General features: G+C 38.5%; 1 protein-coding gene across 1 annotated transcript; it reads right to left on the reverse strand.

The window, feature by feature from the left end:
• Positions 1–5,094: 5,094 nt before the first annotated feature.
• On the reverse strand, positions 5,095–119,707 carry CDH2 (cadherin 2). Its single transcript, XM_053952003.1, has 16 exons — positions 119,623–119,707; positions 108,771–108,882; positions 43,051–43,277; positions 41,086–41,232; positions 39,856–40,011; positions 38,348–38,492; positions 37,123–37,295; positions 32,134–32,271; positions 31,587–31,772; positions 29,419–29,675; positions 27,969–28,111; positions 26,569–26,802; positions 26,020–26,253; positions 24,638–24,777; positions 13,569–13,733; positions 5,095–6,591 (listed from the first exon to the last, which is right to left on the reverse strand). Exons 1-16 carry the CDS (start codon positions 119,695–119,697, stop codon positions 6,385–6,387), a joined length of 2,739 nt encoding a protein of 912 aa, XP_053807978.1. The 5' UTR covers positions 119,698–119,707; the 3' UTR covers positions 5,095–6,384.
• Positions 119,708–144,179: the final 24,472 nt, after the last annotated feature.

The following is a 144,179-nucleotide window of genomic DNA, read 5'->3' on the forward strand; positions in this document are numbered from 1 at the left end:
CCCAAACAGTAGTTCAGGTGTTACAGTATTTTCTTAGGTATAGCAAGTATTTAATTAGTCATTCCAAGAAGGAACAACAGGAAACACCAAAGTAACTAAGTTAGAGCTTGGATTTAGACATTCTACAGTCAGATAATTTGGTCTCTAGTCAGTGTGAACTTTTGCCACACAAAAAAATGGGAAGATCAAAAAACTTGGCAGTAGCCTGGAATTCTTTGTTATGAAACATGACATCAGAGCAGGTCTTTGAAGTTGCCTCTCCCATTCCATGAAGAGTTTTTAAGGGTTGGGTTGACTATTTTTGGTCGTTTTCTTGTTTACTTTCATTTTGCCCAAATGAGGAAAAATCAGTTCTCAGAAAGATAGGGCTCTGAATATTGCTTCCTGACTAGGTCAGGCTAAAAGATAAATTTTTGTTTATTTCTCAGTTTATCTTGAAATACCCTTACTGAGCAAACTGCTCTTTGTTAACTTCAAGTCAAAACATACCAGCAATGATTCTACATTTTTAGTGTAATTCCCTCTAATCATCCTAGCACACTGCTTGTTTTTATAACTGCTTCACACAATGCCACCAGTAATGAATGTTCTAGAATTGGAACATAATTTTGATTATCTGGCCATTACTTTTGATTTATGGCGCACAGAGACAGCTGCATTTTTATAAGCTCACTCTGCAGTACTGCAGATAACAAATGTAATGTAAAAATCAAACTTCTGTAATTTGGAACCCAGAATGGGTGGGCCCATGGATCTGTCTATCTGTATATACCCATACCATATCAACACATTTTATCTTCAGAAGCAGGAGTATAAAAGTAATTTGCACAATGCTACTATTCAGTATTCATACCCAGAGCAAAATATGTTTCTTTCAGGATCAGTATTTAGGTTCTTTAGGAGGGAGTGAACCACCTGAAGGTGGTTTCATGAAATTACATAAATGTGTACCACCATGAGGTTTAAAAATGCATTAGTGCTTGAAAAAAAAGTCCCTCAAAATGAATATATTTTAAGCAATAGTCATAAATAAAATCCATTGAACAATGAAAAATCTAACTTTTTTCCTGGGCGCAACACAGGAAAATAGTAACTCTACAAGCATGTTCTCTATTAGGAGGAAAAAAATAGCCAATTTAAAGAAGAGGTTGGTCACTGTTTTTTCACAGAATCTTGATTTAAGGTCTGAAAACAAGAGGAAAAGAGATTCTTACAAAAACAGAATATGGGTAAGTAGAAACAAAAGTAGAAGCATTTTCTCAGCTTTGCCAAGAGAACTAAGAAAGTAGAATTTGCTTATGGAAGGCAAAAGGGTTTAAAAACTATCTATTAGATGAGAAATGCAACAAGAATAACTCATAAACCAGAGTGCATTCCCTTTGTTAATTAAAGACAAATGCTCTTAGGTATTTTTGAAACATACCTGGGGGAGAAGAATAAAGATAGAAGCAAACAGAAAATAATGACCATCTTGTTGAGGCAGTAAATGATTGTAAAGGTGGCAAGGCATGCAGGAGATGAGATGTGTGGGTACATTCCAGGGGTCCTACATGAGCAGCAATTATGCATACATCTTCTGAGAGGCAGCAGTTACACACACAAAAATGCATTCTCTGCAGCCAAACAACAGGAGAGCAGCTCAAGGAGCTCTTTGTCCACCACCTCACCCCGACTGATCTTTCCAAAAGCTCTCTGGGTGGGCTTGCAGTGCCACGTTGTCACCACAGGATACGTCCATCTGTGGCAGAAATGTCAAGAGAGCACATAAATGTGAAATCTGATTACAAGTGCCTACTGTATCACTGGCAATTGCTGCATTTTTTGATGCCCTAGAAACCCAGAGAGGTTTCGGGGGTAAAATACTGTTCAGGACACTGAACTTTGAAAAGGAAGACAAAGCCTTCCCAGCTATTGCTGTGTGAAGAACATGTCCTCCAGCCTGCAGCAAAACAACCAAACCAAAACAAGACTTAAGACCTTGATTCTTTGTGGCTTGTAAACTGAAGATTACATAAAACCTGGTGTGAGTTTTGGCACTGTTCAACTACCTAGGTAAACTGAGGAGGAAAACTGGGAAAGCACAGTGCTGGAATGTAACCCAGCAGGACAGGAAGCAGTACTGACACCGAGAATTCCAGAGAAGGGACATCTCCAAGTTCTCCATTACTCTCAAGAAGATGTTTGGCCAGTACAGAGGCAGAGGCTGACTGAAGAATGTCTTGCATTGATACATCAAAGGGTTCCTAACAAATGGGATGCTCTTTCCCTATCTGTGTGATGGAAAGCACCTTGGGTCCCCATGGGGAGCACTTAGCCTTTTTTATTTAGCCTTTCTTCCCCCCTTCGGTTTCCCAGCTGGGCTTTGTTGCTAAAGGGAAAGATTTTTGTTATTCCTGTGACATATATTAAGGGAAATTATCCTATGCTTTCAAGAAATTCCTAGTAAAGATCCTTGTCTAGAGAGAGACTAAACATTAAAGTTTATTTAAGCAAATCCAAAACAAATAAAAAAATAAGGACACCGTACAAATCTGGATCATCCCTGGCTGAAAATTGTGTATAAAATAAACAACTGTGGATTAGGTATTTAAGCATTCGACTGACTTTTCTGATTTTTATTTGACTAATAAATATTGACTAAGGTAAAAAGCAGGAACTTTCACAGTCCTGAACCAGAAAGGTAATCTGCCAAAATCATGCTACCACTGCTAGCAGGAAGGTTCCTTAGGAAGGTGGGAATAGCTGTGTAAAGAAAGAATTGGCAGTGGCTTACATGAGACATCTCTAATAACTACAGAAAGGTTTTAGAGACCCTTTGGGAGATTGTGTGACCCATTACCTGTCAGAAGATATTTCCTCTCGGGTGTTAAGGTAAATGGGACCATGGCAGAGTAGATGTAAATGTTCTGGGTAAGGAGTCTAGTCCAAAAAATTACTAGAAACACCCAGAATACTAAGAAAGAGAACTCCCAAGCAGCAGTCTTCCGTGTGGCTTTTAGTCACTTTGCTACATTGGTACCAAATTAACCACTTGGGAGTTCAACTACCTGGAGGGAGCATGGTGAGTACATTTTAGACTGTTATGGGGCAAGTGTTAGCATATATTCACCAATATTTGGCAATACCAGAGAAAATGCAGTAAGGTAGACCCACCCACACATAAGGCCATCGGTGTCCATTTCGAATGTTTATTTCCTGAAACCACTCTTTCCCACCTTTATCAGCCCTGAAGTTGAGAAGGATATAGGCTATGAAAGACTATCACTGAAAGAAAACACAGGTTGCAGAAAAGCTGAAAGGTCAAAGTTGCTACAGCCTCATTTCTTGCCAATAAGTTCCTTGGGATACAGTGTCTACAAAGCAGAGGTAATACATGGCTACCAAATGCCATTTACAAATTAGACTGCCAAAATTTCCAGTTTTCAAAAATATTGTAGGGCCATCTACAATATTTTTTTAGCCATCTTCCTCTCAGTGCAGCCCTCTGATGGGCATTGAAACAGGTATCACAAGTACAAAACCTGATTGCACATTTCTAGAATAAGGATGAATCTGAAACTTGATGAAAGATGATCAATTCAAACACATTTTTTCTTCTTCTATAAGCATTAGAGATGCATAAAAATCATTTCCTTTTGTTCTGTTCAGCAGACCTAATTCTGAACTATCACTAGGTCTGAGAACTCTTGCTACAATTTCAAAGGAGCTGTAGAGCTGGTGGTTTGTCTGATCGAGATAAAGCTCCTAACTGCTGTGCAGAACAGCCCAGTGCTTATAAAAAATGACCTCTGTCCACTTTTAACAAAAAATTGTGTGCTAGAGTCCAAATTGGAAATCTTTCACAGATCTCTCCCTCAGTGTATCTTTTAACATTCAATGTCAATGAATAAAGTTCATTTAGCATTTCCGGTTTGTTGGTTCAAAGTAACAATAACAATAGATTATGCTTGAAATACATTTTTGCAGAATTTTTTGTGCTAAAAGCTGTCTTCTGCTTATTTAACATGCATTGACAGTTTAAAATCTGCCCTTTATGAAAGTTTTCCTTACTTAACTGTGCATGGTCAGACTTTATTTCCATGTCCTGATCTATATCCTTTGTTCTGTATACTACAAATCGAGTTTGGATAGCTTAATGGTGTTTGTTGGTAACTTTGACACATTATTCAAAAATCAAGGCTATATTACAGCATTAACTTATACTTGCAAATGCATGATATAAATAATAGCCATGTGTGCAGAAGTTGAAATAGTATATCCCAGCCTAAGAGGATTGCTGCCTTTCGTCTGGAGCAAGAAAAAGGAAGGAGACATCCCCCATGCAGCATTAACGCTCCCCAAATCTGATTTTGGGATTTATGTCCCAGAGTCAAATTATGTAAATTATGGTATGACTGCTGAGGAAGCACTGAAGTGGCACCAGTGAAGAGCTTTCCCTCCAGATTAACTTGCTGCCAGAGCCTGGTTTCCCCTCCCTGTCCACTGATGGCATTTTGTTTGAGGCTCGCACCGTTCACACTTAGGTCCTTAATGTCTGTAAATGCAGGCATTAAACATTAAACCTCAGCAGATTGCTGCATGAGAACAAAGACAGAACTGCTGTACCTACTATGCTTGCTTTGTTTGCAAGTAAAACATGTAACAGGTCAGAAATGTGTTTACTAATGACAAATCTCCTAATGGGGCTTTTTGATAGAGCTCCGTGACCGCAAGCACCTCCTTGAAGGACATGATTTGATGTGCACTCAGGTTAGCAGGGGCTTGTCTTCAGCACATGAAGTTCAGGAAGCAGAGGACTGCCACAATATTTATGCAACTTGCAGCATAATCACACATTCATTATACTGTCAGTCTATAAATGAGCCAAAAATGATGCAAGTTCTTATTTAGATAATGCACATTAAACCAAAGAGCTACTCATCACTGGAGAACTGAAAATTGTGAATTCCCAGAAATCACAGCACAGATAACTTTGCTTTTAGCTGGGAACTTGCCTTCCAAATTTGTGCTGGGCTTTCTTCTACATGCAGCTTGTTTTCAGTCCAGCAGTAGGAAATGCCAAAGAAGCACACACAACTTCTCACAGAACTCAAACACATTTTGGGTACTTTTTATTTACTGTAGTCAGGGCTGCTCAGGTGGAAGAAAAAAAGCCGAATCAAGCACCAGATCCAAAATTAGCATTTTATTCAGAACGTTGGGGTCAGAGGTGTATCATTCATATTCTGGTACACAATACAGAGGCAAAGCTGTTCTCAGAAGTCTCTCCAGTTTGAAAGCTCCTTCCCCCCCCTCCCCACCCCAAAAACATACTGTATATTTTCTCGTGCCACCAGTATCAGGCCAACTCCCCTCCCCCCCTTTTTTTTGGTACAAATTATGTAAAACTTTTTTTGTGCTAAGAACTTTTCTCCCTCCCCAAACAAAAAAAATAATAAAAATAAAAATAAAAAAAATATTGAGTACTCTAACTACAGTTCAACAATTGAATCAATGTCACTTGTTTGCAACCTGTTTTGTAAATACTTTATCCATAAACGAAAGATATAAACATGCAAAAACCTGAATCCATAGTCCAAATAATACATACACGTGTTCTGAAGTTTCTGCACTTCTCCACAGACTATGCCAATAAAACATTATGTACACATACCATTTTTTACAGTGAAGTGGGAAAAAAATACTAGAAATTAAAAAAAAAAACCCAAAATAACAAAAACGTGTACATGGATTAAGACCAAAATGTGTCTAACATTCTAGCATAAGAAAAAAAAAATCAATTCTGCTACAAACTGGTGATATGAAAACTCCCTTTATTTGCAACCAGCTGCATAATTTTTAGAATTTTAGTGAAAAAAGTCCCCTAACATCTAAAACTAGAAGTAATGTACATTGTTCCACCTCATGGTCTTCTCTCCCAGATAATAAAATTGTTCCATGAGGATTTTTTTGTTTATTTTTAATCTCCTTATTTTAATAAAAGCAATGCGATGTAACAAAAGCATTGTGAAGTATATTGTGTTTCACCTTACTCCTCCCCACCCCAACATATTTTGTCTCTTTAATGCATCATTTCACAAATCAGTACCATTAAAGCCTTAAACATAAAACTAATTCCGATCTGAAAAAGGTACAAAAAGGCACATAAAATCCCAGTGCTTCTGTACTGTAAAATTCAAGTGTAACTGAGCTCAATATTTTTTTCCAAACAGCATTGGATCACTGATATTCCACGGAGCCCAAATTGGTTTGCAGCCTAAGCCAAAGCCTTCAGCAAGCACTTGTGCTAGTAGACTACAAAGTTAAAGCCTAGCTTCTGTATGCTTTTGGGGAATATCAGTTGAAATGTTTGTACTTGTCCAAAACCAAAGTTCACTTTGAAGTTCAGTCATCACCTCCACCGTACATATCAGCAAGTTTCTTGAAACGTGGGCCCCAGTCATTTAGGTAGTCATAGTCTTGCTCACCACCACTACTTGAGGAGTTAAGAGAGCTCAAGGATCCAGCAGTGGAGCCGCTTCCTTCGTAGTCAAAGACTAAGAGGGAGTCATACGGTGGGGCTGTAGGGTCATTGTCAGCTGCTTTAAGTCCCTGCAAGAAGGAGAGGGAGAAAATAAGATAAAGTTCTGTATCTGAGAGCGAGACAAAAGCATATCCGGAATATTTGCAGCGCAGTTATCTATCAAGCACCACTTGAGAAAACAAAGTTCTTCCTCTCCTGCCATTGAGTGCAAAACAGGATTTACATTTTTGTAACTCCTTTTAGAATGGCCAGGTTTGGCATGGACATTTTGAGTGCAGCTGCAATTACAGCCCTAACAAAATCTTAAGAGAGAGTTATGGCACTGGGACTGAAGCTAGTAAATAAACAGTTTCAAAGATACACAGCTCACAACCTGTGCCATGGGCAATGTGGGAATGGTTAGACAGATGAGGAAGGAGAAATAAGCATGTTTGCAAAGATTCACTTCAACAGCCATCTCACATAGTCAATAGCATATCCACTGACTTTTCTGGCCTGCAGTCCATCTGCATGTGCCAAAATCCATATTTAGTTAGTCCTGTAAACTCATGTACCTCTGTAGGCTGCTGTAAGAAAAATATATGGTACGTTGTCTTAAGCCTTTTATGTTTTGCCACATCCTCCCATGAAATCCACCTGCTCTTCAAAAAATACACAGTGACATCAAAGCTGAATACAAGATGATGACTGTTTTTGTTTTTCATTTCCAAGTACTGAAGTTACCAACACACGAATACTGGGCCATCAACATTTTTACATTTCCAGTCTATGGAGTTGAATAGACAAAATTAAAAGCAACACAAATTGAATTGGAGGAAATGCTGGGGAATTGAAGAGGAAAAGCCAGGAAAGAACCACACTTCTTCCAGAGCAAAGCCTCTACATTCTCTGTTTTGTTACATAAGTCCAAACCTAAATGCTTATATGAGTAACTTACTCTAGAATATGAGACAATTTCTCAGTGGTTATCTGGGGAAGATTTACAAGCTGAATATGAAAGCCTGAAGCCAAAAAAAACCTCTTATGATTTGTATTTTTTAACCTCATAGTTTCATCCATGGGATTAACACCACTTTTTCAAGATCTTCTATTTTGAATAGGATCTACTCTGGCAGCTACTGACAGGGGATAATGTATCTCCCAGAATTTCATAAGGCTGTGCTAGGATTTTAAATTGCTTGCTATTAATTTTTACCAGTGATATTTGTGCTGGTTTTACTTTTAATTTTTAATGTTTATTTATTTAAAGAATGGCATTATTATACTCCTCCTTATTTGAAGGAATGAGTGTGCCTCCTTCAAATTATTTAATATATTCTGGTTTTAGAAAAGTACGTTTCTCTCTCAATTGTATTTTGTCCAAATATGACAAAATGGAACAGAAGCTGATTTTTCTTCTACAAATATCTATTATGGAGTACCTACATATTAAACCCATTAATTAAAGCATTTGGCATTGATAAGGTAGAAGTGAATCCTGGTTCTTTATTACCTATTTAAATAATTCAGAATTGTGCAAAATGTACTTAAAATAATTACCAAATCAGTAGTGGAAAAGCACAGCATATTTATCAAGCTAATGACCTCTAATCAAGAACAAATTTTGGCCTTGAAATGATCATTTCATGTGGCACAACAACATCAAGCAGGTTATTAATAGCCTATATAAAAAGTGCAATTTTGAATTATGAGATAAGAATAATTGGTGATGCTTGTTATCTCTCTCTGGCATTTTCTGACCTGGTGGCCATAATAAGCAAAAAAGATGTGAGATTTTGAAAAGGCAACAGCAAGTCTTGAAAGATATCCCTTATCCAGCTTCCAAGGGGCAAGTTCTAAGGCTCTTATTTTCTGCTGCCGAAGCAGAAAGACAACTTTACTTCTTAGGCAGTAACTGGCCTTATGGTATTCAGATCTTTCCTTAAGCCTGCTTGGGGTGACAGACACCCATGTGTTTGGAACGCAGGTGACAGGGAAGGAGAATAAATACCAGCTGAGGTTAAGGAGTGCTGAGGTACGAATGCCAAGTATCCATGTGTGAAAGTCATTTAGAAAGTCGGTTTGGAGACAAAATGTTATTTCCCTGCAGTTCTGCCTTCTAATAGTCAGCGAACCATGGGATACCAATTTATTTTAAAAAATCAGTGAAAAAAACATTTTCCTACATCACTGCAAAAATTCTGATACCTATCAGTCATCCATGACAAGACAGAAGGCAGCCTCTTTCCATCTGTTTTTCCAAAGGGGAAATTGTAATTTTTTTTTCAATTTGCTGCTGCTATCATGATAGCATTTCAGAAAAGGAAACTGGTTTTGAGTTACTGACTTACAAGATAGGATCTCACTAACAAATTCACTTTCTCAAAGGTTGTGCTGGCGGTGTAATCCATTTCATTCAGAGAATGCAGCTACGGGTCATGTTTTGGAAGTATTGATTCAACTGCACAACACAAGTTACACTGACATTTTCACCTATCTTCTGGTTCACAGTGTAATGACTGAACTTAGTGTCTAACTCTTCAAATGACAAGATTTCTGCTATATTTGTGTCACAAGTTACATACTAAAATGAGAAAGAAGTACTTCAATATTTTCTCTTTCCCTCTGCTAAGCCGATTTTTTGAGCATAGCCAGTGGGCTGCTGCGCTTTGCTGTTGGGTTCTACAGCATGCCAGACAGCCCTGGCAGTGCCATCAGCTTAGAAGCTCCCTTTGGTTTCAGCATTGCCACCTTTTTTCTTTTATTATGCTGTCCCTTCCAGTGGGTGGAGGCGGTGTTGATACATGGCCTGCTGCATCTGCACAACTGAAAGGACAACAAATGGCTGCCAGGAGTGGCTTCTACTGATTTTGCTGCCAAGGCATTCATTGTCAGTCACTTCTGTACTTGGTTTGCAGTTTCCTGATCAGAAAACCTGAAGTTTTCCTTAGAGTGAGAAGCTCATTCAACAACAAAATTTCTGGGGCACATCCTCAGGAGCTGGGGAACCTGTTGGGACAGTGAATTGTCACGTTTCTTTGCATGTGCTACACCACCAGTGCACAACAAGCAGTCACAGAAGAGCCATAGCAATAGAGAGGCCAGCTTGAGACCTTGGACAGACTCACTTTTTTCCTTTTCCTCTTTTATACATAGTAGAGCTTTCACTAAGGAGGTGATAAAGGACAGAACTAGAGAAATTACAGTGCCTTGGCTGAGGAACAACAGTAAACTTGCCTTAATACAGGAAGCATTCTCCATTTCTCTCAAGTTACAGGAAAGCAACCCTCTCAAATCGTGAACATGGAACATTACAAAATCTAATGCTTCTATTTTCATTAATCCTACTACCTAATCAGATTCAGCAGACTTTTGATGAGAAGGAAAGGGAGAATAGAGACCTTCAGGGAAATACAAAAAAAAAAAAAAAATGGTTTATATCTGGAACCATCGAGGGAGTCCATTCTGCATGGAGGGGCACTGCATCAATAACCATTTACTAAGAATGAATTGAGGGTCCTCCATGTCCCCATGGGATGAGACCTTTAGTTTGCAATTTAAATTTAGTTTGCCTCAGGCTATGTCCTCTATTGATTATAAATATATTCTTTGCCACAAACTCTCCACCACAATATAACTTGCTTGAGATTTCTAGGGACAATATAGGTGGGTATTGAAAACAGGATTAACAAAACTATTTCTATCCAGTCTAATTTCTACTGTCCTGCCAATCCTGACTATTCTAAGTGTTAATTATGCTCCACACTCTGCAGGTTAGGCTTTAAAAGGCTCAAAACGGAAAATGAAATCTACAGAGGATTCTTAATAACACATGACTTATTCCACTGACTTGTTTGTACACTGGACTGGAAGAAAAGGAGGTTTTTCTCTTCCCCACTTAAGTTACAGATTCATCTATCCATTGAAACAGACAAAACAAGAAAGTCCCTGAGGTCATTCAGCTTATGCCTGCAAAACCTATTTTGACTATCAGACACCTCTGGAACCTTCCTATTTTAAACAGTTCATAGCTGTGTACATGTTATCTCAACTTTGTGTTATAAAAATGCATGACATTTTATTATAATTTTAACTTGTTTTTCAACTGAGAAGTCACCAGAACACTACAAAATACTCTTACTTACATATCTCTCATTGAGTTAAGTAGGTTTAATACAAGGGATGACAGGTAGAAAATAATATACCAGAAGAAACAGAGTACTGCTAAAAGGAAAAAAACCTAAATGACCCACTAGATCTTTTTTTTTTTGCTTTTTGTTTCTATGACTCTGTAAGGAAAATAAGAAGAAAACCCCCATGCTTGCTTGGAAATGGGAGCTAAACCTTCCAGTATCTGAAATCAATTTTTTGTCAAAAGCTAAAGTAATTCAGAAGCTAATCTGAACAGTGTGTCTGAGGTGTTGGTGAGCATTCAATAGATTATATGAATTCCCACATGTGGACCAGCATCCCAAAAGACCATACTGACCCACATCTCCTGGAATAGGGTCAAGTCCTCCAAAAGATTGGACTGATCTCCAAAGTGTTGCATCTTTTCAAACCAAGGGGCTATTGCAGACTTTGCTACTGAAATGCTGACAATTCAAAAGCAGCCTCTCCCTCCTCAGCTAGGGACTGGGCTAGTTTGGTGGGTGGTTTGGGTTAGAGATGCCCAAGGGGAGAATTACATCTAATAATACTGAAGTTGGATGCAGAGAGATATGAACTTTGCTCTTTCTTATCTTGCTATGTTGTTTCCACAGCTCAGCTTATCTTCTGTAGGAACTGCCTTAAGAAATGTCTGGTGCAGGCTTTACTCGAGATATTTTTTCAATTTACCTCAAGTAAAACTGGGAGAAACTTACTAAGTTTCTTGGGTTTAATCATACCAGGACTGCAGGTGCAATATTCTGGAGAGCCTGAAAACCTGTGCAGCCTGAAAATTTATGCTGTAGACACTGATAATTTTGAAATTTAACTGTAACTTCTATGAAAGACAGACCCATTTCCCCCCCCAAACCCAGCAGACAATTTATAATCACATCTGTCATGGGAAATTTTTTACAGAAAACATAAATTAAGATGACACTATTTTAGAGAAATAAAGTGCCCATTTTGCTCAGTCTTCTGGGAAAACAGAGCATGGGCAATTTTTGGGTGGCTACTGTCTGCTAGAGAGAGGGTTAGGTGGAATGCCCCACAGTAAAACAATACATTTCTGTAAAATCCTAGAGAAAAAAAATCCTTATGAAGGAGATAAGCTAAATATATAACCCTTAAAGCATAAAAACTACCTCACACAGTTCCTTTCAATCAGAGGATATAATTAATTCTGAGCTAACTTGCAGACAAGAAAATTGCCATGTTTTCTTTAACTTCATATGTATTTCCATACATTTTCTTAATCAATGACATAAATGACATTATTTTACTGTGTGTGAATAGCTGGGAGAAGCTTTCTTTTTTGGTGTATGGCAAGGGGAAGCATAAAGGGAGGTACTGATATAATACAATAGACAGCAGGGGGAAAATGACTCCATACTTGTCTGTAGTGCAATATAAACGTAGGGGTTAAATCAAGACAGCAAGTACTGTTTCTTCAGCCCCATCTGTACACTGATGCTATCACCTTCAAGAGTGATAACCTACTGAAAAATAATATTGCAAGAAGGCCGGACAACCTCTGGCCCCTTTTTGGCCTTCCACCAGAATCAGACCCATTTCCTGCCTTTGCTCCATAACAGAGACTCCTAGCTGCTTTGAGAAAAACAAAACCCAGGGTTCTTCACTACTGTCTGTCAGGTGGGCACTGTCTGGTCACAGCTGTGTGAGAACAGGATGGGAATCTCCAATTGTTTGGAAGCACAAGGAAGTTTTTGTGTGTACACTGGCTTGGCCGACAATGTGGGTCTTTTAGTGTCCCACGGCTCCACTCTTTTCCAAAAGCCAATTATAGGATAATATTTAGAACTGTAAGGCAAGCAAAAACTGGAGTGTCTAAAAATACGTCTTACAGGAATATTTGTACATTTCCTGCTAGCCAACTCCCCTCTAAATTTTTTGACAATTGTATCACCGTATACCTTAAAAGGGGTAAATTCAATTTTCTGCAGATTTCTAACACGAAAGACCTTAGTATATTAGCATGACTTTTCTTCAAGGCAGACAAGAATAAACACGTTTGCAGAAACTGTTCTGCAATACTCTGCAGTATGTGTCCAGCTCCAGCTGACAAGGAAGATATGAGAAAACCAGAGAAAATAATTAACTACTACAATTCAGTACAGAATAAAGTAAAAATAGCAATAAATCCTGGGTTAGGTTTTTTTTTTTTTTCCCTATAACCAGCAAACACAAGAAACATATTCTATCCTAAGTACCACAACACCAATGATTTAAGAGTGACCAGTAATAGAAATAATGAGGATAATTTCTTTCAGAGCTATCAGTACCCTGGTACAGTCTGAATCTCAATTACATTTATTAGATTGAAGAATCAAAGATAATGCAAAATCTTTGAAAGCTCTATGACAAGACAAGTATTAAAAGCACTTACATAACATTTAATTTAGCTGCCCTACTCACTAATCGTATTTGATGGAATTCTTTTGGTCTTATTGAAGGTACTGAAGTTCCACTATTATCTGGATTCAAAGGGTAATGTATGAGGAGAATCAAAATGAACTTCTATTATTAAATTACTGTGAATTAATAAATGAATTTAGGCTACACTACAATTTTGTTAGTCTGTTTATTACTTGCAACCCATTGCATAATCCTGCTTGGAGATATTGTGGTTGCTGCTGATAACGTACTATGAATGTAATTAATACGAGTGCACAGAAGTTAATTGATATATCTTGCCTTTCTGTTTGAATGAGTTAATTAAATTTGTCTGCACTTTAGAAGACCATATTTATTTCTGTCTAGTGAGACAATTTTAATTGTCTAAGGAAGTTTTAAAAAGTTATTATGTTCTAACATAACAGCTACTCATGTGGAGTAGAATAAACAAAATATAAAATATTATCAGATCTTAGGAGGAAACCTTTTTTTGCTTCTTTACCTCATTAATGAAGTCCCCAATGTCCCCAGGATGAGGAGCAGCTGATCTGACTGGATACTGAGGTTCTGCATGGATTGGCCTTTCATCAAGACGTCTGATTCCAACAGGTTTGATGGCATCTGGTTCCAGAGTGTCAGGCTGCTGGAGCTGGCTCAAGTCATAATCCTGCAAAATATGAAACAGACACAGTACGTTAGCAGAATTTCAAACAATATCTGTCAGGGGGAAACATGAGAAGGAAAAAAAGGAAAATGCAAAGTACCATTTCACCAGAAGTCCTGTTTTCAGGATTGTAATGCTTACGGAGAATAAGTCAATAACGCTGTTATTTGCATACCAACAGGATGTTATTTGATTTATACTCCCTGAATCTCCTGGTTTGATTCTATTCCATCAGATTTGTAGAGCTTCTCATAAGTTTTCCCTTGAGAAGCAGGGATTTGAGTAGTACTATTAAGGGACTAAACACTTTACCTAGTAATGATGATTTACAGCATAGAGCAAAGATGCCAAATCCAACTCTTATTTTTCTAAGAAAATAAATACCACACATTCTGAGGAAAAAAGCAAGCACAGTGTTCTGCAGTATTTTCTAATACCTTCAAAGAATGAATTTAAGACTCCTTGCTGATTTTATGTGGCTTCCATAATATGAAAGCCAAAGGGGGGAAAATGTCATAAGAAGTACAAAGCTCCTCAGATTTGGCCTTAATTCTAAGCACTTTCTAGAGATTACTCATGAATCTGTTCATTAAGTACTTGATGCTGCAGTTTCAAACTCTGGCAGACTGATGAAGTTAGCATAGCAGTATGAATTCCAATAAGCCATATGTATGTATGTGAAAAATTTAATTAGATCAATGTTTATGCATTGAACATAGATATGCCTGAATTCTCTTTACACAGCGTGATGCATTTCATCATTGTCATTCTCCTCACTGTTGCCAGGTCTAGAAGAAAGTCATACTCTAGGATGCCTTTACACAGGGCATTGGTGAGAATGCACAATTAAGAACTGGACTTCAAGGCTTAAACAAAAGCCATTCAGGAACTATCAGCAGATGGGGGCTCATGCCAATTCTACTGTATGCCACATACCCTGCCCCACAAATAATCCAAGCAGTTAAAAACATCCTAAATAAGCTCTTCTATCCATCAAAAATACCTGTTTTTCAAGTGCTGTTCTGGTAAAAATCTTATTTATAATCTCAACGTGCTGGAAGTTGTCTGTTCAGACTATTTTTCATTAGCTCCTTACTGGCTCCTAAGGGAAGGAGTGCAAGCTTTTATGGCTGCTGTTATCTCATGGGATGTAGATCCTTTCTGAGACTATGACCTCCTGTGACTCCAAACCCAGACTTTTCAACAGGAGAAGAATTCTTTTTGACAGCAGTGATGGTAGTTTGTGGGGAGAACTGTAACTGATTATCAAATCCACTACACCTTCTGATTTGTTACTTGGGTTCTCAGATGACTGCACACAAATATATAGTCAAAAGAGGTGGAACAGCTCCACTGAGATCTGAGAATGCAGTTTCATATGCTTTAATTAGATTACAAGTTCCTTGGGGCAGAGCTTTAACTCCTACCCTTCGGTACTTCATGTACAAAACAGAATAATAAGTGATCTCCAGGAAGCAGTATGAATCAGAGAAAAGTAAACAGAACAGAACTTTTTATCCTTTCCCTTTTTATTACGTGAAATAAATCAAAATAGTTTAGAGACATGCTACCAGAAAATCCTATCAAACAGAGAAGAATGTACTTTTTAGAATTTATAAATATGTAACATGAGTGCTTTTCATACCCACCCAAAAGATAAAGGTGGAAAACACCAACAGGGAGAAATGAAATATATGTATATTTTTTAAATCTAAGCATTTCATTGTGGAGGAATTCAAACTGGTATGGTTAAATAACAATGCATTAAAACCAGAGGAGCATCTCTCTTCATTTCAGTTCTATAATTTTTTTCCCCACCCATGCACATTTGTATCCAATTCTTTTACTAGTTAGTGGTAATACAGAAATATAAATCAAGTTTATCAGTCTATTATGTCCATATTTAAGGCATCCTTTTGTATGTATTTAATAGCTGGAGACATATGCAGACTCTAATAGCTAAAAAGTCAGCAAAGATAGCCATCTGTGAGGTAACAGCAATGCAGAACGTGTCCTTACGTGGAATTCCACTTTGGTTTTCTTTTCTAGGGTAATTTATGACACTGTCATTTAGCCTTCTCTCGGAGGAAATTTATCTTGCAGGTCTAACAGTGTCCGGATGGGAAAAGAAGATTCATTGCATGTATTACCTCAGACTCTCAAACTCCTCCTATTATTAAAATCAATACTAACTGCACACCAGTGGGGTATGGCCAACTCATCCAGCACCTCCCCAAACCAGCTGAGTGCCAGGCACCATGCAACCACACCAGCTGTTTCAACATTCTGTCTAAAGTCAACTCTACTCAATTATTGCAAAGTAGAAGATGGAAAAAATGTTTTAAAATGGCAGGTCATAAGCTGTTTAGAGGTGCTGAGGTCCCATGTCTTCCCTCAGTGCTACTTTCACAGACAGGAAAGTAGAAAAGCTTTTCACATACTACCTAAAGCTTCTGAATGGACTTAAAGGTTAGCCTCAAACGGAGTTTGTTAAGAGAGTTAACTGTAGAAGTGACAGCTGAATGGAAAACTGGCACACCAAAGAGAGAAGAAAACATGATGGGATAGGTTGGGACAGACAGCTTTGATCAGTATTCTGGGTCATCATTTTTACTCTTAATTTCAGGATCACAATTCTATAGTGTTTTGGTTTTGCTCCAGTCTTTTCCCATATAACCAGTTAACAGCTAAAATCTGCTTATGGATTACTGGCAGTTCACTGGGGAGAAAGTCTCGTCCCTCCATTGGAAATGTACTTCAGCGAGAGTTGTGAGATCTAATTCATATGGCTGCCAATTTTTGTCAGAGGTATTTATTTAGTTAGGGCTCTTTAGCCCTAACTCCAGCAATTCTAGAAAAATTCCTTTCCTTCAGTTTGGACTTCAGCACACTCAAACAGATGCTTCGTTCAGGTTTTCTCCTCCTCAAACTTCTGGACAAACTTATGATTGTTGATGAAAAAGAGAATCTACTTAGTTTTTCTCAATTGTAATATTGCTAAGACATAAAAGTTTGCTCCCATTTTGCATCTAGAAAAACTCAGGCCTTTGGAAACCAGAAACTTGGACTAATCTGATAGTCCAAACCTACAGTCAACAGGGAAACAGAAACCTCACATTCTGCAATAGGGATGTAAGTGAAGCAAGCTGGATGATTTTTTGGTTTTGTGCTTGTTTATGAAGGGATCTATTATCACTGGAGAAACTATAGCTGCCTTTTCGATAACTGGTGGTTAAAGAGATGACAATATGCTAGAAGAGCATTTTATCAGAAATTTCATTTTGTGAAATCAATCTCACTGCCCCCCCTCAAACCCCACTAACCCCCTGTCCCCTCCAAGTTGATTGCAATATTGACATTATTAGTTCTTCACTTAGTTCTAACAGCTTTAAGAAAATACTTCAACCATTATTAGTTCAAACCATACCTTCCTGAAACATGCAATCCCAGTGAAGAGTGCTAAATATCAGAATCAGATAGCCAAGCCCAACAAATTACCAGAAATATATGCAGAATGCTCTAAACCGCCCCCCAAAGCACTTACTTAAGAACATCTACATAGTAGTTCAAAGCACAGTTCAAGTATCTCAACTTGAATAGATGAAATATACAGAATAGAAGAAAAAGCCATTTTACACTCCCCAATAATCACTGAAAAACATGATGATGCAGCCTTCAAAAACCTCCTCCTTAAACAACTTCCTCTTAGGCAAGGCAGCTATTCACTGAACAGCACCTGAGTAATAATCCCTCATAGAACAATAATCGGTTACACAGTAGGAGATGTTTTAAATATCTTTTATTTTTTTCATCCTTGTTAGATGTTCTAAATTAGAACATTTACTTAAGTTCTTGGGAAAAACCCTAAAAAAGTAAAAAATGTTTACAGTAATTGATAACTGCCTTATATTAATGTATCCTGGAGCATTATGATGCAGAACTGCAAACAACAGAATGAAACCACAATGAACCAAAACTATAAAATGCTATGCAGAGACAGGATGGACTTTTTTTGAGAAAGGAAAAATCAGAAAATATTTTAATACATGACATCTGGCTTGAGCTTTCCACTACCACAGCCTAGTGCCTGGAATGTGACTGACATTCATTAATGATTTATGACTCTGGCTTCTCTGCTGTCTCAGAGCTCTTGGTTTATTTCCTGGCTGTTCATGAGACTGTGTGATACACTCCTAGGGATGACTTGGGTTTTCACCTTCTACAGAATGAAAGTTTTGGCTAGGCATGAACACAGGACTGGACACATGAGTAATATAACAAAACCACTATACCTGTTTCTCATTTTCAAGGGATGCACCCTTTGCAAAGAAATACAGAAGTTCAGCTCTACCCCCATACAAGAAATAATCAACTGTCACCAGATCACTTTGACTTAAATTGATGGTGAGACCTCTAATTGTCTTTCACTGAACACTATCAGCTGCAGTGGTTTAGGTGCATATAAAGCAAGAGTAGCAGAAATCTGAATTTTACCTGCTCCTTTTAGAGGATGGAGCCTTAGTATAAACTCAGGTTTTTGTTTCCTGAAGAGAACAGAACTAATAATGACTCTGAAGTACCTATGGATAAAACACGTGTTCTGCTTTGACTTTTTGTTCCAAAGGCAATTACTGTTTACTCCAACAGAGAAATGGGATGGGGAAGTAAGGAAAGAAATATTTTACTTCTGCATGTTCCCACTGAAATCTTACAAAATAATAAAAAAAAAACCAACAACAACAACAACAACAACAAAAAAAAAACCCAGCAAAAACCAATCCTGCTATATATTCTACCCCCAAACCCAGCAAACATCACCCTAAAAACCTATCAGAAATTTTCACTTCAAATATCACCTGAGTTCAGCAAAAGAGTACAACCACCCTAAATCTTACATTTCCTGAAACTATGAGACTTCAAAAAAAGCAAAGACAGAGGACTGACTAGATGTAGGCTGCAGGTGGGAGGATAGTTAAAATGCCTACACCAACAGTTGCTCTTGGTTTGTCACCTGCTTTTAGATTACTTTCTGCCCTACTGCTTTTTCCATTAGTTTTTATTATAGATGCATCTGGAGTACTACAAGTTAATAATTTTCAAGATAACAAAGAAGCTATCTTATCTTTTTCGTAATAAAAAAGGTGAAAGTTAAGCTGCAGTTGCAGATACAATGCAGTAACAGACAGAGGTTCTAGATATGATAAAATAAAACAAAACAAGTTTGTAATGGAATTATGAGAACATTACTTTTCATATCATGAGATAAAGATTCACCAAGGAATGACAATAATTTCTCCACAGGAGCACTGTATGAGTCACTTACTCAAAAAAGTGAAGCTAATGTCTTAGTAAGCAAACACAATCTCTGAAATAACTACCTTTTAATTATAGTATTGTATATTCATGGGGAATATCATAGCAACCTTTATTTCATTCATTATGTTTGAAATTTCAGAACATAAAACATGTTCTATTCTTAATGCAATGCAAAATGAAGGTTAAAAACTGAGAGTAAATGATCTCATTAACACGCAGGGTGGTGAAAAAGAAAATCTAATCACTTGGATTTATAAAGTTCATGGAGTAGGTAAGGACCATTATCATGTTTACAACAAGTGGTAAAAAGACCCAGCACAGAAGACTAAAGTTATCTCAAAATGTGGCATACAGAAAGATATGACAACATGAAAAAGAACCCCAAAACCCACACACAAAAATTCAGAAGGATTACCTAATTTTGTTTTTATCTGTGACACATAAATGCTGGAACACAGCTATCCTTTCATAAAGGAGCAATTTCTGTTCAGAATTTAGATCCTGCACACATAACAATAAACCAGCTGTTATTTTTAATACAATTAACACCATTAAAATAAATGCTACTATTTTCTCTCTTTACATAAATATGTAAAAAATATGACAAAAAGCAGGCTATTAATTAATGTAAAAAAAAAAAAAAACTGATGTAGGAAGGACAATGAAGACTCCTCAGCAAGAAAGCTACTTTGAATAATAGTAAAATCATTGCATTGAAATTCTTGTGCTGAAAAGATCTGAGGGCTAGATTATCCTACATGTTCAAAACAGCTCATCTGCAGTCCTTTAAAAGCATACCACCCACTTGCTCAGACAACTTGCTTCGACAGGACTACCTGCATGAGCAAGTACTACTAAAATTCAGAAAACATTATAGAAATGAACTCAAAGGAGAGAATCATCTTGTGCAATGAGACATATACAAAAGCAATTAGATTAAAAAAAAAATGTATCACAGTTATCAGGCTAACATATGCTGCATATATCCCAGTCAAGCACCCACCACCTTGATGTAAGTCACACAAATGGCCCAAGATATGTGACAAAAATGAGTTAGTGATGACTATGGGTTGTGATGTGCTGTGTGCGTGAACTACGCTGCAGACACATGCTAAGTGCTTCAACACTCACTCAGCAGCAGGTTTGGGTTCTCTGGAACTGAGACTGGTGTTACAAGTTCAGAGCACATTATATCAGGAAAGAATATTCACCATTTACACCTCACACCTCCCCATTTGCTGAACAACTACAAGCTACGGATCATGAGGTTCATTAATAATCAAGAGAGGTACTCACCACGGTTTCCTAATTTAAACTTTCTGTTTCAGAATGTAACGAACTATACTGTCCCCCATCCCCAAGAGTTTAAGATTCAGATACAATTTTAGGAAAAACAAAACAAAATACCAGGGTTTAACACACAAAACAAAACAAAAAATCTCCAACTCCAACATTTCTCCCCTTCCCAAACCAGTCACATTGATTTCTGTGGAATGATTGTGACTCAAACCCTCTCATGGCCTATCTCCACTAGGTCAGGTAGCTAAACTATTGAAAGTAGAAAGTAGTAAACAGAATCCTGAGAAAAATCCAAAGCTTTCTGTCTGGAATACCTCTGCTTTCTCTCATTCCTCCCTTATCCCCAACTTCTCCTAGTACAGTCATTGTTCACAAAACCCAGACAATTGCTGCCTGGAACGACAGGAGTGCTGCAAACATTTTGGAGCCTGCTTCTCAGCCAGCTTTTTCTAGGTGAAAAAAGTCCAAAACATTTCCACTGTTGACAGTGCTCTTCACAGGCAAGCAGGCTGACTTCAGCTATGACCCACAGATCAAAAGCTTTTCTGGCTTAGAGAATTAATAGCATTTTTCTCAGCTGCTGTGGAGATCACACGACCCTGTGTACATCATGCCGAAGTAGAAGACAACTATGAATCATTCAAGATCCTCAATTTTCTTGATAAGCACTCAGTCTGTCAGACTGAACAAAGCAGGCCAAGATGACCTCAGATGGGATTAACAGAAGACCTTCACGATGGACTAAACTGCTCTCTTATTACAGATTTCACTTCATAATTCCTTGGAATTGCTGGCACAGGAGAAAAAAAACCCAAACACACCAACAAAACCGAACAGGAATTCCAACTTGTTTCTGGCAGTTGCTATGACTCAGAGGAACTAGTTGGAATTTGAACTCATCTAATTTCTTACAGGAGACATCAGTCTGATAGAATGTGCAGAGAGTTTGAAAGGAACCTGCTGAACATGTTTTAGGAGCTTCTGGGTCTGCCATGACAGCTAAGAAACCCAACTCATGTAGTTTTAAAATAAATAAATTAAAGCTCTCAAATAAATAAATTACTTTAAGATAAAAACCTCCAAAGTTTAATTTGTTTCAGGATAAAGAGAGATCAGTTACCTTCAAGCCCTAACAGTCATATCTTCAAATAACCTAAACATCTGGGAAATATCAGGTCACACAGGGTAAATCTTCAAGCTGTCCTTCTAGAATAGCATGTGATTTTAAAAAAGTAATTTGCTGGCTATAAATAAAAGTAATTGTACCTCTTATGAAAATGTCTGAAGGTTTTAAAATACTGTTTTCACTGAGATGCACACTAGGTTTTAAAACTCCCTTTTATTTCATCACATGAGATGCACCCTGGGCTGGATGGCTCTGTGTTTGAGCCACCTTGTGTACTGCCTTCTACTGAAACTGCTTGTTAATCAGTCCTCAGGATTTTAGGGATGGTGCACCATAAAAAAAATTAATATTGATGCAGAGCTTTTTCCTGTAATTTGCTGCTGACTTATGGATCCAAGATTGACATTAAGCAATTTTTCTTGATTTTAATAGAACAGTAGCAGTTTTACTCTGTGAGGCCTCATTCTGAAAATACATTTTCCATGTTAGCCCCACACTTTCTTAGAACTCTCACTTCGACACTTGAATACTTTCATTAACATTGACAAAAATGCAAAGATCTTTATAGCCAATACCCTTTGCTCACAGTGCTGTGCGCAGCTTTGCTTATGCAGTATTTTGCTAAGCTGTGGTTTGCAAAAATAAGATTACTGCTTGCAGAGAGCTTGTTGGGACATTTGAAAAACTTTGCATTCTACGTTCTGATATTTCATATAAAATGTGTGCAAAAACAAATAAACCCCAATGAAATATAATTTTCCCTCTTTTCCTTGGGCACAGGGGATAAGGGGGTCAGGAGGGAACCAAGAAAAAACAAACCTAGGAATTATTACCACCTAGTTAAGTACAGGCAGAATTTAGATTTAAAAAAATGTCTAACCAAAATAAAGTAAAATAATCTCCCTGAAAAGCAAAACAGAACATATTTACACCATCTATTGTAGACAAGAAAATAAGATGAAAAGTTTGTGCTCTCTCTTCATCCATTCTGTGTAGGAACAAATTCCCAGCTTTGAAACTATGGGAAAACCTACTCCCATTTTGCCTACTAGTAGTATAAAACTGGCTACATTAGAAGTACTCATAAAAGCTTGCTATACCTTGTACAATCTGTTCTTTTCTGGACATGTTTTCTATGTTTAGAGTGTGCAAGGGTGTTTTAGATCCCCAGAGACTGGCCTATTGTCAATGGATCAAAAAAGGGACCTGTGTACCTGAACAAAGTGACTGCAGTGAGGATAACTAAATCGCAGTAGTGGCTTTAAAATTAATCTTTAGAAAGCAAGAAGTGGATTTGTGACTAAAAATCATTCAATCTTTTGTAAAGCCCTTAAAATTCTCTAGGTCTAGATGCTTTGTATGCCCAGTGTGAGAGGAAATGGTCCTAATTTCACATTCCTTACTGTTTTCTTGCCAGTCCACCCGTCGGCAGTTCTCCTTTCACTGCACGCAGCACATTCATTCACTGCTGGCAAAAGGCTGCGATTATGGACGGTTTACATCGCGCTAATCTCTGCGGCACTCACAGGATGTCTCACTCACTCCTGCCACACCACCCTAACCAAACCTCTCACAAAGACAGCACTGCCAACTGGACAGGAGAACAGCACAAGATGGGCAGAGGAGAGACTTCAGAACCATCCCCAGTTTGCTCTCATTGTACACTGTTACAATGCTTAACGTTTCTGATCTGCGGCACAATCCCTCTCAACACTACCCTACCATCACCTATAAGGCTTCCCAATGGACTATTCTCAGAGAACTCAACTCACTTCTGTCCTGAAGGTTGCGTGGACAATAATTAAAACTCAAAGGTCCATGACAATTGCTGAATAGATCCTCCAGAGAATTCGGGATGAACAAGAGCTGGGAATATGTGAACTGAAAAATTACTTCTCACGGGACTGAGTTTTCCTAATTTTAAGATTGTAACTTTCTTGTACAATAACAGATGCACAAACAGGATACAGTTCTTGTACTGAAACTATGTACAAATAACTGGAATACATGCATAGACTCAAAGGGTTGTTTTCACTTTATTTAACATAAGCATTTTTCCAAAACTGCATAAACTGAAGTTTCCTTTGAAAACTGCCTAAGAAGAACATTATGCAGAAAAGCCAGGAAGTAGGAACAGTACTTGGGGAAATGCAGGAAGCATGGAAATTACTAAGGGGAACACAAATTTCAGATAAACAAACAAATGAGCAGAAAGAAACTATAGAAGTCTGTACCAGTGAAGGGAGACACTTTTCAGATAACTCAAGTGCCAGATGACTGAGACTGGGAATGTGTGGAAGAATTGCACTTAATTTTTCAAGGCTTTTAACTGGAAAATTTCGTAGACTCTATTATATGCACTGTTCTCTTTGTAATTACTACACTCACTTCTACCATTGATAATGTGCATAAATCTGCTGTTTGTCATGTTCATAAAGCACTTTAATAAACGTCCTCTGAAGGAAGGAAATCACACTGCTTGAAAATCCACTAACTTGGAGAGAGAGGGGGGAAAAAGACACTATTCTTAGCATATACACATCACTCCTAGTCCTCTGACATATCAGCAGTGGTTCAACCAGAGGTGACATGAGAGTAAATGCATATGGCACCTGCCTGGGAAAGTATTTGAATAAACACAGATGTGCCCTGACAGCTACTTGAAACCTAAATGCTTTCCAAGCTTGAAATCCCAGTGGTGGCAAATCTGTCAATAGCCAGCATTACTATTTATCTAGAAAGGCATTCACCCACCACCAAGAAAGGGTTGTATTTGGTTTAGATGATATTAGGCACCTTGCACTTGTCGCTGTACAAGTTCCCAGACAAGGAGTGAGGAAAGTTTACAGACAGCAATGACAGTGGATGTTAACTTTCATTTAAATATAACAGCCCTAGCTGGAATCTGGTCCGAATGCTTTTACTGCAAGCGGACAAGATACTGTTTCTACATCTTATCCAAATGGCAAGCAATTGATATATCTACAATGGCACAAAAAAAAAAAAAAAAAGAAAAAGAGAAAGATAAAGCAATGTTTTATTTAAAGTTCTTGCCTTCGGTACTTAATGTAAAAATTAGCTACCTACCAGAGTGCTTCAATGTAAACAAAATAAAGTGCAGTGAGAAGTGTAAATCTATACATAAAACCCATTAACCTTTCCTCACCTGATCTTCTTCTCCACCCCCTTCTTCATCGTATTTCAGAATGTTGTCCCTCACATCATCTTCAGGATCAATCAAGAGCTGCTTTGCCTGACGCTCTTTATCACGGCGTTTCATCCATACCACGAACATTAAAACTAAAACTATAATGTAAAAATAGAAGACAAAACCACATCTTAATTATACAGCCATAGAAAACTGTAGAAATTTAATGTCAAGATTTTAAAAAAGAAAAAAAAAAGAAAAAAGCAATGAAGTTAGATTTGACTGTTCTGGATAAGGTACAGGATTTTTTTAAAATTAGTAATTTGACAGAAAGCAGCTTAAGTCAGAGATGTTTAAACTCAGACCACAAAGCAATTTGGTTTGGAAATCAATCACATATTCAAGTTTGTAAGTAATTAATCCATTCCACATCTGCAAAATAAACTTGCCATGAAAAGCATTAAGAAAGACTATGCTTCATAAACCACTATATTCAGAAAGAAATCTCTCCTTCAAAAAAGCTCTGTTAGTTTCATACCTAGCATTTTAAAAGTATCTTCTATCAAGAAAGTAAATACACTTGCTTGTGTAGAATCACATGCTTAGTCAGGCTCTTTTTTTTTTTTTAATTACGCCTTTCCATAATTTTCTATGTTCTAGATGGGTGCATAGTGTACTATGACCAGGCTAATCTCTCCCTTGTGTTCCACCACAATAGGCAATCAGTTAACTATAATGTGTAGGAGAGCTAGCTAATCTAATTATCTAATTTACTACACTGGACAGACACTTACTCATGATTTTTAGTAACTTCCCTTACTCAATGCACTTAACACAAAATAAAATACTAGTACAGCTTTATGCAGTACTTAAACATATACATCATCACAACACCTGCCTTTCTTGTCAGTCCTTATGTGAAGGGCTGTGATGTATTACTTTCCAACAGTAATTCCTACTTGCATTAATCTGAAGCACAGGAGTAGCAACATCAGAGCATTCCTTAAAAGCATTGTTACCTGCTTTGGGTGGCATGAAAGTGCACAGTACTGGCAGCACAAGACAGATTAGAAGCCTGGGGACGAATCATATTTTCAACCTGGCCACTCATGGACGTAACACTACAAGTGTCCATGGGTATAAATGGAAAATCTCTTTCACAAACTCACTGCAGGGCTTGACTGCCAAACAGGTGCTAGCTGTACTCTGTCCAACTCCAAATCCTGTACTATCAGGAAGTTTTCATACTTGTCCAAAACACTGAACCATGCAGCAACAATTCCTGGACCTGAGCCTTTAATAACTCCCCTGTGTTTGCGAAGGTATCTGATACTAAAATGTAATATTGTACTTGCAAAACAAGAGTAAAGGAGTTAGATTTAAGAGAGCTATCTACTCACTGAGCAAGATGATGATACAAAGCAGAATTGCAATGATGGCACCAGTGCCCAGCCCTGCACCAACAATCCGGTCAACATCTGTGCAGTCTCCATTCAAGTCACACTGGCAAACTTTCACCTTCAGCAAGGAAGTGCTGGATGCATGTGGATTTCCAGAATCTGTAATTACTATGGGCACGTCGTAGATACCGGCCTCCAGGAACCGGATTCTTAAGGAGAGCTGGGCGTGATCGCCTGTGTGTGAAAATAAGGCACTGGTTAAAAAGTAATGTATTGCTCGCATGGGATTAAAATAGCATTGGCAAAAATAGCTCATGTTTGAGCTCGGCATTAACTTCTTGCTCAAACTGCTATGTGACACTCAGGGTAACAGACTTCCTGACTGGTGTGACTATCTTTTCTTAAAGTTTCTTGTTCTCTGGGGAACTTACACTAAGGTGATTTCTTGTTCATATCAACCAAACTCATGTATGTTGTGAAATAATACCAAAGACAAGATATTTGCAAAAGTTTCTTTAAAATGATGAAGATTTCCATAATGTTAATTACCACTGATTCGAACAATGGTCCAATTCCTCTTAATACTAGCAGGTGTGTCAGGCAGCTCAAAGGCAAACGGGCCTGCATTTGGATCTATGTCAGGGTCTACAGCAGTGATGTTAATAGCATTAGGCTGCAGCGTTTCACAAGTTGTGGCTTCTTTTGGATGCACTTGGGGGGCATTATCATTGATGTCCAGCAGGTATATCTGAAGTGTGCCAGTTCCACTCATGGGGGGTATTCCTAAAAGAAAATGAAATGGCATTAAGCCTGTTTCCAGTTGCAAAGTTATTTAAACAAAGCTGTACCAACACACTTACATGTTTACCTCAGTTTTGGGATTCTATCTTTTACAAAACCAATCTGTCACTGGTCCTGCTAACACAATAATTCTTATGTAGTCTGTGCTCAGAAAAATGGCCCTACTCAGCAAAATTCAGAAAATAACTGCAGATCCATAGATCACAGACTCAGCCACTTCACTGACCAGACAGACAGTTAATCTCCAGAGATAGTCCACATCAAAGGCTTCAAAGAAGGTGCAAAATTGGGATGGTTTGTCCTCTGGATAAATTATTTCCAAACTTTGAAGGCTTAAAATCACCCTTTACCATAACTGGGCTATTTAAATTCTTCCAATACTCAGTTTCATCATGCTATTTCTGGACATTCCTGCCATCCATATCGAATGTGTGATGCTTCCATAAATCTTGCCGGGATCACACACTGATGTGATCATTTGGCACTGAATTTTTCAGTATAACTAGCAATGGTTCTCATTCTACCTCCCATAATCTTCCAGTTCCATTTATGTCTTTTCTCCAGAGCCAAAGTACAGAAATAGCTGATCTAGCTTCCAGTTCAGAAATTTCTACCACATCTTCTTTCCAAGGCAAATAGCCCCAGTGTTTCAGTTTTCCTTTATAATGTGAGAATGTCCCTAACTGTGCCTGTTCATCTTTCTGCTATCAGCTATGAACAGTACAGCACTCCAGCTGAAATCAAAGGACTCATTTCTGAGCAGTGTTAATTGTCATTAACAAACTGATAACAAAAAGATACTTTTCCCTCTGCACTGCTGCAGCCTGAATGTGGGAAAATACAAAGCCCCTCCAATGACACATTGCTCCCCATAAAGCCTACTCATGCTGTGCATTCACTCAACCTACCACACTCCCATGCAGGGCTTTTTCAATTTTCTGTCAACTCAACTAATGCAACCAAGACAGTATTCTTCTATATAAACTCAGAGAATTATTCTTCAGCCATTTCCCAAGTAGTCTAATGGTAATACAGATTTCCAATGGGATGTATTCTGAGCATATCCTGTTTTCTGCCCCAGTAAAACTGAATGCCATTCAATCACAAAAATTAAAAGCTTTTAAAAAATACACCACATTGATACATACCATTATCAGAAGCAAGAAATGTTGCATTATACATATTGTTTTGCACATATATTGACTCTCTGTCCAAAACAGCCGTAGTAGTTATTTGTCCATTAACAGGATCAATCTTCAGCCAGTTTGCAGGATCTGAAAGTTTTGAGTACCTGTGCATTTAATCATAAGTTGTGTTATTTATCTGCCAACATAAATATTGACAGCAAAGACAGTATTAGTATTTTAATTTGTATTCTGAACATATTTTTGGAAATTGAAGATAGCATTTTACAAATTTCCATTTATCAAGCCCTGTCAGTAAATTTCTTGGAGATACATATTAAAACCAGTCCTGCATTTTGATTCTTGAAGTGCCTTGCCCTGCAAGTTATCATGTAACTGGAGGAAATCATATAATTACCATAAACTATGTAATATTAAGACTCAAAATATTCAGTCAGGATCCTTCTTAGTTTTTCTACACCTACAGAGCTATTCATACTAATTTTCATATTGTCAGAGTGCTGAGAGCAGGAAAGAGGTAAAAATGGATAGTGTTAGTTGCATTAACTCACATTGTTCTAGCACTTCAGTATCACTTCATTTTCAGAGGTCCTGGTTTTACTGCATGTTTCTCATCTTAATTTGAAAGAGAAGTGTCTTTCAAAACCATTCTTCTATCTGATAAATTTTCTATTTGACATTAATCAAGTGCAAGCTATCTTAGTCCTCATGCTGTCATTTCTATGATGGTTATGTCCAGAAATGAATAAAGTATTACAAACAGCTAATCAAAAATCAAGAGAAAATAAAATTGCAATAATCTTGATTTTGGAAGGAAAGACAGAACATGAGTTTCTTCTACATGAGCTAAAAAAAAAAAAAAAATCTGGATAAAGTGAGTTCTGACCCATGGGCAGTCACAGCCTTAGCTTTGCAAATAATGACAATGTCTTACATGAGGCATGCTCGTCTAGAAAAGTTTTAGACATAAGAAAAATTATGATTAAATTATGATCATAGCTGTCAGCACAAGAATTCGCAGACAGACAACACCACCGCTTTGTATTACTGGAGAAAAAATGAAAAGAAAACCCTTCAGATTTCACCAACAATCCTATTTTGTTGCCATGTGAAAATTATTGGTGAATTTTAATTGCAAATGATCTCAGTTCACAGAAGCATGTGTCTGTTCTGACTGAATTTGTTAGGATAGAACATATACTTTACCACAGATAACTGCATTCTGTCTTGATGGAATGGGACTTAGGATGAGAAAATGACCCAGTTTACACACCTATGAATACTGGTCAGTTCACCTTCTCTACAGCCAAAAATTTCTTTGGAGAGAGCTGCACAAAACCCACAGGATGTGCTGGGATAGCTGCCTGCTACGGTAAATGCAGTCATTTCACATGCCACCTCTTTGCTCCCCACCCATTCCATAACACAGATATTGCAAAATGCTTATATAGACCTTAGAGACGTTTGCTGCATGTAACGATCCGGGTCCTGAGCAGTAAAAGTTGTCAACATGCTACCAGCCATCAGCCCTTCTTCCTGACGCACAAGCTTGGGGTTTGGAACAAAATACGGGCTCTCGTTCACATCAATGACCGTAATGGACACGGTTGCTGTTGACTGAGGAGGATGCTGAATCCCCTTAGCCAAAGGCACTTGATTTTCCGCAGCTACGGTAAGTACAAACATCCTGTTGGTCTCGAAGTCGATAGGCTGGGAAGAGCAAAGAGCGGAAGTGTTAATGTTCACTCACAGTAGCAATGGACACATAATTATATTTTAAGTTTAAAGCACATATTTGAAGATTACTTGTACTGCTTTTCTCAAAAATGAGCACGGAGTCTGAAGAGAGTACAATATCATCACCTCAACACAAGCCCGTGTGCTGGGGCTTTGCTTAGCAGCATGTGGCAGTTTCAGTACTGCACACAGCAGCAGCAGCAGTTTTGAAGTCAGAAGAGCTAGAAACCTTGTCCTTCTGGGATTTAACCTACTCTGGTACTGCCATTAGAAACAAATGAGGAAGCGAACAGTTTAATCACAAAATGATGAAGAAGCTCCCAGCTTTGTGCCAGGCACTCATATGCACCTCCTGATGATCTCTCATGGGGACAGAAAGCTGCCTCTTTCTGTTAGAAGGATGGAAGTTTCCTTCAAACAAGTTCATGATTATAGCTATTCTCATAGATCAGAGATTCGCATGTCCTCAACATCTCACTAGAAAGACTCTTGGTAATCCCAGTCAACCTGATTTCTGATATACCTACAGCTTCCATCTTCCCAGTGATGACAACCTTCCGTTTGGAGATTTCCTCACTGAACCAGAAGTCCAATTTAAGAAGAAGTAAAAACAGTGGGAATCTAGAGTTTCTCCTTTGTCATGCTGCACAGGGTTGAGGCATTCCTGGAGACAGGATTTCCTTTTGTACTATGCACTGTACTACTCACACAGATCCCACATTGGAAGAAAACTCTGTACCTTACTGGAGCAGTTGGCGTGTAACAGTATGAAGTAAGTGACAAGAGACAATCTAATCTTCATTACAGGTTGACAGATCAACTCATTGCACTGCCAATAAAAACTGTAGGCAGGTTTCCAACTTTTCCCATGTCTGGGCACTTAAAGGAGTGCTAAAAAGCACAGGCACTCACATAATCCTTCCTGGAAGACTGCAATGCAACAATTGGCACCTCCAGGGAAGAGCAGTTATAAACCAAAGAGAGTTATTAAAAAAACCTAATGTGAATTACTATTAATGCTGCATGTAGGTTGTATCTTTTTGTCACCTACATACTGGGAGGATTAAAATCAAACAAAATGAAATTAAATTAAATTAAACAAAACAAAACAAATTAAAAAAAATAGAGGAAAAAAAAAGTGAATTTTTTAATTTCCAAATGGGATCACTGGCATCGTACATTTGACTTTGGAATGGATCAGCCAAAACCAGAGCAGACTAGCTCAGAGATGAGACATTTATCAGTGGGTCATGAGGAAAGGTGGCTACTGCCTGGCAGTTTTAATTATAGAACCACATTGTTACTATCACTTGAAATAAGTCATCCCTTAACACAGAGCTCTGTTGGCTAGAGAATGAAGATAGACAGGTTAGTCCATAAAAGGTATTTAAATGAGGTTTTAAAAATAGCCAGTCTTTAAATGTCTCTTGTAGAAGTACCCTCCCACCTATCATTTTTTCCTCTCTGATTGTGCTTTGACTGCCTGTATCAGTTCCTTAATGGAACATCTTGACATAAAATGTGCAGACAACATGCATGACTACTAATTGAGGAGGTAGGAAGTTGTTCTTTAGACCAGCAGAAAATACTAGGCAGACACTTTTTCACGAGTAATTTCTAACTTTTAGCAAATAAAGATTTAAAGATTCAAGATTTGTAATTTTTAATAACCTAGCCTGATTTTTAAAACTGAGCAGGAAGAATACTATTGATAGTATAAGCAAGGTAACATTCAAAGAGACAGATTACTAGATTCCACAAGAAAGGGAGCATCCATTTTATTCCAGATTCATGCTGGCCTCAGGAATTCACATTTCCCCACGTTCAGTGTTCTCCCACTTCCTCCATCTCTGCTGAACTCTCTGACATGCAAGCATGCCTTACCTTTACGACAGTCACCAGCCCGTCGTTGCTGTTGGGATCGGTCAGGATGGTGAAGCGGCCCGTCGGGTCCCCCCCAGTCATTCGGTACAGGGCGTTCCACGCCTGCGTGTGCGGCTGGTCTTTATCTGTCACCGTCAGATTCGCTACGATCACATCCACCCTGTTCTCTGGTACTTCCCCGTAGAACTGCAAAAACCATGGAAACACTTCACCTCATCTGGAGGAGCATGCAAGAGCCACACCAGGCTGAACATTCATCAAAGTGGGGCAGCCCATCTCTCTTCACTGGAGTTCTGACAATTTATCTAATGAAGTTTACCTGAGGCTACTCAGAGAACCAATGGCTTGATTCTCTTGTCAGCTTTTGCCTTTTGGTCAAAAGCAGAACACAGCATGCAAGGAATATATATTCTGCACATATTTTGATTCTGCCTGCCAGTATGGTATTTAATAAGTAATAAATATTTACTTTCTGTGAATATAATGAGAGAAACAGAGAATGGTTATAAATATGCACATCCTTCAGTAACTCCTATCCTGTACTTACAGTCATGGCAGTGAACTCTGGAGGATTGTCATTGACATCTGTCACAGCGATGACAGCAGTTGCTGTGTTTGAAAGACCATATGTTGGGTTTCCTTCCATGTCCGTAGCTTGAATTATTAATGTATATTGTTGTACTTTCTAAAACACAAAATGACAACATAAGTTTTAGACAAAACTAACATTACCATAGGACAGCAGGTGTTCCCAAAATTGCACTCTGCTAAGCAATGGAACCTATCACACAGTTTATTCTAGTTAGCATTACCCAAAATGACAGGAGCAAAGTTTGTGCCACAGGAATACAGCAGCAGGTTGGTTACATTGAACTACTGTTTGACTTTCTTCAAAGGCCATCAAGGTAAGCACAGGCTGACTGCTTCCTACTCTAATATATCAAACCACTTTAGACAGTTAATGTATGATCACAGGTTTAACAATGCTTTTCAAATGGCGAAAAGAGAGCCAGAGTGCATTTTATACTAAAACAGGGAAAGTCCTCAAAAGCATTTGAGAGCACTGAGCCAAGGTAGGTTTGTTGGCCAAACGGCCCCAACTGCCAAGGTTTTGTTTCAGCCAAGCCTGAGTATAAAACTGCTGCTGCAACTTCTTGTGATCTCTATGGAAACCAAAGATGTCGAGGCGAGTAAGGGCACTGGGAGAAAGGGGGAGGGAAGCACCAAATGGGCTACTTCCATAAATGTTAAACACCCTGGCTGAGTATGGCAGCCACGGGCCCCCTCTCCCCCCACTGCTTCTAACAGCCCTTGATCCGGGCACTCACTCCCCCCTCGCAGCTGGAGTGGGACCAGGGTCCCTAAGCACCAGAAACACCTGGCGGAGACCTGACCTCAGCCTGGTGAGCTGCTCAAAACAACATTGACAAGGTTCTGTTAAAAAAAAAACAAAACATCATAAAGATGTTTTCTGTATAGAATTGTTGAAAAAGTTTATTTTAAATCATTGCTCTCAAATACTGTGCATGTTCCTTCATTTTTCCAGTTCATTGCCCTTCCTTGCAGAGAAGTGTTACCATTCATTCTTCCCAAAAGAAAGGACACAAACATAAGGAGCTGCTCTTACTTTGAAACAGCACTTTCACAAATGGTTTACTAACACTGGCAAAAACCTTTTGGCAAAATAAAACTATTTCAAGAAGGGCCTATTTTTATGTTTTGGGGATTTTTTTTTTCCCACCTGGTATACTATTTTCTTCCACTGTCTAAAGAGTGGAGTATATGACAGATTACTTCTCATGGAAACAGTTTATAGAATAATGAAACATGCTGAGTTGGAACGGATCCATCAGGATCTGAGAGTCCAACTCCTGACCCCAAGCAGGACACCCCTAGAATCACACCATTTACAAAAAGGAATTACAAGTATTGATACAAAAAAATAAGCAAGGATAATTCCACTGATAGCATTTAGCTTTCTTTCAAACTTGGGCCAAACAGTATGTTAGACTTGAGAGGTTTAACGGTTTGCACATTTCCAAGCAGCAACAATGAGTCATGGAATAGAAAGTTTTTAAAATAAGCTGTATGGATCTTTATCTCCCACTGAAGATAACGATTTATGCTCATGCCCTCTTTCACACAGAAATCCCTACAAGACACCGTAAGGGTATTGCTACATATGTGTATTGCTATGTATGCATCCCACAATTCTTTAAAAAAGCAAGACTAGTATAAAGTCTAAAGAAATGCAATATACATGTTTAATAATGCATAAATAAATATATATATATATGTGTGTATGGATTCTGGCTTGGAAAATATACTTGCAAACTGACCTTTCAAATGCTTTAAACATCTTAAAGGTTTCCTTCATGACACCAATAAAAGCAGCAGTCATGAGGGAATCAAAGAAATGCTTTTACCACTTTCATCCAGGAAAAAATCATACTTTACTTACTGTGAAGCAATAAAATCTAAAGCAGTATTGAAGCAAATCTCACTGCCATATGATTCTATGTTATTGAAACAGCAGGTGCTTCTGATTCATCTGGGTCTTAATACATTGATCCCAAGAAGCAAATTTCATTAAGGAAACTCCATTATTATTACACAGAGACTCAGCTTCCTTACAATTTTCTTTCTTAATTCCAACAGAACTGGCACACAAAACTTCCCCAGAACGTGCCCCAGAAGGCAGCAAATCAGTGTTTTTGTTTAGTCCCTTGGTTTTTTCCCTCTTCCCAGCACCTACATAAAGCAAATCAACTGCTGAGAGTGAAATTTCAGAAAACAAGCACACAAATTTCTAGGCATGGGGAAACTGGGGGAAGTGGGTCTCTTTTTACTGTGGTTTGAGAAGCAGCCAGGAATGAGCTGTGGAGCATGTGTCAGCAGCCTGCACAGAGACTTAGCAGCAACACATCTAAAAGCAAACTGGCAGCTTCAAGAAAGAACACAGACCTCATCAGTTCACATCTTTCCACTTCAACACAGGCCAAATAAAAGAGCACTTCACTGAATTAACCTCACGTGAGGCAGGAATGTCAGTGTGTAAATTTAAGTACCCTGCCTGACTTCTTCAGCACCTCCAGCAGTAAGGCAGATGTTTTAATGCTGAAGTGAATTCCACAGCAATAACGAAAGAAATAAGAGCAGCTGGATCTCATGAAACAGCATCTTTTGAGATAACAAATGAAAGATTTCTTCTGCCTTAAGCTGAGTTTCCTTACCTAAGCAAATCTCCTCCTGTGCATGTTAGCACAGATAATGCATTGTGCACGTTAATCTAAAATACCAGCAGATGAGGAATGCTATCAGAGGAACCACTTTTTTTTTTTTAACACCTATAACACTTATGCTCCCATAAAAAATATGTCACATTATTTAAGAATTTAAAATTCTGTCTAGTATTTTATGGCTTTAATGAGAGCTTTATCAAGAGAGACAAGACTTATAGAAAAAGTGGAAAGGCAGAAGTGGGCAGACCAACTGGGGTACATGGACAACAAAGCACTCCCCAGCCCCACTGTCAGAAGACGATTCAGCTTTGGCTCTCTAGACTCCCAGTCATTTTAATTTAATTGACTTCTACAAAATGACTCAGGAAATGGAGGAAGCAAAGCTTGGGAAGGAAACCATTTTATTTCATATTAGTCTAATTTAATATTTGAATGATTTAATGTTAATCATTAATATCCAACATGTTCAAGAAATGTTTATATATACCCAGTTGGGTATCAGCAGAGTGATCCATCAGGAAAACTGATGGTGAATGACAAGGCTGTTCATGTGAGGGTCTAAGCTCCACAGGCAGCTGGTTTCTTCCGAGTTAAATCCCTCCAGTATAGCTAGTCACCAAGTGATAAAACCTCAAGAATTATCGCTATGTCCTTCTGAAAGTTCATCTGTCAAAGATGACCAGGGGATTTTAAAAACAAGGGCAAAGCTGCCCATCATTCTTTTAATTTAATAGGGCAATACTGTAAAGTTCAGGGTTTTCCTTTGCTCAAATCCCTTCTCTTCAAAACCGACTTAAACAGAATGAATGTTAATAAAACCTCAAAAATTAATTGCAGTATCTAACAGTCTGTTTAGCTTTTCAAATCTTCTGATTGCCCCTTTCAAACTGAAATGCATCAGAATATTAATAGCAAATGCAGAATTTCAGAAAGCATTTTTATTCTCCATTTTAAATAAGTATAAACAAACAGCTAAAAGATGAACAGCAAATATAGTACTTGGGATTTAATGAGCTAAAATGAGGTTAGTAATATGGAAGTTGAAACAAGATGTATTCAAAAGGGGTTTGTTACGATTTTATAGCTTGTTTATAAAATAATGCTTATCTCTTGTGAAGTTTTGAAGTGGTTTAAAAGCACAGTTAGTGTGACAGATTGGGAGTTGGGAGGGAAATATTTTTACTCCCAACCTCACAAATGAGTGAATCAGAGCAGAGGATCTGGCACAATCCTTTTCCAGTGGTGGGCACAGTGAAGAACCGTCTAGACAGGATGGACCTTGCTCAGCACGTAGCAATGAATTACTGACTGATTATTTCTTTTTATCATTATTACTATTGCATTGCTCTGCTTTAGTGTGTACCTGTTTCTTAAGAGCAAACAGGCTTATGGGACAAGATCCTTTCCATGACCCCAGACAGACAAGAGTAACTACATGTACGGAATACGTAAGTCAGATTTTCATCCCTAACGTAATTTTCTCTCCTCTGAGGTTTTGTACTCTGGGACTAGGAAAACAATTGCTATCAACAGGGTGAAGAAAGGGAGTAAGTTAGGACTGAGGAGGGGGAGAAATATTTCACAGCATCATGAAATTGTATGGACTAGAAGTGACCTTAAAGATCATCTAGTTGCAGACACCCAGCCCTGGGTAGGGACACGTCCTATTACACCAGACTGCTCAGAACACCACCCAACCTGGCCTTGAACACTTCCAGGGATGAGGCATACAGAACTTCTCTGGGCAACTTGTTCCTGTGTCTTACCACCTTCACGGTAAAGAATTTCTTCCTTTTATCTGATCTAAATGCACCTGCTTTCAGTCATCTCCCCTTGTCCTGTCTCAATATGCCCTTATTAAAAACCCCTCTCCAGGCTCTCCTCTAGGCCCCATTTAGGTACTGGAAGGCAGCAATAAGGTCTCCCCAGAGCCTTCTCTTCTCCAGGCTAAACAGTCCCAGCTCTCTCAGCCTATCTTCACAGGAGAGGCGCTCCAACCTTCTGATGATCTTTACATCCCTCCTCTGGACTTGTTCCAGGCAGGTCCACTTATTTCCTGTGCTGAGAACCCCAGATCTGGATGCAGCACGCCAGGTCTCACAGGAGCAGAACAGAGGAGGAGAACTACCTCCCTTGACCTGCTGGCCATGCTGCTGCTGATGCAGCCCTGGATATGACTGCCTGAAGGTGCACATTGTCAGCTCATGTCCATGCTCTCAGCCACCCACCCTCCGAGCCGTGCATCTTTACAGTATTAAGTGCAACCCAGCCCACAGGATTAAGACCTGCCCTACCTCTCTGTCAAGCCCAGCTGCTACAGTGATAATGTCACCAGTCTCGTTGTTGATTGTAAACATGTTTGGAGAGGGGCTGCTCGGGGCCTGTGACAAGATTCTGTATCTCAGCATCCCATTCTGGGCATTGGGATCATCAGCATCGATGGCAGTAACAGTCATCACGTAGGTCCCTAGCAGCAGGATAAATAATTGATGTTATATAAACAGTTTACACTCAGATTATACAAGATCACTTTACAAGCAGCGGTCAAAGCACATATTTCTTTTGGTAAAATGTGCACATTCCTTCTTTACTTAAAACAAACTGGCTAAAATCAAGACTCACCAACAGAGTAATTAAAATACATAAGAGAAGATAAAAATACTCTATGTTTATAGAAGACTAGATTTGCTTATAACTGAAGAAGCTACATAAACAATGAAACCCTACAGTTCTGCCACAAATAACATTTCTGTAACAAGAGAACATCTCATGTTTAGATACTTATGTTATTAATTGGGCCAAAGGAAATATACTTATTGTTCAGAATTGGTGGACATACTGATAGTGACTGAAAATCAATATAAATAATACTCTTTCAAAAGTCTTTGAGATAGGTCTCAAATGCCAAGTAAACACTGCAAAGTTAGAAAACACATTTCTGGTGCTAACCTTTCATTTTGCACTTGACAAATTAAGGAAGTGGTTTCAGCCATAGTGCAAACTTTAGTCCGAGCTGATTAGAATTTTAATGAGATCTGAACAACACTTAGGTTTTCTCAAGAATTCAAATGACACTGATTTCAAATCCCAGTATTTGCAAAGCCTCTGGGAATCAGAACTACAACTGTATCTAGTGACATTTTGGAAGTCCCTTATACCCTGCCCTGTCAACCAAATGAACATCAATGTCCATCATAAAAATAATTGTAAGAAATGTGATGTTATAATTAGGATTTTCAAAACCATGAACCAGAAATCATATACTTAAAGCCTCCCCTGGTTTTAGTTCATGCACATAGCAACTTTGTCTTTTGGAAATGAATCCCAGCATGCTAAAAATTGCATTAAAAATAGGGTGAAGTAAGAAGATAGAGTATCTGAGATTTTGCTCATCACACTAAAGACACCTTTCAAAGTATTATAAGGTCTGAAGGCACCCCCTTCATCACACCTTCAAAATGTACTGTAAATATGATACTTCAAAATAATACCTCTGCCTCCCAAAAGCCCATGTATTACCTGGCTTTGATCCCTCCGGGACTGTCCCATTCCAAACCTGGTGTAAGAATTCAGGTCTATTGTCATTCATGTCAATGACATTAATAACAATGTCAATAGGATTTTCCACTTGGTTTCCATTTACATCCACTGCGTGTGCTCTCAGCTGCAAAAATCATTAAAAGTATTAGAATTTGCACAACGTACAGGTGCAAATAAATATAATAATAGTGACAAGAAGTTTTAGGCCAGACATTTTTAGTTCAGTGTATTTTGTTATCTGCCATTGCTCCCTCATATTGACCTTTTACATTTCCAAGTTGCTAATGGAACTGATGTTCAGACTTCCAAACTATTCTAAGTTGCAGAGTTTCTTCTTTGATTTTATAAAAATTATTTTAGATCATGCAATTTTGATTACCACTAGTGCCTACTATCATATAGTACTCTGGTTTTAATAATGACTATTAGAAAACATTCTCTAAAAATACGCAGATTTAAATGTAAATCTGTGTATTTTGACCAGAGTGTGGCCATTGCTACAGAAAAGAGCAACTTTCTCCTATAGCAGTCCTGCTGATGTCCATGCTACATATACACATACACATATCTTATGGCTACAAAACTACTAGAAAGCAGCAACATGGCATTATTAACTCACCACTTTGGAAATTACTCGTATAAATGTAAATTCCTAAGTCAGCAAATCCTGAATAGCCAATGTCAAATCCTCAGTTAAAATCTTATGCATGCCAGAGCTGTTGTTTGAGATCCTTTCACCCACACCTCCCCCCCAGATGCCTCCTGCTGAGTCCTCTGTTTGGGAGCAGCACTCAAAGGGCTCCCCAGAGCACAAGGCAAGGAGTGTTTTAATCCACAACATGCTGGAAAATTCTCTCCAGGAGCTGGGTGATTTCAGCATGGTTTCCCAGAAGCACAGCAAACTTTAGGTCACAGCCTGCTCTCCCCTTCTTTCTTGCAACTTTCCTTTTCCACTGGTACCGGAATCTGTGGTCTTCTTTGTCAATTTTTTTAGAGCAAAGAATATAATTTTCATAAGCTGATAGGCCTAATTTACAATTCTATTAAAATGCTTAGATTTGCCCCTAAAATAAAAATTGGTACGTTATTCTTCCCATCCATTTCTCAAATCACAGCTGCAGCAATTCTAATAGCAGTCACATCCTAATTTAAGTTGCTGAATTAAAAATAAACTTTTGGAAAGTATACAATTCAGTGGAGACTGTGATCAATGGCCTGTACTTGAAATATAAGCCACAGTACCCATATTTCAATCTTTTAAAATTACTTTACCTAAATACATTTAATCACTGTTTACATATGTTAATGTATTTAAGCTGCTTAAATATAGTAAGAGTTAGCCTTATTAAGTACAATAAATACAAATCTGCTGCAAACTCTTCAAATCATATCTCATACAAAACTAAATGCTGGCTGCTCAAGTCATGTTTGAAGCAGATGTTCATCTTCAATTTGATAATCTGATTTGTGGTAAATTAAACTCTTACATGAAAAGAAGCAATCTGCTCCCGGTCTAAAGGCTTCGTCACAGACAGCTGTCCTGAGATGGGGTTGATGATGAAGATGCCTGTTGGAGGCTGGTCAGCTCCTGGGCCAGTCACACTGTACCGCAGCGAGAGGCTTTTATCACGATCCGACCTAATCTGTGTGTCAAAAAGATGAAGTTTACATTAGCTACAAACAAGTGCAGGACGGGACTGCTGCTGAGACAAGCAGCAGCTCTTATTTTCTCCTTGCTCCCTGAGATGTACATGCAAAAACAATTATTCTGGAAATGGTACAGAGTTGGTATAAAGTCTGAAGTTCTTAACAGCACTCTTTGTTAGCAACTGGTCAAAGGACATTCAGAAATGTAAAATTATCCCTGTTTATTCCTCAAAATAAAAATGACTTGTGTTAAACAAAAGCAAGCAAATGCTTTAAGCAGAATTGTTTAGATTTTAGAGAAAACATATAGTTTCATAAAATTACACAGGAAATTAAAAGTGTGATTTGTGTTTCTCCCCTTCTCCTACACCTTCTCAGCCCAAAGCTACAGGCTCTCTTCCATGACAGGCCAACTCTTTAGAAACTCACTATTTTTGCTTAAACATTGAATTTGTTTCATATTCCAAGGAAACAACTGAGGGGCAGTGCATCTGTGAGGAGCAACTGAATCACCAGCACACACATAAAACAGAACAGAGTGAAACTGTGTCCTATCTATTTGGGCTAATGTTCTGCCAAGTTCCAACAAATTGATCAAGACCAGCCAGTACCATAGTTGGAAGCCAGCCCAGAAGAGGCTGGCTCCTGCAGTGGCTCCTTGCAGTGGCCACTTCTGGGCAGCAGAATCCTGTGGAGGAGCTGCTGTCCTCGCCCCATGAGATCCAATTTCCTTTGGTCTCCTGGTGCACTCTGATTCCTGCTCACTCCCACACCATTTCCCAGGCAAAGAACTCCACTGCAGGAGACTGGAGAACTCCTGAACCAGCACAGACATGCCTTAACACTTACCACTCAAAACAAGGTCATCTTCCACCAGCAGAGATGCATAGGAACAAGTTAAACCCCAGGAAATTAGATGCATCCCAGCATGCAATGCACAGGTAGCAAAAAGAAACCAACCCAAAAGACTCTGATAAATGTCTGGATGATGAACAAGACATCATTTACACAAAATCTCTTCAAGAGCTCTCTGAGGGACACTGAAACCACACTTCTATTAACTTCCTTACCCTAACTAATTCCTGAGGAAAAGGTCCTTTGGAATTTTCTGGTAGGTTGATTGGAGGAATAACCCAGTCTCTCTTCTGCCTCTTCAGAGAGCTGCTGTGCTTGTATTGTTGCCATGGAAATATGATTTCTTCAATTTTCCTTTGGTCCTTTCCCAGGTACAAGATAAAATTAAGCACATGTTAGAAGGAGAATTACTAGCAGACATTATAAAGTAACTCAGGTACAATTACATAATTGACTGAAAGACTGTCTTTCCTCTGTGTTCATCGAACTGTTTTATTTGCATTCACAGTGCAGTTTGAAAAGAACCAATATCATTTACAACTTCACTGCAAAATTGTAAGAACTCTTTTTTTTCCTCATTTAACTAGGAAGAGAAAGGGAATTATAAACCATTTATAACATGGCACTACTATGTAAACTATCTGGCACTTTCTGAGAAGTAGTTCATATTTTGCAGACTTTAATAGTATGCCTTTATGTATTTCTCATTAGCTAGAGCTTCAGTTCAGGTAATGTGCTACTGTACTCTAAATTTAGATCTGGGTGTGCTATAATGTAATTTGAGTTCCAAGAGAAGTTTAATACATACTGGTAAGGAATGTCTCAAATATTTATGACCCTATTAAATCCCATAGAATTAATGCTGTAATTATTTTAAACCTACGTCAGCCATGATGGATGCAGTAGATGACCCACTTTACACACTGGGCATTAATCTCTGCTGGGTGTCAACATTCCCTTCCCATTCCCTTCTATATCTGCAGTCACTTCATCCTTTGGATGACAGCATACGCAGCTTGCTTGCTTAAGGTTGGAAACAGGGTGACAAAAACATCTTCCAAATCTTTTAAAAGAAGAACTTCTTTTTGATCTAAGCAACTGCATCACAGAGTATGAACAGACCCCCAACTGAAGGCCAGATTCTACTCCTCTACATGCTGATGGTAAGGACACCTGAACAGTGTCTTTGGAATAAACAGGGCATGTGCTGGCACATTTAAGCATCTGCTCTTTTATGATGCTTCCATGAACAAAATGTCAGTATTTCCATTGTTAAAATCATGCCTTAGCAAATTTAACACAATCACCAAGTAAGCAAACAAATAACAGGATTACACAGCAGTGGTCTCCAGTGTGTTCTCAGGAAAAATGTATTGCATAACCACATTACCTACTTTAGCATTATGCTTAAGTCTTCAATGTGTACCTATTACAGGTATGTTAATCTATGAATAAATTTTGTTCTTTATCTGTAAACTAAGCACTTCTTCACTAAGGAGAAGGCAAGAAACAGCAGGCAACAATATGACAGAAAAGGGTAAACAACCTAATACACTTTTCTAAAATAAACACATTGCTAATTGCATATTGCTATGTCTGATTTTTGTTACAGTACATGGTTTATCCTATGGCAGCTTCCAGCAGAGGGAGACTATCTTCCTTACCAAGTAGTGCTGGAATCATGAATAATTTACAGTCTCCAATTTGATTATGATGGGACAAAACAAAGCCAATATTCCCTGCCAGAAGTGCATTCCAACTTACTGCTGTAAATCTACAGTTCCCATCTAATAAATGTAACTGATGCATTCTATCAGAGATTTGTTTATTTTGTGGTTATATTTAACTGCTTGAATAAATTCTACAATACTTTCAAGCAATTTAAAATAAAGAAATGGCTGTGTGAGACTTAAATTCAGGTATAAATCTCACGCTATACAAACAAAAAGCTCAAACACGAAGAATCCTATATAGTTAAACAGGCATGTCTTTCCATGCCTTAGCAAAACTACAGAATACAAGATGATCAAAGTTCCTTCTAAAGCTCCAGCTTTGCATGCACTAGTGTCCATTAATAAGCTGGTTTATGGAGAAGTTCATGACAGGCAAAATTAAACCCCTGTTTTTAGGCCTCTTTGTGGAGATACATTTATACAGGCTGCGCTAAGCTCTTGTTTTACCTTTTCTGAAGCCCCTGTGAAGGCTGGTTCAGGGGTTAGCTTCACCCTCATTTGCCATTCTTGCTGGGTTTCCTTGTCTTGAGCAGACACGACAAACTCAGTGGGCTCTGCTGAAAGTTGAAAGCTTCGCTCTGCATAGACCACACCGTCTTCACCTACTCTGAAATCTTCTGGCTCACTGCTACCGAAATGTATTTTTTTGTTTCCATCACAGCTTCGAAACCTCACTGTAAAACAGACATAAAATGGCAAACAAGCAAAAAAAAAAAATTGAAAAAGAAGCCCACTTGAATTCACAGTGACATCAAATGCACTAAGAACAAACTCAAAAGCAGAGATACTTAACTTGCTGCTGCTATTATCACATGCTATTACAAGTCAGGACTTGTACTTTACCAGTCAGTCTATGCCACGTAACAATGATATTCTTCTGTGGACTGGTAGGCAGAGATTTTAACCCTAGACAGGAACAGCCTCCCTCCTACAAATTTACACCACCACCAGCAAGAAAAACATCTCCTTCAATGCCCTATGTTACATTTCTGTCAGTTGCTAGTTGGGTTTGCATCTCAATATTCGCAAAGATCCAGTCAAGCTGATTCATTAAAAACACTCAAAAAATTTAGTTATGTGCAACCATAACTGCAAACACAACTGTGTTTCCAGCACACTCTCTCTGTCAATGGGAGTAAGGCAGAAAACCTGAAATACGTTAAAAATATTAAATTCTGTGCCCACAGCAGCCTGTGATTCAGCTGTGCCATCTCAGGAAGACTACTTATGAGTTCTGGGATGGAGTTTCCTTGTCCCTCATTGACAAGATGGAGGAGGCAGTAAATGCCTCACAGAGAAAACCTGAGTTAACGACCTTGAGTTTATCATTTGGTTTGGTTTTTTTGTGGTTGTTTGCTTGCATTTTTTTCTTTTCTTTTTTTTTTTTTTTTAAGCTATATTCTGTACCACACATGTCCCTTTATCTACTTAGGAATTACCTATTCTTGTTTAATTTCCTCCCTTCTTCATTTGTTGTGTCTGAAAGACACACACTGGAACAGGAAGTCAGTAAAACTGAATGTAGAGATAACGATGTGTTGTGCACAAAACAGAACTGGTAACAGGTTACTGCCTTCTCTACCCAATTCTTTTCACCACCACTTATCTTCTGGGTTACTGCAAATAATAGTAAGTAAAAAAATGAAAGTGTGCTTTTATAACCAATGATCGCTCTTTAATGTTTCCAAAGCATTATGAAATATTTTGATTCTATGGGCAATAGAAGTGCAAAATACCATTATGAAGGTTGTGCTGAAATCCACATAGTGAAGATGAAGATGAAATGAGGCTTTATGCCTCATTTCAGTTATCACACTTTTTATATTGTGCTAAACCATGCAAAAACTATTTAGCTTCAAAACCTAAAGGTCCTTCTCAAGAAAAATCACTACTAAATGTCATGCATCATGTGCTTTCTTTTGTAATGCACTGTTTTCAGCAAGGTACTAAGAAGAATCATGCTTTTTTGTATTTGAACTTTAAGGACCAAGCTGATGTTCAGATACCAGACTAAATTTCTTTCCTTATTGCACCCTTTCAGTTATCCAGAATTCCCCCATTTGCCCTCTCCTGACAGAAAAGACTGTATTTTAAAAGGGTCCATCATATACAAAAAGGAGACAAAGCACAGCACTACTCTAAATAAATGATATACCATCAACCTTCTTAATCTTGCTGAACTGGGCAGGGATACTGCTCTTTCCAGACAGATCCCAGAGTCTGAAGGTCTTTCCTGTGAAAGGCCAGCCCCACCTTGGGGAGAAGAGCGTGCCATGTCCACAAAGCACTGAGCCCTGAAAGAACAAACCTGCCTGGGTAAAAGGCTGAAGCCTCACCAGCAGGGCTACTCCTGTGATCCTCCTTGGAGAGGTTGCCTCCGGTCTTCCTCATAAACAAAGAGTGTTTTTCTAAAACTCTAGTAAATACTCAGCCTCTCATGTAAGTTTTCATATTTTTAAGCAATTCATATGGCACCTCAAGTCCATCCTACCTGCTTTATCAGGTACACTGACTTCCTTCCCTATAATCTACAGGCTACAGGTCTGCAGCATTTGGAGAAGATGACAGATCTTCTGGTTTGCTGTTCACACAGGAGGAGAAAATTGACAGGCAGAAGTTCCAGTTCCCAGATGTCAACCATCCCATTGACCTCCTACTTTTTTCAACCTGGGCCTTGCAGCTTGAAGTCAGCCCACTGCAACACTAGGTTGAAATGCAACAGCCAAATGAGAACATGCATGACTATAAGCCAAGAATATAAAACTATTACTTAAAGCAACTGCTCCAGTATGTAGAAATTACCATAGTTCTAATTCTGTAATTCTTGCCCAGAACAGAAATAAAAAGATGTCCAAGAAGAGCTTACTCCAAAGTCACTACATCTAATGATATAAGAATGTAACGACTGGACTATTAAACAGTGCTATTTGTACTTTGTTACAGAGGCACAGATGACTGAGACCCCAAGCATGGAGGAAGCTGGGCATCCTCAAAATGACATCACTGTTAACAAACAAACCTCTCAGAAACAGTTCACGTAAGTCAAAAAAAACCCAAAAAAACCCCACCAGCCAGCAATATAACCCATATCTCTGTGCCTCTTCTAACCTCTCACCTCAACTACAACTGCTCTCAAAACCTGCTTTCCAGAAAGTCTCTTGACCAAAAGGACAAACAGCAAAGCCAGCTCTACCTCTGGGTCTTCTCAGACTTACTTCCGAAAAGTACAAGAGTGGGAAAGAGAATGACTTTTAATATAAACTTTGATCATTACTGTTCCTCAAAAAGGTGAAAGCTAAAATGAATATTTGTCATTATGGTCTGAAAGACCAAGATATCACAACAATATTTTATAAAAAAGTGTTTCCTAACAATTGCACAGTAGCAGGATAGATTCCTATTTTAGATATTCAAATTCATAAAGAAGAAGATTTCTTTCCCCCCATCTCCTTACATACAGACTCCAGCAGCACAAAAATAAAACAAAAAATCCACCCTGCTAGCCACTTCATTGATATTCTTCCCCCAGGCGACTGGGTATTATGAAATTCAATGAAAATCCCTTCCTCTGACAGGATCCTGGTAAAAACATATAAAATTGTCAATGTGAGAATTATTCTCCCTTTGCAAGGAGCACACATTAACGAATTACAGTCAAGTATAACCATCTATAATTAAATTCCCTTGACAGAGTACAGGTTGTGCAGTAGCTATTCTCCCCCCAACCACATGGTTATCAGTCTTGTAAATTCGATTTAGATCACTTTGCTTCATTTTTCAGTGTTCAACTAGTATGAACAAAGAGTGATTTCTGACAGTAGGTTTTCAGGCAAAGACTTTTTTTTTGCAAAAATGCTACAGGAAATATTTTTTTTACTGTGAATAATGACTGCTTATGCAACCATGTTCTTTTCAAAAAACCACAGAAAAGGGAGGCATACTTTCCACAAGTCACTTTATGTTGACAGATCAATCACAGATTCTTTTCCCACTTAGAAAAAGGTTAACTAGATATAATCTGCAGAATCTTAGTCACTTTATATGCAATACAGTAATCAAGTATCTGATTTTACTGCTTTTTAATAACACTCTGCATAAATGATCAGAGTATCATAATCTGTAAAAATAACTCATGGATTTTTAAGTATTTTTGAGTATCCTGTGCATCTTCTGAAAGTATTTGCCTTTTATAAGTATATTATTTGAAAGTCCTGGGAAGTATTCAATCAAACTCAAAGATAACTGTTTCAGTTTTTGGTCATATAAAAGCAATAATATGCAACATGGTAGTAAATGCATTCAGTTCACAGGCTCAAAACAGGGCTGTACACAAGGATTTATAAATGTAAGGTCTTCAAACAGAAGAAAAATTGTATTTAGTATTAGCATATGATTATTATTAAATATTATACCTTAAGACAAAAGACCATTCATATCCTAATTTGAGTCTTCTCTTGTCTTAAAACCAAGGCAAGTATATTCCATTAAATAAAGAATAAAAGAGGACCTCTGAGACTACAACATAGCAAAATGAAAGCCTACAGCTCCATGGTATTAAAGGAAGCTTTCAGTTTAACACTCTTGCATGGAAGTAATTACAACATATGCATACACGTGTACAGTACAAAACGTTAAGAACTATACATGCAAATTCATTTAAAGTGCACTAGAGATCACCACCACCCATGCTCAGGTCTAATAAGATGAATGATTCATAGTATCTATAAAATACAGCTACTCATGCTGGTTTGCACTCTTTGACAACATGCTTCTGCTCTTTTTGTCCTAGGCAAAGAATATCAGAATTACTTGATCCAAACAAGGACTGAGCAAAAAACCTGATGTTAATAATCTAGCCCATTGTACAATATTTCATGAACATATATATTCATGTGCAACATAGAATATTAATACAAAATTTTCATTACTCGTTTTGATCATGAGACTGAGTTTGTCATCTGGATTTTCAGCACTTAGAAAATAATTCAATTCACATCTAGATAACATCCACATGCATACAAGCACACTAGTGTGCTTCCTTCTGTAAATTTGTTAGAATGCTACTCTTCTTTAATGCTCTTCTCAATGCCTAAGCACCAACCTCCAGGCACAGGCTCACTTAGTAGACATCATGGAAAATTGCAACAAATGCCAAGTGCTAACAACACATGTACTTCAGCAATACAGTTAAGAGTGTGCATCATAAAACAGAAAACCTACAGCTATTTAATCCACTTGGGATCGTTTTGCAACAGACAAAATAAACAGAATAAGGAAGTATCTTAGGTATAACTACCTACTAGATACCACTTTCACCTTTGACAGATGGAGAAATTATATGGAAACATTCTGCTTGAACTGTGTAGCCATCTGCATACTCAATATCTGAACACTTTCCAAGAACACTCTGTATTAAACAAGTCTTCTCAGAGAGAGAAGCAGGAGAAAACTACAGGAGAAACTCCATATACTGCCCCACCCCTCCCCCCCTTACTTCATAAATTAGTAATTTATTCATACTGGTTACTTCTGTATCTGTAAGATGATCTGTTAGTCCTACTGGCATAGTGCACATGCTCATATTTCAGTTCATGGTTTGTTGGAGTGGCATGTGTAATGCCCATGAGACATCCTTTACTATAATTATAGATGACCTTCAAAAGAACTGGGTTTTTGACATCCTGGCGAACTGCTATAATCTCAAAGAACTAAAATACATTCTAACTTGCCTTTTCCATCACCACCTTTACATTTGGTCTGATTTTACAACTTCCTGAAACCATCTTGAAATCTTATTAAATATTATTTAATATCTAATTTTCTGATATATGGGTTGTCTACATCAGCCAGAAAAATGTTTGCATCTGCAAACTGAGAACATTAGCTACGGAAATTACTGAGTCAAAATAAATATGAAATATAATCAGGTTATTTTAGGCAATGGCATTTCCCTACCTGTATTGTAATTCCATTTGTCATTATATCCTTTAGAGATATTTCCATACATCATTGTTGTTTCTAAAAGTTTCTTCTAGTCATTTTTCTAATCCCTTTTTCTTCTCTGCTTTTATATTTACGACCTGTAGTTTATCCCATACTCCAGACTATCCAAAAATCTCAAAGTGCTACTCATTTTGAGCCTCGCTGCAGTAACCAAGCTGTGACACTTGAAAAGAAAGCTGCCTGTCAAAAGACAGCTACTTACCAAAGCCTGCTAATTCAATAATTGCTTCTGAAAACCTGTGCCTTCTACTGAGCCCTGTGTTCTGCCACCCCAGCCCACTTGGAGTAGAAGGCTGCTCCAGCAGGTCGCACAAGCCCAACTGGAGTTTTGCCACTTACTAAGGGCCAAATACAGCCTATTTGCTTCTAAATCCTATTTACACTTGTCTTCAACATCTTTACAGCCTGATTCCACGGGTAAGCCTGGTTATGAAGCTCTCAAGCGGCGAAGAAGTGTCACATCAGAAGGTTTCAACTGAGATGAAACTGAGGATGTATTCAAGCTATTTACCAACTTTAGGTGTTTCATGATCTGACTAATAGCAGCTTAACTTCCCACTTTTCCACAATGAACTGTTTGCTTAATTGTCTATTCAGTTAGGAAAACAATAATTAAAAGGAAAGGTGATTTGCAAGAATTAGGTTTAATTCATACTGTACACTTTTTTCATTAATTGAAAGCAGTTTGAGTGATCTGCAGCAGGTATTAGGTAAAACCTAGTACCGATATGTGACTTTACTCTAGGGAAATAGTATGTTGAGTACTCTACTGTACAAACTCCGAAGTTTTTATAAAAGTTGTATGTTATGCTGGTAAAAGTAATTTGTACTGGTTACCACAACCGTGACTCAGTGCAATTCTCTCTCCTGCCCCACTCCTGAGACTGCTAGTTCTACACAGATAAATATGCACATTTCCTAAAATAACATACTTTCAAAGCAATCTGGCAGTCTACATGACAGAAGAACACTGGACATAAATCTCCCTCTCCCTATTTCTGCGACATATTCTTTTTCATTCTTAATTTGTACAATTACTGTGAAAGTTTTTCTTTTAAAGTATTTTGTTGCAAGGTACAACTGGGAAATATCAAAGCTCCTTCCTACATTCATGAAGACTCTAATAATTCAAACATTAAGATCTATTTTTAAAGTACTTTCTTTCATAGGTAGCTATCACTAGACTGCCTAATTCTTGCATTCACAGGGAAAGACTCACAGTTCTTCAATAAAATGCCATCTAGTTTCCAGTTCCCATAATCCTCTTTGTTTACAGAACAAAGTCGTAACAGGCATGCCAGAATGAAAATAGGGATAATGTTCTTTCTATTTGATAGAAATCCTCTGCAGCTTTTCAGTACGGGAATACCAGCCATCAGCAAAACACAGGACTGGTATCTCAAACAGAGTCCAAATTATATCTGATTCACTGACTCTTTTCAGTCCTTGCCTCTACCACTCACTGGCACAAAGATCTGTGCTTTTCACACCCCTTTTGTCTTTATTTTAGAAGAAATAAAATGTAGAAAAAGAGAATAATCATCTTCAAGAGAGAAAGTATTTGTATTTCGACAACTGCTTTTGTTTTAAAACACAAAAAGGTTTCTTTCAATTTTCCTCCACTCTGTATTGTTTAAGGCAGTTTCTCTATAGATGAGCCCATAGGCCCCTGCAGAGTTTTGCACCAGCTTTTTTTCTAAATGATGCTAGCTGAAAGAAAACTCAGTAATAAATGTCATTTCTGTACTCTGGAGTATGCAATGCACCTTTAATACTTTCCCAAGTATACCATTCTACACAGTAATAAAAAGAAGGATTAAACACTAATCTCTTATACCCATAATGCATCAACTGACTACACCTGCTAAAATCCAATTTGGTAATTAAAAAATGTATCTACTGAGTAGTCAAACCAGGAGACTAAAGGGAAAGTACTGTCTCTGCAGATAGCTAGCAGAAAATGGTTTCAAAATTGAGGCACTTAACACAAACCTATTTTTACCTCTACTCGTTTTTATGTGACCTTAAGCAGCGTAAGAAACAAATACCTACAATTACAGTGCAGCAATTAAAGGGCAGTTTTTGTGCTACAGTAATGACTTAAATATCTAGTAAAAAACTGGATAAGCTGCTTTGTCTTTTATTCTATCTTTAGAAAATGCCAAAAAAGTTAGCTCTTTTTTTTTTCCTTTTCCCTTACTAGCAATAAGGAAAGTGAGAACAGAGAATAGATGCTTTTATATGTTCTCTATGCTAACTGTTCTTGGCCTGAAGTCCTTTTAGGCTTCAGGTTTCAAGTTTTTCTTCCTAGCTCTTCTCTCTTTCTTCTTTATTGTTCCTTCTCCCTGCCTTTCCAGGTGTTCTGTTTTCTAGTTTAAAGAAACCTACTTTATTGCCTGATGCTCCAATTTTTTTCTGTCCCCTCTTTCAACTCTGCTCCTGACAGAGGTGCTGAGGTGTCAAAGCATTGCTAATTTCAGGCTGCAGCTTAGGTTTGGAGCACACCTAGGCAAAAAGACCATCCCAGGCTGTCTTTACAAAAATAAACAAATATCTAACAAACTAAAAATATCCAGGCACCTAGAGTTTCCGTGAAAAGCCAGAACTTGCTGAAATATCAAATGGGGGAATACTTACAAATGAGCTGATTATCTATTTTATAAATTCAACCACTCAGCAGCTTTAAACAGTGGCGTAAGCCCCCACACTGAAAGGGGTTTAGGAACAACAACAGAACATAGGAGAGAAGCATATATCACTTTTAGACAATGTGTCACTTCTTACCATGAAAAGAAATACAACAAAATAAAATTAGGGATTTTTCTCATTAAATTACAGGACTACTCAGGCAGAGTGCTGTATTTGAACTGCATTGCATCAAACAAAAAATTCCCAGCAGTGATAAAATGGCAGCACTCCTCTCAACAATCCATTAAAAAAAAAAAAAAGTCTTGAAGCAGATGTGGGAACACTTAATGTTTTGTATTCTGCTGCATACCCCAGGATACCACCTGTTTCTTGAGATCACATTTGGCAGTCCCTCCCACGTGGCTATGGATGCTTCAAGGGGAAAGGGGACAACTCTCCCTAAACTTGCCTTTCAGCTTCACAAACCAGCACGTATTTGAATGCAATGACCCTCTACAAATACCAGTACAGATTTTCCTCTGCTTCCTTCCTTCCTCTGTCTGGTCTGCCCAACACTGGTGGCTTTTGTCACTCTCCCACATGTCACTCCTCTGGGCATGCTACGGTCTAATTTTCCAAAGCTGCAATTATTCTTTATGACTTTTAAAAGGTCCTTAGTCATACTCTAGTTACTGTGACAGCTCTGAGCGCCACTTCTTTGCTAAAAGACGAAGGCTGTTATCCTCTGGAGGAAACCTGGAGAACCTTCCAGCCAATGGACATGGACACAACTGCACCAGCATCCCCACAGCAAACAGCAGGCATGGCTGATCTCAAAGCAGAACCACCCTGTAACACAGGGATGCTCATTTCCTAAGCAAATGGATAATGGTGAAAAAATACCCTGCTTGAACACTGTGCTTTTGTATTAAACAAGGGCAAGAAACCTGCCAGTTGCCAAAGGGGGTGGAAGAGACAGCAGGGACAGCCCAGCAGTATTTTCACTGATGTGGTTAGATAGCAATAAAAACTATAAATCCCGTGGATTATATAGTATCACTGGATCATGTCCAGTAGGCCTCAGGCAGAAAACTAGTTGGCATGGCAGCTTATTAGTATCTAGTCAGACCTCAGGTTTTCATCATTATTATTCTTGAACAGAGATATCTGACCTTAAAATTCAGAAAAAGTTCTTGGTGACTGGTGCAGGCTAGTACAGAGTATTTCATGGTCAGGCCACAGCACTGCAGCCCATAACAAAGCAAAGTTATATGTCTACCATATTATGAGGGAGTACCTGTGGCTGAAAGTAACCCCTAAATGGGTATTCATTCCCTCCGTGTATTGTTTTCAACATTTAAAATAGTTAAGGTGACATGCTAATTAGCTGATTACCATTAAAGAGGGGGGAAATAACAAGGGAACTATCAGGAAAATGCCTGATTTCACATATTTTAAGATTATTATTGGGATTGTTCATAGAATCTTGTTACAGGATCTCTCCGAATACGCCTCACATTCCCCCTCGATGCAATATATGTGTGATAAATGGGCCAGGAGACCAGCTCCCTTTGAATGCCTTTATGAAGTGATCAGCTCTGGGTGGTGCCTGAGGGGTCGTGCACACCGCTGCTGCTCCCTTTGGCGACGCAGAGGAGGAGGTGACCAGTTTTGCTTCACAGCAGAACCGGGGCTTCCGTCCTCACGAGCGTGCCTAGGAAGACGTCTTCTGGCTCGTCGGCTAGGGCCCTCATTCTAGTCCAGTTCCACTCAGGTGATGTGGCCTCTAAAACCTTGCTGGTGGAGCAGAGGGACTTCCCCCCAGCAGGTCGAGTCACTTAGTTCTTCAAATTTTAGGTTGGCTCGTCATTTCTACAGTCTTTTGCTGGATTTTCTTGAGCTTTTCCTTAATTTGCATATTCCTGGGAATGTTTCTGGCCTCCATTCTGGGGAGCAGCAGAGGCAATAGCCGAGGGATTCAGTAAGGGTACAGGTAAGGGGGGTGTACAACCAGGGTGTGTGTAAGGGAGTACAACAAGGGTGTACGTAAGGGATTATTACAACTGTAAGTGCATTAACAGCTCTAACCATATTGAACTTGTTCATAACATATGTGTGCAGCTGCTTTAAAAAAGATGAAGAACCACCAGTATTAGAATTAGATTTAATTAGAAGTATGTAGGAAATTACTTGACACTGCTGATTATGGAAGTTCACCTAAAACACTGCAACATCATAGGGAAACCTTAATGTCATCACAAGGGAGCAAAGAGTAATTAGTACATACATTATGTATTTTTCTTCACAAGCTAGAATAAGTACAATTATCAGAAAGAAAAAATCCAGTGCTGGAATACTTTCTAGTGATTTGCACTTGGTGAATGCTCTCAACTGATTATTAATTATTTTTATCTTCTTGGTTGACTACCTAAACCATATTCTCAATGAGATGAAAACCACCCATCCTTGTAAGGTCACCAAGTATCAACAGCACAAAAGGGAAAACAAAAGAGGAGGAGAAATTTGGACTTTCTGTGTCTATGCTGCAGAGTGGGGAACTCAGACTTGAGTATTTTCAAATTATTTTTTTTTTATTTCATGTAAGGCCCACCTGACTCTAGGTAAATTAGACAAACACTGGCTGCAAGCAGAAGTAGCACTGTTGCTTCATGTTTGACTGCACCATACAATGCAAACTCATAAAAATGACCAACATGAGGTTACTTGTGTACATGTGACACAGTGTAAGTCAAAATTTAAGTGATGCTACTTTCCTTCAACATCTTTTACCATTTTTTGAATATCTTGTCTAGGGATTACAAAACTACAAGGCTCAGATAATCCCCTCAAATTCAAATTGACAGTAATAGAATTGACAGAAATAAAAGAGGCGTTACACCAGGAAAAAAACAGATTAAAAAACCATTTTCTTAGCAAAATGCAGACAAGCATGACAGCAGCACAACATGGTACCAGGATTAATATAGAAAGGGGAAAAAGAAAATGAATCCTTGGATACAATTTGCAGACAAATGAGAGAAATACGGACAGACTTCATTCAAGAGGGAACTTTCAGTACTGCAAAATTAAGACATACTTCAGGATTCTGCCAAAGCAATGCTGTGCAAATTTATGCAATTTATTCCAGGTGGAAAGAGAAGAGACAGACCTGGCTGAACTGACTCTTGTTTTACAATCATGATTCAGTCTAGCCACAGAAGAACAGAGAAGAAAAAGAACAGATCTTCTGATATATTTGAAGATACTCTTCCTATGATAAATGCAGCTTTTTTTTTTTTTTCTGTGTCTAGACTTTCCTGTGGGCCTTGTGAGCACAAAACACAAGACACTTGACATTCAAATTGTGTTAGATTGGAATAATGCCTGAAAATAGCAGGGGCTTGACTGATTGAACTAGAACTGAAAATTCTACTTTTAGCAAAGCCTAAAGATGAGAGCAGGGTATTACCTTTCTGAACCCCTTTGCTGGATTGAACAGTTACATGAGCTTTGAGACCAAAGATTACAGTTATAAATACCAATGAAAACCCCACATGTGATGATGGCTCCTAGAGGGAATCATTAGGATTATTAGGATTCATTTCTGGATGTGGCAATTAACCTATTACTGTCTGAGTCAAGACTATTTTGCTGAGAAGCACTGAGCTATTGCACTCTACACACCCTTGACTTTTCAATTATTAGTCACAACATTCTAAGTTTCTTAGTAAAGATTACACAGCAACACCCTCCCAATGCCCAGATTGCATCCCAAATGTCTGGGGATTATTTCCACAGCAATTGGTATAACAGGACTGCTCCCTGACGGAGAGTCCTAGGTACAAGATGAAAATTAGGTAACTTCTAAATTTACATGAATCAAACATAATACAAATACCTGAACAATGGAAACACTCAGTAACTTGCAGAATCAATCCATCACAAAAATGAAACTAAATTTTCTTTTAGAAACCCAAGTACTGTGCTATTCCAATAGCAGGGCACTCGTTGCCTTGCTTACCAGAATACTAAATATTCATATCTAAAAGGAATTTGAATGGAAAAGCCCCATTGTAATAAACATTTTAACATTTCAATGGCTATTTCAACTGCCATCTGTATTCTTCTCAGTTTTCCTCAATGTTTGAATTCCTCAAAAAGACACCTGTGGCATTCACTCACAAGAACAAACATCTCTTTTCACTTCCTCTTCCCAAAAACAATGCCAGTTTGCGAAGAGAATAAAGAAAGCCACGCTACGCTTGCTGTACACTTCAGAACATACTCTCCAATGTGTTCTACAGTAATGACTGCTGATCCAGAGATACTTCTCCTTAGAATAAGCATTACCATGAACATCTTGTGCGAAAATCACTGAAATGCTGTGCTTTGATGGCTATTATAAGCAGATTCATGATCTATCTAAAAGACTGTTAAAGCTACTCATGGCAAAATTCTTTCCTTTCGTGGTGCATGATGCACAGTTCCTCTCTAATACTATACTCCAGATGTGACTTTGTGTGCATGTGAACATGCTTTTGGTCCATAAATACAATAGTGTCACCAACAGGGAGAACACGAAAGTCATTCAGTGAAACAGCATACTGAGTTTCTGTTGAAACAAAACTGCAGAGCATGAAATAGCAACCTGTCATCAGATGCTGGGAGTCTTGACATTCATCAGTAGCAGATAAAAAACGGCTCTCTCCTCTCACCTCTGTCTGAGGGACCTGACAGCCATCTGCATGCAGGTGAGGCCAGTCTGCATCCGTAGGCAAGGACTAGAGCCTCTGCAGCAATATTTAGGATCTATTTCACTAGGATTTAGGGCTGTGTTCTAGGAAGTTTAAAAAAACCAAAAACATTACACCAAACAAAGCAAAAAAAAAAAAAAAAAAAAAAAAACAAACAACACCTTAATCAAAACAAAAACCCACCCCAAAACCCACAAACTAATCCAACACAAAAAGCTACAAAACAAACTGTCTCAGGAGGAGGCTCCCAAGGAACACAGCCTGAGAGCCTGCAAACACAGGCCCAGTAGTTGTCCAAAAGGTACTATCCAGAACCTGTGTTGTCACGTTTTCACCTTTGGACAAGCTGCTCAAAGTCCTTGTACTGCAGACCTTCCTGCCAGTGGAGAGAGTCTACATGGCTGGTGCAACACTCTGATGAGGTAATCAGACAGGTTAGCAAGCAATATAATCAATTTGTTCTGCCCATCTCACCTGAGCACTCAGAGTCCAGAACAACTCTTTTTAAGTTAGGCAATGCCTACAGTAAATGAGTGATGTGTTATTTTGATTTGCCTCTCAGGGCTCAAGATCATGGTATCTAAAGCTCACCTTCCCATGAGAAATGGATTTCTGCAAACTAAAATCAACCTCTTCCACAGCAGGAGGAAGCAGCAAGTGAAATGGAACAGATCTGACCTTACAATAAACATCTGAGCTACATTTTAAAATACGAGCACTGAAACGTTATTACTTTGCTTTGATATGCTGCCAACAGAAAGCAAAGAGCCACTGAAAACTGAACTTCATTTTGAGGTCCTGTCCATTTTTCAATAATCCTTGTGGTACTGTGTACATAACTTAAGGGTGTTACAAAAGGCAACATACTATGATGTCGCAAAATAATAACATTCATGTGAATTTCTTAACAAATTCATGCTTAGTAGTGTCATAAATAAAAAAAAAAAATCAAGGAACATAGACATGATGCCACAAATGAAATACATATGGTACCCTGGGTATGGAGAAAGGCAATTGGGGAAAATTAACAAGATTTTTGGCTCACAACACAACATGGTTGCTGCTCCTTATTAGAAGTTAAAACATTTATTAAGTTCACTACAGTGTGGATTTTTTTGTTTTATAAATGCAGAAATGTAATTTTTAATGTACATCTGCTGGCATTTTCTACCTTATAGCCGTAACTTACAGATTTCCAAAACAAATGGTATAACCAATCTACATGGTTTTTCCTTAACTCTTTTATTGCTGGATGTCTCCAATAAACAGTTCAAAATTTTCTCTGAGGACCAAGGTAACAAGAGGAACTTGAGACATGAAATTTTAGTCACTGAGCTGTGATTTATCTGTGCTACTCTCAACAAACCCCCATGATAAAATCAGTAACTGCATTCAGTTCTGTCTTCAGATCACATTCAACTGACTCATGTCTCTCTATGCTACACAACTCTGTTTTTACAGTAATTTACCTCCAGATCCAGCAGATTTCTGCACTTTTGCCAAGTACTGCAATGTCAACTTGTTTTAGTATTAATTAATACCCTTAATACAGCTTGACTCCACCATGTCTTTTCTTAGCCTACCTTCTTACACATGACACAACCCTATTCTCTGCCTTAACATTTTTCAACTACTGCATGTCTTTGAGAGCTGTTTGCTATAAAATGTGACCATGTTTTTCAGGGCAGTACTATTGTGCTTGTTCTATCATTCTACCAAATGGGAAAGATGGAGAGAGAATAAGAAAAGTCTTTAAAGGTAGAAGACCCCATGGTCTTCCCAAAATCTTGATGCAGGGTGGCAGAGCCAATACAAACAGCAATGTCTTCCTCATCTGCAAAAGCTTAACTCACAGTATTTTAGGGGACAGCTATTCTATCCAATGCATTCTCCCAATCACAACTAGAGATGCTGTTATCTAATGACAGATTAAGAGCAAACACAATTCATACTGTGGTTACAAAAAAAAAATCAGAAACTATTCTTAAATTAATTCTAAAAAGCAGGCAAGACTGAAGTTCAGAAATCTTCCACAAAGGAATCAGAAATCAGCACAAAAGTCTGTAAAGAAAAATTTTAAAGTCATACTGAAGTAATTAAAAAATGCATGAGGGAACACAACACTACTCTTAAAAGATTGCCCTGAAAATCTGTCACCACTTAAACTATGTACTGAAATCTTTGTTGTTTTATTTAGAAAAAAATAAATGAGTATTTTTCTGTGTCAATGTTTCCTCTCTCGTCAAAGAGAACCACTCTTTCTTAGTAGTCTCATCAGGTCAAAAGTACAGGTGAGCTTGTGATTCTCATTTATCTGAGGGAGAAACTAGATGTTTAAGATCAAAAAAGCCAGTTAATTTCTCTAGATGAAAATGAAAAGGATGCATCTTTTCCTAAGAATGTCTTCTCAGTCATGTAGCACATTCTATTTTTTAAATATTTGTTAATATTTGGTACTTTTCTTCATGGAGGTCATGAGCTGCAGAAGGCTGAGATTTGAGAGTTCTCTTATTAAAATAAAAAAGGTGGCTTTTTCCTTTACTTTTTTCATCTGAGTCTGAAACATATTTACAAGGCCTGGTCAACAAACATATGTAACTTTGAATTAGAGAACTGGCTCATCAGTACTAAACACAGCTTTGATACTGCTTAATGTGGTGTTGTTAGTTATTACTGTTTCCCAAAATTAAATTAACCAAGTTTTTAAAAGGTGCATTTAGGTTTCCTGGTATAGTACTTTACTATATTTACTAGACTAAATCTGCATTTCTCATCCACTCATAAATATCATGCACATACAGTAATAGTTTGATTATTTCCTTTTCATAATATATGAAATAATAAATATATTTATATATATAAATATATATATATATTTTTATATAAATATATATATATGAAATAAATATATAAATAATTAATTCAAACAAAAACAACATCCAAACTTTTTAAGGGCTTCAAATGCAGCTACTACAAAACATGATCTAAGGTAAATAAAACCATCCAGTAAAGGAGGCAGGGCATGAGCCTATCCCCACCCCTATCAATGCTGCTTTACTGGGTAACCGCAAGGAACATGACTCCCTGGTCAAACAGGAGGAGTTTCCCTGCAGATGGAAGTGGAGGTGAGAGGTGCTGAGCTGGGCAGTTTTACACTGCACAGGCAAAGCATCATCTGAGCCTATACACAAGCAGTTTCTGCCCCTCCTATAATTACTACAAACCTTTATCTTTCCAGGCACGAGAAGCCATCTCAGCCTCTGCTCACATGAGGAATTTATGCTCTGACCCACAAACAGAGCTTAGGAATACAACATCAAACGCCACCCAAATGCTGTAGCCCTGAGTTTTGCAGGCACAGCTGTGCCATACAGGCGGGACAAGGGGTCACGCAGGTCAGCAAAATATTAAGGGCAGCAAATTGTTTAGTGACTATTTTGTTTACTGTGCAAGTGGCTTTTGACTAGGAGGGGTGGCAATTCTTTCCAGCTTGCCTGGGGCAGTGAAAGCTACAAAAATGTTTGTACTTGACGGGTGTCCAGGGAAATCGGCAGTCTTAGGTCTGTTTCTTTATCAAGTCTGCCAAATTCTATGCTACATGTGGCATACATTCTTTTTTCTCTCTTTCCTCCCTCCCCAATTATTCTACATAACAAGTCCAGCAAGAGTGCTAAGCATGCCAGTTCAAAGGCAAACAGAAAGCAGGCAAACAAATTCCTCCAAAACCACTTAGCAAGCTGTTTTTGCAAAGGTTTACAAATGGAACAAGAATCTGCCCTCGCCTTCATAGCAAACCACAATGCCACAGAGATTCCTCATGAGAAAAATCTCTCTCAGGCTAAACATTTTCAAGGCAAGTTGGTAAGGAAGTGATATATGGCTGAAAAATAGTTTTATTTACAGCAAGGCAGAACTTAAGTGACAGAGCCCACTAGCAGGCATTACTGATGATAAAAACAGAAGCATGATTTGTGAAGTTTATTTGTGGGCCATTGTCTAGTTTATGCTGTACCACCAGTAGATATAAAATAAGAAATTGTTGTCACAGCTGGTGACAACAGGGAATAATTTCATACTAACCTGAGATAATCAGTTATCCTTCCCCCAAAACTTTATCTAGGAAAAGGTGCAATTTTTGTCAAAACTCCTAAAACTGAAGTAGATTATAAATTACTACATTCACAGAAGAAGGTGACTTCAGCTAATACTGATCCATTTACAGAGGAACAATCCACATTTCAAATGAAAACATTAAACATGAAACACCGAAATTATTAAAAATTTAACAGATTATGGATTGTGATTAGTAAATGCAACTTAGAACAGTAACTCAGAGAGAAGTACGTTGACTTTAAGGTTATTTTGATAGCACAGTAGATTGAAACTAATTTTAGTTTCAAGTTCTTCATTATTACATAACTCAATGTCCACCCACATCAGTCAATTTACTGAAAACATTACACATGCATGAAACAAATTATTTTTGGTGCAACTGAACAACAAAAGGAATGGCAGCCACATTATTAATGAACGTGAATTTAGTGAATTTAAGCAAGATCTGAAAAGCCTGAACCAACCAGCCACAGCCTGTTAATACAGTAAGACCAATCATATCAACCCTAAGTTCTTGCAAGTCTTTATAAAATATAAGTCTCCACAAAAATATTTAAAAAGTCATGTGTCCTCACATCATCTCCAATTTTTACGTATTATTTACTCCACTACTCAGTTAAAACTCTTGGATGGTGTCTACTGGAAATGTAATTTCATGCTGTTTTGAAAAAAAAAAAAAAAACAAACCAAAACAAAAAAACCCCACACAAACCGAAACAACAACAAAACAAGCACCTCAAAGATTGGAAGCATTAAAGTAATCTTGGTAGTGTTTATTCTTGCTTTAAATGAGCCAAGAAAGGAAAAAATGAACAGACTGCTACAGAAAAATGCATGAGTCTTCACTTGTGATTTAATTTGAAAGTTGAACAAAAAAACCTTTCTGAGCATGCATCTCAACTTGATACTTAATAAAGAAATAAAATCTCAACAACCAGAGACCAGCTTTTCCACAGTAGTCACTGTGTTTGCAAAGTGCTAAAGGGAAACAAGTGGATACCAGAAAACTCTCCGTACTACACACTAGTATTGATCTGGGGGGGGTTGGTCTGCAGGAGAACTGCAAGACTGCATCCTAGGGAAATGAAAGGGAGCTCCAACACATTTTCTGATATCTGGAATCTTACCACCCAATGGAGGATTCGCTCCTATTGCTTTTCCTAAAATTTCTGAAGACTAACAGAAAAAGGGGAGGAGGAGATTGTGTGTGTGTGTGAATCAAAGCTGCCAAAGCATGAAGAGCATACCAGTCTCCTCCTCCTTTACACCATATCCTCTTGCTTCTCAATTTCACTGCTCTGCTGAGACCCAGTAAAAAAACACAGAGGAAATGTTTCTAAACACAGTGCTAAGGGGATACATAACTGGTCTCACCAATTGCATGCAGGCCAGGGGGAATGTTTCTGCCAAGTTAGACATGGCCGTGGTCACAGGCACCACAGCTTGCTCTCATTCATTCTATTGCAGATTGTATCTGCACCAATACTGTCTTATTCACACAGTCATTTCTTACTGTCTACAGGCAAGTCTTTCCTTATCCTTTTCAAGTACATCAATACAGTGCTTGCAGAAATCAATTTTATCTCTAAGATATTGGATTCTGACATACAAATAAAATAATAGCCTACAACAAACACTATTAAAGATGATGCATCCATTTAAAGATTTCCCAACATATATAAAAGTTATCTATCTAGATGTATTTACAGTACATTATCTATGTATTTTTTACAGTACGTTGAGGCTGCCAAGAAAACAGAATTGCCACTACTCAGGCTGGAATTTGCTATGAGAAAATTTTATATTTTTCATCTTTTGTCTAAGCATGTGGGTCTCAGTCATTCTGGAAAGTGATAGCAACAGTTGGTTGCTCTAAGAGTTAAGCATATGCTTAGCCATGCTAACTAACCTTGACAAAGCACATGGCAGGGAAGGGGTGGCGTTCTTGACTGTGGCAGCTGTAAACCACAAATAATTACATTATCTTAAATTACTCTTCACTTCAGCTGGAAGAAACATGCCTTGGATTCTGCTTCTCCTAGACAACTGTAAGGAGACAGAACAATGGTAAATTCCCAAAGCCCCTGACCTCATGGAACTGTATTTCATTAACCAGTTTTCTCTAAGCAAGTGGCAGAGAAGTACATTACACAGAAAGGGACACAGAGGCCACAGATCTGGGGCAGCTGAATCCTGGGAAAGGATTGTGATGATATTGCTCAGAGAACACATACTATGAGTGAGCACTCATCTCCTCCCGTCAAGTCTGCCAGTTTGCAAATCTGCAAACTGACAAGTCAACTATACAGAAATCAGAAAACCAGGTATTTTGACTCTCTCAACTTAAATTTGAAACCAGTAATCATTCAAGGAGGCATTACACATGGGCAACAAAAGAGCAGGCAGAAAGCAAGATTCAGTACATCTCTATTCAGTGGCAGGAAGGCATCTATTATCAGATGCAGAATGGACCTGAAATGCAAAGAAAGCCAGCATTGTTGCACGCGTTACTGGGAATATCCTAGCTGCTCCTTACAATTACTCAAAGAAAGATGAGCTGGGACAACCCCAAAACAGTATCTTTAAAATCAGTATCTGATAAACCAAAGTTTAATTCTTGCAATAAAACTGAAACCAAAGCAAGCACATAAAGTAACTTAGGCACTACCCAGAAAACACATGGATAAAAACTATCTAGAGGCTGGCCCTCAGAGCCGATCTCGGCAAGCTCGCTATAGAGCAGCAGTGAAAGATGCAGTCAGCCTTTTAGACATGGTTGTCTTGGAGACACCAGAACACACTGTATTGATGACAAAGGAAACAAAAAGCTGGATGCACTTTCTAAGGCTTTTAGTCTGCTCTCTTTCATGTGGAGTTTACGGAGGAGGGCCTCCCTGGGATGGGTATGCGGGGAATGCTGGCAGCTTATTGAGGTAGAGATCTGCACTTGCTTAGAAGTTTCATGCAGCCTCAGAACACCCTTTATCCCAGGGAACAGGAGCCTTCCACATGGAAACTCTAGCAAATGAGACTCATGTTTGCTCACTTTGAAGGTTTAGCCCTGCACAAGCATTAAACCTTTCCACCTAAGGGTCTTTAAGAGAAATAAAGCAAGCAGTCTCTCCTGGTTTGTGCAAGGGCCCTGGAGCTGCTCTAGGGGCTCTCTCCAATTATTCAAGTGCTCGTCTGCTAGGCTCTTTCCAAACTTTGAAGCAAAAATCCAGCGAAGTACCTTGAGGTAACTAGGAGAGAAATAGCTAGTGACATTTAGGCTCTAAGTGTGAAAACTCCAAGTTCTATCTCAGTGTAACTGAGGTAAGCATGGGAAAGAATTTTGACGGAGGTTTATTTTTTAAAGAGACCATGAGCAGTGAATGCTTCTTATTCCAATAACCAAGTAAGTCTCGTAATGCTGAAATGTGACTCCTATACTAGACTGTCAGATTCTAGCTTTGTAAAAAGATAGCACTTGGTCAGTATATTGCACTGTAGTATGTGCATTATGTGCAAGAATCTTTCCAATTTGTAATACTTTTCACGGTAATGCAATTTAGACTACATCAGAGGATGCCATGACAATAATAGTAAATACTGGCTTTAGGTACACAGTCACACGCATCTGTGTTTGAATTAAGCACTGTAACACTGAGGTCTAGCTGGATAGTGTGACTATTGAACTGATAGTGCAATGTTTGCAGCAAGTGGTCTGCTTCCCTCTCTCCACATCTTAAATTCCTGCAGGACAAGCATGATACTGACTTCTTACCTGCAAATAGAGCACAGGGGCTGTAACTATTTCTCACAAGAAGAGATGGAAAGTCTCACCCAACCACAGGTCACCAGCTTGCCTGAAAGTTTATAAATTTCCTGATTTCACAGGCTGCTGAGTTTTATATGCCCACTTTCAAATTCTGTGAGTACACTGAAAACTGTACATGGTGTATCAACATTTAGTTCTGACAGTAGGATGGATGAAGCAGGAAAAAAATTGGTAGTTTTCCACATCATAACCTCCTCTTTCATGTTGCTCCTCTTCTTTATCTGTATGGGGGATTGAAGAGGAGGGAAGCAGTGAGGCTACACAGATAGGTGATAACTCCTTGTCTTTCCAGTCTCTTCAGAAGAGCTATAAAATAGATAGGAAATAGGCACCTGACAAAGGGATATTGACATAATCAGCATCAACACCATCTTAGAAGATCTCTCAATGTCTTTATGCAGAACTGTATATCTGTAGTAGATAATTGCTGCCCTCTCATATGTCTGACTGACAACAGCAGAAAACCTGGGTCAAATGATGCAAAAGACACTCAACCTGATGGGGAGCAATTGCTACTGGTGTATTTCCACATCAGAGGTGCCTACGAAATGAAGTAGTGCTAAAACAACCAACTCTATTAATTCTGGCTCATTTGTTTTGTCACTAAATGCAAAGCAGTGTATTGAATTAACTGAATTGCTGACAGCAGCTGCGGGTTTTTGGGACCACTGAAAACCAAACTATTTATAAATACCACAATATGGATTTTTGAATCTCATTTCAGGCATCATATAGCTAAGGCCTATCCAGACTATGACAAACATCATCAAGACAGAATACCTCTCATCTGGAGAGCCTATCTTGGTGTAGCTACTTCATGGACCTGAAGCATCAGTGACAGTACAATTCAGCATGATTTGTGAGGAAAAAAAATACTCTGTTCTCACAGTTAGTAAAATTAAAACCCTGCCTGCCACGGAGAGGTCCTCCAACATGGATACAGGTGAATTTTGCACTCATGGAATCATGACTTCTGCTGTGAAGTTTATAGGAACTAAACAGTCAAGCTGTGCTATCACCATCTCAGACATTGATGCCAACAGTAAAGACTAGGCTCAGAAAACACAACCATGTGATTTTGATGATGATGAGCAAAGCAGAATGCAATACACAACATCATTTTTCCATCTACTTCTATTTTTAAAATAAGTGAAATATTTCATGAGATTAACGAGCAACTGTATCCATTTTGTGATGTAACACTAGAGACACATTCTAACAGGCAGGAAAAACAATCAGAGGATGAACAAAGAAGGCACCTGTGTATGCTTTTGCATCAAAATCACTTTTCAGGTGGGATGCCTTTCTGCAGCCTACCTCATTCTGTTAGAGGATGCTCTCAAATGCTGCTCGGAACTGGGGCACAAGATGTTTTTACATGATGAATCCATGGGCATTTTGTAAAACAGGCAATGACCACAACGTATGTCTGTGGTAAGAAAATTTCTAGCTAGAAGAATTTTTCCCTAGATCCAACTCAAAAACCTCAAAACCACACAAAAAAATCTCCTCTTGACTCCCTGACCAAAAAAGAAATAAAAAATTAGAAGTTCTAATTCTACTTTTCAGGCAAACTGTAATTAAGATCTACCACATTTATTTACAGGCAAGTGAAACTGAATAGATAATATGCTATTACTGATAGCTGAATTGTACCATTCTGGACATGCCATATTGGGTGTCTATTAAAACTATTTCATCACAACAAATCTGAGAAACAGTAAATTAGAGGTTTGCTCTTCAAAGCACATTCCTCTCTGCCCCAGCTCAAAATCACTGCAGCTCAGTTTACCAGAACTTTTTTAAGGGCCTGGGCTTTATGTAGTTTATATACAAAGATATATACAAAATTTCAGAGTTATCACTGACCTGCCTATTATGTCCTGATACAACAAAACCTAAAAGCAACAAGAAGGAACAGAGCTGTAAAAACCAGAACCTAAAATAATTTCTTCCTTCCCTTCATCATAAAAGAGAGTGAAACTCTGTGAACCTATTCACATTTGGACAATAAATCTCTGTGTGTTTTCTGTATTTGCAATAATCAGCCAATAGACTAAGTCTTCACAGGATCAACGACCACAATAAATACTTGCAAACTAACATACTGAAACTTTTATTACTAAGTAGAACAGGTTTTCTAATTTTTTTTGCAGTAGAAGCTACTTTCTTCCATTACTCTGTTTTATGAGAATTCTGTTCTTTATTTAGACTTGAGCACTAAAGGCTGCATGGTTTATGGATACAATTATAACTACAAGTCTGTTTCCAATTTTCCAAAGTGAAACCTTCACTGTAACAGATAAAGTCAGAATTATAGGAACAAAGCATGATCACAGAAGAATGACATTTGTAATGTAAACATACAAAATATTATATTACACAATCAAAAAACATATTTTGCAGCCTTAGCTAATAGAAAACACCATGAGGTCAACTGTAGGATTTGCCTGACTGGAAAACAAAGCCTGAAACACTAAAATAATCTGTATTATTACAAATACTCTTGGACTACTCATATGCTTTGAACTGGACATATGGATAAATCCTTGTAGAGATGCAGTCCTGGACTGTTAATATACACATCTCAGTATATTTTCACAGCAGTTGGAAAACTGAAGTTTTACACTCCTGCTGCTAACACCACTTTTATAGCTCTAGCTGGTATTTACATCCATGCTATTCCTATGTTGGAAACTGGCAGGATAAAAAATTTGGTAGGAGACACTTAAGAAGGTATCTATGACTGATTGTTTTATTTAGTCATCTGCTTCCAAAGGAGCAAAATCACTTCAAACCCATCAGAGTAGGCTCTTAATACTATACTTGAAGGTTACTTCCTCTAGCTCATTTTCCCCTTACTTTTTAAAATTGTTGCATTATATCCCTTCCCCATTTTCTTCAGCTAAATCCCTTTTCCATTGTGCAGATGCAAAAAGAAATGCAAAACAAGCCTGTATTCCTGCTGTGGGATTGTGTCACCAAAGCAGAGAGAAGTTCACTAGAATTATATACTGCCAGCTCTGTTCTACTCCCACTGATACTCACAGACATCTTACTGTACAGGAAGGAACAGAGATGTAAAGCTCCAGCATACAACAAATATGTATGGGGAGAGAAAAACAAAATGGTATACAATAAATATTATGGATGCTGACTGTTATGTGTAACAGATTGCTAAGCAGAAGCAACAGGAACTCTAGTTCTATAATCAACAGTCTTCCAATTTGATTCCAAATTATAGGTGTGTATAACTCATGGAGTTGGGGGTAAATCACTGCTTAAACTCAGTGATGTCAAATAAACTATATATTAACAATTAAGTGTTTCTCTCTCCCTCTAAATGCAACATTCATAACACAAAGTCTGAAAAGTTTCTTTTCAGCTGAAATCACAACTAAATACACTTCACAGGAGAGATTTGGTTGCCTGTGAAGTTATTCAAGAGACTCAGAACCACTTCTGTTCTCATAGGAAAATCATTCAAGTTTCTGATGGCTGGGAATTATTTCAACATCTAAGGCTTCAAAATATATAGGTTATTGCTACATTTATTCAAAAGTGGTCACATTCCTCCCTTAGAAATTCTTAGCTATAGAGTCAAAATTTGCTAATAACACTGCATAACAACTTTGATTTTTCAAAGAATGTATCTGTAATTGATATTCAAAGTTCAATTTCCATTTTGAGAACAGAAGAATAAAAGCGAATTGAAACTTTTTGCATGAACTTGTCGCATTAGAAATGTTTTCTTTGGCCTTTATCCAAAGACAAGTACTAGATACATAAGAGAACCTCACATATATTGTAAAATGACAATCAGCTAGTGTATTTTCAGAATTTCAGCTTACCCTCAACAAGGTTGATATTGTTAGGGGATACAGAGAAATGTAGAATGTATTCAGAATGTAAACTAACAGGTTTTCCTGTATCATAGGACATTTGTGTTGTTTATACGGATGCCCTACACACACATACTATTAAATATACATGGATTCATAACAATGCCTCAGGACACCGAGTGCTATTTATCTCTGCCCTAAGTTAACTGTGTATTTAAGTCCTTGACATGGGGATGCTGCTGATGTGGTATTCATATAATGGCCTCTGTCTTCAGGGGATCCTCAGAGACAGACTTACAGAAATTATCTGGCATGTTTTTATCCAATTTTCTACTCAATTTATCAAATAAATGTAAACATTTTAAAGACAAGAACAACTAGCTGAAGATGGTGGAATTCCTTGCAACCAACTGTAGCAAATTCAAATGTGTCACATAATCTGGATGCTTTCTGTACTCAACTAAAAGACAAATTGCTTTGCTAAAGGGTTAAGACAAACTGGGAAACCTGCCATCTAAAAATAACTCCCTCTTCACTGGAGAAGCCAGAGCCCAGACAACACAGTCTAGAGGATTCACAATGAATGATAAATTCTAGATTAAGAAGTATTTCAGTGGGCCAACTCGTGTAGTTTTTAAAAATGATACAACCCTTTGGGCAGACAAAGCCTTTTTTGTTTTAAAATCTTTCCAATGTTGTCCTCAGCTGGGCAAGTATTCTTATTTTGGAGCCAAAGGAAGGCATACATACAAAGTCAAAAGATTTGCCCTGGGCTACGTGCAAACCACCAGCAAACTAAGATCAAAGATCAAGTGGTTCTAGATGTACATTTGGAGTGGGCTCCTTTCCCAGCTTACATCACTTTTCCTGATACTTCTGGAGACCTTGCACTGAACAAAGAGAGACTTGTGAAAATGCCTCAAATGAGTTTTTGCAGGGCATATTCAAATGATAAAAGTATTTTCATGTCATCTACCCAGCAAACATACTCACTGCTGATGATAAATGGTATCAGCTGAAGACACAAGAAAACTCCACACCCCACCAACACAGTCTATTTTTTAAAAATGTCCAATCCACCTATACAAGTATTTCCACAAAGTCAAAGAACAGTCAGCCACCTACAAAGAGGAAGAATGCTTTTTTTGGTTGTACTTGTGGTTGTTTGGTGTTTGGGGTTTTTTTGATAAAAAAATTATGATGTTACACTGAAACAGAATTGTTCTAAATAAGATTAACTGGACTAAAACAAGAGTCTGTTTTTAGGCAGTGTTTCTGAAAAAGAGAGAGTCAGAACATATCTGAAGTAGTTTATACATAAATATATCCAGAGGGAAAAATTACTGAAATATTTGTTTACAGTTCTGAGGTTGAGACTGCCTACAGGTAAATAGTCTAGATGAGAATTAGCATCTGAGGGTGACCAGTCTTTCAAAAGTCTCTGATCTGATATAATCCTTTCACTGAGCTATAGATAGATATCTGTGTACTTGCCCCTTGGGGACTCAGACACCAGACCTGACCTTGAATGGATATCAGCTGGCCTGGTAAAGGCTCCTACCCTGGATCTAAAATAGCCTTGATGATACACCCAGCATGGGTCACAATTAGCACAGCCTCTTGACAAGGAGCAACTCCTTCTCTAGTTTGCATTGCAGTTGGCAGGCACAAACAAAAAGCTTCCCATAAATTGTTCAGCAGTGCCCAACAGAGTAGGAAGAATCCAGAGGGAAGCTTTAATAGGCCATTGAAGAAAACTGTGATGAGCCAAGTATGAAACAGCATTAGAAACAACAGTGGAAGACTGAAAAACAAGAGCGTAAGGCCTAACACGAGAAGACGTGCCAGCCAGAAGCAGACAGGAACTAACATGGAAAGAAGAAATTACGGTGCAATTCTTAGAATAATGAATCAGATAAAAAATATAAGGTTCCTCTTGTCATTAGCCTGTGATGCATTTACTTTCACTGCATACACAGGGATGCTGCTTTGCTATTTGACTGTGCTCCCTGACTGGCTCTCAGCAGCTGTCAGCAGAGTGTGTCACCAGCTCCTGCTGATCTTCCAACAAAGCACCCAACAAACCCACATCCAAATTTCAAGATGCTCAAATAGAAACAGATTGATGATTGCTTTACCTTTTCCTCTGCTTCCCACAGTCTGTGAAAAATATACCTCTCAAATGTAAATCTGAAATTTAAGGACTGGACATTGTGTCACTAAGCACTACACACAACTCCCCAAGGAGCACTGGCTGCACTTCATGGAGGCTCTGCTTCTCTCTTGGTACAACCTCACAGTGCTGCAGTGGCAGGGAAGCTATTAAGACTAAAGCACAGTGAACAAACATCAGTTAGAAGATGGTGTGAATTTCTAATTCATATGTTTACAGAAAAAAAAGGGACTAAAGGAAATCAATGGGGAAGAGATGCCATTAAGGGTTGGTTGTTTTTTTTCACAGAAAACACACAGTTTCTCTCAAAATGTCCAAGTGGACAAAAAAATCTGTGAATTTAAGCAACTGTAACAAGGCACTCCCCAGTCAGGACCCATCCAGGTTTAAAATCACAGAATTGTTTAATTTAGAAAATTGTTTCATTTAGAAAAGACCTTTAAGATCATTGAGTCCAACCATTAACATGATACTGTCATGTGCACCACTAAACCATGTCCCTAGGTGCCACAGCTACATGTCTTTTAAACACCTCCAGGGGATGGTGACTCAACCATTACCCTGGGCAGCCTGTTCCAATGCTTGATAACAATTTCAGTGAAGGATTTTTTCTTAATATCCAATCAAAACCTCCTCTGGCACCACTTGAGGCCAAAAAGTACCAGCTGCTCAGTACTAGCTAACAAAAATACATGAGCTTGCACTCCAAGTCTTATAAAAGCCAGTCTTAAATAAAGACATTTCTTTCTTTAGAGAAATAGCTTTAAAATTTTCTGAGATTTGAGGTAAGGTAAGCACATAGACCCAAGGGAACAAAATTAGCAGCTGGAAGCTAAGCCCTTCAGACAAGCTGTGGAAGAGATCACACACACTCTAGAAGAATATGTAACTGCAGAAGATCTATTGCTTGGAAGGCAGTCCATCCAAATACGTATGACAGAAGTGTTCCTGCTATTTGTGCTTTGAAACTAGGAAAAAAGTCTTTTACATACAAGATTTCTTTATTAGATTAATTTATTCTATTAATGTTTTTAATTTCTTTGATTCAACCTCTTCTGAAATCATTATTTTACTGACTAACAGAAAGGAGAAAAACATGTACCAGGACACAGGAGTACCAGGCTGGCAGAGAGAAATCTCATAACTACAGACTTAACTAAGCTTGTGTTTTATGTACTTCACTGTATTAAAATCAGATGATGCAGAAGGTAGGACATGAAAGACATACAGGTTGTTCCAGCAAGACTCCTAGGTCTGCTAGAGGATTTGGTTCTCTAATTATTTATATAGTTTGTAAGAGTTTATTTATTAACCATTTCACTAAATGGTCTACATGGTAAACTGATTGAGCAGAAGGAATCAGCGCAGAATTCCATCCTGCCTCAAACAAGAATCACATCAATAACATCTGTAAGGCTATTTTCAGCTGGCAGTATTGCAGTGAGAAAAATAAAGTGTTTCTTAGCTGTACACAGCATTCTTACAATCTGGATATATGATTCGTTTCACACTGGTCATGCAAAGATCGTCTAAAATATATATCCGCTATTCCTTCTGCATTCTGAAATGACCTTCAGTAGTAACAGTTATGCCCTTCCAGCTGCATGGGGGAACATGGTATCTTCCATCCTGTCACTAACAGATTGTCACTCTGACAATGATTTACAGTGACCACAGTTAATGAGTTAGACTGCATAGTGGAGAACACAATGTTTCTCCCTATCAACTTGCTGAAGTAACTGAAAAGGCTAAAACGGGATTTACACGCCAAACAGTTTTAGATAAGAACAAAACAATTCACTTTGTTCAAAGAAAACACTTTGTTTACTTTTCTAGGACACATCACAAGTTTAGGGTTTAGAAGTCTACAACAGCATAGCTATAAAAGTCACTCTGAGCACTCACAGAAGCAAATATGCCTGCAGATAAGTATGGGCCTGAGGGTCAGATTTGCCTCTGGAATATTAATGTTTGTGGAATTGTTTCTGTCTTTTTTAGCTTGTTACTTCAAAGGCAGTTCAAGGGTTAGAAAATGAGTACCAATTAAAAACAAACTCAAATAGAATTATTGGGATTGGAGCAGATCATAGTTTTGCTTTATCAGCAGCCTTTACAGAAATGCAATATTTGTGTTTCCTGCATTTCAAACTGTGACATTCCAACTGATAAATTCTTTTAATGTATTCTGTAATACACTAGGTGTCAGTTGCCCAAACTGACCATTTCATTATAGGTTTTAAACTCTATACTATTTTCTTTACAAGAAAAGCCTGAAATTACATTTTGGTATTTACATACAAGTCCATCTGTGTCCTCCCCCTGCCTGCCCCTTGCTCCTCGCTGTGTTGGCTTCTGACTGGTGCTGAGCAACCTGCTGTTTTTTGCCTTTATTAATACTTCAATGGCTTTTTGCTGAACAAAGAAAGCCTAATCATCAGGAGGCAAGACCACAAATCCCAGCTTCACTACATATAACCAGCCTAGTTACTTACCAACATTATTATCACAAGAACAGAAAACTGTTCTTAGAGAAACAGCATAAAGGATACAGGCAGATTTACTGCTTGGCTCTAAAAGGTATTCATGGAACAGTTGGACAGATAACAATGCAGGAACAAAAAATTATTCATTGTATTAATCTTATAGTGGTGAGCCTGCCCTGTCATTAAGTCCCTACAGCTAACTTTTCCTTGTTAGATACTAACATTCAAAGAGAAATGAAATGATGCTTTAAGTACTTCTATTTCTATCAGTCTCTCAAAAAACCGACTACTCCATTGTAGATGTTATGTTAATATGTTACTCCTGAATTCAACTCTAGAGAGGGGAACAAAACTACAACTACTGTTGAGTAAGACACTTGTTCAATTCTACCACTGGACAAAATCTTAGTGGAGAGAAAAGAATGTGGCTATTGCTATTTACCATCAAGGTGGACAATAAACCTTTCCATGTGTACACTATGGAAAATAATTCTTTCATCTCTGAATTTGAATCAACCAACTGCAAAAAGCTTTTTAGAAATCCCCTTTAGTGGATTAAACCATCTTTTAAGTCATACATTTTACAAATGTTAATTTTGCAAGCAATGGAATAAAACTCACCAAATCTAATATAAGAATTGTTAGCTTCAAAACAAATTACTACGTCTTCTTGAACAGAATCACATGTAAATTAATTTATCTCCTTAATGCTTCTACAGTTCAGCTTCAAACCCAAAATTTCCGGACAGGGTATGGTAGACAATACGTAATAGGCAAAATATTTTTAGCCTGCCCATGATAAAGAAATGATAAATACTAGGAGAAGCCCATGGCTATGCCCAGGACCATGAGAAGTCAGGGAATACTTTGGATGTCCCTTTGAACTTTTAAGAATTAAAGGCTAATCGCCTTTTTAAAACGGAGATTGCTTAAAGCTTTCCACAGAAGATAAAACCTTTACTAGATGAACTACATCTGTTCATCACATCATTCAGAGTCAGCCACACCAGTCATCTTGGAATGAAACACAGCAAATCTGGGTGGAGGCTAAAAAGTGATTATTCTGACTTCAGTCCTTGCCCACACTGTTCAGTGTGAGCCCCCGAGCTCAATGGGAGCTTGTGCTCAACCACCCTTTCCCAGCCCAAGCCCCCATCTAATTACAATTTCCGTATCCTCTGGTCCTGCAGAACTCCCCCTTACCTTCCCTTGTGTGAAGGCACTGAAGACAGTAATTTACGTCTAATTAACGGAACTGAGTCATAACGAGCTTCTTTCTTTTACGAGACTTGAATGTTAAATGTCCGAAATAACCAATGAAACCCCGCTTTTAGTCCCGCTCCCTGTGTTAAGTTCCTGCAGCACAAAGCTGTTATTCAGGCCTTGCTTTGCATACAGTCGGAGGGTCGGGGGTTATTCACACTGACAAATTCTTAAGATGGCACACACAGAGCTACCAGCTTCCCAGCTTCAATATTTTAGCTATGCAGCCATGCTGAAACAGGCTTATCCTTAGGGACCTGCTGATTTTCTCCTCCAGCTTTGGGAGGGTATCCTTTTCTCCCTGACTGAATTTGACAGCACCCTTTAGGAGGGATCAATTTCCACACCACAGAGACAAAAGACGAGATGAAAGTTGGAAGGCAGGCGCACAAAGAACTGCACATCTGCCCAAAGAACAGCATGATAAAGCAGTTCTGCTGCTGATCCAAGATGAACCACCAATATGTCATGAGGTAAACCAAAGCTATCAAAGAAACCAACTGTGCAGGAACAAAAGCATGCACAAAAACGTTAAGAAAAGAAACTGAGCTGCTCACTTCACGAAAGCAGCAACTGTTGCTGTGAATCAACCATAATAACAAAAAAAACCAAAATGTATAAAGATACCAACATATCACCCATCTCAAAAGACAAGGCAAGTTCTTCCATCTTATTTTCATTGTCGTGTTTTAAAAGTTATATAGACAACGATGACCATGCACAGCTTATGCAAACACTAATGTGTTACTGTAGCAGAAAGACAAGAAAACAGCCTAAGAAGAACCAGTTAGATCATCAACCTACAGTCTTAAACAACTTTGTTCTTCCATGTCTATACGAGATACCGTAACTTTGGAAGTGTGGTCAAAAGGACGCTTCCACCTGCACATCCGCTTAACTACAAATGGATCCATGAAAAGAAGTTTCTATTCTACTTCATAGTCTTGGGCCTTCCTGCTTAGTTTTACAGAAAATTACAAATACAGACTCTTTTGTGGGCTACTAGGTGCAATAAAGACTGAGAATTATCTCTGTATTAAAGCAATTCTAGATGCTTGTTGTAACATTAGATTTAAAAACTCTTTTTTCCAAACTAACTTTAGTATGAGAATCTTCTTTAATGTTCAACTGATGTTAAGTGACACATAAACATAATGTGGGTTATAAATCTACCCACTCATTTTTATCTGTAATTCACCTAAAGTGCAAAGTAGTGAAAACAAAATAAAATCTTAAACTAAAATTATAATATTGAAATCCAGCTTGTAAGAAAACTTTCACTGATTAGTCTTTGTGTCAGTATCATCACCTTACCCACAGCAACTTACACCTCCATATATATTGGTGCCTCTAACTTCGAACTCAGCCCCTCTAAAAATGTCATGAACAACAGTTCAAACTAGCATGGCATTTAGTTTTCAGCTGTTCTGACTTACCTCCCCAGTCCGTCGATATCACTCTTTTTGCACAAACTTGTGCTAGTAAGACAAAATCCAAAGCTCATAGTTTTTATACTATGAAATTAATGCAATTATGATTTGCTGCATAAAATTTTAGGTTTTTTTCTGTTTTAACAGATTGAATATATTAAGCAAAACCTACACAGTTTTTTTTCCTCTCATGTCAGTCAAAATAACTAAGGCACATTAAGTTAATAGTCTAGTTACTTGATAAAAATATTTAATTTGCTTAAGAGAAAGAAAAGGTGATTGTTTTTCAATTGAATTAAAGTACCATTTGTTGAAACTGAACATTAAGAGCACTTTTAATTTTACAGCCATACAAAACGAAAAAACAATGTATATTTAAAGAATCATGCTTGTCAAACATTCATTTTGTTAATGTACTATACTAGTCTTCCATGTTAATGGCTTGCTAAATGTACTTTCCAAAGAAATTTAACATATAAAGAAAACAATTTAAGCATATCCCAGTATATTAAAACTAATCTTCACTTGAATAAATACTGGTAATGAGCTAAGTTAGTAAGTGGAATTGCATTCAGAAGCAGTACAAGTTCCCAATCAATTAAAGATATAATTAATCAAACATGAGTATCTTAGTAAAACTAATGCAGTCTCTTCAAACCTAACCACCAAAAGCGAGAGAAGTTTTTCTTTTCCCCACACACTACTTTTATTTATACATAAATATAGAAAAAAAGATAACATATCAAGAACCACATATCATAAGTTTGTCAAGGATCCCATTCCTCTTTTCTCAATCATTCCAGTTCTGCTCCTTTCAAACTGAGTCAAATGGATTTGCAAAGGTGATTATCATCATTTGCATGTAAAATGCATTTTTACTGGATAAGTAGACAGGGCAGATAAAAAGACAAGGGGGAGGGAAACTTCTAATAAAAACATACACTGAACATGAAAAATTGTTTCCAGAATTGTTCTCCCCCAATATCAGCACACAGCAACAGCACAGAAATGGAAACTTGCTGATGAGACCACTCTGCTTGCTAAGAGCATAAGGTTCAGGCTAAAGTGTACCATGTTTTCTCAGAAATTCCCAGTGCACGGTTGCCTGGAAGAGATTATTTTTGAAATAGTATGCACAGTATTTCTACAAAAAAGCTCAGTGTAATGTGCATCTCAGATTGCATGACTCTATACCTTAAAGAAAAAATAAGAAGTCTGACCAACAAAGCTACACATAATTTACTACTTCATATTTGCAAAGAACTTTATTAATTAAATTTTTGATTTAACATTTATTTGATCCACATTATTTTCTACTCTATAATTCAATGTTTTTTACTCTTTATTTATACAAGTAAACTGAAGCCCTGACAGGCTGACAGTGTGTCAATGGATGGCATTATTGTGCTAAACTCAGATTGCTTCAATGCATGCTGTACTAGACCAGTGAGAATCTTACCTTTCCTTCACTATGAGAACTGAATATAAAAGCCTGCATTCTCATGTAGCTAAAAGTTTAATTGTTTATAAGAAGGATCTACTCCTAAAATTTAAGAGTGGTGGTCAATGAAATTTTAATGGTAGGCAAACATGCCAGATAGGATTCATTTCTGCAATTTAAATCTCAAGTCTCTTTATTTATGTAGCAATGTACTCTACTATTTAACAGACTAGCAAAGCAAAACTTGCAAATCTATGGAAAATTTTATTTTCAAACAGGGATAGAGCTGAATGGAACACTGCTAAAAAAATTGTCTGTGGTGTTTTGTTTTGTTAATAGATGTCTTCAAATGGGAAGCCCTTCAGCTGGCTCTTCCAAACACCAAGTTCTTAATTCTCAGTTATTGGTTCCACCTTGTTAGAAACTCTATTCCTAACCCGGATATAAAAACTCTTTTGTTCCTATACTTCACGAACAACCAACAGGAACAATAACAGCAACAAAAATTCAGCCTGGAGAGAACTAGTTGTAGGCTTCATCTCTACAAAAGGGATTTAATTACATGCCCCAACGCAGCTGCACCAAAGCCAAACTCACAAAATAATAGATGCAGCTTTTTACAGCAGAGCAAAAAGTGTGCATCACTACTACCACAGCATTACATGAGGACAGGAGTTTTAATTAGAAATCAGTGTTGTCTTCCACACCCTTAAGTCTTCGCTTTATAAGGCTTCTCTTTAGGAAACACAGTTTATTTCAAATAGATTTAAGTGTTTTACAAAGGCATCATTTTGGGGCCATTTGCTGTTTTGTTTGGTTTTTCTTTTTTTTTTTTCCTTTTTTTTTTTTTTTTTTGGTATTAATTTACCTTTATATAATATGGTTTCACCAGAAAAGGTGAAAATGCCCTGAAGATCAAAACTCTGGCCAATGTCTGGCCAATGCATTTTTCTGTGTCTGAAAAAAAAGGAAATATGTGCTTTTCCTATACAGAGCAAGAGGTCTTGCAGGTGTTTACACAGTCATACTAAGTAAAGAGCCAAGATCCAAGATCTGGATACCAGTCCGTCTTTTAAACATTACCTCTCCTTTCAATCATAGTTAAAGTGTAATAAATTTTGTGCAAAGAAGTTTACCATCATGACAACATTAAAAGAAAATTTAAATAAATATGAACTTTTCTGCCAGTATCAAACCCAAATAATAATTTTAAGGTGGTCATCTCAGACTTTTTTTAAGGAGATAATGATGACCACTGCAACATCCAATCTTCTCTGCTTTCTAAGAGATCCCAACTTAAAATTGGAAAAAGTCTGAAATGTAACATTAAACACATTTAAAATTACATTATTTCAACACTTTGGGACATTGTGAATCAAAGGCTTTTTTGTGCCTTTGTAAAATTTCTGAATAATTATACTAACAGAGACATGCAAAACCTCTTTTCAGAAAGGGAATGTGTTGTTGCCTTCAGAGCAGAATTCACATCACAGTACACATCTGATGAGTACAGGACTCAACTGAATGACGTTTTCACAGTACTGCAGAGCACAGTATAAATCCTGGGTCACAATTAAAGTGTCCCATAGCTCCACCACCAGCTAAAATTCCTTATGTGACCAAGTACAGCAATGGTTTGTCCTGAAGAGACTGTGAGGGCAAGAAATATTGTGTTTATGACTGAGGCAGAGAAATATACTGCATAATACATGGTTCTCTCTAGTGCTCATTTCAGAAGCAAAAACATGCAGACAAATAAAGGCAGTATTTCATTTTGGCCAAAATTAAGCATGATTTCCACCAACATGGGAGCAAGAACAGAACACAATAAACTAATTCTAAAATTGCACTGCTATTTTATAGGGAAAAAAAAAAAAGTAGTATCCCAAGGAGGTTCTTCTCTAGCTTAAGTATTATTTGATTAGGGCTTTTTTTAGAGCATAACAGAGTCTTTATTACATTAGGTAAGTGACTGTCTCACTATTGTGTGGACCAGTTATGTATACTGGAATTTAGTCTTTGTAACACAGAAACTACTCCAAACTTGTGCTGAAGGTTTTTATTTTTGCAGTTCTCTCCCCTCTGTGCAGAGCTAGTGTGATGTGCCCACAATTCTTAAAAAATTATAAGGAAAAACTCTTGTCTTGGAAATACTGAACTTAAACAAACTTCCAGAGAAACTATTCTCATTCACATGCTCCACACTTACCAGGGTTTTTTTTTTGCCTCATATAATATAAATTATTTCTCTAAGCATTGATTCTTTCAGGTATGAAAAATTATGAAGAAGCTAAGATTTATGGATGAAATAATTTTAAATCTAACCAGTCATCATTTTACTATAAGGGACTGTTCTACTCTCTACGTGGTAGTAGATACAGTACAATATTAACAGCTTGAAGGAGGAAATAATCATGCTGTAGAAAGCCAAAAAAACCAAATTATTTCCCATGCAAACAAAACGGGTAAGCTTGCAAAAAAGCCTTTGCTATCCTGAATACACTTTGTTAAACAGCATTATTTCAGTAATAAATAAATAACCAGCATCTAACATCCGATCAAGTCTGTTTCAAGCATAAGGAAAAATATTTCGGAAAAACTGTGGTATCTGCTGATTTACATTAAAAAAACGCAAGCCAATAAATCTTTAAACATGAACAAAACATTTAGAATTGTACTTCCAACAGGGTTGTAACGTATTACTTCACTCACTGAAGCGCTGGTAAGAGGGCAAGCTACCAGTCAGTGATTGTATGTTCTCATATTCCAACTGCAAGTCACAAGAAAGGAAACAAAGATTTGGAAAGGGACACTAATTCCAGAAAGGAAGCTAAAAATTCAAGAATACACATAATGACAACTTTTTCAACTTTTTTTTTTTTTTCTCTTTCACAGTCCAAAAGTAAGTTTTAAGAGGAGGGAAAAAATGGGCATGAGAATATCTGAAAAGAGCTAGGAACACACAAAAACGAGCCGCTGTTGGATTTTTTCCTCCCCTTTTTTGAGGAGGCCTTAAACATTTTCCACTGGACTTGTATCACTCCATCTAATAAACTTCAGCCTCCTGGTAAGAGAGCTTCTTAACACATCTACAGGAAACCTCCCAAAACATACAAACAAGAAGCAAAAATCCTAGTAATTGAATAGCTATCCTCACTGCAACTGAGATATAGAACTGATACAAGGCATCTGGCTGTAGAGACAAGGAAGTCATGGTTGCTCAATAATTCTGCTCAACCAGAAGAAATAAAAACCTGGGACTGTGAGATTTAACCTATCAAATAACAATTCTGGAGGGCAATAATCCTTTTATTTGCTTCAGTCTGGAAATCTGTCTTTCCTCAATGATGCTTACAGGCAATCACAGTGGGAACAATGAAACTCAAACCACATATTTCTTAGAGGGCTGCTGTTAAATTTGGAATAGCATATATAATTTGAGGGAAAGTAGAAAAATAAATCATCCTTGCTTGCAGTGAGTTCTTGCAGACATCTGCCAGATGGGACAATTCCCCAGACTGATCTGCTTTCCAATTATGTTTCAGATACCCAGATTTCCTAAATAATTTTAATTGTCTAACATAAAATGTCCGGCAGTAAATCATACGTATTTCTTCTATAACTTGGTGTAAAAATTTTACCAGTTCTTACTGGAAGATGAGTTGTCATAATTTACATATTTTCAATAACTTCTTTCTTTTGTTATTTTGTTCATTTTTTTTCTGTCAACTGCTCCTTGATCTTTGTTTTAAAAACACCATTCAAACATAAAAAGTGACTACCAGTTACCAGGCTACAAAGATACAGCTACAGAAGGACTACAAAACTACCACCTCTGTGATAACTGGACTAATGGCTAAGTTGCTACATTTCTTTAAATCAATTTCCCCTCCATTAAAAAAAAACAAACCCTTACATTAATTGCAACCAAAGGATACCGATGCTTCTTTTTAAGTCAAAGCAATACTAAAGATCACTTACCTCTTCTCATGGCATAAAGTAAGAAAAAAGAACACATAGCTACATCATCCAGAAAGACTGGAGATAGGATAGTTAAGTGATCATTACCCATATTCTATTATCACCCCTAACTAGTATACCAAATCTGTTGTTTGTCCAAGTCTAAAAAAGAGAATGATAAAGACAAACCAAAAGGAAGTTAAGCAACAAACATAAGAAGCAGCCTGGCAAGAGCAATTAATATTGGATGATTAAAGAGCGGAACATAATGGTTCACATATCTTAGTGAAGCAACAACTGAGGGAGGCATGATATCCTCTGCAAAGTATTTGAAGGACACATAATAGAGGAGGATGAGGAATTCTGTAAGGCTGCATGACCCGTGAGGGTGCCAAGAGTGCACCAGCCTGTGAAGACAGGAACAATGGAAGCACCATATCAGCAAGAGTCTTTAATAAGAATCACTTAACATGCAGTTATGTTTGAAAGAGTAACACTTCCCCTGACTCTTGTAGCTTCCAAAACCTTGCACCACCTCTGGAAAAAAAAACAGCCTTTCACATCTGAACAGCTTTTAGTTCTTTGCAACCGTGTGACAGAAGCCAGTCTGAGTTGTTCACCTGCAGATTTGTTTTCTTCTCTGCAATCTTGATGCTTTTCCACATGGGCTTTGCTGGTATGGCAGGATTTATAAAACATGGATTTAGGAAGTCTTATCACTGGCTGTCCTGAGGTGATGTTAGGAGTTTCCTCCTAAATCTTATCTTGAACCAGGACACTGGCCACACAGGAGATGATTTTTTTTTTTTTAATAAAATCAATAAACAGGAATAGCAAAGTAAGAAATCCTTTGGAAAATCCTTCTAAAACATTAAAAAAATAAAACCCTTGAATAAAAACCCATGAAACAACAACAAACACCCCACCTACTTCCCCAGAAGAATCTGGAGGAAATACTCTGACATGCTCTGGGGATGAATACCTTACCACAGACAATTATGTGAAAGAACTAAGAACATCATCATTTTTTTGCTTCTTCTAGGTGGTGAGTAAGAATAATTTTCATCAGCATCTGAAAAGTATCCATAAAACCATTTTATGAATCACTTTCCAGAGATTGCACTGAACAGGGCAGAGACAAGACAGCGGTTTCAGGTTGCTGAACCTGCATATTCAGGCATGTGCCAAACAAGTGTAAGATAGAGCAGATGTCAGAAAGGCTTAAATCCCAGAAGTTCCTGTACTTCTATGTAGGAGTTTCCTCAGATCGGCATTCCAACTAGCATCGGTTTCAAAAAACTATCAGGGGGAAAGAAAAAGATCAGGTTTTTGGCTATGTTTCACTCATGAAAGCTCCACAAGATCAAGGATGAGGCATCTGCTAAGGTTCAAGGTTAGCAACATCAACACTCTGGGAGAGCAAATTTACATCCAGTCTTTGAAAGGGCCTGTGATTCTCAGCTTCACTAAATTAGAGAGTGAGATACAAAAATAAATCTATTAAAAATAAGAAAAGTTACCTAATCACACAGGAAAAAAAAAAACAACAAATAAAAAAACAAAACAGCCCCAAACAACAAATACACAAATGCATCACTGGATACATATAAGGATGAAGGAGAGACTTTCGTGTATACAAAAAGAAATAGCATCCTATCTTAAAAAAAAACCTTTGTTGAACAAATTATGCATTGCTTGTAAACTGTGAGCCAAATGCAAGAAGCCAATACTGTGGGAGTGCTAAGTAAAATTATTTCTGGAGGATGATGGGACGGTTGGTATAAGTACCAAGAGAAAACAGTTTTTTTATTTATAAGTATACAGCATATCTTTTACAGTACGGCCTCAACAGTTCCACTGGGCAAACCTGCCAGGACTAGAGCTGCAAAAATAAAGGCTTAGATGAATCCACACAACATTTAATATTGAAGATGATGAAGCAAAATGCACTTTAAACTTAGGTTCCAGACTGAAAATGCAAGACTAGCAGTTAGAGGGAACATAATTAAACTTGCACAGTAAGCATATTTGATGCACATCTCACTGCTGAACAATACACCAGGAAGTACAAAGTCATTTTTACAGACATGCTTTACAGAATACATGCACACAGACATTGACTTTAGGGTGACAGCAGAATGGAACATCCTCTGTTGACTTTTTGTAGTTTCTCTGTCTCAATCCTACATATACCACAGCTTTCAACTCAGTACATAGCCTCCTAACTGATAACGGCTTGTTTGAATATCCTAAATAATGCTCTGGTAACACTGACCTTTGATGTTTGCTGCTTACGGCAATTATGTCTAGAAGGAGAAAACATCATTACTTTCCTCTAAATGTGATAGTTATCTCTTAATAGCTGTAAATAGAAATAAGGGCCCAAATAATGTCAGATCTACATGATGCTTTTTCCTCAATAAAAAGAAATTATTTTTATGGCCAATTTTATTTAAACAAGTAATGTAACAATTTTTGCCTGCAGTTTTACCAGAGGGTGCTGTCCCAAAGAGCTCCCCCACAGCCCTGCCATCATCCTGCTCTGACCATCCCCTCTGATTTTTTCTCTTAATTTAGGTACAGTTCACAGGATTTACGCTTCCTTTCTTGAAGTCTAATTTTAAATCTTTATTCAATATACATCCCTTGGCTTCACACACCAGATAACACTTAGATTTTACCCTTTTTGACGGATGGCACTCAGAACCTTGTGATCACTCCTCAATACAACTACTGCCCCCTTTAACAACCAAGTTCTTAAAGAAAATTCACATTATTTTACTTTTCCTTCTATTAAGTAATGTTTATTTATGGCCTCCAATACAAATGGAAAACTAGGAGAAAGATATGCACCCAGGCTGTCTGATCCACAAATCCTAGATGGGCTGTCAAGTAAGATGCTTACTTACTGTCCTTTTAGACAGTGCCAAAATTACATTTCATCCCTTACTACCCTCCCTCCTCCCATAAACATACCTCTGGCAGAAGTTGTCAAGTAGAAGCATCTTAAATGGGCCATCTGCATGGAGTGAATTTCATCCACAAACCCCATTTACTGCTACTCAGTATTTGTATATTTTGTGCATGAATCTTCTACTATATAATTTATGCAGTCAGTTCAAAAGTATACAGAAGTCATTAGATGCAGCTGAACATTTAGTCTACTCAGATTTATGTTATGGAACTCTGAGCAGCATCAGAAATGAGATTATCTGATTCACAACAGAAAAGGGAAGAAAGCGTGGAGGAAGGGTCTTCAGTCAAATAGATCCTTGCTTTCCTGACCTAACATTATGCATTTCAAGGTTGCTCTTTGAAAAAAAAAAAAAGCATGGCATCTTGGCCACCTCCTTCACGGATACTAAGTCGCTGCCTTACAACAATCAACCTCTTAAAACTTCATGGAAACCAAGAAGGTTTAACCTATGTCCAAATAGCTGATGTAGATGAGGAAAGTATGATTTGGTGTCAAAATGACCACCATGGAATCCTAATAAAGTTTAATTAAAAACAAACAAACAAAAAAAAGCCAACAGCTTGTGAAAACAATGGTTTTGTAAACACAAACCATTAAAAGAAATTCAACCTTCTATTTTTTGTGGAAAATAGTTAATAAAAGAAAGTCACCATGAATCCTTTTTTTTTTGTCATCAATTAGAAATCAGTTTTAAGAAAATTATCTTATTGTATTAGAAATTGTGCTTGTTTGCAAATTTCTAGTTCTTATGCAAAGAAAATATGCCACAGACAATTATATATGTACATTGATCAATGCATGTTTCCAAAACTACGGATAACCTACGTCTTTAGCCCACGTGCACAAAAGCAAACATTTCTGTTTACAGATGCCTCATTCTGAGGCATTACTTAGGTGGAAGGGTTAACCAAAAACTTTTTCTGTACATTTTGGCTGGCCAGCTTGCAAACTAGGAAGGAGACCAAGACAAACTTAACATCTTCTGTAGCTATAGTGGTTTTCCTTCAGTATCATTTCTGTAGCAACTGACAAGACTTATCTTGAAAGAACTTTTTATTTAAAGTATACATATTATTCTGCTGTTAATTAAATGCAATTATCAAGTATTTTTTTTTTTTTAACTGAGGCTATTCAAAATTCTCTAGCACTGTTTCAGTCCGCAAACAAAACAATAACCCACAGCTGATGGAAAGGGGCCAGGGGCATTTGGGAAGAAAAGAAATTGAGAGGAGAGGTGTCTTGCTAGACAAATAATTTAAAAAAATAAACCTATATATGTCCAATGAGCATGACAAATGGTGAAGAGATAAACCAACTCATTTTCTAACACTTTAGTCTTGGCATTTGACCAAGAAGTCCCTCCCTGGCAAACAGCCCTGCAAGCTACCGACACTCAAAACATCTGTAAGTATAAACTTCTTCTGGACATTTATTCATTCCTAACGTATGAGCTCATGAACCTTTTTCTTAATTGCAGTCTAAGTGAGTGGATTTTTTTTTTTTTTTTTTTAAAGAAAGACAGAGGCAGAGTATTCAGCTAAACAGGTCCATCTGCTGCAACAGCAAAGCCGAAATGCAAATTGCTCATGCCTGGGGCTCTGCCAGTGCCAGGGCACCCAAGTGGGTGGGTGCTCAGGCCTTCACCACACAGTTGCTGCCCAACTCTTTTAGCCCATTAGGAGAGATTTCAACAGCAAAGCCAAACCCAGATTTTCTAAAAAATCAGGTTTGTACTGAGCATGAAGGTGACTGGACTTGCGTGCTTTCTTTGTTCCGTAAGGTACAGTATTTATCTAAAAACTTTTGAAAACTTGTATTATCTTGGTCATATTGGATATCTTTGGTGTATAATCAACCAGTCAAGAGTGTCCTTTCCCACCATATCACCAGCTTAAAATGTAGGCTGACTTCAGTCTAGTTAGCCTTATCATTGTTGCTAAGTTAAAAATAGAAACAGAATTTCCATCCCTGTTTTTAAACTGATGCCACTTCTCCCCACCCTGTAATCTCACTTTAAGAATGAGCACAGCCCTTTGACTACTGCCATCTTGTAGAATGGCATCCTACAAAGGAAAACCACAAACATCTAAGTAACTTGATAAATTACAGGGCTTATGAGAAAATGAGTTAACTTTGGTCTTGCACCACATCCCAAGAGAGCAGGAGAAAACTACAGCATAGCTTCTCATTATCCCTGCAGAACCATTTATGCCTCTGTGCTATGTAATTCCTGAACTTCTGGTCTTTCATTACACTCCCAAGAATGCACACCATGTCTTGTTAAGAATTCTACTATTCAACAGAGCATTTACATATAACTCTTGAGGAAGAATTTAAATCAATCCCTGCTCCACTGTCTTATGAGATGGTCGGTTCTCAGCACACAAAACTCACATGGGTTTGTTATCCCAGCTCCCAATATTACACAGCTCACAGGGCTCAAAAAATAGGAAGACTCCGTAAGAACGGAAAGGTCTATCTGCTGAGTGATCTAGTCCAAAGAAACAGCACTCAAATACATACCTTACACCTACAAATTTTTGGCATAAACTAGCAATGAATGGTAGCATTCAGTTTGCCACCTTCTGGATGTGCCACCACTTGAGCATATGCACAAGGAGGTTGTCAGCTGCTGTGTGACAACTGGCAGCCTGTTCAAACCTGTTTGACAAAGCTGAAGCAAAGGGGCATTTGAGGTACACACTTAAAAGATGAGGCCTTTCTGGTTCAGCAGGTTGGGGATACAGAAGAGGACAACAGCAGGAACTGTGGCAAAAGCAATGCTGTGGTCTGCATTTAGGAAAGCTGGATGAAAACATGCAGAGGGGTAGGGCTGGGTCCTGCTTTCAGTGAGGTATGGATACAATGGAAGTATAGAAAAGACAGATTTGAGAGCCCTTCAAGTAACTCCAGAGCCTCTTGTTGCATGGACCAAATTTAAGTCAAAAAGGTCAATGCAGCCTACGTGCAACTACTCTGAAAACAAATGAAGAGTGGAGCAAGATGACACAAAAATTTGGGGCTATTTTTGTAACACTGTCATTAGTTCTTACATACTGAAAACACTAGAGAATGTCTTCTAAGGTTTGCCACAAAGAAAAACCATCCTTCTGAAGAAAATTCAGCTAACTAGTAAAAAGGATGGAATGAACTTTACATGGCATTTCAACAGCCCTGGCCTGTCAGAAGATTATAGACATCACAAAATATGCATACTGTGCAATGGTTAGACCACGGACAGCAATAATGACAGCCTGCAGTACCCAGGGCTTGTCATTGTCAGAGAGATTTGCAAACAAAAAAAGCATCACCACAGAGATCCTTCCTAACCAAATTCTGTCTGGAAAAATATGAAAGAACTTTAAATCCCTGACATGCTTCTCTCTCAACTTTCCTTCTTGACCACATCCCTGTTTAGATTTCAGATGGCAAATAAGTGTGCCAACTCAAGCCTCTTTGCTCTCGGGGAGTGTAAAAGTTGATAGCAGACCAACTTTGCTTTAATGCAGTGAAACATTAATTGCCTCATGTATTAATTCTGTATGAGACCTCTGAACCATACTTGCCAGTGGTTCACAGGTCTAGCAATGAGAAATGGAGAGCACTGCCTTCTTTTAGGGAATGGAACATCAAGGAAGGCTCTAAAGAATTAGTAGGGTTCAGCTGTTAAAAGAAACAATATTCTAAGGCCATCCACCTCTACCTTCCCGGGCTATATATATGAGCAGCAACCTGGATCCATTAAAGACAAAAACCCTCACAAAAAATTTCTGTTGTCAATGTTCAATCCCACTGCCACAACAGTCATAATTTCTAGTTTTAGTACATAAAAGGTAACAATTTAAGGGTGCTGTACCCTCAGTGTAGTATTCTCCTCCCCTTAAATATTTTCTTTAGGCTTATTAAAGAGCTGTGCTAATTTACTAGTGAAAGGATTCTGACAGCTTGCATGTCAAGTCCAACCCTCTAAGGACCAAAGATTCCTCTATTACTGTTTGGTAACTTTAAATTATTAGATCTACATTATTCTACATAGATGGACAAACAGATGGAAAACATGAGACTTTTACTCACATTGTTATGATTTTTTTAATTAAGGATTTTAATTTCTTTTAACAGTATTTTTTGTGTCACCTTTGCATGTTTGACTGTTTTATCTTACAGACTCTGGCAGTGGAGAAACAAGTAAGTTCATGCAGCATGGTGGGATCTGACCCCAATTCTTCCTCTTTTAGCTGTAAAGGATGCCCACAGAAACATGCTCAGCTACTCACTGCTATTAGAAGTATTCAGCATTTAAATCTGCACTGCTTGCTTCCCTTAATGTCTTTCTTAATTTTTGCTTTACTTTTGACTGAAAATTTCACTTTTACATCTTCACTTAATGCATGAAGCAATAATGACTATCAACTAATTACAGATCTAGCAGAAAGTACAGCCAGAATCCATATGATGGAAGTTTATAGAACACCTTGTCCCCTGCAGATAACTTAAATCACACCCACTACAGGCTCCTGGAGGCATGCAGTTCTTTGATTTTCCTATCTCTGTTTTGTAGACAGAATCATTGGACCAAAATAAACCACAGACACCTTCTGCTATTACCATTCTGGGAGCTGCCTGGAGATGACCAGAGGTGCCTCCAGCATCTGACCTCCCTGCAGCTGTGGCAGGACAGCATCTGGGAATGCAGCACACATTGTGCACACTCAGGTCCCATCAGATCTGACACGGAGGTGAGCCAGAGATAAGGGCCATCAGCTCACTGCCACACCTCTTAAGTCATTTGCCCAAAATAGCCTCAGTATCTGTGGCATTCAAAGAAGAAGTTTGATGCATGTGCACGTTCTGGTCTCTCTCTGAATTCACTCATTAGATATATTTTTTTTTTTTTACGTTGCAGAAAATAAGGACAAAAATGTAAGAATTGTATCAAAGAATAGAAAGTACCTGGTAGCAACAAAAATCTTCATTCTCCAAAACCTAACACTAGATTAATAAAGGCTAAAAAATATAGAGGAGAAGAAAAGAAGAGGAAAAAGAAAGTAAAAGGTTAAACCACCATCCTCAGCTTTCTCCACAATGAAAATATTGCCAGCAAAAGATTAGCAGTTACCAAAATCTGTCTTCAATGTGTATTTCAACTCCAAGCTTCTGCTGAGGAGAGGAGTATTTCCCCATTTTTCTTACTTATCTTTATAAAAGACTATTTCACTCAAATATGTTAGAAAACTTTATTTTGAGGGTTCTTTACATTGTCTCTTCTGGGTGAAACAGAGTTGCTCTTTGAAAAGACTTATTTTACATTAAAGCCTTCAGATGGACTCTGGAAGCTTATCCTCTAGCTAGACCCTTCTTAAATACAGAGATCACCTTTGATACTTGCTGTTTATTCTTTTTTAAAATGCACTTTTAAAAAAAAGCATCTCAAGAATCCCAAGACTTTGAAGATTGCTATTGTGCCTTCATTCCCAGTGCAAGGGTGGAGCACAGCTCTGGTCTCCTTGGACAGAGATTAGCCTTGCTTGGTAGAACTGGTGGAACACTGGGCCTCAGCAAACCTGCTGTCCTCTCTCCCCTGTGGCACACAAATGCCACCGTGACCATGGGTGGGAAGCAAGGCCTCCCTAGTACATGTGGCTCCATTCAGAGCTGTCTGACCCCAAAGCTTTCCTTCCCACACTGACAATACAAAGGTTTCTAGATCAGCCCTTCAGACTCACAAGCTACCTTGACCAATGATGCAAAGCCAAGCAGTATGACAAACAGGGATGACTTATGAGATTTAAAGAGAGAATATTTCAGTAAAGGCAAGCTGGTGTACTCCAACTAGCCTTACACTTACTTTAGTGAGATAATTTTTAATCCATGTGCTACTCTCCCTCTGTATACAATGATGATATCCTTTAGAAGCAAAGGATCACCATGGGAAATGAAAAACTGAACAATGTGTCAATAACTGGTATTGCTTACCGAGCTTTCCAACATGAAACAAGCATGAAACAAAAGACAAAGGCTGCAAAACACGTTACATAAAACCAGGGGGTATTTTTGTTTTGTCTTTTTTAAAAAATCAAAGGCATTAGTAGATGGCAGAATTATTGCATTATTGAAGAGCCCATTCCAATCTCAACATTTTTACTGGGAAGTTTTCATGCTTAATTGCTCTGAACTATGAACACTGCTCTGCATTTTTTAAACCGTTCTTGGCATCCTGCTCTAAAAAACCTGTTCCTCCAAGGTTGTGCTTACTGCTTAAGTCAATGTCATACTGCTTTAAAAGTGTTTCCAAATACCCAAAACTACAACTTTTGCAATTTATGGATGAGAGATTTTAAGCATAGGGACAGAGAGATGGAGAAAGCACTCAGTAAGTGCTCCGAGGGAGCAGGGTGGTTGAGCAAAGGGACAGACCCTTTTGGCCAGTGCAATCTTCCATCCAAACTCTCCTACAAGCAAGGACTCGATCTCCAAATCACCTACAAACCACAGGATGTGGGCTCTTGCTCCCTAAAACGTCAGTGACTAGAAAGTGAAAGGAATCCCAAAAAAAAACCTGTGATGGTCTCTTGTAGCTCTGGGCAGTTCCTACACTAGAATCAACTCACAAGACACTCTCCAACACTGCAGGGCATGAATCATCTTTGGTATTAACCACCGGTTTCTAGAAAGCAAAATTCACTTCAAGCTTTGAATGCAGCTTCTGTACTGACAGTAAATGATGAAATTTCACTGTTTTCTGCTGCTTCAAGAATGCAAAGTAGAAAAAAACCAAAACAATTCACCTAATGAGTGCTGGGCCTATATAATTTAATTACTACTGAGGTACTGCATTTACCATTTAAGAAGAACAGATGTCCCTTGTTTACACATCTACTGCAGTTTGACAGAAGTACAAAAAAGTTACAGAAACAACATCTAATTACCAATCTTAATGGCAAGTACGCAGGAACTACAGATTTCGATGTTTTATCATGTAATGGATTTCCCAACTTGTGACTTGGAATAAAAGAAAAAAACCATGGTGAACTCAATCAAGTAATTTTCTCTCTTCTTGTGTTCTTCTCCTTCCTCACACGGAATATTTGCAGTAAAACCAAGATGTACATTAACTATCATGAGCTATTTACTGATCTCTGCTTAATATGTGCACTGTTGCAAGTGTATTAAAATTGCTTCTTTTAAAATTTAATATTCATATTCAGTACCTCGCATAGCATCTCAGAAAAGCTGAACATTTACGGAAATGTTACGGAAACTCCATTTTAAGGAGTTTCTAATACTCCTTAAAATTGCTCTATTTTTTCAGTATTACAGTCCACTTCTAAAGTGTTGCACCATGACAAGAATTCACCCATGCAAGGCAGGCAGTCATTGAATTCAGATAAGTTGTTCTGTACTGCATCTGTCTAAATACTGCAGATTTATTTTCACAATGTTCTCATAAGAGTACAAAATAGTTCAGATGTACAAAAAATAATAAAAAAGAAATGTCTTTATTAATTTTTGATTCAACAATGAAAGCCTCCCCCCCCCTTAAAATCTGCTTAGAAAAATTAAAATTATTGGCAAAGCCACACTGTATTGCATTGAAAAGGCCCCTCTGGCCACAGCTGTCAGTTTTTACTTTTAGAATCAGGATCTGCCTATGGGCACACAGATAGCTTGTAGCTCGTAGGCTCATTACAAGTCAAGGGCAAATAAAAAAATAATCCATATAAACCAGTAGGAAATACTCATATAACTTTGGATGTTTAGATTATGCAACTGCACATCAATATGCTAATTTAAAAGGTACTAATGAACATCCAGTTTTATGGGAAAACATGTAAGTCGTAAGAAAAAGCAACAAAAGTCCTGACCACTGGTCAGATTATAATAAAATCAGACATCAAAAAATCTTTATCTGAAGAAACACACTGATGCCATCCAATACATTCTCTTCATCACACACAACAATATTGAGATACACCTTTATTCCTATTCGTCCCTGAACAGAAAACAAGTATCCTTGTAATTCCCTGTAACATGCACTTAAGATACATATAAATAACTTGCAAATCTTTTCTAGAATGCAAGATCCATAGCAGAGCTGCACAATTTCCCTTTTCCAGCTGAGATATTCCAAAATAAAAAACAATGAAAAGCCCAAACCCCTAAATACTAGAAGCTTACGAAGTTTGTGGTTGATTTTAGACTAGCCAGATTTGCCTTGAATTTCAAGTATTCTCAGAAACTCCAGACCTAGTTTTCCTCTTTCTTATACCACATACTTATGTAAATCCACTGGTTTTGATGAATTACTTTTAAGCTGACCACTAATTTAAGAGGAGAGATAGATTGTGCTATTTAAAGAACTTCATAGTAGATAGTTTACAAGGCTGCCGGCTTTGGGTTTTTTCCTCCTTTAAAATGGGAAGATTTAGAAAAGTTGTCCAAAACAAGTCACAGCCTTCAGCTTGAAAGAAAACATTCCTGTTGTTTTCAACCCAAACTTAATCAAACTAATTATTACAAGTCATGGAGAATGTGTCTATTTTTAACCCCAGTTACCACAGTACCATACACCTGGAACAAGACTTCAGCCTTAGCAGAAGGGCAGCGAGCCTGGCTACCACAGGAATTTACTGAAGAAAGCACTACAGACCATTCCTGAAGACTGCTTCAAAGGTCAGTGTGACCAAGGACCCTGGGGCTCTTTTGCCTTGCCACCACAAAATACTTCCAACCCTAGATCTTAACTTTGCTAAGGACAGTGATGAGCGAGGCCTGACAGAAGGCCACGCACATCCTTGTGCTGCTCTAGTTCTGCTGCTGCTGCCCTGGTGTCAGCACATCTTTATTGATAACTCACGGGAGGCTTTGACCCTGAGAGGCAAAGCGCCGACAGGCAGCCCACGTCATCAGCCCTGCAGCAGGATGGCAGCCTCCAGCAGAGAGCCAGCATGCGTACACTGAGGCAGCAGCATCCTCTGTTACAGCAGGAGACTCCAGCAGAGCTAGCCCTCAAATCTCTACACGTGGAAGAGTCTGAGGAACCGAGAATGCCACTGAAGCCCCTGAAGCAGCCCTGGTAGACTGTCATGTTTTACATCACCCCAGGTGACAAAAGAGAGTTCAATAGGGATTGCATGCAAAAATGACTAACAACTATGGTAGTTGGCTTTGCTTGCTTCATTCTATCTTTGCAATAAGCCTGTGACTCTTCTTGTCTGAAGAGACTGCCACTTAGGGGTTTACTGCTGGATTGTTAGTGTGGAGGTGTGGGAAGGGAGGGAGGGAGACCAGACAGACTGAAGATTAAAATGCTGCACATCATTCTCATATTTCACAGAAGGGCTTGAGCTAATGGTGGAAATATCCATGATTTATACATTCATTAAAAAAAAAGTAATCACAGTGAAAAGGTCATCTGATTTGCATACTAGATGCTCAAATCAACCACCCTGGCTCTGCAGATCTGAAAGGACAGCAAAGCGCTATGGCTGGCCAGTGAGAGATGAAGATCTCAGTAGAAAATGAACAATACTTACAAACACAGTTAGGATGCACTTCTGGTATGACAATTAAAATGATTTAGGTACAAGATCCTGCTAAAAGATGTGGTCTTTCAGCCCATGGTCCCATATCCCTCTTCTCCCAGAAGCCATTGCAGTGCAGCTATGGGAGAAGTTCATTCATCCTGCTGATCCACAGGAATATCACTTCTCTTTTACTTCCGTGTAAGCTTGCCATGTGATCAGACCAATGCATTGATTAATACCAAGGCTGCAAGACCACTGTAACTAGTGCAAAACATGCACATGGACCTCTGGGGAGGGCTAGAAGAGATGTGGGACTGCCCTCTCACATGGTAATTTAGATCACTTTGCTCCAATACAGGATTTAGACCTTAGACTTGAGAAGTAACATCTGCCTGAGCTCCTCTGTCACCAGGGAAGATGCACACTGGGTGTGACTCACATCAGGAGAGTTGTACCATTCAGTCCTTCATCAAAATACCTCTTTCAGCCCACCCCCAGCCCACCCCTCTTTTTCCTACTACCTTGAACAGAACCAAAAACAGACACCAAGCTTTAACTTAGCCATCTCATCCAAAGCAATGCAAATGCTTCTGCACAAAATTTCCTAGTGCATTTGAGTCTGGGAGAGTGAGGCACTCTCCCAGAGTAGGGACTGTTATCACAGTAGGACTGTTATCAGCAAACTTTATTTTAATGTGCATCTGTTTTATGTTTGTCTCTCACTAGCAAGATATGCTTCTCTATCTGGGAGCTGCTGATGCTGCTCTGAAATTCTTATACCTTCTAAATAAGGGGAACTGTTACTCTTGAAATGAGGGAGGTTGGAGCTATCGGTCTTCCAAATTGGCCTTCTAATCTTCCCAGCCATTTTCAATATCCCCCATGACAGCACTCTTTAAGTCTTTCAATCACGGAGATTTAACTTTTTTTAAGAGCCACAGATAGTGCCTGGAACCTGCAACATCCACCTCAGAGGGATCTGAACACCTGATGGTTCAAATCATAGAACCACTAAAAATTCTGCAGCCTGTCCAAAAACGTTTTACAAGATAAACTTCAATTTTAATATTCACTATAGTGAGGAAAATGTATTTTGAATGTTTAGTAGGAGCGTAAGTTAAAAAGATGAGATACACCATGCTCATCCACATGCATTGAGAAAGGCAGCAAATAACAGTGCATAAGTGAGAATTAATCCCCCAATCACATTATCAGAATTAACTGTGCACATTCTGAAACCTAAAACCACTTGTCTGTTCCATATTGAATATTACAGACCCCACTGTCCCCTTGGCATCCCGGGTCTTTCTGAAGACTTGGCTGATACTATAATTTCGTTAATTAAAGAATTATTATATAATAACATATAAAACCCCAAATATTTACTTTTTGTTGTTGGCAAAATTAGGAAATTTAACATAAAGTATGTGATACAAAATGAGCAATGTTATTGAAACAGTTTGCATTTATGGCATAAAAGTGACCTTCTTCTCTCTCAGTTCATGGGATTGTATGCTCAGAATTTAATTTATCCTGTGCATGCAGATCTGTGCATGGCTTGCAGAAATTTTAAAATGTAAGACAACAAGATTCCTACTAAAACAATAAAACAGAGACATTAGAACTCTAACCAAACAAAATAAAAACCATGTTTTGACCTGCAGTGACATTTTGACACTACCCATAATCTGGAAAATTCTCAACATCATAAATATACATGGTTGACAGACATCATTAAAACACTGGTGTAACAGCTTACCAAACCATTTATCTATCTCTAACCCTTCTACAAAGTGTAAATGCTTTACCAGAAGTTATTGCTACTAAAAAATACATATATAGCCCTTAAGACTTTGCTCATCTGCTAGGCTCACATTCACAATTTTTTAATTGTTTGTAACAGAAGTCACACTATCATCTGCGAGCAGACAGCAAGTAGTCTATAAAAACAGCCCTTTCCAAGACCTTACTTGGTTACCCTACAAAAACTTTAGGTACGTTTTGAAAGTTGATAGTCACTTACAGGAACAAATGTTCGGAGAGAGCTTATTCAGATTTTATCTATGTCCTGTATGACAGATGGGGCTTAAAAAATTAAGAACCTTTGTATACTATTGTTGGGTTTTGTGAGGAACACATAACTCAATACTGTTAGAACTCAATAACTTTTCTTTTTGTTTTAAATCAGCTGGAATATAAAACCCACAGACCCTGAGACAGTGGCCACCTTAAGCCAGGCTTCAGCATGGCACCATGACCTGCCCAGCAGTCTGTAACAGCCATTTCTACTGGGATTTCTCTTGCAAAATTGCTTCCTAAAGCCAGGTGCACCTGTGCTTTTGTAGTTTTTGCTTCCTTTAAACGGCAAAATCACTGAAGGCTAACAAAAATCTTCCATTTTAGCCACACTATGTTGACTTTTTGGCATGAATCTGTAAATTATAGAGACTTTGTTTCAAAAATTGGAAGGAGGAAATAACTGCCAGATCATTTGCAGCTGTAACAACTGATATAATCACTTTCTCTGAGGAAAAAAGATTCATTTTTATAAATAATGACATGTATCATTCTTAAACAATTAATTGGCACAGAGGTACAAGAAGAAGATTTTAATTGAGACTTGGCATGGTCAGAAGTGCGGGTAGTTACACACAGGGTAAGGATGAGAGGGATTTCTTTTGCTGTTAATTTGTATTTGAAGTTTCAGTGTGATAGAGACTTCATTCCTGTTCTGGTAAATACACTGAATCAAAATAGGCAAAAACACCCGCAGTACCTGAAACACTAGACTGCTATTTGCTCCAAGCTGTTAAAACTACTGCCCTAACATAGCTCTGTATAAATGCACTTCAAGAGGTTAAAATTCCACTCTGTTTCAGTGCTTCTCTCTCCAGTCAGGAAAGCACTATGATATTGACCTTCTCCAGCTACCTTCATAAACGTGAGCACTCCCTGCCCACATGCGCTGACCCAGTTTCCACTAATTCCAGCAGTATTTCTGCTCTTGTGTAATAAGTACCTTTTCAACAGAGACTCCTCCAGAAGAAACCAAATCAACCAAAGCTCCTTTTGCATAATCTACCAAGCAGTTATAAGTTACTGGCTACTGGATGCAGATGACAGACTGATCTGAACCTGTGACCTCTGAGGGACCTACACTCCCCCATTAACCACCCCTGAGAATCAAGTTGATCAATTTTTTATAAAAGCACATACATGCACTAAAGCACCGTAAAGGGAAAATCTGGGTTATTTGAACAGAAAAGCCCATATTGAATTTGAAAGTCAAAGACTTTCACTGATGTATTATTTCTACAGTATAAAATGCATACTTACTGCTTTACAGAAAACACTTAACGCAAGGGGTTTTTTGTTTTGGTTTTGTTTGAGCTTTTCCCCCATGAAGAATTCAGACAATAATCAGCACTGAAAGCTAAATCTCTGCAAACATTAATTGGATTTAATGAATGCACAGTGACAAGAATTTGATTTAGGGAAGTACCTTGCAAAGAACTTTTAGCATAAAAGATGATGCTAAACAAACACCGTAACAGCTGATGCACGAAGTATTCATGGTTGATAAAACCACATACTTGACCCACTGATACAGTTCACACTTCTGTTAGTAAACAATATTCTTAGAGAGGGTAGTTAGCAAGGTATCAGTGTGTGAGGTATTAATGAGTTAAATATGTTTTATAGATTAGAAAATGCAGACATTAAAAAGACCCTGAAAACTGAATTTTAAATGTGGGATCTTTGTCTACCTTTCCCAACAAGAGTTCTTATACACCAGCTTTTTTGTATGGCTAGGAAGAAATTTTTTTACTGTGAGAGCAGTGAGGCACTGGAACGGTTGCCCAGAAAAGCTGTGGGTGCTCCATTTCTGGGAGTGTTCAAGGCCAGGTTGGATGGTGCTCTGAGCTACCTGGTCCAGTGGAAGGTGTCCCTGCCCATGGGCAGGAGGGTTGGAACTACACGGTCTTGAAGTTCCTTCCAACCCAAACCACTCTATGATTCTCCTTTGTAGAAACCTACTTGTGCTAGGCATTCAATTCAAGTTTAAGAACCTGCACTACATACCACCGAAAACCTTACAGCATAAACACCACTAATAGTTTATGCATCCAGTTTCTGCCACAAGGTTTGAAAATGAAATGGCTACACCATATAGCAATAATTTTAATAATGAACATAAATATAATCCAAATCAAGGAAAATTCAACAGAGTAACTTCCACTGACTCAGCTATGTATCATATCTTATGTGCACAACTAGCTGACAAAAACCAGAAGAAATGAAGACAGGAAAAAAACTCATGCACACTTAGTATTATGTTACTAATGTTTAAAAGCCATTCACTTGTGGAAAAAAAAAAGGAACTTCTTTTTCCTCTTTTCAGTGCTTAAATTTAAAAAATTATATACTGTAACCACTGAACCACCATTAATAAAAGCTCCATACTGAAAACAACGAAGAGCTTACCCTTTACCCACACATAATTTTGATACAGGTATACTAAATGCAGATGTCAAAGTCTACTTACATAGATGTTTTGCTTGTATTTGATTGCCAGTTTACTTGTATTTGAATATCAATTTGCAAGCTAATTAGAGAACACTGCTTAGCCCATTACAGGAAAATAGTGCTCCACCATTAACTGCAGTGCTATCTCACTAACTCCTTTAAAGATTGGCTTCAAACACCATCTTCATTCAAAACAATTAGTGTACATTTATTTCCCATTTTAAACTGCAGCAAATCAAAATTTTAAACACTTTAACAGATTGCACTGCTATTTTGATAGCTTTTATGTTATATATTGTGCTTTTAGGGATTCTGACTTTCCTATTTAAGAGAATGTTAAACTGGAACTCACAGAGGGCCTTAAATAATTCCTTCTCTCTACAACCTGAGAGGCATATGCCATTAACTTTCAAAACCAAACAAAATCTACTTCTTAAAAGCCAGCACAGTGCACAAGAAAGAGCTGCAGGCAAGCAGACACGATCATAATGTTTGCTACTGCTCACAGGTCTGCCAAAACACAGCAGACGGTAAAAAAGAAGGAAAAAATAAATCTAAACGGGCCAGTTTCTGAGCTCTGCAGGCAGCTCAGAGGAGGAGGAGATGCACCTTAGCCATGCTGTGCTGCTCCTCTGCCCAGAGCATCAGTGCCGACTAGCAGGCAGGAGCTGCAGCCAGCAGGGTGAGGGATGGCAGCCGTGGGCAGCACTGGGTGCCCTGGTTCGCCGGGATTATCTGCAGCCAGGCTGGCAGGTTAATGGGATTGCTCACTGTCATCTGCAACCCAGCTAAGAACCGTCGGCACAATTCGCTACTGTGCCTGGGTAGTGCTGGGATGCAGCGGCCATCAAGGGCAAGGGATGGCACTGATCCTCAGCCACCCAGTCCTGAATATATTAAAACAGCAGCAAGAAAGCACTGCAGAGAGAAAAGAGGGTGGGAAAAAACCTAACAGAGAATCTAACACAGTGGAGTTTCGTTCAGTTATGATCTCCTTTTATCTCATCACCACTGACACACCTCTTTTCTCATTAATTTATCTCCTTTTCCACAGCAGATCCCAGCAAATCAACAACTAACCTGACCCAGAAGACAATGTGCCCAGAAAAAGAAGGAACAGTTTTGTGATACGTCTTGCTGATCAAGCTCACTCATCCTGCAGCCATATCATTGTAATGCATTTCTAGCAATAGGAAAAGGTTTACATTTTGGGTATATCCTCTCCTAGCTTTACTTAAGGCTGGTGTTCTCATATGCACTTAAACTGCACATATATACACACAAGGAGAGAAAAAATGAAAATAATATTGGTGTTACCAAGTCATCTGTAACAAAAAGCAGCAGTGGTTTTTAATACCACTTCACAGACACTTTTGGACCCTTAGTGTTCAAACTCAGTATTTCCTCCAAAACAGTGGACAAGTCATGATGCGCAGCTGTAGGTACTCTAGCTAACCTCAGGTCTTGGCTATATGATCAGTTTATCTTCAAAAGGCTCTTCCTTGTGCATGTTCTGATCTCGGCTGAATACTCAAATAATTATGTTTTTTAGCTTAAATTGCAAAAAAAATGGAAGATGTGGGACACCATGCTATCATTCTGGTATAAAGAGGGCCTGGCGGTTTCTCCTAGAAAAGCTTCTCAGCACTGCGTGCTCACTTATTTCATACTGGCGAGCTCTACTGGGTCCTCAGCATTTCCTTTAGGGTGGGTATTGGATGCCTATGCCTAGCTCAAACTGGATGCCATGAGGAAATTTGAAAGTATTCAAATATATTTTCCTTTTTACCTTGTGTTGCTTCTGCCTCCTCTTCCAACTAAGGCAAAGTTTCTCTGCTCTTTCTAGGGTTATGGACAACCTCTGCTTTCCCTTCCCCCTTGCATGACACCAGGGTTCATAACTGCACCCTCCATTCGTCATCCTTCATCACCTGGATTCTTCTGCTTCCATCCTTTCCCCAGCCTCAGCTCCATTTTGCACTCCAGTGTTTCATTCCATTTATCCCCCAACATTGTTTTCCCCGCCCTCTGGAGGACACATCAGCCAGCGAGGGCATATGGAAATGTGTAGAAAACCATCTGTGCTTTGTTAAATTGGAAAGATTTAAAGGGTACCAAAGGCCAGTTGCTCTTTCTACAGTCTAATTAGAAGATAATAGCAAGTCCAGTAAATTTCCTTTCCATCCAAATTCTGACCCTGTTTCTCTGCACCTTGCTCCTGCTCCTTCTTTCTCCTGAGTTTAGCAAGGCTGGCTCTGATGCCTAGGACATGTTGTAAAAGCTTGGAAGTGAACTCTTCCAGAAGTTATTATTTACTGAATAAAAAGTGTCCTTACACTGAGTGTCCCAAATTCAACCAAAAGTAATAAATCTGCCTCACTGCATTCGACCAAAATCAGAGCAGTTCAAACCGTACTTGGGATTTGTTGACTGACACCCAAGTCTTCAAGGCAGTAGTATTTGATTTAGTGTGGTCTTTAAGTGCTTAAATACTAGAGGAGTTTATCTGTATTTAGTATGGTAATATGTTTTGCAATAAAGGATATTTCCTGCAATATCAGCTCAGTAGGATGCTCTCATAAATTTGTCTTCCGGATTGTTAGAAAAATGACAAGTCAGCAGAAGATGTACTGTAGTCCTAAATGTCAATGTGAATTCCTAATTATAAATACCATTTTCTCATATTATGTATACTAACATCAGGCTTCACCTTAGTTTCTGTTCCATGTATTCCATATACTAATGTACCACACAAAGAAACATTTTTTTTTCCATGCAGCTCTTGCATGCAGAACAACTTTCTTTTGTAACTAAATAAATCACCCATACCAAGGGGCACCTTTGCCTATTGGGGAGGTTTTCTGCACAGCTTTGCAGCCACCATTCCTCCCAGCCTTCCCTAAGAGCATTGGTCAGCACTGAAGAACGCTCTAACTACAATGATTCCTGGAAAAATAATGGCCCTTGGGAATCAAAGCCAGATGGTATAGCTTAAAATTGAACTAAGGCTACACTAAATGGTGTTAGAAAGACTATAATGCTAGACCCAGCTTCAGAGGGCAGAAAGAAACATTCCCCTTTGCCATCCTTCATTGAGCCATGCTCAGAGGCAGCTAACAATTCTGCTGTTGTAATTCAGATTTCTGCACACAGAAAGGACTCTACATTTGAGACCCTCGCAAATAACCAGCTGAATATAGGAAAATGGAATAAGTACTAATTAATTCAGTGCATTCCAAGTAAATGCACTGCAGACAGAAATTGCTACCTGAACTGGAGTAATTAATTAAGACAGTAATTTAAAGATCCCAGAACACTGCAACCATTCAAGATTTCTGCAGGTGTATTTTTCTCTTTATCAAGATGTCGTTATAAGAATCTACGCAAGAAACAGAAGCAGCACTCCTTTTCCAGGGAATAAGGGAGAATCATGTTTCTTCTTTGGGAAAACTGGACAGAGTAGTTTATTTGGATTTTACTATAAACTATATTTCCACCTGTATTACAAATATTCCATGAAAAGTAAAAATTTTGTTTAGTACATTTCGGTAAGATTTTTTAAGAATTCCTTCTTACCTAGAACTCAAGTCATAAATTCTTTGATACTGGCTATACAAATTGATTTACATACTGCACACAATTCCACAATAGCTTTACAGTCCCCCAAGAGATAACAGAATTATGTTTCTGAAATGTTAGTCCTTTGTGCACACTTATAACATCACTGCATTTCCTTATTTATGCTTATTCTCCATTTATATGTATGTAACATTCAACATACAAATGTGATGATACCAACTTATAGTCAGTAATTTAATACTCAGAAATAAAATCAGGTATCACAAGTCAGACAAAAAAGCAAAAAGAAGTCACCATTCAAATAGGTAAATTACCACTGTTCAGCAAGGTGAAGATACGTTATACATACTCTGGAATATAATCCATGTTTAAGTAGTTGGTTAAAGGGAATAAAGAAACAATATATCAAGAAAAGCAGTCTCTTGCTTCAGCAAAAGAAAGTTCTAATTTTCAGGGGACAAGTATCTAAGAATAGATTAAGAGCTTGGTACATGAACAGACAACTCGTATCACAAAACTGGTACTGCGCTAGCGTAGTGAAAGCAAACAGAAGCAGCTCTTCCAATCCAGGATAGCAAGCTCAAAACTGACATTGGAGAATTTAGGATGCTGTGGGGTATGGAGAGAGTACAAACAGGCAAACTGTTTGAGAAAAAAAGATGAAAAGGATTAAAAAGGCAAGAAACCAAGAACTGGAATGCAACTGTAACATACAATAAAACAACAAGGCACAGCATCACCATGTAACAGCAATAGAATTTATTCTGCTTCTCAAAGAAGAGGGCAAAACTAAACCTACTAAATCTTAAGCATAACTCAGGGGGAAAAAATATCTTAACAGCAGCTTCTGGAAAAAAAAAATCACTCCCACTAAGGCTTAAAAGAGTAACTAGAAAGGGATGGTAGGTTGTAGTCGTTTTTTTCTTTCTTTTTTTGCATGAGGGGGCAGAGTGAAGAGTACAGGAAAAGAATTTCAGAAAACAATACATTTGGGAAGAATTGAAACAATTTTTCCCCAGCTTGCCAGCAGCTCATAGAAAGACCCCATCTATCTGAGATTGTTTGGCTGTCTGCCTGGAAGGAACTTGTCAACTTGTCTTTTTGCTTAAGGCAAGGAGACTGCAAACAAAGTGGTTACTATTTTCATTTTTTTTTTAATAGAAGGAAAAAAAAAAAGGCCAATTTTTTTTTCCTGGGCAAAGACTAATTTCCCTCTTGGAAAATATAAGTCTTCTAAGAACACTTTCCTTGGCTCTACAGTTAATCCACCTTAAAAGATATGCTGCCGTCTTCAATTTTAAGCATTACAACTTTTTAAAAAACAATTTTATTCTTCGCTGATGACATTTGTATATGCAGAATAATAAAACAACACCAGCAACAAAGCCAAGTAGCTTCACCCGGGACAGACAGTGTCCATGTAAGCCTCCACTACATCATGAAGAAATGTCAAGTTTAAACACCGGGCCATGCCTGAGGGCCATACTGCTCACAACAATACATTTCTGGGTTGAGAGCAATTGGTATTTTCAACGGTAAAGTACAAAATAAGTCTGTGCGAATGCAAAAATCAAGTTTTGCCATTCAGTTTGAAAGCATCAAAACAAATGCTATTTTCTAAGCATTTCACTGCTAGAGGAGAGAAGGCAGCAGGGACACCATGGCTCTGTTTAAGCCTACGAGGTCATTCAGAAAAAAAGTCTAAAGGAGTGGGAGTGAAAGTTTACCTCAGATAAATTGGCTAACCCTGTTTATTTTATGGTTTCATGAGCACTTGGTACCAGGCTCAAAGAGGAGGGAAGGCATAAGCGTGCCTTTTTTGGCAGAGCTAATGCTTACTGTGGCTTAAATGGCTCACGAAACTGCAGCGTTAATCATCCATAATCACTGCTTATCTCTGTGATCAACACCAAAACATTTTTTTTTGCTTTATCATTGTCCAACACAAAGACCTTAAAAATATTTTATAGCTACACAGCATTTGAAGGAATGGTTTAGGAATGAATTTGCTTAGTAGAAAACTAAAACCATGCATTTAGTAACAGGATGGACAATGTTAAAATAACATCTCTGAAAGGTAAGAAACTGCTACAATAATTATCAGCATAAGAATCTCTAAGAAATTATTGTGCAAACCATTCAAGTAACCTTTTGAGGTGAATGATTTTAGCTGAAAACGCTTTATTTGCATCTTAAAATTTGCAGGATATAGAACAAGGATTAGATAAACATGCTGGACATATCAAACTGCCAAAAGTATTTTTCCCTGGATGAACTACAAAAATGTGATAAAACCAGTGCAAGCAAGGGCATTTAATATATTAAATGTAACTCCCTCCTGACTTAACCTCTTCTTCTCTGAATACTACATCTTATTTATGGCTCTCCAAACAGTAATCACATTTTATTTACAGAAACCAGTCTTAAATACTGTGCCCTCAATTTGGTTTAGATATCAACTTCTATTAGCTGATGACTGGAGACTTTTTTTGCATATTACTTATTTTCTTTTTTAAATGTTGGAGGATTTAAGTCCTAAAGAATTTCAAAGTATATTACATTTTAAAAGAGCTGGGGGCTCAAATAATTCCATGGTTTTATTACAAAGACAATTTTTAGCAATTAATGAAGTTTCTCTTAATTCTGCTTCTGACATTTTTTTTCTCCCTTTACAGAAATTAAGCTAGTAGTTCTGAGCTCACCTAGTTCCTTGGTAAAAATCACTGTAATTTCAGTGAAGCTACCGGTATCAAGTGAAACAACATGTCAAACTTAGTAAATAAATTCAATATTAGGTCTATAGGCCTAATAAACTACATTTATCTTAAATGTATCTAGTCACCTGAGCATATTGTATCTTGAAGTCAGTCTTGCCAGACATTGTACAAGACAAATTGTAAGGTATCAGCTTCAAAGAGTCTCCAATGGAAGACCAGGGAAGTCTGCTTCAGGAGAACACAAGACCATGGGGCACTGGTGACTCTATGCCAGAAGGAGGCAATAGGGGACAGCCTATATGGTGCAGGTTACCTCCTACACAGCTTAGTCACAGCCTACAAAAGAAGAAGTTTCCAACTTCTGTGACTTCTCAACTAGAATCATCTTTTCCATTTCCTCATCCTGAAACCAATGGCAACAAGGGCAGCTCTCTTTCTCTCCCTGCCTCCCCCCCCCCCCATTAATAAATGTGGAGCAGTTTTTTCCCTCTTCCAATTTAAATTATTCTGAATATATATTGCTCCACCAATTTTTCACATACTGGAACAACTGAACACCTGGACAAGAACTGAATGTGTAGTTGCCTCTCATGCCCTCATGCACAAAAGGAAAAAAAAAAACAGTAGATGCTGTCATAATGTCCTAGCCATATGAATGAACAAAGCCATTATGAATTATTCTTAAATGCAATGGAAATAAGCCCGATCCTCCATCAAAAACAAGTACCACCTGAACACAGGATGAAAAAAAACACCTCTTCAAAAACATACAGTATAGTGCAGTGCAGGAAAATTTCTTATCATAGTGTTTTAAAAGCCAGATATCCTATGTTACTGTAACAAATGGAATGCAGAGACCAATAAGTCATATGGTAATTCTAATTTTATTTAAGTTTTGGTAAGACAGAAGTCAAAGAACTTAAGAGAAGCCTGTCCCCCAGTGTACTAGACAAAAGCAAATAAACAAGACAGGTGATAAACATATGGTCATTTTTTTGGTCATTATTTTAAGAAGCAAGTTGTCAAGAAAGCATCAAGTTAGGGTAAAATTACTCTGTAGATATTTGAGATGTCCATAAAGCCTCTGTGTTGGTGGTATCAATGCAGAAAACCAAAGAAAATGAAAGCCTTCATCTCTAAAACATACAGAAACTATTCTAAGTATCTACAAGGATATTGCAAGGTTATACAGGGAGAAAATTAGAAGCACCAAAACCCAAATAGAACATAATCTGGTGACAGATGAATATTAAAAGACAATTTTTAAAAGCAATCTTTCTAGGAAAAATGAGGGCTAAGAAGAACCTCCATCCTTTATCAAATATGAGTAGAAACATAGGGACAAAGGATGAGGAAAAGATTGAGGTACTTGGTGCCTTCTTTGCTGCAGTCCAGTAATAAAAAGCCAGTTGTTCTCTGGGTAACCTGCCCCTGAGCTAGAAGACTGGAACAGGGAGCAGAGTAAAATCCTCTAGGAAATTTTCAGTGACTTGCTGCATCACTTAGACACACAGAATTCTATGGAGCCAGATGGGATCCACACAAAAGTACTGAAGGAACTGGCAGAAGTGCAGAGCGAGCCACTTTCCATCGTTTATCAGCAGTCCTGGATGACCAGGGAGGTCACAGTTGATCAGAGGTGAATAAATTGGATGCACAGCTATGAGGAGCTGAATGCAGAGCTATGAGAAGCTGAGTAGCCTGCGGAGCTACAGGACTGTCAACCTGACTTAGGGGCTGGGGAAGGACATGGAGCAGATTACCTTGAGTGCCACCATGCAGCACATAAAGGACAACCAGGAGATCAGGCCCAGCCAGCCTGAGTTCATGAAAGCCAGGGGCTGCTTGACTGGCCTGATCTCCTGTTATGACAGTGTGACCACTTAGTGGATGAGTGGAAGGCTGTAGATGTTGTCCAGTGACACATTAGAAAAGCCTCAGACACTGATCACCACAGTATTCTTCTGGAGAAACTGGCTGCTCACGGCTTGGGTGGGTGCAGTGCTCACTGGGTAAAAACCCAACAATTGTCCATACAGCGAGGCCCAGGAAGTGGTGGTGAATGGAGTTACATCCAGCTGGCAGCTGGCCACCAGTGGTGTTCCCCAGGGCTCACTGCTGGGGCCAGTCCTGTGTAATATCTGTAGCAATGATTGGGATGAGGGGATTAAGTGCACCTCAGCTGGGCAGGAATGCTGATCTGCTGGAGTGCAGGAAGGTAAAACAGAGGATCAGTGAGCCAAGGCCAATTGTATGACCTTATTGTTCTCTACAATTACCTGAAAGCAGGTTGTAATGAGGTGGGGGTTGGTAATTTCTTCCAGAAACAAGTGATAGGACAAGAGAAAATGGCATCACCATTCACCAAGGAGGTTTAGATTGGATATTAGGAAGAATTTCTTCAGCAAAAGGGTCACCAAGCATTTGAACAGGCTGCCCAGGAAACTGTTGGGAGTCATCATCTCAGGAGGTATTTAAAGGACATGCAGATACAGTGCTTAGGGACGTGGTTTAGTGGTAAACTTGGCAGTGCTGGATTAATGGATTGACTTTATGGTTTTAGAGGTCTTTTCCAACTTAAGTAATTCCATGCATTTAGATAGGCGAGGCAGCCGAGATCAGAATCAGGCACATGATTATCCCTACGAAGCAAATGTCATGCAACTATACTTAACTTCCAGCATCATCTGAATCTAGTTTAATAACCAGAAAATAGGCTTTTGACAACAATAGTATTTCAAAATGACAGTGTAATTAAATTTAAGTCAAAGCTATGCAATGATGGACTGTATGTTTATGTGTAACCAGCAAATTATATGCTTTTAAGCATGTCAAAATTTTCAAAAGAATTAACCACTGCAGTAATTCAGTTGAGGAAATGGTAGTAGGAAAAAGACTCCCCCAGGTCATTTTTCAACCAGCTGATATGATGTGATACATACTGTTTGCCTCATACAGTGTTTCCAATTCCTACTTCCCTAAAATGTTATGCATTTTAATACCATTCAAGGACAAACCAACAGTCATGCTTCACTCACTTCTGAGAAGCAAGGGAAGGGACTGTGGGACTGGGATGAATAATGAGACAGGAAGTCAGTTTGTCATCCTATGTTACTAGTTCAGACTCAGTTAAAGCTGATTAGACATTATCATCAGGTTTGCATGAGCAATGACAACAGACAATTAGTGCCCAGTCTACTGTGGTTCCTAACCCGTGGGAAAAGGGAAAAACTGCAGAAACAGCCTTGAGTCCATAGAGAATAACAAGAACTTCCACAGAACAGGGTAGATCTCAAAACTTGTGTGATCTCCATTTCAAGAGGAACTGATGGTATGAAGTTAACCTGTAACAAACATTTGGTGGTTTCAAGGTGGCCCCTTTGGAAAGCATTTGGCTGCTGTGCTCTGCATCCCTGTTTCTGCCCCCTGCCCATGTTCATCACATACCAAGGAAGTCTCATGCTGATGTCTATTACAGGAGTATATAGGAGAGCCATCTATTAACTCCAATTTGGTGGAAAAGTGAGGAATATTCTCTTTCCTCTTTATTATTCTCTCAATTGGCAGAACATTTACTTCAATACATAAATTTCTAAGCCATCTTTTAATAAAAGGAAAGTCTGTGCTGGTAGAATATACTTTCTTGAAACTGAATAGAGAAAGCTTTAATAACTCAAGTTTAAATATACTAAAGCTAATCAATTCATCCTGCATTCAAGTTTCCATTATACTTCTAAGAAAGCACAAAACAGGTCTGTAAAATATAATTAACAAGAGACTGCTACATACAGCATGTAAAATCAAGAGTACAGCTTTTACTTCATTTGTTTTGCAGACTCATTAGAATTTTTTTCATTTAAATGTCTTGAACTACGTAGCCAAATTTATATGTGAAAGAAACAAAAAATTAAATTAAATTAGTCCTTATTTAAGCTGTATTTGAAACTGTCTAAAACTGATGTTCTTAGTTCCACAATTTCCGAATTAAATTAAAAAAATTATGTTAGCGGTTCAGAAAACAGACAAATTAATGCAGATTTTTAAAAAACATTGTACTTCTGCAAGCTTGTATACTGAAATTTAACAGGCTGGGAAATCTACAAAACATTCAGAGCATCTGCCTCCGTGTCCTACTCTATCCCTGCAAAATAGAGACACAAAAAAGAACAGTGAACTGAATTCCCAAACTGGACAAACCTGGGCAGGTGTACTGACTGCAGGGCATCCCTGGCAGAGGAAAGGGCTTGTGCTCACCGAGCAGGTCATCCCCAGCCTGGGCACTGTGCCATTTAGAGGCAGGTAGGTGCCAGGGTGAGAGAGCAGTGCACTGTCCCTGAGACAGCCCTGGCACTGTCCTACCTCTCCTGGCACGCCTCCTTACAGAGCCGCCTGGTCAGCAGTCACTGACCAGGGGCTCACAGACAACCGCTCTCATGTTGCTGCCTGTCCCACTACTTGCTCCCCGTAGGTGTCTCTCCTCAGATTGCCAAAAAAAGCAGTAAGGGAACTATCTCTGCACTAACACAAGCACTAGCACTTGGTGTAACTGCAGTTCTTTTATGAGAGGTAAAGCAGAAAGGAAATTTTCTTTTCCTTCTCATACATACATGGTCTGTAAGTATAGACTAATGGCATACACACTGTCAATGGTAATAAGAAACTTCAGTGTGAATGCTGTGCCGAGAATTAGAGGATAATAATGGGAAGTTTTGCGACACTTAGGGTTTTCAAATTACAGTCAGAGGTGCATGTGCTGCCACTGACGCCAACTGATTTTCCAAGTTGTACGACAGTGATCAAGAAATAATCACAGAACAGCCGAGGGTCCCTCCTGAAAGAGTTTGTGTCCTATTTAAGGATGAAAATGCTCCAGAGTAACTTATGGTTACGACTAGAAGAAAAAAAAAGTTTAAATTATGTTTTGTAATAGTACCATTGAGAAGAGGCTGTCCTCCATGTACACTCCTTGACACTACTGCACTGTGAACATCTTCAGGAAATCCAGTCTTGCATGACAAATCTTCACAGGTTGCTTTTATCGGTGCCTGAAACACAAGACAAAATCTGTGTAATACTTGCAACCCACATTCACCAGAGAAACATTCCAGTTGGCACATACTACACTTTGCTGCTGTCTTGTACAAGCAGAATCTTTGTTTCTGAATGACTACAATTAGGACCATGAGGGCAAAGGGTTAATCTTTCTGATAACTGGAATGGAAGGAACAAATCCCACTTGTCTGGTAAGATCTAAATAATACACCATCTTGATTCTTCTGACAACTGAACATTTCCACTAAACCAGACATCTAGACTGAAGGGGAATCATAAAAGGAACAAAAACATTCCTTCCTCTGGAAATAAATGTTGCACAAAACACATCTCAGCTTTTTCACAGCCAGATTGCTTGAAAGGGATCACTTCAACCACTGGTGTAAAATGGTTTATTTACAGTATTTCTATGTGAGGCTGCACCAGAACAAAAAGAAAGTAAACTAAGTAAAGTAAACTAAGAAGTAAACTAAGACAAAATGTTACATTTGCAGTAACTTAACAGAACTTACATTTATGTTAGCGTTCAAACAGATACCATATAAAGCCAAATGTTTCCAATGCAACTCCTATTTCAAAGGGACATTAAGTTAAAAGGAGAGCAGCTCATTAAATTTGCACAATGGAAGAGCTGAGCCACTGAAACTGTTTGTTCTCTCACTTATTAAAAAAGTTTACCCTCAAATCATTCTTAAAAGAGCTTCATAAATGCCGTTCCATTAAGAAATGTAATACAGCATTTGGAAACTTGTTTGTTCTGTAGTCTTCCAAGTTCAGAAGATACTTTCAGTAGCAAAGCTGTTTTCCAGGACAGCTTGTTGCCTATTTGGAAAAAAAAAAACCAAAACCAAACCAAACATTTCTGTGAAAAAGAACTAAGATTTCTTTTCAGTGGATTGGTTTTGTCTCACTTTAGTACTGCACAAGACAATGGCCCACCTTACATGTGGCTACATGACCGTACATTGGCAAACCCCTTTCACACTGTACACAGCAGAGAGGTCAGCTCCCATTGCAGCCTGGGCTGAGATATAGCCAAGAAATCGTGACAGGCCTTGCACAAAATCTCAAATAGCCTCTCACAATCTCACACCTCTACGTGCCAAACAAAGGCCTATCCATGTGCATGCCCAGATGTGGTATATGGTCTTGAAAGCACAGGCAACTGTGTGATTATATCATACTAAAATCTGATCAAGACTTAAATTAGATTTTCCTGTTTGCTTTCCAGATGGGCTTCCATCAAGCAGACCTACTCAAGGTCATGTAAGCATCTCTGCATCTTGCAAAGAAAGCCCTACAGGAAAAAACAAAAAAGGGAGGGAGAAAGAGGAGATGATGGTGTTACACCCATTCACCCTAGGAACCTCAGGGAAAGAGCATTAAAGCAGAGGTGGGACAGGAGCACCTCAAACAACAGGGGTTTCCTCCGGGAAAAGGGACTAGGTGGAAGTGTAATCTCTCCACTGACAAACATGGCCAAACTCAGCACGTCAACCCCTGTTGGAACAGTTTATCACTAATACAAGGAGGCATCTGTAACCCATTGCATTGCATTTACATCAACACCATCCTAACTGTGCAGCTCAACTATGATACTGGCAAAAAACAAAAAAAAAATTAAAATTTACTAACTCGCAAATTAATGCACTATCCAAGTATGTACTCAGTAAGAGAACTTATAATTATCGAGTTTCAGGTTAACTTGAAGTTACATAGTTTAGTATGTTTATATGGAGACCCTAAAGAGAAAGCAACAGTTTAGGTACCACAGAACAATGTTCCCTACAAAACTGGAACCAGGATGTGTAGCTACGTGCCAACAGTCTATTTACATACTGAGTTAAGATAAAAAGATGGCAAATTAAAAATAACTAGAATTTCAACCAGCCAGTTTCCTCAGCTTTAGACCTCAAATCACAGGTTTGATAAGGTTTCCATAATTTGAAAGAAAAATAGCAAGACTCATTTAAACTACTGCACGAAAGATGACTTCAAAGCAATGTGGTGGAAAAGGAAATAAGTCTTCCATGGTATCTTTGAAACAAAAAGGTACTGGCTGGGCAGCTAAGGAGATAGCTGGATTTTCAACAAGACTGCTCGGATGTGTTTGGGAATTTTTGAGCCTTTCCAGTAATCTATATGTACTAAACAGCTCTTATAAACTGAAACAATGCCCACTGAAACAAAGGCTGGAGAACATGAATAGAGAGCCTTCTTTATTCTTTCATTTGCAGCCATCAATTTTATCCAGAAACAAAAGACTGCACTCTGCTCTCCAAAAACAGCCCTTTGTAAAGATTGTTTCAGAATAAAAACACAAGGGAAGGGCAAATTCAAATTTTCAGCAATTCTTAATCGCCCTGTGTTAAGCATTCTGAATTAAGTAGAAGTTGCAACTTCAGATACACTGGGTCACATCAAGTTCAGCCTCAGAGTACTGCAAGACTTAAACCATTTTAACGCTAAGAAAAGAAGGATGCTGAAATATTTTTATCCCCTTATCTGGGGCAAAAGGCGAAAGCTAGTGAAGATTATGGGACACATTATTATAATTTACTGGATTTTGTGTGATTAGTACAATTCCCAAGACACTTTCAAATTTAAGTTAATATTACTTGTACATTCATCTGCAGAAGGACACTACTTTAAAAAACCCCAACTTTTTAAGACAGAAAGCAATTACCTTAGCTTGTACCCATATAAAACCTGCTCAGTCGAGTCACAAAGCTTTAAACAAGATCAGCACTCGGAAAATTTTCCTCTCAGGTACTAACAGACTCTGTGACAGCAAAATAAAATTACTTCTAAAAAACTATTCTGCTTTCCTCATCCTTATGACTTGTTTAGCCATTTTTAACTGCTAAATGAGTGATAAGCACTACCATCTCCAAATGCTAGAGAGATAGTCACACATGGTATCAGATCATGCATATAAACTCAGTACCGTAGATCTCAGATACAAATGCAACAGGAAAATGGCATTTATGAAGCAACATGATGTAAATTAGAAGTCTTCTGTCACAACTGTTATTCAATTCATTAAAATAATTCACCATTTTGATACAGTTAGGCAGTTAAGCCTGCAGTTTTGGCATCCTGCTCCTCTGTTAGTTTCATCTCTAGATACGAAATCTGTGGTTTAATTTCAAAGCTGAAACCAAAAATACCATTAAAAACCTGCTTATAATCTCAACTGTATAAATCTAAGGGATTTGCATTTACATCTTTTTCTAAATACCACCAGTAAAAGTCTTCCAACAACACAGGCCTCAAAGTTTTGAAAAATTTCTAACTGAAACAAGAATCGAGCCAGACAGAATTTCTTCACTAGTACTGACAGATCTGGACTCATAACCAATTCCCATTGTTTTTAAAAAGTAGACACATTTAAGATTCCAAATATCTGGAAATATCCATTTAAAAAACATGTATTTCAAAATGTAATACCACCTCCTCTGCATATGCCATACAGCACTGGAGTTCAGTAGTAGCTATCAATTTGAAATATCCAAGTTTCTTCTACTTTGCATCTACATGTACTACTACGCAAGATTTCTTAACAACAATTGTACCAAAATGCAAGGCAAGTTGTTTTTAGAAGACTGCTTTATTTTATAATCATTGTAACTTAGTTCCACAGGAAAAGAAGCCAAGTGGGGCATGTATCAAAGAAAATATCATACTACGCAGTATAATTGAACGCAGTACGGTTACCAATTGCCAAGTCTAGCCAATTCACAGGACATTATTGTGTGAAGTTCAAAACAATGTCTGACATAATTATATGTATGATGAAGCAAGAACAGGATATTTGAGCTCTTCCTCCTTAATAACCAACATTCATTTACAACTACCACAGTAATATTCAACTTAAGCAAAGATCACAGAAACATTTGTGACTGTGTTTAAAGACTCGGTGTTTCTTCATTAATTTAAAAACCACGATGATACCCAATACTCACTTGCAACGCAGTTTCTAGAGAACTCCAGAAACTCTCGAGATTGTTCTGTCCATTTTTAGTTTTATGTACAGATATTATCTGACACAATGGGATATGCTGTACGAGGTGGTATTATTCAGTAACAAGTTTCTACTTACTGTCATAAAGCATAAGAAAGATACCCTGGATGATAGAAACCTCTCTGAAAAGCTTTAGATACTAGAATTCAAAATGTTCAGCAACTCTCTTGAATCCCCAACTTGCTGCAAATAAAGCTGCCAACAGTTTATGCTCTCACAGTACTCAGCACTTCAGCAAAAGTAGTCAAGTACAATTTGTTTTCAACCATAGAGCGCAACCAGAGAAAAAGAAAAGTGCCTTTCATTCAAATTGTTCTGGAAGCCGAAAGCTTCCCAAGTGGGTGCCAGGCCACATCCTCCCAAAGGCCATTCAGTTCCAGCAGAAAGGGCTTCACTTCTAATCAGTGTTCTACCTCATGAACCACAATTTTAGATCCACCATTTTAGATCAGAAAATCCAATTTCTTAAATCAACACTTATAGCTCTCAAGCACCTTCCCCAATTAAGAGAATCTACAACTTTTATGCTACTATCCAGTTTAGAGTAACTTGCCTTAAACCACCAAAGGTTCATAGAATCATACAATGCCTTGAGTTGGAAGGGTCCATATAAGTTATCTATTTCCACCCTTCCTGCCCATGGGCAGGGACACCTTCCACTAAACCATTGGGACTTGGCTCAAAGCCCCAAAAAAACTGCCCTTGAACACTTCCAGGGATGGGGCATCTACAACTTCTCTGGACAACTGGTTCCACTGCCTTACCACCCTCCCAGTGAAGAGAAACTACCTCAACCTACTGTTTTTCAGTTTGTAGCCATTCCTACTTATCCTATCTCTACATGTCCATGTAAAAAGCCTCCGTCTCTGGTCATGTCCAGCCTCACATCCACCAGCACCACCAAGCCCTGCTCTGCATCTGTTCATCCCCCAGCTTTACAAACCATGTTCACAGCCTATCCTGTTAACTCTCAATGAGAGACAATATTCATTTTCTCTACTAAAAATTGAGACAATTATTTAGTATACCCCATATAGCTCAAACCCATGATCCAAGTTCACTTTCCCCCTCCCTCAACTAGGAGAACATTGGAGTGGCTGCATCTTCCAAAACACATGGAGTCTTCAGGTGAGCCACAGCTCAGAGAAGGATATCTTAAAATTTCTGTATGTCTACGTTTTAGTAATAACTTTTTTTTAAATTTGATCCTGTATTTGACCACACATTCTGATTTCTCTACAAGAAATGACATCTCTCTGATTTGGTAATAGCCACTGTATTGCTCACACTGAACATCTCAGCCCATACTGCTATTCCATACTGATTTTTTCTGACCTTTGTGGGAGGCCTTGCAAGGCCTCTTTGGGGGGGATCACAAAATTTTAACTATGTCTTCAGCTGCTGGGTGATAATTATATGCTAATTATAAGGAATGGGAGAGTCCCTAGAGGAGTTTGTTGGTAAAAATATATTTCTTAAATATGTCAAGGAGTGCCTAGAAGAGAGGATAAACACACTTATTGGAAACATGGTATTTAATTAAATATATGAATACTGACTAAAACCAAATACTTTAAGTGAAATGCTGAAAAGATCTGGCAACGAATCACCTTCCATCTTGGAAGATGCTGATACTGTATCTGTTTTCATAAGCCATTTAAAAATAGAAAGCCTAATTTCCCTTCTCTATTCAGACAGAGCTCCCATGATCTTTCAGCAAGAAGTGCAGGATCAAATCAAATGATGAATCTATGCACACATGGATTATATACCTCTCAAGGTGAACAGCAACATGGTCCAACACCCAGGTGAAAAAGGCCCCTCTCAGCTCACTCATAAACTACAAATGCACTTGAGAAAAATACACATCTTCCTTAAATTCATCCTGCAATAATGTATGTCTCTTTCCCCTCAGGATTCACCTCATTGTATGGTACTACTGTACCATATGTATGGTACTGTTGGCCAATGAGCGAGTCTCAGTCAGTGGCAGGTGAAAAGTGCTTTACCACTGCTCCTGCAAAGGATGTCAAGTATTCTTTTTGCCTTCATTACTCTCCACCCAAAGTCTGGATAATGCTTTCAGGCACATGGTGAGACTTGGGGATGGTGCTGTGCACGGCCAGGAGCTGGACTTGATGATCCTTGTCGGATCATCAGCTTATTCTGTGATCCGTCTCACTGAACCTTATGCACAGCTGGTGCTACTGGGTTAATGGAAGCACACAGGCTACTCCATAAGGCCACTATAGGTTCCTCCTACCCTGTATAACAAGAATTTAAAATAAAAATTCCAGGGAACATTAGAGATTGCACAGCCTTTGGGAATAGACTTGTGCTTTGTGTGTGTACATTGTTTAAAATAAGTTACGCTTTTATCCTAATGGGAATGCTGGTAACTACTGAAACTATTGCAAGTTTTCTGAACTTTTTTGTTACCCTACAAAAGCACTTACAAAACCAATGAGAAACAGAAAGAGAGTTTAACTGGTTAATGATTTTGTTAAGCAAGAAAAGCCATTCAAAAATTCCTCTTCCTTACCACATGACAAGTCCCTTACACAATACTGTCTGTATTGAGTAAAAATAACTTTACTCACAGCTTCCTCAAGCTATTTTTAAATATAAACATGCAATTCTGTCACAACTAAACTGTCTCATGTGTTAGTGCTCAGTTATTAAAAGACGTAATAAATTATATTATTGATATAAAAGCATCAATGAAACCAAGTAAGATAGAACATGACATGGTTCTTCCACTGATGTTTCTGGGAGGTCCTTCAACTTTTAGAAACAGAAAGGAAAATAGCAGGAAGTTTTTTAATTACACACTCTTAACTAGATGTAGTTCATAAACATGATCATTTTGGGCAATATTTTAAAAGCTGGTAACAAAACTATACATTAATCTTTCCAGTACACTGAGCTGCATGCCTAGGTAGCCGTACTACCCAGGAAGAGAGAGAGCAGTAGAAGGCTCTCTATTTATTAATTTATTAAAAATACATTTATTAAAAACACATAGATCATCAACATAAGAATATATGCCTTCTGGTACATGAACTTGCTACAGTATCTGCCCAGATAATTTTGTGTATTAAAAAAATTCTGCTTATCTCCTGTTCTGTCAACCAATTACTTAAATTCAAAAAAAATGTTGAATTACACAACCTTATCTGTAATAGATGTAAAAAGGAGTTTTTTAAGAAATATTTTAAGAAAATATATTTAGATAATATATTCAGCTTAATATCCAAGGAAATTCAGCTCTGCAATTATCTGAATTTTGGCGATGTGTCAGTGGTATCACTATTACTTAGACCAGACAGACAAGGATTGTAGAGCTCTCTGCTGCAATACCCTGCCACATTTAACTTTTCCAATGGAGTCTTTGAAGACAAAACAAAACCAGAACTTGAAGATCTACACAGAAAAAGCCTGAGATACTCCACATAACTACTCTGGTCAGGGGCTTATGAATGTGTTACAAAATGCATTCAATTCACTACATTCAGTGTACTTTGAAAGGAGTTAATGGTGTTGGTGTCTGTTAATGGAGTCATTTATCAGAGACACTGTAAAACTCATGCTTATACAGATAAAAAAAAAAAAACCTAAGACACAGGTATATTGTGAGACACAGAAGATTTACCCACATTTGCTTGTTTCTACACAAAACTACGTTAATATTCCTCACCGCAATTCTGCCAGAGACTTCTGCTGCTGGGGGTAATTACTAGATGGGTAGAGCTGGCAAGAAATGCCATTGCTGGATTCTCAGCTGAGGCAGCTTAACAGGAGTGTCATTTATGGTAGTAGCTTTATCACCTGGATACATTCGCTAAGACCTGGAATAAGACCAAAATTGCCTGTAGAGGATAATAACTTACGTCCTCTGTCATCATAATTCAAATTCAAACCAGTCACCTAAGCTCAAAAGGCTCCAAAAACTGCTTTATTGTTTACTTGTTTTTGATTTAGAAAAGACAACATCCACTTACTGATTCAATCAGCTTATATTTAAAGAAATAGATTCCCTTTTTGAGCACTTTATTTCTAATTTGTGTTCCATACATACATTCTAATAATAGTTTCATTCCTGTAAACTCATACAGGCTTTCCCATTCCTTTGTTGGATTGGAATTCTTGATTTAGCCAGAAAAACAAAACTCACTCCTTTCATCCTATCTTCTGTCAGGATTTTTTTCATGTAATACTCCCAGACTCATACTGATACGCTAACCAGCAAAACAGATGCAGTTTCCATTCCCTTCTTTCTTTTGCAGGTTACACACTGCCAAAACTCTTAAGCTGTATTTCCTGTACATAAACAACATCCACAGATCTGCCCTTAAAATCTGGCTCGAGTTACAATCTTTCAAGTTATTCCACAATGACAGCTTGTCTACACCACTAACAAACGGATTAATAATTCTAGAAAATAAAGGTAGATAGATGCTGTGTTGCAGAGAGGAAAAACTGAGTGAAAAGGTTCAACATTTCAGAAGAACTCAATACAAATAACCTCCTACAAACCAAAAGTAGTAGGTGTGACAATAGGGGAAAAAAGTTAGCAGTGCACCTAGGTAGTGAAGGCTCTTGCAGTATGCATGATGGAAGAAGGGGGGAGGAAAAAAGAGCTCTTAAAATGAAAGTGTTGTACAGACACAGGTCTATAAATCTGATTTCATACTCAAGTTCCAATTTTGTTACACACTATTAAAAATCAACTCTAACTTGATTTAATGGATACCCAAACAAAGGGGAAATTGGATTCCCCAACCATAACCTGCCGGTGACACTGAATGATATATAAAAGCAACATGGCTAGTTCCTGTCCTTAATTCACAGCCTGTGCTTCAATTTCAAACCTGCCTTGGGTAAGGAGAGGAAAAAAAAAAAAAAAAAAAAAAAGAAGATGATGGAATAAAAGCTTACTGCAGATTTTGTGCTTTAAAGATTTATTGAGATAGGAAGACTAAATAGAACTGAAAGCACATACAGTAAACAGCACATAAGGACTTAAAAAAAAAAAAAAAAAAAAAAACACACGAAAAAACCAACACAACAACAGCCGGTAAGTGGCACACACAAGTTTCTGAACAGGGTGTCTGCTATCACATGCAGCCGCTCATGCTCAGCCGGACATTCCCGTGTCACGCCAGCCACCCTGCCGCGCGTCCTCCGAGGACTCAAGGGAAGATCCCCGGCTGCCGTGGAACAGCGTTTCAGCACCTCGCTCTCCTGGTGCAAGTCATCACCCCCTGAGAACGCCTCAGAAACTGCGTGAAGGACTCAACTGTCGGGGGACCCCGTGAGGGGACAGGAGCGTCACAGAGACGGAGAAGCGGAGAGGAGACGGGAGGCCGGGCGGGCTCCTCCCGCCCCCGGTGCAGCGGAGGCAGCGGGACCGCACCATGGACAGTGGCTGCGCCTGCCGCCTCCCCCTGCCCTGCGCCAGCCGCTGCGGGCGCGGCGGGAGGGCGCCCTGCCCGCCCCGGCACCCCGGCCCCGCCGCCGGCCTCGCCTCAACCCGCTCCCCCGGCCCGACAGAAATGCCCCAATCGTAAATACCATTAAGAGGCGATGATCTGCGCCATCTGTCCCTCGGACTTACCGCCCTCTCCACCCCCGGCGCAGCACCGGATACGAGCTCAGCGAGCACAAAACGAACGGGGATCCCACCGGGTGCCCCGGCTCCGCTCCCGCTCCACACAGTCCTCGCCGCCGGAGGGGAGCCCAACCATCACCCCGCGGGCACTGCCCTTGCTGCCCCAACAGGATCCATTTTGTTGTCTCCCCGTCCTCCCCACATCCTCCCGGTCACTCTCATCTCGCCCTAGACCTCTACTTTCTGCACCCCACTGGGAGCACACTGCGGCTAGCGGTACCCGGCGCTACCCTACGACCACCTGCCCGGGACCCCGTCAGTCACCCGCCCGGAGCGCCCCGGCAAGGCCGCCGGGGGAGGCAGCAGCAGGACTTTCGTAATAATAAATTAAACACTTCGGGGCCCGAGCCCGTCCCAATGGAAATTCCCGTTAGCGGCAGGGGGTGGGGAAGCCCAGCGCCCAGGCGGAGGCTGATTAAATTCTTCCCGGGGAGAGGATTAGCGGGTGAGGAAGCCGGGGGTAGCAGAGGCGCGGGGGCTGCTCTCTGCCCCACATCTCTCTGGCACCACAGCCCACCCTTCATCACGCGGGACGGAGGGGGGAACGTTCGCTCCGTCCCCCACTCCGGTAGTTTGTCCCCCGCGCTGGCGGCGGGGCCGAGTTCCCGTGCTCCTACCAAGCGCGCGAGTACCGGCCAGCTCCCCGCCACGTCCCGCGGCACCTGCTCTCTCGGGAATGAGGGGGAATCGGTGTCCCCATCACCTCTCGCGTCTCGGGACCGCTCTCTCCCTCTAGCCGGCCCCGGGCAGGGGCTCCCCCCTCTCTCTCGCTCCCTGCGGCGCGGAGCTCGGCGGCGGGGCTGCCCCGAGCAGGTGGCTCTGCACGAGCGGCCACGAGGCACCCCGGGGCACCCCGGCGGCGGGGCCGCTTTCCCCTACCCCCTCCCCGAGACCCCCACCACGAAGCGCAGCCAGCCTGCCTGCTCTTCCCCCCCCTCCCCCCCTTCTCCCCCCGGCTCCCCCGCCTTCCCTGGGCATTGCCGCCCGCAGGGGAACAAAGAGCCGCAGCCCGGCCCGCTCCCCGCCGGCGGTGCTTACCTGCTGTAGGGCCGCCAGCAGCATCAGCGCCAGCGGCGGCAGGATCCGCGGCGGCGCTCCCGCTACCCGGCACATGGAGGCGAGGAGGGGCGGCGGCAGGGCGGCCCCCAGCAGTTCCGGAGCGCGGCTGGAGCCCGCGGAGCGGGGCGAGGGGAGCGGCGAGGAGGGTCGGGCAGCGGCAGCTGCCGGGAGCTGCGGTCGGCGTCTGCCCCCGCCTGCCGGAGCCGGCTGCCGCTCTAGCTCATGGGCAGCGATGCAGCAGAGAGAGAGCGGGGGGCGGAGGATGGGGTGAAACTCAGCCCTGGGTCAGCCTGCTTGTCTCTCGGCCGAGCCCCCTCCGCGGTACAGAGGGTGGGCAGGGAAGAGGAGGAGGAGGATGGGCGAACAAAAGGCTGGGAGATAAGAAAGAAGTAATCGCTGCTGCTGCTGCGAGGCCGGTGCGGCGGCGGCTCCCTTCGGCTGGCAGCCTTCCCCCACGCCTGGATCGTGCCCGCCTCGCTCCTCCCGCCGGTGCCCCCCAGCGAGCTCGGGCAGGCGGCTCCTCTCAGCGCCTCAACCCAGGCACGCCAGCACCGCCGCTTCGCCGGCCCCAGCCCTGCTGCATGCTCGCCCCGCACTTTCTCTCTCCCTCTTTCTTCTCCTCCCTCCACTCCTCCCCCTGCAGGCAAAGTCCTCCGCCGAAGCACAATGATAACAATACCCCAGCAGCCTCTGCCTGCCGTGCGCCTGTCTACGCGGTCGCCCGGTGCCTGCCTGCCTGTCTGCTGCTGTAGCTCCCTCTCCGCCTCCCTGCCGGCCGCACGGCCAATGGGAACGGCACGGCTCAGTGAGCGCCGGGGAAATTCGCCGCTGTGCCTGCGAATAGTGCTGCCCCTCCTTGGTCCCCGGAGAGCGGGCGCTGGGGCAGCAGGGTAGGCGCCAGCGCCCGTTGACCCTGCAACGCCAACAGCTAAAGAGCGGTGGAACGAAATAATTTCCAACCCACACACTTGGTGTACTGCAATAGTCTGGGGGGCGATAACTTTCTGGGGAAGTAAGGACCTGTCCCCGCCGTGCTCGGTAGGGCACAGTCGGTGCAGCGAGAAGCTGCGGGGGCGCCGCTGGTACCCAGCCCGGGGGCCGTGGGACGGCCCTGCCAGCCGCCCGGTGCTCACGGCTTGGCAAGTTCCGCTCAGTTATTACTTTTTAGCTTTCCTCTTTTTTTTTTTTTTTTTTTTCTCCTATTTTTTTTTCCTTTAGCGACCTTCCGTCCCGCTCATTCCGTATTTCTTTTTCTAAACTACCTGCTAAATTTTATTAGCAAATGTTTTCAAAAGCTTGGCTGGGTCCGCAGTCCGCGGATCCAAAAATGTCAGCGTGCAGAACGGAGCTGGGGAGTGCTGCTGTTACGGAAGCAAGTACCAAGTGCTGGGTCACTTGCCGAACTGGCACGGATTTTCGCTCGCCCACCGTCGGCAAAGTTGTTTTGTGTCTATGCATCAGAGCTTTCATCCTGGGACATAGTAAGGGGAGGATTCGTAGATATTGGCCCCTGAGCAATCTCATGAAGCGTTCATTCAAAATGGTGCATTATTTATTTTAAAGCATCTTTACACCCGAACTTGTAAGAAAAATACTCTTCCCAACATCCCCCCCTCCTTTAGAAAATAATGCAAACCGTCATGCTCAATGTTTTGAAAGGAAACAGTGGATTTGCCTTTGTATTTTTGTCGGGGAAAGGCGGGGTAAGTACGTGCTTTTACGATGCTGATTTCATTAGCCTGGGAATTGAAAATAGCGGTCACTCGTGAGCTGCGATGCAGCTGCGCACCCAAGGCAGGGGAGAGGGAGAGAAGGCCCCGGAGCCGCGGGGTGATGCGCGCCCGCCTGTGCCTGCAGCCGGAGCCGCAGCCGCGCCGCCCGCCGCCTCCGCGGGGCAGAGCAGAGCCCGGGCACCGGGCGAGCCAGACGCCACCTGCAAGGCTTAAACACCAAATGAGGCTCAGCCGAGCAGAGGCGGCCTCAACTAGCAAAACAGCCGCCCCCCCGCCGCCACCTCCCTCCGTTCCCGCTCCCTCTTTAAAGTTGTAGCCCGTGCAATTTTACCGATCCCAAGAGTTGTGAAGAACAATGAGAGGAGGAAACTGCGGCTGGTCATGAGTTTCTGGATTAAGATTTAGCCAAAGCCTGAGGGAAAGTAAGCAAGAAGGGCACAACTGATGTTTATATCCTGTAACAAGGACGAATTTCCCTGTTTTGCACCTGACGGAGCATGTGTTCAGTCTTTTTAGCAATTCTAAGGAGAAATGCTTGGATTTGCTTATGAAACAGTGACTTTCCCTGAGTAACAGATTCCTGTTTGTATTTTCTGATAGGTAGGCAAAATATTAGCATTTGCTAATGGCTGTATTTGAGCATTTATTCACTTTTACAAGTGTTTTACAGAATGCAAAGCGCACATTATAAACGACTCCATAAACCAGCTGTCTGATGAGAATAATTACCTGTCACCTAAATGAGCCTGGCCCCTCACATCCTTCAACCCATCCATCCCTAAAGGCCTAAAAAAACTAAAGGTTCTGCAGCATATCTGGAAAGTTACCAGATCTGAGCTCTTGCTGATGCTTCTTATGGTTCTACTGCTGCCTTTAAATTTACTTGGCAGGATTAGTAACACTGGCTGAAAAATTGCTCTCACCACATCATTTTATTGAATCTTCTAGCCTTGAACAAGTTAGAATCAAGCAGTGGCCTGCCCTCATTTACTTAAAACCAAAAGTTTCCTATGGCTCATAGTTCCCTACTTCTGGATATGGTGATAAAGAGATAAGAGAGCAGGGGTGGGTAGTACCTTTTGAGGTATAATCTCTGCACCACATCTCTTTATGGTGAAAGGCATTTGTTTGGTGGAGCACAGCAGAGGAGAAATGTGTACGTTGCTTCCAAACATGAATGACTCCTCAGGGAATCCTTAATCTGTAGCATAAACCCAAGAGAACACCTTTTTTAATTTTTTTTCCCCATACAGAAATAATCTAGCATTAAGTAGGCATAGCTAGAAATTCAGAATTCGTATTGCTGCTAAGATGAGATCGTCAACTTTTTTCATGTATATCATGCAAAAGCCAGCAAGCTGGTAATTTCTGGCTAAGATTCAAACAAGTGATTTAGAACTCAAAAGGTTGATCTCCTAATTCAGCCTCAGATTGCATTTATGTATTTTAACTAGTATGAAAATAATGGACATAAGTTAATGTTCAAGCTAGGAGATCTCAAGGGCTTCCAGAAAAACCTTGTTAAAATTCCATGATTGAGTTGAAGAGAGGATTAGGGTAATTCCCATGTTAGTCATGGAGTTGAGTTTCTCTTTCAACTTGTCCAAATTAATTTTCATTCCTAAGGTTCATAAAAAGTCTGTAAAAAAATGAATGCTTTCAATTTGGAACATACCAGACTGCTTATGGCTTCAAATATTTTGGAAAAGGAGACCCTTTCCCTTGTGGATCTATTCTTGCATTTAATCTGCCAGGTACTGTCACTACTACTCCTCTCCTCAATTCAAATTATGCAAATTAAGTACTTTAGCGACAGTTTAAGCCCTTATCTGACATTTATGTATGTGATTTTAACAACTTACCCTGCACACATGCATACCTCTGTTCCTATGTCTAAGTATTTACAAGATGGAAGTGTAAATGCATTGAGCAAAAGTACTAAGGGCATATTAGTTTTTGCCCAGTTTTCTTGTATTCTTCATGGCATGTGAAGAAATACTTTTATTTGTTTACAAAAAAAACAAAACCAAATCACACAATTAATGGGTCTGAGGATGTCCAATGCTTATTAATGAGTTTTATCACAATGGTGAAAAAAGCAGTGAAAGTTTTTTACTATGACACAAAGGCTGCACGCACCATCAGCTAATCCAGATAAATTCTCCTAACAGAAAATAAAGAAGTACTAACAAAAACAAAAATCCAAGTTTTTAAAACAGTGGTTTTTAACTTGGATTCTGTTGTCATCCTAAGACTCCAAATTTATTTTGAGTAGTCTGTGACAGGCAAGGGGGGAAAAAGCATATTTGTATATTCTCTGTAGCGACTTCACGCATGTGAAATTCCTAAGGGGAAGGAGATTTTTCTGAATAGTAAGATTGTTAGTTGATGGCACCACATGAAAATGATTTATTGCTTTAGGAAGTAAATAATCATGTATGGCCAAGAAGAAAGAAGTTTTATGTAGATAACATTGAGTGGGTAAGAAAAACTAAGAGGCACAGAAACTAAAATAGCTTAAATATTTAAAAAATTAGAATAATTTAAATGCTATTGTTAGTGCTGCTGTCTTTCTCTAATTTCAGTAAAATAAGTATGACACTGAATTATTTGGTCTGAGTGTTCGGGTTTTTTATTATGCTTTTTCATGTTGATCACCTATGTGAAGTAAAACCCAAAAAAATTCTAATTATCATTTTATTTAGGGACATATTCTCAGAAAGAGGGGGAAAAAGGTGGTCTTAGCAGTAAGTAAGTAATATTTATTTGACTGTATCTTGTAATTCCTTAGAGAACTTGAACAGTTTATCCTGGTGGGCTTTTCTGGCCCTATCATTACTTAAGATGCATTGCTATACATATTTTTCCAGTTTTTTCTTACATCAAGGCAATGAAAGACATGGAAAGGTAACTACAGCTGCAGCATTAGTGTGCTGTTATGCTCACATTTGAAAATCAGCTGGGTTAGGATAGAAGAATGTAGCATACAGCAGATCTGTTTCTGCTTTAGCAAGCCTCAGCAGCATTAATCACTTTTTTTTGAGCTATACAGAATCATGAGTGTGTGTATGTGTATACACATACACACATATATATATAATTTAAGAAAAGGATTTTCTTTTCCCTTTCTAGTAGCTAAAATATATAACTATTTTATATATAACAGATACTATGGTATCTGTCACCATAGTTATATTTCTGTTAATTGCTAATGGATTTTGTAAAAGATTTCTCTACAGATAAGAAGCTGAGCATATGCAATCCAGATGTGATACAGTATATTTGCATATTGTGTAATTGGCTTCATGTTTATACCCTTTGTGTGAAGATCTGGGATCAACATATTCAAGCTGATTGCTTGTGCTTCATTCTTCCCGGAATCTCATTTAGCATCACTGCCCACTGCCTTCAACTGCCTTCAAGCTGTTTGGCATGGAGAGTTTCTATTGAAAATCAAGATAGAGACCTTTGGATCAGCATAGCATCTCTATTCAGTGGGATAGCTTAAAAAAAGAAAAACATCTTTTCCAGAACAAGGCTTTAATCATATGGTGTGAGAAAGGATGATCGACTTGTAACTGATGATCGACTGAAAGGATGATGACTTCTAACAAGGGCATATGATGATTTCTAATCTCCACAAAAGAAAGTTTTAGAGTTTCACAGAGCTGCTTCATATTGATCAGGCCAGTAGGTTCTTTCTTCTTAAAAAGCTAGCTTCTTAAAAAGGTAGCTTTAGTGTTGTAGTACTTTAGTAAATACTTAAAAAAATTATTTATGATATTTAGTATTTCCTTTTTCTTGGTTTGCTTTCCAATGATTTCAAGTAATAATTTTATTGCCTTGGGATCAGAAGTCTCGACTTTTTTCTGATTTATGTAGAGTCCCAGACTCCCTCTTTAGCCATAACCAGAATTCACTGGTGTGAATGAAGCTGTTGTCTTCTCTGAAGAGGTATGTAACACTTACAAAAAAGAAAGAAAGAAATTTCCAAAAGATAAATCATACTATTCTTGACTTCTTGGTAATAGAAATCAAAAAACTGTAACCCTAGTTGTTTGTAGTAAACCAGCATAGACAGATAATAATTTAATTTAATGAAATTTTAATAATTTGCTTTAATAAAATTGTGAGAGCTGTCATGTGGATTGTCATTTTCATTATTAAGTAGAATTTTTAACACCTATATTTAGATATACCTAATATTTTCCACCAAATCTTATTTTCATTTACTGTAGTATTTCCTTTATTGTAGTTAATAAGTTTTAATTCTCTGTTTCAAGCCAAGTGCTTTTTGATAACTTCAGAAAAATTATTTATCCTTTTAGAAGAATGAGATAAGGGAAAATATGTAACTTTTGTTTTGTTGAAAAATTCTTGCTGCCATTTCAGGTATTTTACTCCAGGCTCTGAAGCAGAGAGCTTAACTTTGGGAGGAGCATGATCCTTACATTGAGGTTGTGCCTTTTTCAATTGCTGTTAAAGTTGGCCAAAATCTGGCATTTTTACAGATCTGAAAATTATGTTGTTACAGTTCAGAAGAGTTTCACAGCCATATCCCCTGACAGACCCATCTGCATCCAATATACCTCCTAGTCCCCCAACAACTGCTGTTTTGCAAAAATTTTGCAAACAAGCCATCTTCATAGAACAAGTCAGTGTGCCTTATTTTGAGATTGGAAGAAATGCTCTGAAATTTCCAATGCTTCCTGTTGGATTAAGCATGGGAGAGAGAGTAGGTGCTGTCTATATACATGAGTTTGTTGTTCCCCTTTCAGACAATGTACTCAAAAATTGCAGAAGGATTCAGAAGTTTAGAACAGCTAGAAAGTTAGGGAATTGTGGATTCAAGCATCTGGAAAATTGTTTTTATCGACAAGTATATTAATAATAGTAGTTCTCTTATTAATAAGAGCATTTACAAATTTTCTGCAAAAATTCAGTCCAAGTTAAAATTAGACATGCAGTGAAGTAGCCATGGAGAAATATTTTACATACTTGCAGAAAAATCTGATGATTTAAAAAAAATCCTTGTACTTTTTAAATCATTTTTACATTAGTAAGACTCAAAAATGTCTTTCATCTTTAAAATGAAATTTTGCAGGTTTGCTATATATTTTGCAGCAATGCAAGCCTAAATCATCCCCAAATGCTATCTGAATTTACAATCAGGATCATTAACCTGAACTTTAGGAAGTCTCTAAAGTTTTATTCATAGGGGAAGAATATTCTCCCGTGGTTACATTAGACCCTTGGCAGCCTGGAGACTTGGGTTTTTGTCCTCACAATGCCAGGTATGTCCTGTGAAGAGTCTGATCTCTGCAGGCACAGCTGTGTCTGCAACTTCAAACAAAACAAAAATACAAAAAAAAAAAAGGGCTTTTTCCTGTGGCACCGTGGTTTGCAACTGTTGACAGCTGCCCACCTTCTCTCTTCCCAAGAGGTCTCCATCCTCAGAGCTGAGGGCAACATGTGCTTGTACCCCTCCTCACCAGTTTGTTGGCTCAGACGCTTCAACAGCGACATGAGCTGAAGAGCTGAGCGGTGCCCCCAGGAAGCTGCCAGGCAGCGGATTAGAAAATGGCATGGTGACTCTGAGGCCACGGAGCAGGAGCCTTGTTTGGATTAAGGTGTTAACAACTGTCATGGCAAGATGAGACAGGGCTCCTTTGTCAAAACCCTAAATCTGCGTTCTTCCTGCTTATAAATGCCCCTTTGCTGCTTCTCACCTCAGGATCAGTGGGAGCTCCTGAGGGCTTGTGAAGTTTGAAAGTTGGTCTGTTTTTTTTTTTTCCCAAAGTATTAAAAAAAAGTATTTAGAAGTTGAAGTTAAGGATTGATTTTTTTTTTTTTTAACTGTAGCCCTAATTTATTTTTTGTGTTAAAGATCACAATTCAATACATATGCAGATTCTGAAAACAACTAACTAGCTAATCAAAAAAATCTATGACTTTAGTTCTTTGGCTTTAAAATAAAATCTCTTTTTCTCCACTGCTAATGGATCATATTAATTGGTTTTTTATATTTTCTGAAGTCAGAAGGGGCCATTTTAGTAATTTATTTTGACTTCATCAAAGCACAGGCTTAAAAATATTACCTAGTAGTTTTCCTAACAAGGCCAAGAACTTGTGCAGAGCAAGGCAATGTTTTTGAGGCAGACATAGAAGCTTGATTTAGAGTGGCAAGTCTTGCTAGTTATATTTTCCTAGTCAAATGCGGTTTTTCTTTGAGAAGTCTTACTTCACAAGTCAGGGACAGACACTTTTTCCACCTGGGCCTTTCTTTGAACCACTGTGGAGAGGATGCACTATAAGCTGCTGCTACAGCCTCGTCTGTTCACAGTTCCTGAGCTGCAGGCAACAGCAGGGAGCTCAGCATGGACTAAACACCCAAGTGTTCACTTTGATTTGCAGAAGGATTTTGTGTCCAGCGCTGAGCTTTGTGCTACTGCCGTGGTACTTACATTGTACCACAGCTATTGCATAGCCAAGAATAGTTTGTGGAGAAAAATAAATACTGAAAATGCTTCATGGGGTTTGTTGTCAAGCATTCTTCCTGAATGCTTGTGATTTGCCTTAAAATTGTTACTTTGGAAACAAAGCAGAAGTTACTGCCTAATTAGATATTTGTTATTTTCTACAAAAAAAATCCGGTTTTCAGTTAAAAATTGCTGCTGTTGGAAAGTCTAATGTTGCCTGTACTAAGTGGATGGTTAGCCTTCTCTTTAAAAATGTTGCAGGTTAATGTCATAGAATCATAGAATGGTTTAGGTTAGAAGGGACATTAAAGGTCATCTAGTTTCAACACCCTTGCAGTGGTCAGGGACACCTTTCTCTAGACTAGATTGCTCAGAGCTCCATCCAACCTGGCCTTAAACCCTTCCAGGGAAGTAATGAGTAAGCTATGTTTATCTAACTTGTGTAATTTCTAGGCATTCACTTTTGTTACTTTTTTCAGCACTGAAAGAGTTAGATTTTTCATGTGTCTTTTCACTGTATTGGAACAGACCAGTTACCTTTGATAAGATGAAGCTTTTCCTCATTAAGCTAACGAAATCAAAGTCTTTGAGTATTTCATTAAATACATAGTTCCCAATAATTTAATAAATGTTCCAGTTCTTCCCTGACCCTCTAATTTTTAACATGCTGCTTGAAATACTGGTGCTAGAACTGCATGCTGTATTTTACCACCAGCTGTAGTAATTTAAAAAACAGAAGTAATACATGTACCAGACTCCTACTCAGTGCTCCCATGTTAGCAGATATAGTGATCATATTAACCCTTGCATCACACCCTTGCATTGAGTGTGATGACCAGATGACCCCCCATCAGTACCAGTTTCCCAGAATAATATCCTTTGCTCAGAAATACGCCCTTCAGTATTTGCTCTCGGGCCAGGAAGAGCCCTCATTTTCCTTTGCACCGAAGCTTTTGTAAATACATTCTTTGCAGTTCCACTCCTGGCAGTCTTCCACTTCCATCCCACGCTCATCACTTTATATGTCTCCGTATTCTCTCCTGACACTGATTTGGAGTCATCACCAGATTGCCTTTGCAAATAAATATCCTTGGGAAGCCAGGAGTGCTGATAAATAATGTTGAGTTTCCATATCCATTAAAGCAGCCATGTCCCCCTTGATTCAGCTTGAACATATCTTAAGGTTTTGAAGAGAAGAATGTGTAATCCCACCTGGAGATGAGTCAGTAAATTGTAAACACATACAAGGCATTCAGAACTAGTGATGAAATCCCTCCAAATAGGAGTCCTTGCCTCATTGGCTAAGAAATGGCAACAAAAGAACTGAAGGATGAGAAGAACAGAACTTATGATGATAAATGTACCGCAGTTGTAAGGAGTCTGAATCTTAGTTGTGTCAAACCAAAGAATTCTGTATTGTTTAGTTATCCATCAAAAACACAATTGACATGATCCTTGGCTGTAACTTTGCCTTGTATGCACAGAATTACAGGCCTTGGATGGGCTTGGGATTTGTTTGTGTGTATTGCTTTGCTTTACATCTGTTCCTTCTTGGTGCTGTTACTTCCCTAGAGTCAGGGTACTGTGTAAACACCATAAACTTCAGCCTGGACTGGAGCAGCATATAACTTTTGGAAATGGTTAATTCTTTCAGTGGCTTTTTCCCACTTTCCATACACATCCATATAATGACTCAACACCTCTACTCACAGTACTGTCTCTTCTCAAGGAGTGCTAGGGAAACAAAAGTCTGGCAATAATTCTGCTGCTGGAGGCAGTATTTTAATAGAATCATAGAATTGTTTAAGTCTGACTGAGGATCCACTCAGTCCTGATAAAGATATTAAACAGGACTGGCCCCAACTCTGAGTCCAGCTGCCAGCTGGATGTAACTCCATTCACCACCACTCCCTGGGCCTGGCCATCCAAACAGTTTTGGTTCTTTTACCCAGAGAGCACTGCACCCACCCAAGCCGTGAGCAGCCAGTTTCTCCAGAAGAATACTGTGGTGATCAGTGTCTCAGACTGTTCTAAAGCATCGGTGGACAACATCTACAGCCTTCCGCTCATCCATTAAGTGGGTCACACTGTCATAACAGGAGATCAGGCCAGTCAAGCAGCCCCTGGCTTTCATGAACTCAGGCTGGCTGGGCCTGATCTCCTGGTTGTCCTGTATGTGCTGCATGGTGCCACTCAAGGTGATCTGCTCCATAACATAAACAGCCAAAATCACATTACAGAGAAAATTCAGACACATTGAAGGACATTGAAAACTGCTTGGCCTTAAACAGCTGTTGCAAAATGCTATTAATTTTACAGTGTATTTGAAAATTATTTGCAGGTGTAATAAAAAGAGCTGAAAAGTAAGGGCACAGACTCCAAGGAAGAAAAACTCTCCTGTGCTTGTTCAGATATTTGGTGTTTGCCTTTACTCTTCCAGCAGCTAGAGTCCATCTATGGTTGAGAGTAGGATGGGGAAAAGATCATAATAAAGAGCACCTTTGTGCATCTTTCCAGTTTATCCTTTGTCTATTTTGAGTAAGATCTCAGGAAAGTCTTTTCTCTGGGTACCATCCTAAAAAGTAAAAACAGCTTTAAGGGTAGTAGCAACCCTCAAATTGAGGACTATTTTTTACAGGTTTTTTTTGCCCAGCCCCCAGTCTAACGTATTCCTGTTGAACAATCACCTGCTGTCACAGAAGCTTTAGGAAGAAGAAAATAATTTAAAACTTAGTTCAGCCTCTCAAGAGATATCAAACAAAAGGCTAATTTAGAAGAGTATCTGGGAATGGCTCCCCAAAAACTGTGAGGGAGGCAGGAAAGGGGAAAAGGATTGTTTTATGTTGTTATTGATATTATTGATATTGATATTATGTAATACTGATATTATGGAGAGGCGGTGTCCAAGTTCCTGGGATGTTTCTTTCATGCTGCTGATTGCATAAAGGGAGTACCTTTTCTCCACTGAGAAGCAGACATCTCTACAGAAAAAGAAAGAAGAAAAGATCTGTTTGGGGGATTATTATATTTGCTCTAAGAGAGCTATAAAGAGACAACTGAGAAGCAAATGGCTTCTTATGCTAGGACCTAGAGATCAAACTGGATAAAAAGAGTTAGGAAGAGGTCAAAATAAAGAAAATGAGTGAAAAATTATGCCAATGGAAATCTTCAGCAAAAGGCTGGGCAGGATGGCCCCAAGCTTTGCTACTATCACTGTGGGGACAAGCATTGGCTCTAGGACCTTCCCACAGCAATATTTAATCCTCCTTTCCTTCCTTCTGAGTAAAACAGTCCTTTCCACATATCCTTGGGAAAAATTCAACATTTAACCATAAGTGGGCCAAGAGCATTTTCCTATTTTAAACTGAGCAAAATTAAGCCAAACTATTATTTTTTGCTGTCTGTGGAACACAGAGAAAGCACCATATGCTGGGGAACTGAAAATAAATCAGATATTCCCTAGTGAGGTGTGAATTCTCAGCAACATTAATATCTAGATTATCCAGAGAAAGACTTGCCTTTGAAAACTGTTGAAGATGAGCCCTAGTTCCTGGCAATGTTGATGTTTCCACATTAATATTAGGGGACCTTCTTTAATAACTGATGAGGCCCTGTGGCAATATGAAAAAAAATTTTGTCCTGTAGATGAAGATTTTGAAAGATGCAGGCTTGAAACCTTGTAGAGGTTAGTCATATACATCCCTCTACAAGTCCTAATGGAATTGAGAATGCAACTATACAATGCAATTCATAGGGAGCCTGTTGCTCCTCTTCCATGAGCCAGATGACCATGACATCTGAAGGTACACAATACTGCAATTCTGGTATCCATCTGCTACAAAATTCCTGTTGCAAAGGCACAGCCTATTTGTATAAATAAGATTTATATTCACAGCATTATTCAAGATTTTGTTAAGTGTCCTGAAAGCAATTAAAAAACAGGAATAGCAAAATTAATGGTTATCAAAAACACAAGGAGAGTGTAAGTCTGAGTCAAAGTTTGAAATTCTTTTCTTCAGGGACTATCCTGCACTGAGAACCCAAACATATAGGATTGAGGTGTGTGGTGGAACATTGTACCATGGTGCAGTTTCTCAGACTACAGAGTGGCACATTTGAAAAAATAGTTAACATTAAAATAATTTCATTACAGTGAGACTACTTTAAACTGGTGCCTAAAGTGACACAGACCCACTTGGGTTTGATATTGCTAAATTGCTGTGCTGAAACTGATTAATGTTTTTTAACTGACCAACTTGTGTATGGTCAATTACAGGTGCAGCCTCAGAAAGGTGTGTGTGAAGCATTTCTTCAGATGATTTTTACCCACTATAGTTTGCTAAAACCTGTACCAGGAAGTATTATTATACTACTGAGAAAGTTTATTTTATTGTCTGCTGTGGCTCTCCCCTGGCTCATTCTTTTCTAAAAATTGGACACAGCCCCATAAACCACAGAAGTACAGAATCAAGATTAAAATTAACCTCAATGCCACTTAGTGAGATCATTTAAGCAGTTGGAGTCAGTGTGGTTTTGCACCAATTAAGTACTGTTACAAGGCAAAATCCCATTGACTAGAATTATGTCAGTGTTTAGTGCAAAATAATGTACATTATCCTAGCTTTATGAAGTCATGATGGAGTATGGTGCCAATACATTTTAAGAGCGTTTTGCACAATCCTAGCAAAAAATTTAAATATTCCCAGTGTCAACTGAAGGACAGCATTCATTTTCTTGATGTCATGCTGGGTCTGAAGAAAACACTTAATGCAAAATATTGAATATGATATCAATGAAGGAAATTAAGGATTTTGTTTGTTTCAAACCAAACGGAAATGAAATAATAATACTATTACCATGAGGCACTCCACCCAGGTAATGATTCATCTAAATCCAAAATAAAACAAAAAAAAAAGACTAAAACCAAACATTTCTTTCCCTCTCCAACCTCAAAAAAAAAAAAAAAAAAAGAGCTCACTTTAAAAAAAAAAAGAAGATCGTTTGTGTTGGATGGAATAATCAGAAATAGAACTCTGGCCAGCCAATACAGTCATCTATCTACACAACCATAATAGTTTTATAGATCTCTAACCATGTAATAATCAGTTCTGTTACTCTTTATTGGTGAAGTGCATGGAAAAGAGATGAAGTTATCTCCTTAGTCCTTACAGAGCAAATAAATCTTAAAATAAATTCCCAAAAAGCAAAAGAAAATTATTTGTGTTACACTAAAAGCATTAAGCGATATCTTTTTAAGTGCCTTGCCAGCATTTCAAACATGGAAGTAACAAAACTACTGCTGCAATCCCCATAAAAATGAATAACCTTGAAGCTGGGAAGGTGTCAGGCCTTCCCAGGGAATCTGCACCTCCATTACATTGTTACCTTTCTGACCAAATTCTTTCCATTGGTAATACTCTATTATAAAAGCCTTAAGTTTCCTTACATGTTAAATAAGTCACTGTATAGAGAAAAAAAAAAATCAGAAATTTTAAATGCCCTGGAAATTAGGCACTGAGATAGCAGTTTCTTTGACTCACAGAAGAAGCCTACTGTTAGGATGAGCTGGCTAATAAAATCCACAGGTCATCAGAAAAAAAGGAGAGGTGAATATTTTGAGCATATATTTAATGGTCACATTTGAACCCTGTTTCTCCTTGGTGAAGCTCAAGTAAGATTTACCGCTAGGAGAGGGTCCTTCTGGACTTCTATTAAATTTCTTTCTTAAATTGGTCACAACCTGAGAATCTGCCATTTCTCTTGCCCCAGCTGCAGGGAATGAACAACACGCCCTTTACTGTACTGCACTTCAGTTACCCTTTAGATGCTCCTTCACTTGCCTTAATCCTCTATGGCCAGGGTTTATCCCAATTCCTTAAATTCAGCCTAATTTTCATTCAACTCCATTGAATGTATCTCATACATTCTGAGCAAATGGAGCATGAGGAACTCTCTCGTACATTATTAAACAAATGCAGCCAAGGTGATTAGACTTGGACAGCTGGCTGGTGTTGAACTTTTTGTGTTAAAGATTCCTGTAGTTATTTTTTTCTTAATCAGTCTAGAAGCAACATGTTGCTATAGGCAATCAATTTATTTACAGCAGAAAATAAAGTCTAATATTTATTATACAGTGATCCAGCCACTCACATGTGTGTGTATGAATTACATATTGCATTCACAAAAAAAATTAAATTGAAAAGGCACAACATGAGGCAATTTTCATAAAAGACTAACAATGCTGACAGTAGGTGTCCTTTTAACTGAAGACATTTTTTCTTCAGGTCTCTTCAGTAAGAGGGTAAGTTCTTTAAAATAACAAAGTTAATTGTAGCTAGCACTGAAATGATAAAAAAAAAAAAGATTTCACTCTCTACAGGAGGCTATTTTTTCAACTGATGAAAGGAGAGAGATGTCTGACAGAATAATAGGATTAAGTTTAAAAACATGCTCAGCTTTGGACATAATGTCCAAAAGCAATGACATGATTACTGTTCTCTTTAAAGAACGTACAGAAGTTTAATTTTAGGGAAAACACTGGAAATGCTAAGACAGTAGGCATTTGATTTGCTTTGATGACTTAATAGACAGTTTAGCTACCTTTCAAATTGATGGGTGACAATTGAAAAGGGTGCATTTTAAATAAGCTGTCTGGATTTCACAATCTCAGCTCCTACAGGCTTTACTGGAAATCATACTGTTAATACCTTTGGTAACAAGTCTAAGTTTTCTTGAGTCAGTTATTTTGAGCACCACCAACTTTCCCTGCCAAACAACATGGGCAAGGAACACACAGCTTTACCATAATGATCTATAAAGAAAAGTCAATCACATTTTACACAATTTTTTTGAAAGTGAAATCCTGATCACCTTGAAATTAGTTTATTTTTAAACTGTTTTCCATGAACACACAGCTGTCTGAGAAGAAAATTTTACATGTTCACACACTGAAGCTGGATAAAGATAATATAAGAAGCTATTTTGAATTCCCTGACCTTCACAGATTGAAGTTTCAACTTCAATCAGTGCTAACACAGTTTTTCTTCTTCCCTCCCCTTTTCACAATACAATAAAATTTTATTTGAATATTGTAGTGTGGGTTATAAAATCTCAGAGAATTGAAGTGGCAAGTCTCCAGGATCTGACTGTGCTAAGGGAAGAGATAAATTACCTTTCTTGAAGAAGAGAGTGATTGCTTCATGTTTAAAATCTTTCTGCTATTAGGAATGAAAAACAATCACTTGGATTTTGGTCTGTGACCTCCCTACAATGTCCATGAAGGAAATCACATAAGTGTCAGCTAAAGTAGGCCTTCACATAGGATGGGATTTGAAACAACTGCCAGAGAGAGTGGGGGCTTTGCCAGCTCAAAGAATAACATTTTTGAAACACGTTTTGGAGACAGGTGTATTATTATGCATTACAGTAACCAAACTCTTCCAACTTTTGTTGTTTTAAGCAAAAGAAATATTAGGAAGATTTTAGATTAATATTAATATAACTTCTACCTCTGAGACAGAGAACACTTTTAACATTTTAAAAGTCAATAAAGTACACCTAGAGGAGCATTCTTGTTATACCAGAAATACACTTTTTAAGCAAGCATATTGTTATTCTACAGGATTTGTCTGTCTCTTTCTATGTAATAACAGAATTCTAACATTAATAAGAAGAAACCTAAGTAATATAAATACTTCTGCTTAGAACATTAGCTGCAATACTAACAGTCCTTGTCATTGTTAAATTTTAAATCTTCATTGCCAAATACACATGAGACAAAATAAATAATTTTGTGTAACTGCAAAAACCTTTCTCCCCCAGATTCCTTTCTTTTCCCCCTAAGACTTTTTCATGCTATTTTATGGTAGCATTACACGTTAACGTCTTTATGCTGCAATTTGCTGATATGAAGTTTCATTGTACATGTTAATATAGGAATCCTACAAGAAAGTTGCTTGATCTTCTTCCAAGTTTTAAATACCAATTTTAAGCAGGAATAGTCTCATTCACTAATTGCTGTTTATTTCTTACATGCTGCTGTATTTTTCCTTTTCTTATTTTCTCTCTCTACCACAGCAGAGTCTCTTTAATTGCAGCACAATTTTTCATTCTGCTCAGGTCAGTTTTATTCCCCTTCTTCCCCCAGCTTTAACAATATTTGCTCGGAAAAATACAGAGTGCTGTGTTATTTTTGGCTTTTGATAAAAGTAGGCAATATATTCTAGCTTTGCATTAAAACCAAGGTTAAGTTAGTGTTATAAGAAAGGTGTGGACCAAAACTGAACAAACTGCTCAGCTAAAATGCTGGGGTTTTTTCAAGGGCTCCTATTCACATTCAAACAATAATTCACAGTGATCTGCAATCTCATTCAGAGAGAAAAAAAAATCAGTTTCCTCACAAATTCGTCTCAAACCAGGACACCTTTTCATTAACAGGTTAAAAAAGAAACAAGGGAAAAACCTATCTTTTTTTGTGCATTTTCATAGATGGTATCTTCTTGTTGTAGATGCTTTAAACCTGAAAGAGCCATAATGTTCTAGCCTCCAGTCTTTCCTTCAACTTTTCCTCTTAGGTCAAGAAATAGAAATGAAAACATTAGTGGAGGTTTTTCTTTTAGTAACTAGACTTGGGGTCTCTTCAGGCATCCTGGAGTCTTTTTTTGAACTGCTTAATTCTTCAAGGGAAAAGTATAAGCTTTCTTGTACTTTCTAGTGTTATCAAACTGAACTTTATTTAGTCTGAGCACACTTCAAGGAAAGAAGCCATTGCCTTACTTTACACTGTCTGTGTATCTATGTGTTCATAGCAAAATTAGTTCTTCAGTCTGACCCCAGTCTAAAAATTGGTCACAAATTAACAGAAAAAAGCTCATATTCATTAAGTGTTCTGTGTTCACTCTCTCTTATCAATTGTTTTCTTCTCTGCACAGTTTTTTCTCTATTTCCTACACTGTATTTGTAATGCAATGAAATCTCAAGGTACTTAAACCAAAATAACTCGACATTAGAGAAAACAAAAAATAAAATTGAGGTCTGATTTCCCCTCCTCCCGCTCTTCTTTATATCCAAAAGTTATAAAAGACTATACAAAATTTCCATGGAAGGTGGAACATAAGTGCAGCTTAATAACGAACTTTCCAAAATGCCTTTTGACATGCCTTTATTACTGCTTTATTACTGCTTACCAGGCTCCTGCTGAGTTTAGAGCCTTTTTGTTCTGAGCACTGTGTAAACAAAGAAGAATCTTTATACTGCACAGGGGGAGTGAAAGTAGGAAGTTATTATTCATCTTCAAGAAGGATGGTGAACAGGGACTATGTTGATTCTATTTTCAAGAGTATCTCTGGACTGATAAGATTTGACCTGTTAAGACTGATACTACAAGAGATGTTATGGTTGAATGAACTTATTAAGACAACCAAGAAAAGGAGGCTCTGTAAATTGAGTAGATGCTGTCCCGTGTATTCTCAAATTTCATAAATCCCAAATTTTAGAAAAGTTAGAGTAATATTAAGACTTAATACAGGACTTTCCAGAAGTCCACTTGTGGCATAGTACTTGAAATAAATGTTGACTTATGTTGTTTGAGTTCTGATAAGTACTTACATTATAGTTATTTTCGGAACACTCTGATGATTTTTAAATAAAAGTAGACAACTTGGAACTGCCATAAAAACTTCTATTTAAAAAATAACTTGCATATAAATCCATATAAAAAGCTTTTGGTGGCTAAGTGAATAAATACAGAAGAACACCCATAAAGAATCTTGAAAACCTCTGCTACAATTTTGTATTACTTTGTTGTAAAATTTATATGAATTTATGTAAAATTTAATCTCAGCTCTTTAAGTTACATGTGAGCCTGTTAGATCTTCAGTATCTCTTCCATCTTCATTCCACACATCTGCTATGTAATACAAGTCGAAAAGATTTTAAAATTCCTGTTCGCCTTTGTCCACAAGGCCAGAATAGAGGAAAGGTTTCCATCATAGAGGAGAAAGAACTTTTAGAATAACAAAACAAATAAGTTGATTTTCACAATTTGACTGAAATATGTCTTTTTCTAATTGAGAAGCTAACAGTAAATACTAGTACCTTCAAAACACTGAAGTCTCCCTTTGAATCATTCTTCCCATCTCATCACTAGACTTGTCAGGGATTTTGTTGGCATGTATGCAGCAAATGTAAATGCTTAAGCTGGAGCTGTGGCGTGGAAAACATGGTCTGAAGGAGAGAGATGTAGAGTCTAGAAACTCCTGTCAATTTGTGTTACTTTTTGAAGTTGTAAAAGTTGTTAAGGCACAGGATTCATCTTAAAAAATAAGCCAATATTGCCTCTGTACAAGCACACACATTCTTACATTTCTTCTAGTTTTCTGTTATGCAGTACAACTTTACAAAAAATATCAGTTGTAAACAGTGAACAACTGGATTAAAAAGAGACACTCTTTCCTTCTAAACTTCAGGCAGGATGAACAGCAAAATTATTCTCCTTTCTACTTCCAGTATATTCTCACGTGGTCCATAATATGATCAGAAGTCCTCTCTCTTTAAGTTTCACATATCATGTTTTTCAATATAGAAATTAATTTCTAAACAGAGCAGCAATAAGATTTCCTTTTAAAAATATCAAACCCAGACATTTTTCTTGAATTGTTGATTTTTTTTAATGCCAGAACTTAATGATAATTGATTCCTGGAAGATCTATTTGCTTAGACAATTTTTTATCATTGATGCTTCAGTGGCCATTTTGCTGTTCTGGCTGCTGCCAATATATCATAGACTTCTCTGTACTGGCTGTCCAGTCACATGCTGTTCAACCATTGCCATTGTACAACCATCTTCACATTTTCCACTAATAAAACTGCCATACAGAGAAATTGTCACATTTATAGTGTTACTAGAAATAATAATCCTTTAATATTTAGTATATTAAAAAGGCAAATAAAACAGCAAGATGGCTGAGGCTGTGAAACTCAGCTCTAAAGACTATTTTTTCTGTACATTGCTTTTGCTTTTAGACTTTACCATCACTTCATCTTGTACTGAAGAAATTACTCAACAACAAAGGAAAATTTAGGAATTGCTCAACAACAAAGTAAAATCTTTGAGAATTTCTAACTCCTAAAAGAGATTAAAGTATACCCAACCTCAAATCTAACATTTGTTAGAAAGCCAGTTTTACTCATGTTTTTGCATCCTTCCGCCCACAGAAGCCACTGTATAAACTGAATTTTGTATTTGTCTGGGAAAAGAAAATTGCAAAACCAAAACTGTTAGTGTTTGGAGATCAGGTAGGTGTGCATAATAACTTTTTCTATCTGTCTTCTTTTTTATTCCTAATGATGCATTTATATGTTGACATGCCCTAAGTTCTAATATTACATGAAGAAAGAGGACTTAAGGAGGTAATCTATTCTCAGTGGGAAACATAAGATGTACAATCTCTAGGGAAAGTTGCTGAGGGGATGGAAGAGCTCAATTTCTTGCATTAGACAGTCTCAGTTGTGTGTGTTATCCAGAGAGGGGAGCATGGTGCCTCTATCAGCTAATCTGCTTCTGTGGACTACCCAGTGATGCTGCATACTGCACACAGCTCCGAATCAGCACTGAGACTGCTCTCATATCACGCCATTATCTCTCTACCATGAAGGTTTTTGCATCTGATGTGCTTCACCTGAGTTATTTGTATTATTCAAAACCACACTGGCAAGTAGCTCTCAGAAAGATGGTTATGTATTTCCTGTGAATTCTGGTATTTATGGACTACATACAAACTAGCCCAGGTTTCTTTTATGTGTCTGGCACAGAAAATCCAAGCATGTTGGTATGGTTGCATGACAAACTGTGCTTTAGATCCTGCTAGGATATCCATTAAGTGACAGGCTTGTTTTCCCTCACCCATCACGGAAGATGAAGCCTTGGAGTCCCATAGCTCTTTATTCTCAGTAGTGTTGGCCTTATGGATCTACTTATACCCAGCAAAAGCAAAATCTTCCCTGTCAAAGAGCCTATGATCAGGACACTTGGTAAAAATTACTCAACTTTAGGCATGCATTCATTCATTCATTCATTCATTCATTCATTTACAGAATACAGAAAAGAGGAAAAAGATAAAAGGTTAGGCATAAACCCACATTTCCTCTTAACTACCTCTTAGCCTTTACTTTCAATGCTTGGTAAACCAACTTGCATCCAGTTCTGGTCTGAGAAAAAGAAACGAAGCTTCTGCAATGTGCTTTATTTAGCTAGGAGTAAGTGCAGTGATACAGTGACAGCCTTAGGTCAAGAGGACTAAACTGAGCAATGCTTACAGCTGCTCATCATACTGTTTCATCCAGGTAGTGGGTGTACCTTTGGCTGCCTCTTAATCTTAGAAGTAGGAGGTAGGTTAAGCATCCCAACTAGCAATAACACAGGAGGACATCACTCCTAGAGAACCCAAGCCTGAGTTTTAAATCAGGGAAGGTTGTATTTGGAGTTCCATTGCACAGAATTAGTCCTTTTCTTTTTAAACATCATGAAATCTAAATGTATTCTGTAGAAAAAAAAAAGGTGGGGGGGTGGAATTGAAATCTTGCTGTACATACTTGGATGCAGGAAAAGTGCCGTATTTTTAATGAAAATAGGGTATTAGATGGTGGACTGAATTCAATTCTCAGTGTAAAAGCAGAAAAATGAAGGTAATCCAGAATTTGAAACACCTCAAGTTCCAGGCAAGACTGCATTGTGAGATATTTTCCATAAGGAAAAGAGATAGGGGAAGGACATGATCACAAACTTCAAATATATCAAGAGTTGCTTGTTATTCTCTACGTCCATGGAAACTAACGTAGCAGAGGAACAGAGAATGTGCAAGAAATAAGTGAGGAATAGTGATCTAAGGGCTCCCAGATCCCCATGTCTCACAGTAAGGAGTGGAAGAGCGGAAGATGATCAAACTAAGGGCTACCCAGATAAGTCAGATATAAGATGGGTCTCTGTGTGGTTACCTTGGAGGTTATTGAGAAGACTGGTCACTCTGAGGCTGCTGTTTGTCATCTCTGAAGTCGCGTCCCACCAATGTCCCCACTTGTACGTGCAGTGAGATCTCACAACTTGACAATCAAAGCTGGGCCACAGTTCTTGCTATCATTAAGTTGTCTAACAGCTAACATGTTAAAACCCTAAGAATTTCACTACTTAAATTCCTTTAATTACTTTAATATGACATGATGCTGTTTATGAAAATTAACATGATACTACTTATGAAAGCTAATATGCTGCTACTTATGAATAATTGCATTACAGAGAGGTTTGCCATAAATTTCCTACCAGATCAGGGGCTTTTTTAAATTCTGGAACTTGTTTCTTGACATCTTTTTGTTCGTAGCTGAGGGTCAACTGTACCAGATATTCCTACTATTTTCCCTTCTTTCTTTCTGAGTTTCACAAATATGAGCCAGCCTGGTCTAGAGCTGTACCTGGAGCAGAAAGCTGAAAAACAGAGTGCAGTAATGCTCTTCCAATTTGCCTCTCTGGCTGCCAAGCCAAAGCACACGCACAACTTCCTAGCTTGGACTACAGCCAGAATAAATCTATGACTACACTTATCTGAGCAGATACACACTTCAACATCTAATTCCTTTTTACGAACATCATTCCAGAAATGCTTTCCTCTTTCAGGGTAGGAAGCCTCTGTCTTTACACATGTCTTAGCATCAGTGTTACTGGAGGCAGTGGGGAGCAGCAGCCATTTTGATGGGGAATAATTATTTTTTTTTACTAGGAAAAAGCACCTGCTTCTAATGAAAGCAAGTTTCAGCTCTGTATTTTTATTGATAGTTCAAACAATAGCAGAGGTAAGAAGCACAGGATAAGGAAGAGTGGCAGTGTAGGTGTACATTTAAACAGAGTGTGCTGAGAAGCACTATGAGAAAATATTTATGGCCAAAGAGAGCATGTGTTGGGGAAATACAGAAAGGGTAGCGAGTGGTGAGGAAGTCTCACATGGACACTTCAGCCACGTGGGCTCCTGTTTTACCAGAAAGAGGAAAAAAAAGGCACTTTTATGTGTTCTGGGGAGTTATTTCTTTCAATAAATATTCCACCAAAGGTGAAGATCCAGACAAATGCCTCAGTCATGACCTGGGGTTATTGCACTATTTCACTCGATATTGTAGACCAGTAATTCGTTGATTTGGTTCCTCTGTTGTCCATAGCTGATGTTTGGGTTTTAGAACTAATGTGTAGCATTTTTTATTTATGTACATGTACTTCTAAGCTCTATTTTGACTATATTGTGTATGATGGTTTTGAGAAAAAAAATGCAGAGGTCTTTGTTGAGCATGATTTTCAAGCAGAGCAACTTCCTGTGGAAGATTCTGTTTTGCAAGAAATTGGTAGTTTAAAAAATTGCAAAACAAAACTCTATCTATAAAACAATAAAATCAATAATTTTATGAGTCAATGATTTTTCAATTGAATGTTTAAGTTAATTAAATCTTTAAAATAAGCTCATTGTTGAAATTTATTATACTGTTGAATTAATTGTTTAAATTGAGCTGGATTGTACTGAATAGTCTTGATATCTTAATTTTTTTCTTGATTTGGTGTGGGAAGAGATTATAAAATCTTGACATTTTTCATGATGATTAAACTATTTCCTATACAGTTTTAATTTTTAACAGTGTAAGAATATGTCATAGTATAGATTTCAGATATATGCCGTCAGCGTTAACTCAATTTTATTGTAAATTTTTATAGCAATTTATTAACTGACACAAATACATTAAGACCATATTGTAAGCCAACCACTGATATAGACAAATTGAGGCTTAAATTCTATCTCAGCTCCTGTTCTCCCCTTCACCTTCCAGCACTACATTAAATGAAATGATTAACATTGATCACATGCAGTTGTGGAAGAAAGTGGCAGGATTTGTAAAGGCCATTATTTCATGTGGTAGCTTAATTGATAGTCCTGCAGACACCCCTAAAGAGTTGTGTCTCCTTCACAGACAAGCTTTACCTCTGTCATAAAACTGCCCTTGTGTCTGAAGAATAATACTACCACCCACTAGTCATCATTTGAGAGCTTTAGGTGATTTTTCAGTTACCTTGGCTCCACCCCAAATCTTGTCTGGGAAATAAAGACTGCAACCCAGCACAAGGAGTGAAAAACAGATTGAATGTACATATGGTAGATTACATTATTGAGGATGTGTGTTTAAGATTTTCTATTATTATTATTATTATTATTATTATTATTATTATTATCTTCTAAGGATTGATTATTTCCAGGCCAGATAACTTCCTGTGATAATGTTGTGATGACAATGGATGATGATGTCATTTTCCTCTAGGTTGTGATGGAGGGATGAACCATCACCAGATTTATGTCAATAAACACTATTGACAGAAAAGACATTTCACAAATAAAGTTGTGTAGAAATCTGATACAAGCAAAGTACTCCTCCAAAACTGAGTCAGGTTGACCAACTGCTCGCACATACTTTTGGCCAAAATGAACTCAAACATGGCGAAGCACACTCCACAAAGAATATTTTGTTTAGCTGCATGACCTTTGCCTTGCTTTGATTCACTGCCATTTAGCTATACTTCTTTCATGACATGAGATAATCTGATTGCCATTCTAGCCATTAATGCTGAAGATGAAGTAGAGTTAATTTTTTTCTTAAATATCATCTTTTTCCCTGCGTTTCTTGCTTTCTCCATAATCCTGGTATTTTAAATGCAGCATTCTTTATGGTAGTTTTTTGCTTTGTTTTACTTTGTTTTTCAAATACACAAATGTTTATTATTTCTTTGCCATGGGAAAAAAATATCTGCTAACTAGCCAACAAGTACCTTCTAACTAGCCAGATCCATTTTGTGGTATAGCATCTTTTATAACATGATTATTCATATTCTATGGAGTGTTAACAAGGATTAGGTAACTGTATTATCTCTTATAAATAGAAAAGATACACAGTTTGACAAAATTCAGCTTATCAAAACAGAGAGTTAATGAAGTATGAGTGAGTAAATAGGAGAGATAGGAAAGGGGTAGGAAATGATACAAATAATCCTAATGCTTTTCAACACAAACAAAGTAGTGCAGGGCTGCAGTCATTTGGTGCTGGTAAAGGCTGGTACTGTCCTTTTCCCAAATTTTCCTAAATGTGGAAGGACATTTTAGGGAGGTATCAGCACAAGTATTTAAGGGATATAAAACAGCATTGACAGCCTATGATTAGGACAATGCTTGAAAGCATATCCAAATATGTATGTGTAGAAATACACAGGTGTGTATTACATGCATACATACACACATACAGGTGT

The sequence above is a fragment of the Vidua chalybeata genome, chromosome 1 (genome assembly GCF_026979565.1).
Source record: "Vidua chalybeata isolate OUT-0048 chromosome 1, bVidCha1 merged haplotype, whole genome shotgun sequence".
NCBI lineage: Eukaryota > Metazoa > Chordata > Aves > Passeriformes > Viduidae > Vidua > Vidua chalybeata.

Bases quoted from the DNA above. Each gene is read 5' to 3' on its own strand.
- CDH2 (XM_053952003.1), bottom strand. From the start codon at position 119,697: ATGTGCCGGGTAGCGGGAGCGCCGCCGCGGATCCTGCCGCCGCTGGCG. The intron at 43,278-108,770 runs GTACTATTACAA...TCTGTTTTACAG, and splicing joins AGGACAGCCTCTTCTCAATG to TGAGGTTTCGAAGCTGTGAT. The intron at 40,012-41,085 runs GTAAGGAAGTTA...TTTGACACACAG, and splicing joins TTCCTCAGGAATTAGTTAGG to ATTAGGTCGGATCGTGATAA.